Below are 139099 nucleotides of genomic sequence, written 5' to 3'. Positions count from 1 at the left end.
TAAATCAAACCCATGAAATTTCCAAAAAAAAAAACAGAAAACATATAAACCCAGATTTACAGATAATTATACTAATCAGCCAATAACAGTATACTAATAAAAATAACAGTATACTAATAAAAAATAACAGCATAACAATTAACAATAACTGTGTAAAATCAATAATAGTTATGACTGCCAAATAATTTTCGTCGTCGACTTCAACCCCAAACATCCAAAGCTTAGATGAATAATCATCCTACCTGATTTGTATATTATCTACAAAAGCTTGCAAATTCCATGGAAATAGATCAGAGCTTTGCGCTTAATTTCGTTCCACAAGGGAGCTCGACTTTCCCTCGAGATTTTCGATAGCCACCATATTTGGAATCTCTTCCAGATCTCCGGTGAATAGCCACCGGCTATGTTGCCATTTTTGAGAACTCCATCTAATCCTCTAGTGTTTTTTCATGGAGAAATGGTTTATCCAACTATTTACTCCGAATAAGGTGGATTTCCATATTTAGGTGGAAGTTCTAGTCAAATTCCCCTCTCTGATGCAGCTACCTTCAACTACGCCAGCTACACCACCGACATCGATCGACTGTTTTTTCACGGGAAGAGCAGCAACTAAAGGGGGAAAGTAACTTCTATGTCCTCCTTTTTTTTACCCAACCCTTTTTCATTTTATCCCCAATTTTATTTTATCTTCTTTTTTTAATTTGCAAATATTATTTTTTTATTAGGGTATTGGACAGGGGGCCTATACCTGATAAGGGGCAATAGTTTCTCATTCCATAATCCATATTCCATAGGACGATACTCTTAACAATTCTAGAAGGCGTTACCGCATTATTGCCCAAGGTTGTTTGTATTCATCCATCACGTTAATGACAAGACTTTAGAGTCCAAGTCTACGGTGAATATGGTCCATTTGTTCTATTTTTGTTAGATATATTTCATCCCAACTTGTTCTTTTGGGCTGAATTGAATTGAAGATAAGAAGTGTTATATTTTAACACTATGACTAAGAAAGGGTTTGGTATTACGTGTACAAATCTCTCATTGCACATACCTTTTTATTCTTGTAAAAAAATAAGTACCTGCCACAAGAGCAAGTGTGCTGCAAAATGGAGAAAAAGAAAACAGATGAAGTATTACATTTATCTCACTCCTCTTATGGTTCTCAACTAAAATCAGAACTATTTTTTTAGCCTCTCACATCCCCTTTTTATTTTTATTTTTTTTATTTTTATTTTAGTAATTCAACTACCTCACTTACATCATATTACATTTAATTTAATTAAATTACCTCAGAATATTTTTCAATCAAAGTGTAACGTTAAAAAAATTGAGAGAATAAAAGACTAGCTTAGGCTATAGCATTTCTTTTAAGAAATTTAATTTAAATTAACACGGTGCAACCTTATTATCTTGTGTTCCTCCACCCAAAGTATGATAATTAATTAGTATAAATTTTCAGTCCTTCCCACTAGGGTTGTTCATCGGTCCAAGCCCGAACTATATATGATCAAATTAGACCGGATTGCACAAATTCTTAGCTACACATTTATGTAGCTAAACTAGCTGCAACCAGTGGCGACTCCAGGAATTCCGAACTGTGGGTTCGGAATCTTAAAAAACAAACGATGCTCATATATTAATTAAATATTCAATATATAAGTTCAAATTTTTTATTACAAATGAATGGATTAAACAGTTATAAAATAATAAATAAAAAAAAAACCCTAAAAGCATTCTTCGAGTTTTATACTTTGAAAGCGTGCTAAAACATTACTACTTCTATAAATGATAAATCTATAATTATATTGCAAAAAATCAATATTACACAAAAATTCGAAAAACAAAAATCCCAAGCCCCCAACAAACACAAATTTGATAATGAAATTTTTTTCTAATTATCAATTAAAAGACCAAGTAAAAATTTTAAATTCTAAGTTTCTAAATTCAATTTGTACGTCAACAATATATCAAAACTAATTAAACAAATCAATAATTAATCTAATTATCACTAATTTACAAACAAATAATGATTTAAGAATTAAGAGGAGTAGAGGAATAAGAGGACTGTTGAAACTAATACGTACTAAAGGATAAAAACAATAATAATATTAGATAAGTATGAAGCAAGTAAAATAAAGAACTCATAATATTTATTCATGCTTACTTCACCAAATACAAGAGCCATATATGTAGGCTAACAAACAACAAATAATAAGCTAAAAAACTAAAAGTATAATGCCATGTTTAACCCACTAAATAAACTCATTAACTTCTAAATTCATTTAACTCTCTAACTTAATAACAAAATGACCAACATACTACTCCTAAAATTAATGACCCAACTATGGACTAACTCATGAAGAACAACGGAAGAAATCGAAAGAGGGCAAAAAAAAAAAACAAAACAAAACAAAACAAAAAAACAAAAAAATGAGGGTGGTTGGTCTCAAACCCATGATCAAGAGGAGCCTCACTACTCTATTAGTCAATCCCTTACCAATGTGCCAGAGTTACATATTTGTTTATTTACTTCACAAAAATTTGTTTTAACTTTTTTTTTTTTTTTTAAAAAAAAAAAAAAAAAAAAAAAAAAAAAAATCAAAACTTATAATTTTTTTTCAAAAAATCTGGGGGTTCAATGAACCCCCTTGAACCCCCCCTAGATCCGCCCATGGCTGCAACAACCCTATATATGAACATATAATACTTCAAAAACGAACATACGTTTTTTTTCTCCTTTCTTTATATTTGCCTCTCTCTCTTCTTCTTCCTTACCTCCATTAATTTTATCTCTCTGTTTTCTTCTCCCCTCTTTATATTTACCTCTTTCTCTTTCTTCTTCCTTACCTCCATTAATTTTCTCTCTTTGTTTTCTTCTTCATTCTAAATTTTCTCTCTTTTCTTTCTTTTTTCTTTCCTAATAAGTATTTTTTTTTCTTATCTCACTTTCCTTCCGTTTGTAAACTTCTTTATCCTCCTATTTTGAATATTCTCCAATTTCTCACCATTGTAGCATTCTCCATCATCTTCGTCGCGATCGTCACCATTTTCTTTTTCCTCAGTTTTCTACAATATTATGGATTTGGTTGTTAATCAAAAGATATCATCAATGCAGGTTAGTTTTTGTATTATATTGTTGATTTTTAATTAGGTTAGATTTGGGCTAAAATTGTAATTGATTTCGCTAATTTTATAATTAGTGAATTTCACAATTTGATGAATTTTAATTGACTTTATAATGAATCTAGTCCTGAATTTTTGAATATTTTATGAATACTAATTTAATTAATGAGCGTAATCCCCCATATTTTTAAATATATTATAAATGAAATTATATATTATTTATAATATTTATTTGTATTTTTCCGGAATTTAATTTCAAAAGTTTCAATTTTTAATTTGGGTCGAAAATTATTTTGGTACAAATTTTTATACATACCTTCATTCTATAATTCAAGTCCAAATAAACAAAGACAAACTCATCTTACTTACTTAATTGGCCCATTAATTTTATGAGGTTCAATCTTACTATTTACCCTACATCTCTCTCTCCTATAAATACCCCATACATCCCCAAATTTTTCCCCACACAAAAAGGTTAGTAAACTCTCTTCTCTTTATTTTATTTCTCTTATTTTCCCTTTATTTTTATTTTCTTTTATTTTTTTTCCCTTCTTTTTCCTTTTTCTTTTCTTTTCTTTTTTTTTTTCTTCTTTCCCTTTCCTCCTCCTTCACGTGAGGAAACCCTCACTCACACCACCTGCCGCCCAGCCACCTCCGGCGCACCCCCCCTGCCGCCACCTCCGGCGACCCTGTCGGTCCACCAGCCCAGCAGCCCAGCTGTGGCCACTCCCCTTTCCTCCTCCTTTTTTTATTTTTTTTATTTTTTTATTTTTTTATTTAGTTTTGCTTAGAATTGATTTAATTGTTTTGGGTTTTGATTTTGTGGTATAAAGATTATATTTTTAGTATCAAAATCATGTTTTTGATGTTTTAAACTAATAATTTCAGATTTTAATTATGTTATAAAATTTCAGATTTTGTGATTATAAAACCTAGGGTTTTAATTGGTTCAAATTGGGATTTTAGGGTTCTAATGAGCAATTAATTTGGGGCTTTTATTCCTATTGTATTTCTATTGATTAATTAAGCATAAAAACATGTTTTTAATGAAGTTTTAAGGAGTTTTAATCTAAATTATATTGCTGGAAATTTGGTTAAGTATTAATTTATTGTTGTTGCTTGTTTTCTAGGAAGTGATTATTTCTTAGGAGACTTTTAAGTGATTAAAAGTGGCACAAAGGATTGTTTATACGAGGTACGTACATGTCTACTTCGTTGTAAGTAGTATCATGTTTAGGTACCAAAGAAAAGAACTTAGTTTCATGATTAGAGAACACTTGGATGAAAATTGTTTGGTTATACATTTAATTAATTCATGTGCGTATGTTTATGAGACATGTTTTGGTGAATTGATTATGTTTGTATGGAATTATGGATGCAAACATGTTAAATTATATTGGATTAATTGTTTGTATGGAATGTTGATACAAGCATATTTTTATTGGATCGGTTTGTTAACCACATTTGGATTATTAAAGGATTGAAATTGAATGGTTTAAGTGGAATGAATTTATTAATTATTCCACAAGGTTGTTATTTATTTTATTACTCAATCATGAATTGTTAGTATGTTGAGTAAAGGTGGATTAAGCCGAAATGGCTAGGTGAGTTGACTATGTTCAACAATTTGGATAATTTGGAAGTTTAATGAAATTAAAGGTCAATTTGTGATGTGATCACCATTGTGCTAAATAAGATTAAAAGTAAATTGATGTATGATTTTTATGTATGGTTTATTGGATTGAGTCGGCTATTAATTAAAATTGTAATCACGTAAAGTGAAACATGGATGAGCAATAAAACTCTAGAAAGCGTGCACTTCTAGAGTATTGACAATTATGGGTTGGGGTACACGGTGGTAGCCCGTGGCTTTCCGAGGCTTGTTTGATCAGCGTGTCCTCTTTTCTTTTGGTATTTACATTTTATTTTATAATGAAAGTTAGATAGGATCCTAGACTAACTTTGTGAGAATGGAGTCGCTCCCATTCTTGCATCGCGCTAAACTTTTTATTTTAAATGGTCATTTGGGACCTAAATGATTTGATGGATTGGACAACCTCGTCTATTGCTTACTCCAAATTAAATTAATTAAATTAAATATAAGGAGTCAAGTATTTGGAATTGATTAGCAAGTATGTTGAGTCGATTGAATTGTTTAAGTGTGGAGTCTTGATTAATGAATTCAAGTTGTATGTTTATTTACTTTAATTAGATGAGCATGTCAGGCTTTGTGCGTTGTAGCTTGTATGTACTCAGCTTTGCTGATTGCGTGCTTTTGTGTGTTTTCTTTTGGTCATGGCCTTCGCCTTTCAATGACCCTGTGATGATCCAATTATTACACTTGTATTATTTGGGAGCAGTATTGCACAGGTTAGCTTGATGATGTGTAGTTCAGGGATTTGACATACGCGTTGTCAAGGGATTGGTGTGATTGAGAGTATTCGTTCTTTGTGTTGAACTTATTTATGTTTTACTATTTTAATTATGTTTTGGGATTTTGAATATTGGTTTGGTTTTAATAAGGGCCTTTATGGTTCCAATTTGTAAGCTTTGACTTATTGGTTTTCTAAATTATATTATTTTAATATTTAAGTTGGATTTCCGCTGCAATACTTTGATAAAGCCTTAACGTTTTAACACGTGGCGGTAACATGCCAATGGTTCTCCTCTATTTTTATTTAAAGTAAGTGGTTTGGAAAAGGGAGAATTATTAGGGTGTTACAATGAGTTTTTGTGATGAATTATTGAATTGATGCATCTTTAATTTGTTATAATGAATTTTGGTTTTTTGATGAGTTGCTAATATTTGTGCATTATTTTAGGAAGAAAAAAAATGAACACGATGTACTTTTAAAATTGAACACTTAGTACAAAATGAACATTTAGTATATTAAAAATGAACATCTAGTACATAAAAACTGAATATATTTTAATGATACATTTGATCTTTATTTTCTGTTAATAATTATATACAATGAATTTGAAATTATATGAATATAAGAAAAACATGTTCATTTTTGATATACTAAATGTTCATGATTTTTTTCATGTGTTCGGATTTTTAATACTAAATGTTCATTTTTTTTAATATATTCATATATTTTTATGGAATGTTCATTTTATTTGGTGTGGTCTAGCTATTCTATTATTGTATGATAAATGTTCATTTTTAATATGCTAATGTTCATAATTATTTTTGACATGTTCATTTTTTTGTTAACAAATGTTCTTTTTTATTATTAGGGTTTTTCTATACAGTGCCCCTGAGGTATTGACTTTTCCAACCTGTGCCCACCCATTTTCAAAATTCTACATTGTACCCCCAAGATACTTTTAGTATCTACGATGTAACCTTACCCTAATCCTCCGTTAACTTAAGTTAACTTTCCAATAAATAAAAAAAAAAAAAAAAAAAAAACCCAAACACCTCTTACCTCCCTCACAACTACCCACCAGCCACCACTACCCCTCCAGCCGCCACCGCCGCACCCCAAAAGCGTCGATCTATAATCTTGCATTAAGACTTAGAACTGATCCTTTTTTTTTTTTTTTTTTTTTTTTTTTTTTTTTTTTTTATTATTTTTTTTTAACTGTTTACACAAGCTTGAAATAGAGTGAAGGAGGGAGAGAGGGGTCTTAAAGGTACCCCAATTCCTTATTGCTCCGACACATCAAATTGAAGGAATTTGAGGGGTCTTAACGGGGTAGTACACTAGCACAGAGGTGTTGAGAAAGGAGAGCAAAGAAGACAATTTTGTGCTCAAACCCACATTTATATATATATGGTTCAATTGGTCGAATCTGGGCATGAAGAACGATTGGTGGTGCGGTCGCGGCTCAGTTGAGAAAGAAGGAGAGAGGAGGGTGACGCGCGCGGAGAGAAGAGCGCGGCTTGGTGGTGCGGCTGGGGGTGCGGTGGTGGCGCGGTTGGAGGTGTAGTGGTGGCTGGTGGGTAGTTATGAGGGAGGAGAGAGAGGTGTTTGGGGTTTTGTTTTGTTTTTATTTATTTATTTATTTATTCTGAATTTAACGGAATGTTAACTTAAGTTAACGGAAAGATTAAGGTAGGGTTACATTGTAGACACTAAAGATAACTTGGGGGTACAACGTGGAATTTTTAAAATGGGTGGGCACAGCTTAGAAAAGTCAATACCTCAGGGGCACTGTATAGAAAAACCCAAAAAATTATTATTTTTTTTTTACGTGCTCATAATTATTTTTACACTAAATGTTCATTTTTAAGGTAGTGGCCCATCAATTTTATGATTATCATGTTTATTTTTTATATTGAATTATCATTTTTTTTTTTTTAACATGTTCACTTTTTAAATATTGAATATTCAATTTTATTGTGTTCATTTTTTTATTACTGAATGTTCATTTATTTTTACGTGTTCATAATTTTTTTACTACATGTTCATTTTATAGGCAGTGGTTATAGTGCAGCTAAGACTAATTGACCGCATTGAAGACTGAAATTTGCAAATTGTAAATTTGGAGACCGAAAAAGTTTTGCTTAAACCAATATAAAGCCAGTCCAAAACCCGAATCTGATTGGTTGGATCGGTTTTGATTTTTTCTATAGAGTATATTTTTAAAAATGATTATATTATAAAAAAAAAAGTGAAAAAAAAATGAAAATAATTATTTATTGCCTATCTAGAATGTCTAAAATGAAACAGCTATGTGGTTGTTTGGTTGGTGGAAGATATATATTTCCCTTGAAAATGGCAATTCTTAGGCAATAGCTAAAACGTTTGGTTTGAACTCTGTCCATCTAAACGCATACGTAGTATAAGATTTGAACTCCTAACCTAATGGAATGAACCTCACATGTCTTTCCATCTTAATTACCAATAATTTATGCTTTATTTTTCTACACTACGGTGGCCTATGCGTGCGATGCGCGCAAAGGGCTAGATCCAGCAGAGAAATTGTATTGACGTGTATTTACACATTTAGTTTGGGTGGTAGACTAGGTAGTTTTAATATGTACTATTTGATTTATGTGCCTATGTGGTGGCTTTATAGAAGGAGGCAGACCCCATTGATATCAGTTATTAACAATTGATGTTTATAACATGCCACTGTAGAAAAAAGTATTAATAAAATATTGGAGTTGTGATATGGAGTCCGTTTTCCATTATTTTATATTAAATGCTTCAACGGTAGCAAAGTAACTTGAAACTTAACGCCGTCATCCCACTATTGCAAATGAACATCAAAAATCGTAAATCAGGAACTGGATTTTGTCAAACACACTCAAATAATTGTACCTAATCAATTCAATATCAACAACAATTTTAGACCATTTAATAAGTTAATAAAATATAAATTACCTGTGGTGTGGGGGGAATCATGAACCTTTGCTGAGATTCTGGAAAAGGGTGGAGCCAAATATGAAACAAGCACACCAGGGACAAGCCTGATCAAAATAAGAACCGAGCTCGATTCGGGGGCAAGCTACCAGCCGACAACACGCCACGGTCCGACTCTTGTCAATAAATCGAACTGAATTTGGGATTTCCTTTGAAAAATAAGATGGATCTAGTTAATTACGATCAAAATTTGCCAGATTTCTTTTATTCCGATTAGAATCCTCCGACTACGAAGCTACCAACCTGCACTGACTAAGGTTATGGTGGATGGCGAGTGGAAAGGGGGAATCAATTGGGGAAGGAGGAACAAATTGGGTTAACGTGGAGTTAACTTTGTTATCTCCGTCAACTCGCTCCTCAATTCTCCAACGGGGCGTCTTTAACGGGATTTTAATTTTTTAAATTTGCAGGACATTCGTACCCTTCATTTAAGTGTGTAAATGACGGTAATGCCCCTGATATCAACAATCCAAGTTGATATCAGTTATTAACTTGTATTTCCTCTTATAGAAGTATAAGAAATAATTAATGCCACCAAAATCTTTTATAACAATTATTTTTTAAAATCCTCAAAAGTTTAATAGTGTTATTTCAAAATTATTACTAAATAATATTTAATTAATTTGCATCCCTTCATAACTTAAGCGACAATTGTTAATTTAGAACTCTTAATAAATTGGATGTTTCAATAAATCCTAGTATGCTTTTCTTCAAATGAATTGTTTGTGAGCTTTGGTCATACGGAGTAATAATATGTGATTTTTATTTTTTTTTTATTTTTTTTACAACATATGTGAAATGTTGTTGCAGGTAAATACTTAATAATGTAAGTTCTTTAATGTTCAATAACCATCTAATATCTATATCTAATACTAAAGTAATAACCAATTAGTTATATTTTTCCTTTTAAATTCTCCATATAATTAATACATGTTTTTTTTTCTCTATCAACAATTTCCCTTGATTTTAGGATGTTAAAATTCTTTATACATCTTCATAACATCTGCTCAAATATCACTATTTAATATGAATTCCATTAAAATTCCATAATGTTGTTTACGTGCCATCAATCAATGTACATTTAGAAAGCTAATAAACCTTAACAATAGTTGCAATTTAAGGAATGACAAGATTGGAAATAAACAGAGCAACCACGAATAAACAGTTTCTTGGTAATAAACAATCTCTTTGTACATACATTTTTTAAAAATATTAATTATAACATATGAAATATAAAGCATTAGAATTTTTTAATCAAATAATTAAAAAAAAAAAAAAAAGCTTTATAAGTTTTTTGTTAAAAAAAGTTTAAAAAATTGAATTAATTGGAGTGCTTTCCCTTAATATTGTTGGGAAGAATGACAATTCCATATATACTGCTACTTTTTTTTTTAATATTCCCAAATTACTGTCCATGTCAGCAATTTAATAAATTTAATTTTTTTTTTCTATTTTATAGCAAAACCGCTATCTAAGATGGCGGTTTAAGGATGAACACCGCTACATCAATTAGTGGTTCTACTCATTAGTCACTATCAAAATTCCATCCATATCTCCTCTGCTATCTCATTATCAAACTAATCGCTTTTTTTTTCGATAGAAACAAAGTCCCAAATTCTCCATTGTCCATCATCCATTCTACCTCAGTCAAATTCCAGATCTCATCTCTCTATTTCTCTCATTAATTTTTCAAAATTTTCATTCTCAAATTAAATTGGTCAGGGGATATCTCGATTAAGTTTGGGAATTTGATATTTATTTAATTCAATTGGTTCTGGGTAGTTTCATGGAATTATCTTGCAATTCTCTTAATCCTAATCTTTTTTCATCATTATATACGATCTATACGAAGTATAGTGTGGAGTTTGCGCCGCTACCTTTGCCGACTTCACCACCGGAATCACTGCCTTCATCATCACATATAGGTGCAGCAGCCAACAAGGTTCATGAAACTTATCATTTTAATAATTATGTAGTTTAGATCTAACCATGAGATTGTATTAGTTTTCTTCTTTCAATTATGATTATGTATATTATATATATATTCTTCATTGTAATATTTTCCATATTAATGAAACATATGACAATTTCTCTCTCTTATTCTTCCCCTCTCTCTCTCAATTCAGATTACTCTGATTTTTTCCACTAACAAATTAAGATTTGATTTTTTTTTTTTTGAACGGGAGGTGTATAATTAATTTTATGATGAATTCTTGCCTGGATTATTGTAAAATGTTTACAGAGAATTTTTTTTATTTTTTACATAAAATGGAAACCGCCACTTGAATGGGCGGTTTTCCCCATTTGTAAATCGTTAACTCAAGTGACGGTTTTGTGGTATATATTTTAAAAAAAAATTAATTTGTTAAATGATGATGTGGACAGTAGATTGGGAAATTGTAAAAGTTTAGCTATATTTAGGGAATTGGAAGTAATTGGAGCATTATTGAAGGAAAGCACTCAAATTAATTGATGATATGTTTAATGAAAAAACATTAAATATATTAGGAAAAATTGCCCCCATTAATCTCAACTTTGTCTCGTTCGCCAATAATAATCCTTACTCTGGGTTATTCACCATATCTCCCAACTTTAGGGGGTATTACTTTTTATTGCACCCAATCAGTCATCTAACTTGATGTAATAGGTTACCTAGACACATGTCATTGTATGATTGACTTAATTTTTATTTATTTATTTTTTTAAAAAAAAACCCACAAACCCACTGTAACACCCCCAAATCTCCCTCTACGGAAATACCAGTATAATACGTATAATTATACCGTAGAGATAGACTTGGGCGTATTACCGCCGCGTGATTACGCAAGGCTACTCAAAATACTTAACTCAATAACAAAAACTTGCAGCGGAAACTCAACTTTCTTTTATTAATACTTATGAAAATAGTAACATTGTTATGAGTACTCTAAATAAAGACAGGACCAACATTCCTAAACTAGGTGAAGCAATCAAATCCCGGGACTCCCATATGCTCATTCATGACTCCACCTGAAAATAGCCAACACTGCTTACCATTACGGTAAACAGGGCGAACCAAAACAAATAGGAAATACAGATTAACAAAATATCCTAAGTATAGTACGATAAGTGCAAGATAATGTAAACTCAATTAATTTGCAAACATGCTTTTAAAATCGATTCCAATAAATAATCCACTAATCCAAGACTCATGATTCAAAACCAATTCCAATGATTCAACATTCAAAATAATTGATAAACCAATTCCTTTAAAAATCCAATTCCTTTTTGAACCAATTTCTTTAAATCCAATTCCTCACCTAAGTGTGCACACCCCCCAAGCTAGTCTCCTTATATTACAAGGCTATTCTTGAGGAAAGACCCGGTCATACAAAGTCCAAGGCCTTATCAATAAACCAAATCCGCATAGTGGGATTACCAACATGCTTATAAAGCATTAATAATAATAATAATTCAATGGTTCAATAAATCCTTTTAATATCCAATAGTTCCCAATATTATTTAAACACGATAAGTAATCCAAACCATTCAAAACATGATTTAAAAATCAATCATTCAAATACTTTTATTAAGATAAATACCTTCAATTTAATTCAATCACCAATCAAATCATGTAAAACATGTTACTCAAACCAATTACTTTCAAAGGTATCTAGCCACCTAAACGTACCTTGATCCCTGCTTAGCTATACACACCAAAAGAATCTCAAGAATCTTGGTTGAACACACCCTACAAATAAATATAACCTTAATCAATATAAGGTTAACAAATAATTAAATACCCCAACTGATTTGGGTATTTTATACCCGGCCAGGTGGCCCAATCAGAAAGCGCCACGTGTCCTCCATAGAGGTGCCATTTGGACCCATGGAATGATGACACGTGGAGGGCGGACTCTCCTCTGTCCTACGCGGACTGAAGATCCAGCATGGACCATTCAGGTGGCGACACGTGTCACTCAAAAGGTGCCTCAGAAACCTTTTGGGCTCAGTGACACGTGTCACTCAGGCATTGGCCCGGGGATAGAGGCCTTCAAAGGCCCAAATCCCGAGGCGTCGCAAAACGGTGTGACCTAATTCCTAGGTCATCAGATCCTAGGAGGGGCACACTTTTCAAAAGGACCCTATAAATAGGGACATTCTGGCATTTATGACAGAACAGAGAATTTACACGCAATACGAGACAATACGTCACTTATCACACCTTACCTGAGCTTGGAATCCGAGCATATAACTTTATTTCCGCACGCTTTATTACCGAACGCTTACTAACTTAATCTTCGGAGGCGGACCCCCGACCATCCGGAGGTCCGTTTGCTTTGCAGGTACAAGCGTCCTTTGTTGAATCCAGTCTCAGTGTTGTAACTCTCCCAAGGGACAAAAACCCCCGAAACATTTGGCGCCGTCTGTGGGGAGAGTACCTCTGAAATGGCTTCACAAGTACCTGTACCGAACCCAGAGGCCGATCGGCCTCCAGAAGACATATTGGTCCAAACGGATCATGACTGAGGTGACGACGCTGACGTCGAAACCTATGTGGATCCAAATGGATCCCTCATCTCAAAACGCATCCGCAGTAAGGAGAGGCGGGAGCGTCACCATGACCAGGCAGGGCCAAGCAAAACTGCTGGTCAACCAAAGAAGCCCTCGGGGCGGCCGGTTGATCCTTCCCAGGCGGCAGGATCAACTCCCGTCACTCGGGATGAACTAATGACACTCCTGAGCAGCCTCAGGGGTGAAATCAAACAACTCGCCTCAAAAAAGTCGCCTGCCCCTAGAAAGGAGCAGTCGGCCAAGAAGCCAGCCCAAGCTGGCAAGCAAAAGTCGGTCAGGGACCGTCAGCTAACTCCTCATCCTGCCCCTAAGGAGAAGGCCCGGCCCCAATTTGACCTTACTCGGCTCCGTTTCCCAGAAACGAGCACAAGAAAACCCATCCGGCACATACAGCCAGATGGCAGCAAGAAGGCGTTCTCTGACGCTCGACAATATATTGAGGAGAAGAGAACTCAGCTATCAGAGTCGGCTTCAACGTCGACTTATCATGATAGCTTTCGGAATACCTCTGTGAGGTGTTCCCAGTCTGTACATGAGACCCCAGCAAGCAGCCAACGGGTTCAGTCTGGGCCTCATATGATTCAGTCCGCCCAGTACATGGCACAACCATTGTACCAGGCGCCAGTTTTACCTTACATGCAACCTGCCCTCTGTGGAGGACGGGCGGCATACGGCTATCAGCCGATGGACTGGCAGCTTAGGCTGCAACACCTTGGAGATCAACCCTCTGCTTTCTCCAGGGAAATAACTGAAGCCGTACAGCCGGCTAAAGTTAAAAACGTTCTAGTTGGAGCCTATGACGGGACCTCCAACCCAGAAGACCACCTGCTAGCATACACCCACCTCATGTATTTACAGGGGTTGGATGATGCCGCATGGTGTCGTTGCTTTCCAGCCACCCTGAAGGGCATAGCCCAGCAGTGGTTTGGCAATCTGCCGGCTGGCTGCATAAATAGCTTTAAGACGCTTGCGTTCTTGTTTGCTTCAAACTTCTCTATGAACATCCTTGCCAAAAAGACAAGTCTTGACTTGGGCAATGTGCAGCAGGGAGATAGAGAAGGCTTGCGTTCCTACGTCAGGCGGTTCAATCTGGTCCGAATCCAGATTCATGGGCTGTCTGATGAGGTCGCTTTCACAGACTTCTTTAAGGGTCTGAAGGACGGGTCTACTTTTAAGTACGAACTCGTCCGCAAACAAATCTTTACTCTACAAGGAGCCTTGCGAGAGGCGGAAGCCTACATACAGGCGACCGAACTCTGCTCCTCCAATAAGTAGTCGGACCATAAGAAGTCCGACTGGCAGAAAGAGAGTCGGCCTGCTCAGCCGGCTCCTAAGTCAGAAGAGAGCAAAAAGAAAAAGCAAGTCTGGGCCATTGATAACTCTGATCAACCGGCCTAGAAGAAGAAAAAGGAGTGGAAACCGTACGTCCCAAGGTACGAATTCCACAAGGACTGCTGCTCCATCCTCTTGGAAATTAAGGATCGGCTGACTTTTGAAAAGCCGACTCCTATGAAAGGTTCCGCTGAAAATCGGAACAAAAGCAAGCATTGCCATTTCCATGAGGATGTTGGCCATGACATGAACGACTGCTTTAGTCTCAAGCGGGAGCTCGACCGTCTGGCCGACAAAGGACAGCTGAAGTCCTATGTGAAGTCCAAAGTGACTTCAAAAGCAAATCCGGGGCAGTCCAAGAAAAAGACTCCCCGGCCTGCTGTGAGTGCCGAAACTGATGAAGAACCAGTATACACCATAGCAGGCGGATTTGCCGGTGGTGGCCCGACCATTCGGGGTACCAAAGACCATCTGAGAAAGATGGTCAACTATGTTGAGGAGGGGGATGCAGCAAGCGCATCCACCTTCCCTAAAGTTGTCATCACCGAGCAGGATAGAGGCAAAGTCCGTCGGCCGCATGATGACCCTGTTGTCATTGAGTGCAAGGTCGCCAACCAGCTGGTTGGCCGAATTCTGATTGACACAGGAAGCTCCTCTAACCTCATCAACCTCAAATGCTTATCTAATCTCAAGTACAAACCGGATAGCATGATGGAGGTCACCCACACCCTTGTTGGGTTTGGGGGAGGACTTGTGCACCTAGTCGGACGAATTGACCTACCTGTCCGCCTGGGAAGCAGGGGAGATGGTCGGCACATGACCATCCATTTCCTAGTGGTTGAAGAGCTCACGGCTTACAACCTCATCTTTGGCCGTCCCACTCTTAATGAGTGTAAGGCCGTCATCATCCCTGCTCTCATTCTACTCAAGTATGAGAAGGATGATGGAATAGTTGGCTCCCTTAATGGGGACCAAAAGACGGCTCGAGAGTGTTACCTCTCGGACGTCAAGCCCGCGGCCGTAGCCTCTGGTCGGGGCAAGCAAACAATCGACCTCGACGATGTCGAGGAAGAACAGTCGGCCCCACCAGCCGGAAAGAAAAGAAAGACTGATCAGCTGGTGGTGGTAAAAAAAGAAAAACAATAACAATCACTGACCGGGGAACGGTCGGATGATCTTCGTCCCCAGCCTGCTGGTGAACACATTGATATCCCTCTGGACGATAGCCGTCCAGAGCGGACTGTTAAGGTGGGGACGATTGCCTTTGCAAAGCTGGGTGAAAGCCTTCACCAGCTGTTAAGGGAATTCAAAGACATCTTTGCCTTTGAAGTGGAGGAGATGCCAGGCATCAGCCCGGATCTCGATGTCCACAAACTCGCCGTGGATCCTAAAAAGAAGCCCATCCGGCAAAAGAAAAGAAACAACGGCGAAGAAAAGAAGTCAGGCGGCAGCTGCCGAAGTAAAAAAGCTGTTAGATGCCAAGTTCATTCGGCCGTGCAATTTCCCTGAGTGGGTAGCTAACGTTGTGTTAGTAAAAAAAGCCGAATGGAACTTGGCGGATGTGTGTTGACTACACAGACCTCAACAAGGCATGTCCAAAGGATAGCTATCCATTGCCTAAGATCGACAATCTGGTCGACTCAACAGCCGGACATGCCTTGATGAGTTTCATGGACGCCTATTCAGGTTTCCATCAGATCTCCCTGTGGAAAAAAGATCAAGAAAAGACGACATTCGTCACTAATCAGGGGTTGTTCTGTTATACGGTGATGCCGTTTGGTTTGAAGAATGCGCCTGCTACTTTCCAACGAATGATTAATACGGTCTTCATTAATCAAATCGGAAGGAATGTAGAGGCGTACATTGATGACATGATAGTCAAATCCAAACAACAGGCGGATCACCTTGCTGATCTCCGAGAAACATTCGCCACACTCAGGCGGCACAAGGTCATGCTTAACCCAAAAAAGTGTGTCTTTGGTGTTGAGTCTGGGAAGTTTCTCGGATTTTTGATTGACCTAAGGGGAATAGAGGCCAACCCTGAGAAAATACAGGCGGTGATCGACATGCAGTCGCCCCGTACTGTGAAGGAAGTGCAAAAACTAACAGGTTGTCTGGCGGCCCTGGGGAGATTCCTCAGTCGGTCAGGCGACAAGTGCCTCTACTTTTTCCAGGCAATAAAAAAGAAGGCAAACTTTGAATGGGGGGATGATGCAGAGGCGGCCTTTCAAAAGCTGAAAACTCATCTGCACTCTTTGCCAAGGCTTGTCAGCCCTTTGCCCAAAGAGAAGCTCTTCATGTACTTAGCCGTCTCTGATCATGCCCTCAGTGCCGTTCTCTTAGCTGAAAGAGACGACATCCAGCTCCCGGTGTATTTCATTAGCCATGTTCTGAGAAACGCGGAGCTTCGGTACCCCATGGTTGAGAAATTTGGCCTTGCCCTTTACATGGCCATCAAGAAGCTTAAACCCTACTTCTTGGCGCATGCGGTAGAAGTCTATACTGACCAACCGATCAAGCGGCCACTCACAACCTTGGAGTCTTCTGGACGAATGCTCAAATGGGCGATTGAAATGCAAGGGACAAGCATTCGCTGACTTTATTGTCGAAATGACAAGGCCGGTTGTACCGGACAATACAGACCAGGTTTGGAAAGTGTATGTGGATGGGAGCTCCACTGTGAACGGCTGTGGTGCAGGGATTATCTGTCAGTCTCCTGAAGGAGATAAGTACGAATACGCACTACGGTTCAAGTTCCAGGTCTCTAACAATGAGGCCGAGTATGAGGCCCTGCTGGCCGACATTCGGTACTGCAAGGCGGCAGGGGCAAAGAAGATAGCCGCCTGCTCTGATTCTCAACTGGTCGTACTCCAGGTTAATGGAACGTACGAGGCCACTCATCCGACCATGATAAAATATTTGCAGGCGGTCAAGAGTGAAGTTGGGACACTTGAAGAATTTCATCTAACTCAAGTGCCCAGGTCTTCAAACAATCAGGCGGATGCTCTGTCCAAGCTGGCATCATCCGCCTCTTGTGAAACGCCTCGGTCAGTTTTCTAGGAGGTCATGGAAAGAAGAAGTATATCTGAGGAAGACCCCATTGGAATTCTTGACCGAAGCTCAACTTGGATGGACAGCATCCGGGCCTATCTTGCAGACGGCACGCTCCCTGACTCACCACAGGAGGCGGCTGTTCTGAAAAAATGAGCGGCTAACTTCGAGTTGCGACAAGGAGAACTCTTCAGGGCTGGCTTTTTGAAACCCCTGTTGAAGTGTGTTACCCCTGAGAAGGGTAAGGATGTCCTCGAAGAGTTGCATTCGGGATTCTGCGCCTCCCATATAGGCGGCAGATCCCTCGCTGCCAAGGCCAGGCGGCTTTACTTCTGGCCAACTCTGGAGTCGGATGCAATGGAAATGGTAAAAAAATGTGATAAGTGCCAAAAATTTGGCAAGCTCATCCATCGTCCGGCTACAGACCTGACGGCCATCCACAGCCCAATACCTTTTGCCAAATGGGGCATGGACATTTTAGGGCCATATACAACTGCACCAGGCGGAAAGCGCTATATACTGGTAGCTGTGGATTACTTTACCAAGTGGGTAGAGGCGGAGGCAGTCAAAAACATCAAGACTAAAGACATCATTTCCTTCATCTGGAGGAACATAATCACTCGTTTTGGGGTGCCCATGTCTATGGTTTTTGACAATGGTCCTCAATTTGAGACGCCTCAACTCAAGACTTGGCTGGGAGAACAGGGGGTCTCCAGCTTCTTTGCATCAGTAGGCCGACCGCAAGCAAACGGCCAGGTCGAAGCCTTCAACAAGTTAATCTCAGAAGGGATTAAAAAGAAAATTGAGCGGGCTGGTGGTCTCTAGGCGGATGAATTACCACACATCCTCTGGTCCATCAGAACGACCGCTAAAGGGGCAACTGGAGAAACCCCGTTTCTTATGGTGTATGGTGCAGAAGCTGTCCTGCCCATTGAACACTATGAGCCGACTCTTCGAGTCATGTTGTATGACGAGGAAGCTAACTGGGAGGCCATGCGGCTGGCATTGGACTCACTTCCAGAGCGTAGGGGCAATGCTACCTTACGCCATGAGATTTACCGTCTGAGAATGACACGAGCTTACAACAAGAGAGTACACAAGCGTCCTCTCAAAGTAGGGGACTTTGTGTTACGAAAAATGGAGGCAGTCGGTGGGGCGAATGAACAGGGAAAGCTAACCCCAAATTGGGAAGGCCCCTACCGAATCTATGAGGAAGTAAGAGACAACACCTACCGCCTGGAAGACCCAGACGACAGACAGCTGCCTAGAACTTGGAATGTAGATAACTTGAAAAAGTACTACTTCTAAGTACGAATGTAAAGACCTAAATTTTGTTGTCTCAAGTTTTGTTAATGAGAATAGGCCTTTCATTTCCTAACTTGTCTTTTTATTTAAAGTTTCTTAGTGTCGCCTGTATAAAATACAGACGGCCAATGCGTTTGGAGAGCGTCTTTCCCAACAGCAGGCGCCCCAATTCTTCTGAAGGAGCCGATTGCTTTAGAACAATCGTTCCTACGAAATGCACCAAGTTAATATCGACACTTAACAAATATTTACTCAACCATTTAAGAGGCCTAAGGCCAGATAAAATAATGATGAGGCCAATGGCCGGATATTAATAAACAAAAAGAGACCGAATGGTCACAGTCTGCTCCAACATGAGTATGACCGTCTGCTCCAACATGAGTTAGATAACCGACGACGTCCATTCGGGCGAATTTGTTGAGTAGAAGCATCTCCCATTTGGGTGGCACATTGCTCTACGAATATAACAAGCGGCCCTACCGAATGCTAAGGCAGTATTCGCAGTCATTTGTTTTAATCGAAAGTGAAATTTAAAAGGCTTGAATTTTCTAACTATTCTAGCACAGCTCGAAAATGGCCACTGTTTCATAAGTAGAGGCTAATAAGGCATTAAGCCGGATGCGCCTGTTTTTGCCAAGGGGTAGAGCAGGCGGAACATTCTTGTTAATATACGAGTTAAGTTAACTACTTAAGCACCTAATGAGGCTTTTGACTGGATGACGCTTGTTCTTTGCTTTTGGGGCAAGACAGGCGGACAATTCTTTTTAAAGAACACTTGCTAAGTTATAAACTTATCTTATCTAAAAGAGGCCTATGGCCGGATGCGCCTGTTTTTAGCTCATGGGGCAAAACAGGCGGAAGTTTTCCCCTAGCAAAATTTGCTAAGTGGAAGTTGGAGTTTTGTTCGAGCCAATGGCCGAATGAAAACTTTAAGTTGCCTATTTTGGATGGACGTCTGCCGAGTGGTTTGGGGCAATCACCATAGTGATTGATTGACTTAGAAACCATGCATACTCTTCTAAGTATCAATAATTTCTAAGTCAATCAATCCAATAAACCGAAACCACTCGACATCCGTCCAGGGGCAAGAACATTCGCATGGTATACAAGTTATAATACTTAGCCAAAAACATGCAATGAAAAATTCAAAAATGCAAAGGACAACAATATGAATAACTTCAGCCAAATGGCCGAATGATTTAAATTAAAAAGACCAATCGCCATCAGACGATTGGTTAAGATTGTTTTCTGGCAAAGCCAGAGAAATTGTTAAAGTACCCGACCCCTTGGTCGGTAAAGATACATCAGTACTCGGCACGCAGGCCGGAAAAGCAAAGTACATGGCCATTCGACCGCAGAAAACATAAAAAGCTTAAGTGATCAGGGGAGAGCCTCTTCATTGGCAGCCGGCCTGTTGTCCTTCGGCTGCTCTTCATCATTCTTCTCTTGGTCCTCCACCTGATCTTCCTCCTCGCCACCAGAGGACGACTCCCCAGAAGAGTCGGACCCAGAACTTTCCTCGGCCGCAGCATTCTCAGCCTCTTCAATAAAGCGAGCGTCGAATGCTTTGCTGGCTTCATCAAACTTGGATTTCCAAGTCTGATAGTCCGAGTCCGGCTGCATAGCCGCCTAAGTGTCCCGCATGATGGCATCATAGTCGCTCATCATTTGCTTAACAAGAGTCTCTCTCTCTTGTTTAGCCACGGACTCAAACTTGGTCTTCAGCTGATGCTCCTGGTTGCTGAGGCGCTGCTCCAGGCGGCCCACCTTCTGCTTGGCTCTCTCGGCCTCTTCTTTGGCATCCTGAAGAGGCTTGAGCTTCTCCTTAAGATTTGTAATTTCCTTCTTAAGGGAAGTGATGCGCAGGCGGGCCGAGTCCAGGTCCTTCTTCACCTGCATATTGGCTTCCGCCTGCGAATACATCATATCAAGCGTCAGAAACTCATTTTGAGCAATATCAAATTGAGCTCGATCCAAGGCGGACTCGGCCCGGGCTTTAGCGGCTGTTACCTCTTTGGACTTCTCCTTGAGGGGTTGCCTGAGCCCTTGGACGCGCAGCATGGCCTGCAAAAAGAGTCGAATGGTTAAAACCAGGCGGATAAAGACTTCAGCAAAAAAAAAAAAAAAAAAAAGAATTGAATTGCTTAAGTCAAGACTCATACCTCGCAGAGGTTCCCCAAGATGCCATCCAAGTCTAGGGTGCCGACTCCTCTGACAGACGCCTTGTCGTCAGGATCAACCGCCCTCAGCATGGACTTGGCCATCTGGATTACAGTCGGCCTCTGCACAGGAACTGAGAAGGAAAGAGAGTTAGAAAAATAACACAAGTATATGTAAATGGAAGAACAATAAAGACGAATGGTTTTTACCGTCGTCCTTCGGTTCCTCCTCTTTCCCCAGACTCCTCCTCTCTCCTGCTGAGCCGACAGAAGCGGTGGGTTGCTTGAAGCCACCCTTCGATGCCCTCTGGGCATCCGGTTTGCTGATCTCCTTTTCAGCTTCGAGATAAGAGGCGTCTGGGCCCTTCTTGGGCTTGTAAGAAATGTGCTTCCGGCCGCCCTTGCCGGATGCGCTCACATCACCCGCCCTTGTCTTTTGGACCTTAGGGTTGGATGGTTTTGAAGGAGATTTGGTAGGCACACCCTACATTAACACAAGATAAAGAAAGTTAGAAATCATTCAGGCAAATTTAACATTGGTCAGAAATGATAAGTATAACAATATCCTACCTTGGGGGTGCCGCCAGTTTTCTGCTCATCCACTTTGGTGTGGGTGGTTGCCTCTGCCCTGTTTAGGACATTCGACCTGTATCGAGCAGCAGATACATCCGGCTTCCTTGTGGCCGAGAGTTTCTCCATTGCCTTGTCTGCAAAAATGAACAAGTGTTAGCACCGTCAAACAAGTACTGAAAAGAAAAATTAAATTGCATATAAAACAGACGGCCGACTACCTCTCGGCACTTCAGAACTTAGCCCACAGGCGGCTAAGAATGTTCCTTCTTCAAACCATTTGTACAAAGGGAGATAGCCTTGAGGGGTGACCTCCTTGTCCCCCTCATCATTCGTCCACACGGACACGGTAAACAACCCCGTGTCCATGATCTCCTCCTTTGCCCGCCTGGGAATAGGCGGCAATGCACTCCTGCCTGCTAGGAGAGGTGGATTCTTAATCCACCTGTTATACTTTTGGTTCAGGCGGCTGTCGGCAGACTTGAATATGTAAAACTTAGTCCTCCAGTCTTTCCACTTGTTCTCTTTGCCAACAGCCATCATGTACCCCTTGCAAGTGGTCAATGTGTACCAGCCCTCACCGCCCCTAGCAGACGCCCTGCTCAGATAGTGCATGTGGGCGAACGCTTCAAAGCTCGCCTCCACCTGCAGCATCTCACAGGCGGCAACGTACCCCAGAATATTAATCCAGGAGTTGGGTACAAGTTGCCAGATACCCAGTTGGTATCCATCCAAGATCCTCTCCACGGCCGGATGGAGAGGGAAGCGGAGGCCAGCTTGGAAGGCCGCTTCATAGCAGCCGAATGCTTTGTCCTGATAGCTGGCCAGGCTCGGCCAGGTTATGGTGTCGCCCTCGTTAGGGACCGACAAAGTATAGCCATAGCCTAGGACGACCTTGCGCCTAAAATTGGCAAGGCCGGATGCCATGGAGCTCCGCCTACCGGGCGGAACATGATGATAGTAGGGGGCTCTCTCCAAGCGCCTAGAAGCGCTCGGCTCGGCCTAGCTTTCCCCCTTATCCACTGCCAGGGACTCCCTGGCAGAATCTATTTTTGATCTGGCCTCCTCTGAAGTTATGAAGGCGTTCTCTGAAGAAGATGACGAGGCCGACTCGTCATCAAAGCTCTCATCAGAGCTAGGGGACCGCCGAATGGTGCCAGCGGGGTCCTCCCCTAGACTCTCTTCCGGCGCCTGTCTAGAAGGCCCGGGTTGATATTCTTCATCCGCCTCCCCCAGGATTCCATTACTGGGAGTTCCACTAGATGTGGGAGAATGGTAATAGGTGGGGGTTGGAGGAAGATAAGAAGGGCTGTCAGGATGTTCCGACAGCTCACGACAGCTCACTTCGAGGCACCCTTATTGATCCGTCTGAATAAACAGTCGACCCATCCGAATGGTAGAAAATTCCATCGGAGCTACACTGCCTTGCTGTTCTTTTGGTTCTGGCCATAGTGTCCTGCACAGACACGGAAACGGTCGGATTTGGAGAAGTTCGCAAAGCAGGGTCTTTGGCCAAGCATTCGACACTGCTAGTTCTAGATTCAGCCGTCCCCGATGACCGGCTGATCACTATCCTACGCCGTGCCGCATACAATTGGGGAGCCATTTTTTCAAAAACAAAGAAAAAATGAAGAGTAAAAGAAAAAACAGGCGTTACCTTTAGAAGAAGGGTGAGAGACGCTTGGTTGACTAAAGAACGGGCGGACTGTTGGCCGAGTGTCGGATGCTTGAAAAGAAGAACGCTTAGGGAATTTTGAGATTCTTTAAGTCAAAAAGTCCAAGATTCTCCAAAGATTCGCAAAGGTGTGAATCCAAGGGGGGGGGGGGGGGGTCAAACCTCACTATTTATAGGGGGGTAAAACCCTAAAAAATTTTCCCTCCAGTAATTTTTTGAATCTGACCACTCAGATTCTGACACCTGTCACAGGTGTCACGTGCAATGCACGTGACCCCTGTGAGGGGCAAATGATTTGGGTATTTTATACCCGGCCAGGTGGCCCAATCAGAAAGCGCCACGTGTCCTCCATAGAGGTGCCATTTGGACCCATGGAATGATGACACGTGGAGGGCGGACTCTCCTATGTCCTACGCAGACTGAAGATCCAGCATGGACCATTCAGGTGGCGACACGTGTCACTCAAAAGGTGCCTCAGAAACCTTTTGGGCTCAGTGACACGTGTCACTCAGGCATTGGCCCGGGGATGGCGGCCTTCAAAGGCCCAAATCCCGAGGCGCCGCAAAACGGCGTGACCTAATTCCTAGGTCATCAGATCCTAGGAGGGGCACACTTTTCAAAAGGACCCTATAAATAGGGACATTCTGGCATTTATGACAGAACAGAGAATTTACACGCAATATGAGACAATACGTCACTTATCACACCTTACCTGAGCTTGGAATCCGAGCAGATAACTTTATTTCCGCACGCTTTATTACCGAACGCTTACTAACTTAATCTTCGGAGGCGGACCCCCGACCATCCGGAGGTCCGTTTGCTTTGCAGGTACAGGCGTCCTTTGTTGAATCCAGTCTCAGTGTTGTAACTCTCCCAAGAGACAAAAACCCCCGAAACATTAGGGGTTACTTGTTAGTTTAACAAGGTTTACTTGTTAATTTTATAGGGGTTACTTGTTAATTTTTGTTAGGGTTACTTGTTTATTTTAGGGGTTACTTGTTAATTTTTGTTAGGGTTACTTGTTTATTTTAGGGGTTACTTGTTAATTTTTGTTAGGGTTACTTGTTTAAGGGGTTACTTGTTAGTTTAACAGGGGTTACTTGTTAATTTTATAGGGGTTACTTGTTAATTTTTTTTAGGGTTACTTGTTTATTTTAGGGGTTACTTGTTAATTTTTGTTAGAGTTACTTGTTTATTTTAGGGGTTACTTGTTAGTTTAACAGGGGTTACTTGTTTATTTTAGGGGTTACTTGTTAATTTTTGTTATGGTTACTTGTTTACTTTAGGGGTTACTTGTTAGTTTAACAGGGGTTACTTGTTAACTTTTGTTAGGGTTACTTGTTTATTTTAGGGGTTACTTGTTAGTTTAACAAGGGTTACTTGATAATTTTACAGGGGTTAGTTATTAGTTTTACAGGGGTTACATGTTAATTTTACAGGGGTTACTTGTTAATTTCTTCAATTTCATTGTATCTGTTTTCATCTTTCAGATCCAATACCTGATTACTGGTTTGGATTTCAAGATTCATCAAAGAATCTTCAATTTGTTCGATTTCTAATGATTCTTGTGAATCAGGTAATTTTTCGAATTCTTCTGCCATTGTTATTCTTTAATTTCTGGAAGAAAAATTGTTTGAGGTTTCGCTCAATTTTCAATTCGCATTCGTTCCTCGTAAATGAGTTGTTATAGGTTTTAAGGTTTAGAAATTTGCGCGTGTTTTGTAGAGCCATTTTGTTCAGCGCTTGTTTCCTAATCCCGTTATACGCGCGTCGTTCTCCGTTATTTTGCTGACTTGGAAGCAGGCCACACGGTGTGGCCTGCTGCACCAAAAAGGCGCCGTAATTCTGATTTTTGCCAATTTTCTTTAAATAACTGCAAATTTAATCCTTGAATAATCCCAATTTTGGGTGTGTTTTCTTTTATTAGCCCCAATGACTAAACACCTGCTGAAAGATTTTTTTTTTTAAATTTCATCACATGTCCTAAGCCATGAAACCAACTTGGCAACTTCCCCACCGGGCGACCACCCCAAGCCATGAAACCGGCATGTCGCCCCACCCTAACCCTCTGAAGTCGGCTGGCTGCCCCCACCCCAACCCTCGAAACCTCTCATCCCTTCTGCCACACACACACGCGCACAACTCCCCCCCCCCCCCCCCCCCAACCATTCTTGTCGCAAGTTAACTGTAAAGATAATTATTTTGATGTGCATTAGTTAAGTAGACATTGTGACAGGAGGAGAAACACCTTTGCATCCTCGTACACCTTTGCATTCTATGGGAGGAGAGACACCATGGAGAACTCCTTTCCGAAGCCCACACCCATGTATGAATTTAGATGAATTACTTGTAGTATTTTGAACACTGAATTCTTGTACCATTAATCTAATATCATTTCCTTTTGTTTTCTTTTCAGCTACACCTATTCACCATGATCAAATCTACTCACGAAAATTGGAATCCTTTTTCAATGACGAGCCCTTTCAAACTCGGCTCTACACTGGTCCTTAGCTTGTCTTCAAGGCGTAGTGGCATATATATGAGACTATGAGATCGAGTACATACATAAGTTGTCTTATGATTGGAACGAGCTTAACCGTAGTAATTAGAAGTTAGAACTTATTAAATTTTAATATCATCGTACTATAATAATGATTTTGCTATAGCATTGGAGCTTAATTATGCAGATCAACTTAGAAGTTACTCCTTATTGAATTGTCAATTACAATCAAAAGACATTACAATATATTTATGAAACAACAAACTTTGCATAAGTACGTCAGTGTTGAAGCTTTCAAGTTATCATGAAATATCAGCAGCTTTAGAAGGAAAACTCAGACATAAAAGGCTCACAAATGCTCTGAAGTTGTTCCAATTTTTCCTGAAATGCACCAGCCTCACTTACAATGTAATCCCCATCATCAAGCCATTGAACTGTTTGATTAATGGCTTCCTCAACAACCATCTCTGTAGCATTCTTTACGATATGCTTTCCGCCCTTTTTTATCATATCCCACATATTATCAGTATATTTCTGCAGTTCAAGCTTGACCTTTTGAGCTTTTTCGTACTCATCATCCTCGGCCTTGTACTTCTTAGCATCTCTCAGCATTCGATCAATCTCTTCTTTAGATAACCTACTACTGTGATTTGTTATAGTGATTTGCCATTTGTTGTTAGTGCCTATATGCTTCGATGACACGGTTAGGATACCATTATTATCGATTTCAAAGCAGACGTCAAACATGTGTTTACCTCTTAAGGCTGGAGGGATATTGGGCACAGTAAATGTACCTAAGAAGTTGTTGTCTACGGCCAAGGGTCTTTCACCCTCATATACAGGAAACCTAATCGATGTCTGATAATCGACTGCAGTACAAATATAATCCGACTTTTTCACTGGAATGGTAGTATTTCTTGGGATGAAAATGCTCATCTCACCACTATGAAGCTCAACTCCAAGAGACAAAGGAGTGACATCTAATAGAAAGAAGTCTTCATTGTTACGTACACCACTCAAGATCGAAGCTTGAATTGCAGCACCATGTGCAACAGCCTCATCCGGGTTAATGCTTTTGCAGAGCTCTTTCCCATTGAAGAAATCTTTCAGCATTTCTTGAACCTTTGGGATCCTACTTGACCCACCAACAAGGACAACATCATTAATATCTTCACTTCTCATACCAGTTTCACTCAAACATTGCTCAATGGAATCAATACAGCTTGTGAAGAAAGCATTATTCAACCTTTCAAATTTGGAGCGGGAAATGGTTGAGTGAAAATCAATACCGTCGTAGAGAGAATCAATAGAAATAGTTGCCTCAGAAATTGAAGAGAGCATTCGTTTTGCTTTTTCACAAGCATCTCTCAGCTTCCCAAGTGCCTTAGAATTTTCGCTAATGTCTCTTTTGTGTTTCCTCTTAAACTCAGCAACAAAGTGGCTCATCATTTTATTGTTGAAATCACTTCCACCGAGGTGGGTATCCCCAGTTACTCCTTTCACTTCAAATATACCATAACTAATACGAACCAATGATACATCAAAGGTTCCCCCACCAAGATCGAAAACTAGCACATTCTTGGCTGCCTCTTTGCGGTCAGTATTCATTTTATCAAGGCCATAGGCAATGGCGGCAGCTGTTGGCTCATTGATAATGCGCATGACATTGAGGCCAGCAATGGTGCCTGCATCTATGGTTGCTTGACGCTGGGAGTCATTGAAGTGTGCAGGAACAGTGATGACAGCATTTTTAACTTCTGAACCAAGATAAGTTTCTGCAGTCTGTTTCATTTTCAAAAGAACCATTGAAGCTATCTCTTCTGCAGTAAATTGCTTCTGTTGATCCTTGTAAGTGACAACAATCAAAGGTTTATTCTCGTCATTGTTCGAGTCAATAACCTTGAATGGCCAGAGTTTAATGTCACTTTGTACTGATTCATCTGTAAATCTCTTCCCAATAAGCCTCTTTGCATCTGCATCATATACATGTACACAACATGAGTTCTACTCGATATTTGCGCTAGGCATTAATTTTGACCTGTGAAATTATAATGAATACTAAACATCAAAAAATACCAAACAAAAACAATTCAAAGCCCACTGGTAATCCCATGTTTTCTTGTAGTGAATACAAAGCATAAAATGCTAAAATGGAGTTTGTAGCAGAGAGATTACCATAGATTGTATTAGTAGGATTAAGTACTGCCTGGTTCTTAGCAGCCTCGCCAATGAGGCGATGGCTCTCTGTGAAGGCTACACAAGACGGTGTAGTACGGTTGCCCTGGTCATTGACAATGATCTCAACGCGATTATGCTCCCAAACTGCAGCACAAGAATATGTTGTCCCAAGATCGATTCCTATCACTGGCCCTAAATCTTCCCCCTTCTTGCTCATTTTCGTTCTATGCTCTTATTACAGCAGCTATGTTTGACAAAAATATTTCAAAGCTCAGTTTAAAAACACAGTCAAAGGACAAAAATATCAAAGGACCAACTCAACCAATTTGAAGACCATTTAAATCACCAAGAGAGATTAACCAATGTTATTAGTGAGATATATATAATCGATGTAATACTACCAGTTTTAACCACTCTTCTGTCTTAGTCTATAAGTTACAAGGCTTTTATAATCATAGCCATGACTTCCAAATCGGGGAACAAACGGGCATCACATAGTCATCCATCTTTGATTTAGGGATAATTTTTCCTAGATCATGAAGAAGTTCAACATCATACATTAATTATTCACTCTCTACTTACCAACTATTTCCATAGCATCTTCTTGAGTTTAAAAACTAAATGAAAGGGGTCTTTTCCTTGGGATTTCACCCTTTTTTTTTAAAAAAAAAAGGTAAAAAATCAGGTTGTTTTTACATTGGCTTGTATTTGTTTGAATTAGTTGGATAATTTAACATATTCAAATTAAATTGAAAATTATGAATCAATTATTCAATTACCATAACCACATCATACTAATATACAATCTAAATTAAAACAACTCAACAAAACATAAACAATTAAGAGTTAACAACTCTATCAAAATAACAATTTCTTTAATTTCATGATTTTTTAACATAATCACAAGTGAACAAGACAGCTCAATTAGAGTAATAGGCAATTAACCCAATAGATCGATACAAATTAAATATAATCATTCAAACAATCAAATTAAATATTAAAAAAACTGACTTTATTAAGAACTGGAAATTGGGATTAGAACTACTAAGTACTAACCTTGAAATGTAGGGGTAAATGGTCGTCGTTCGCCGGCGTCGAAGCGTATAGTCGATCGGCGGTTGGTGAACCGTGAATCGTGGTTTGAGCTATCTGGCTTTTGTATTACATTTCTGAGTATTTCCATGGTTTTTTTTAGCGCTTTCAAGGATTTTAGTAGCTGATTATTTTTTTTGAATAGTGGGCAAGTGGGGGGGATATGTCGCCATGTTTGAACGTGGCAAATAATAATTTCTCTCTCTTACAACAGACTATTCTTCAGAGATGAAGTTGACTATAGCTACTTCAACCCAAAATTGATCAAAGATATTTTTTAAAAAAAAAAAAAAAACACATACACTGTAACACCATTGGCTATTCTACTCCGACGCATCAAGATATAAACCCTCCTACAAATAGCAAATTTTTTTAATTTTACTTTTAGATAGATTAGGAGTTTAGGACACCAAGTCTTGCGAGAAGACGTTCTTAATCTATTTCATGTATCTTACTTCAAAAAAAAAAAAAAATTCTTCAGTGTATACTATCTTCCTACTAATTTTCTTTATGATAAAATATACTTGTATTTTCTGTCAAAAAAAATATATATATACTTGAATTTTGTCAACAATTATGTAATCATAGTCAAGGTTTCAAGGAATAAGGATGTGTGTATAGGAAATTACTAGATGGCACGATTTAGAGTACAAAAAGTCATTATAATGTATTTTTGGTTTAATTGGTATTTACACAATTAGAGGAATTATTTTCACAACCTTTGAATTTAGATAAACATATGGCAAAGTTGAAAAAAAATGAAGCCATAATCAATTTCAAATTTTTATTTTTTATTTTTTTATTTTAAGAAAATGACATGTAACAAAAAGTAATGTAAGTTATTTTTACTCAACTATAGTTATAGATTGGCATGAATTTGCTACGAGTACTAATGTTACGCGCATGGATATGATGTGAATAATCGATAATTAGTTGTTGTAAATGGACAACGATTAGGGATGTATAAATAGCCACCTACAAATTTTTTTCTCCCTTAAGAGTTTCCCTATTTTCCATAAGGTTCCTTCCTTGGGAATACCTTTAAAGTTTAAACCCATTGCTAGGTTTTTCTGCTTTTTTTTTTTTAAAAAAAAAAAAAAGATTTTCCTTCACTTTTCTTGCTCCTTTTTCTCTCATTCTCTTTCATTTTTTTTCTTTCATGTCTCAATTATTAATCTTTGTAGGAGCTTCCATTGATGTTCAAACTGATAATTATAATTATGATAATGATTGAGAGTGAAATGCCATACTTTGTAATCTTGTACAATCCATGTTTAAAGCAATTTGAATTCAAATATATTTAAGACTTTTTTTTTTTTTTTGAATGTTCAACCAAACTCTTATAAATAGTGTATGAACACATATACAATAGAAATGTATGTTTACTTCTTTATCTTCATTGACTAACTACCTCTTTATTAATTGTCAACAACTAAAATTGTGGTATAAAAAGCAAGCCAAAAAAGCTCTCAGACATTGTTAACTATGACACACGTGTTATAGGTCCAACTTATGTGGTAGTAAAATGTGTTTGGGACTTAACTTGTGGCTTCTTGAGTAAGTTTGTGCTTTTAACCCTTGAGATAATAAAGGTTGTTAGAGGGTGTGAAGGCAAAAGAGGAAACACACGCATAAAAATAGAGAGAAAGAGAGAGGGTTTCAAGAGCTTCCATTTTCGGACTATTCAGCACAACTTTCAAGGGCTTTATTTTGGACTGTTGGATAGTCATTTTGAGATCTGGTTTGGTCGACATTGTCTCTGGACATAATTGTTGTTTTTGAGTGAATTCTACTTTGTTCATTCTCCAATTTGATCTCTTATTGATGGTTGTAGTTGGTGGGTTGTGTATCATTTGTAAACTAATTTGATACTATTTTTTCCTCATTTTATCAATAAGAGAAGTTAAGGTGGACTCTTTAAACGATTCCATGATTTTTATCCTTCACATCAATTAGATTTTCCACGTGTAATTCTTGTATGTTGATGGGTATCTGCATTATTGTGTGATTTAGTTGTGTGAGAATTAGGAAGATTAGATTGAATTGTGGGTTAATTGTCTTGTGTATGACTTCGTGGGTGTCGTCGTGATTATAATTCGAACACTATTAAAATTAATGTCCCGTTACAAGACTATTACTACAAAATTCACTACATATATATGCTAAATTGAATTGTGGGTTGTCTTGTGTATGACTTCGTTGGTGTTGTTGTGATTATTATTCCAACACTATTAAAATTAATGTCCCATTACAAGACTATTACTACAAAATTCACTACAGGCCTGTTCTCTTCAGCTTATTTTCAGTCCAGTTCCAATAAGTTCAGTTCAGTTCTTAATTTTTTTTCTCTCATAAAATATTCAGTTCAGCTCCGCTCCAATAAGCTAAGCTCAGTTTAATCAATCAGAACAGGCCCTACGTATATATGCTAAATTGCTAATATGACCTTCAAATTGGTGTACTATGCAAATTTCATCAGATTTGACCAATTTTGACTGACCATAATGAAAAGAAAATCAAAGGACACAAATTTACCAAGTTCAAAGTACTGACTACTCGGAGCTCGCTCTCATCAATTAATTACCCATTATAAAACGGGAAGAACACATTTTGTAGTCTCTACATTTAGTAACCCAGAAAAATGGAGGGAAAGTGGGAGAATGGCCAGCAATAGGAATCGATCTCGGAACAACATACTCTTGTGTAGGAGTTTGGCAACACGACCGTGTTGAAATCATCACCAACGATCAGGGCAACCGAACGACGCCGTCTTGGGTCGCCTTCACTCCAACTGAGTGCCTTATTGGTGAAGCTGCCAAGAATCAGGCTGCTGCAAATCCTACTAACACCGTTTACGGTTTTTTCTCACTCCCTCTTTCTAATTTTGCCGAATTTATGCTCTGATTTGGACTTATTTTTGGTGCATGCAAGTTTAATTTAGTCTAATTTGGACTCATTTTATACAATTTGATTTATTTTTTCTAATCAATTCGGACTAATTTCGTTGAATTAGGTCAAATTTTGTGCAACATGGTCAAATTGAGTCAATTGTGGTTTACAGTAATTTTAATCTAGTTCTCTTTATATTATGGGGTTAAAGTTTGTATACATTATGTTTTGTTTATAACTTTGCAAAGATTCGATTTTTATGTGATATGGCAGGGTTTAACAAGCATGTTATACTAACGTTTTGTTACTTTTGTATGATTTATGGCCAGTTTTGTTGATCCAATCTATAATAATTATGCGGGTTCTTGTTTAAATTTGTCTGTAATACTTTAATTTTAATTACAAGTACTATATTAATATTATGTCACTAGATATTAACAGTTAAAATTTGTGTAACCATTTTGTGGAATGGAGGAAGTAAGAACATTATGAAGTATAATAAGTTACAATAACTAATGTAGTACGGTAAGCTTTTCCGGTTGTTAAGCTTATACTCAAGTCTACAACCAAAGTGTTTTGAACGTTATGCTTGTACGTTATGGAGTATTCAGTAACATTAAAGCTTCAATTCGGGTCTAGACACCAACACTTGTTAATGGATTGATGCTAATTACGAAGGTATTTGCAATATAATGGAGTACCACTCTATGTCTCTATAGTAGATATATCTGAGTTTGCTAGGGCGTGTTAAATGACCGTATGGAAGAAAATTGGGTGTTAATGCTTTAAACTCTAGTTGTTTGAATGATAGTATACTCTGTATTTCCATTATCAAAAACTCTAGCTGTCTGCTAGACACTTACATTATCAAAAAATCTGGTTTAGTGATTTATTGTTTCCTTAGATATTCTTTGGAATCTGTTATATATTTAGCTAGATTACACTACCCTAATATTATCTACATACATTTGTCAATGTCCTCTTTGATATCAGATATTAAGAGGATGGGAAATCTAGTTTAATGATTTATTGTTTCCTTTAATATTCTTTGGAATCTGGTACATATCTAACTAGATTACACTACCCTAGTATAATCTACATGCATTTATCAAAACCTCCTCGAATTTTATGCTTTCATCTTTGCTCATTGATAACAGATGCTAAGAGGCTGATTGGCAGAAGATTCACTGATGAAACAGTACAAAGTGATATTAAACTCTGGCCCTTCAAGGTTCTTTCCTGGCCTCATAAAGACAGTAAACCTGCAATTGCGGTCACACATAAGGGTGAAGAAAAGCAATTTGCTCCTGAGCAGATATCCTCCATGATCTTGATGAAGATGAAAGAAACTGCAGAGGCATATCTTGGCTCAGATGTTAAGAATGCTGTCGTTACTGTTCCTGCGTATTTCAATGATTCTCAACGACAGGCAACTAAAGATGCTGCTACCCTTGCTGGACTCCAAGTTATGCGTATTATTAATGAACCAACAGCTGCTGCCATTGCCTACGGTCTTGAGAAGAAGGCTGTTCATCAAAAGCATGCTGTAAGGAACGTATTGGTGTTTGATCTTGGTGGCGGGACTTTTGATGTTTCTTTGGTGCTTGTGGGAAAAGGTTTATTTGAAGTTAAAGCTATATGTGGGAACACACACCTTGGTGGTACGGATTTTGACAACAGAATGGTGAGTCACTTTGTGAATGAGTTTAAGAGGAAGTACCATAAGGACATCAGTGGGAACCCTAGAGCTCTTGCGAGGTTGAGGTCTGCATGTGAGAGAGCAAAGAGAACACTCACATCAACCACAGAGACTGCTATTGAAGTAGATTGCCTCTATGAGGGTACTGATTTCTCGTCTATCATTTCCCGAGCTCGATTTGAATTATTGAATATGGATTTGTTTAGGGATTGCATGGACATTGTTGAAAAGTGTTTGAAGGATGGCAAGATGGAAAAGAGTGATATCAATGACATTGTTCTTGTGGGTGGGTCAACTCGCATCCCTAAGGTTCAAAAAATGTTGCAAGATATTTTTAAGGGTAAGGATCTCTGCAAAAGCCTTAACCAAGATGAGGCTGTTGCGTATGGGGCAGCCATTCATGCTGCAATCTTAAGTGGTGTGCGACATAATCAGCAGGTTGTGCTCGTGGATGTTTCTCCCTTATCAATTGGTACTGAACTTGAAACGGGTGAATTGGATGTTGTGATTCCAAGAAATACACCTATTCCAACTAACATGGAGAAGACATATTTAACTTGTTTAGACAACCAGACCTGTATGACTAATTCTGTGTATGAGGGTGAGCGACCAATTGCTCGGGAGAACAACTTTTTGGGTGAGTTTAAGCTCTATGGCATACCTCCAGCACCAAAAGGTGTTTCTAAGGTAATTGATTGCTTCAGCATTGATGCCAATGGCATCTTAACTGTGACATCAACGGACAAAAGCACTGGAAATAATAACCACATCACCATTACCAATCACAGTGGGAGGCTATCAAAGGAGGAAATTGATAGGATGGTGGAGGAGGCTAAGAAGTACTGGGCCGAAGATGCGGAGCACAAGAAATTGGCAAGGGCTAAATCTGAATTAGAGAACTATCTCACCAAGATTTGGGATATAGTGAATGGTAACTCTGGAGGAAAAGTCGTAATACAAGGCAGGACAATGGAAGATATAATTCAACAGACAATTCAATGGTTAGATTGGAATGTCCATCTTACTGAAGCTTCTAAGTTTGAGGAGAAGTTGAAGGAGATCGAAAGCATTTGCAACCCTGTCATCACTGGAATGCAGAAGAATGGTGATGATGTTGGAGTTAAGAGAACCAAAACTGAGCCGGTCTGATTTCTAATTTGAATGTAGTATTTCTAGATAGTCCTATTATGCAATTAACACAATTAAAGATTTGCTGATTGTTCTGAACTGATTCTTCACCACATCCAATTTGCTAGTGCTGATCCACTGCAGTCCTTTAGTAAAAACATTAATTATTTTGCAGGTTTATTAGAACAATGTTTTATGCTTTTCGTGACTGCTGTTTCTGAGACAAGGCAATCTTGCAACAACTCAAATTTTACTGTATGTTTTAGCTTTTAGATTATTCGATGATACCACTATTCCTTTTCTTTTCTTTATAATGCATATCAAAAACAGATTTCTATTTTTTACTCAGGTAAGTTTTAACAGAGTAGCTAAACAGACTAGTAAAGACAAGAAATTGATAATTTGGGATTGTTGGATGGTTTTTTTTTTTTTTTTTTTTTTTTTTTTTTTTTTTTTTTGTCGTCAAAATGATCATCTAGTGGGCGCTTGAATTGGGAGAATTAAATTAAGGGGTAATAAAAGTCAAACCAAGCAAAATTAAAGCAAACATAGGAGAGGGAGAGCTAGTGATGATGTAATTATCAGAAGATTTATGTAATGATGGTGTGGTGATAGGTGAAGAAAGGGAGCTATTACCCTTATTTTGGGGGTAATTGGTTACACTAGGGGAGTAGAGGGAGGGTGGGTAACCTATTACCCTCATTTGGAGAGTAATGATTCCTCCATCCCTCTTTTTCCCTCATGTCACTACAACCTAGTTCATTCATAAACACCTTGTCTCCCTACATTAATACCTCTAATGAACTATAATTTACCTAGTTTGACTTTTATTACAACCTTAATTCATTCGTGTTCTCATGTTCTATGTCAACTAAATTAGATATTTTTGGTATATTCTAGGACACTGCCTTTAAATTAATCAAACATAGAACATTAGAGTTTACTAGATAAGGTACCTAAATAAAGATAATCTTAGGCTTTGTTCTCTTAAGAGTCTTTACCTTAAAAAATAAATTAATAAAGATGATTACAGTTTTAGCAAAAATTACAATCACTAAAAATCAATACTAAGTAACTTTAAAGAGCAAATATAATAGAGATAAAATATTTTTTTATTGAAAAAATTTTATAGCCTTACAGTCTTACACTGCCATATTCCTTTGATAAAAATTTTTTTTATTGAAATTTTTTTATAGCCTTACAGTCTTACACTGCCATATTCCTTTGATAAAATATTTTTTTTATTGAAATTTTTTTTTAGCCTTACAGTCTTACACTGAATTGAAATTATTTATACCTAACATTAATTTATCTATTCTATTTGTTCTTTAAAGTTACCGATTTTTTCAAATATAAAAATTATTTTTACTTATTCCCTATTTATACTTTCTATATTACATCTCTGGCTCCCAATTCCCACTCATTTCCACTACCAACTTTTTAATATCCTCTATTCCTTTTGTTTATCCATTTGCGTGTTGTTTGGTTGATCAAAACTAAATTCTATAGCAAACAATCTCTGACATGACATGAGAACACAACCAAAATCGACATAACATTAACATGAAATTAACACAGCATTAAACCAACCTTAATACGATCTGTTTTGATAAATTAGTCAATTTGTGTAATAATCCTACATTTTACATACTCCATACTGTTTGTTACTTATGTATATTACTACTTCCGTTCTTGAAAGTTCGAATCACTTACATTGCACTATTTACATATCATGTTTGACTTGCTCTTTTTGCTATTTAAAATAAATAAATGTGTATATAAATATATTATAAGATTCATCACAATATCTATTTTCATAATATAATTTTGTTACAGCTTTTATTAATAAACAATTAAAGATATTAATGGTCAAAGTTACGTCTTGACAATTGACAAATATATCGATCAAACTGATACATTTAAAAAAAAATTAAGAGAGGGAGTACTTTTTACATGCTACATAATTTTGTTACATTATTACCTATGTTACATTAGATGAACACAAGACTAAGGCCTTGTTTAGTTCACCTTATTTTTACTTATTTCAGAAAAAATAAGTTCAGATCAAAAAAAATAAGTTCAGATCAGATCATCGTTTTACGTGCAGTTTTTTATCGCTAAATATCTTTAATTTCGTAATTAAAAAATTCTGAAAATCACATATTAATAAAATACACATTATCACGAATCTAACAAGACCCCATTTGATACATTTTTTCCGTATAGATTATCGTATATTTATGGTTAAATTTTGATCAAATCTGACATTCAAATCAGACCAGACCAGATCAGATCAGATCATATAAGTTCAGATGAGCAAATATAAGACGAACTAAACAAGGCCTAAACATCAACACAACATGGGACGACTATTTGCAATTTGAATTTTACATTCAAAATGTGCATATGCATAATTGGGCCCTTTTGAAGTGGGTAATGGGTATATTCAATTTTACATTCAGAAGGAGAGCTGCTAGAAACTTCCTCAAGAAGCAGCATAACTCAGACACAAAATAGAAGGAGAGAAGGCAAGGCAAAGGTGGTGAAATTGAGTTATACTTGAGCAGTTTTAGTCCAGCCATCTAATCGAGACCCGAACAAACCTAATCGGCTCCAAGTTTGGACACACAGCTGCTGTCATCCCAACTATTGAAAGTCGGTATTTTATACTCAGTCTTAATCTCCTTATAAATGAATTTTGCAAGTTATTGTGATGAATTTTATGGAAAATCATTGTTCCAAGATTGTATCTTGATGATTTTATATGCTTCTAGTGTTTTTTAGAGAAGATAAATTGGTATTTGGTATACCCACTTGTTCAGTTGTTCATGTCTTGTATTTTTCTCTCTGTTTGTTGGGGTTTCCACGAATGTCTTTTTAATTTGTTTGCTTGAGATTGGTTGTTTGCCCATTTTATATCTCATTTGGGAAATGAGGTCGTTAAGCTTCTGCTTCTGTTTCTGCTTGTGATTGTGTATTTTGTTTTGTTTTGTGTGTGCATTTTTTCCAACAATATAAAGACAAAAAATTGCCATCAATTTCGTATTAACACTGTACATGTCTGTCTTTAGATTTTGTTAATTAGTTGAGATATGGAGGGGAAAGGAGGAGAATGGCCGGCAATAGGAATCGATCTCGGAACCACCTACTCATGTGTGGGAGTTTGGCAGCATGATCATGTCGAGATTATCACTAACAATCAGGGTAACCGAACCACGCCATCTTGGGTTGCATTCACCCAAAATGAGCGCCTTGTCGGTGAAGCTGCTAAGAATCAGGCTGGTCTTAATCCTACTAATACTATCTACGGTTAACCCTCTCTCTCATATATATGGCATGTAATGTTGCTAATCAAGCCTAGAAAATTTCTTAGAGCTTGAAATTAAATTTGCATACTTTTTTTGACAGGAAATTTGAATACTTTTTTTAACCTTTTTTATTTGATAGGATGCAATATGTTTGTTTTAAACTTGTTTAAATGGTATAAAATAGAGATTTTAATAAAAATGTTTGGTTGAAAGAAGATTTTGCCTGTTGGAGTTTTAAGGAATAGTGGTTTGTATAAATTGTTGTGGAGTTACAACTTTATAGACAACCAACTAACATCTAATTGCAGTAAAAAAAAAAAGGCCCTTGTGTGTGATATCTGTAAGCAAATAATTATTCGTTGTGGCACTGTCCTGTGATAAACTCTAATGTTGTGTTTGGTTGAATTTAATATTTATTCCGTAGTTTTGAACTCTTCTTTCTTTGTTTGATTCGGTGGAAAGTTACAAGAGAGAGAAGTAAGAAAATGGAGTTCACTAAATGCAATGCAATTCAATTTGAAAAAAAAAAAAAAAATTTATTTCTACTAAGACTGGAACAGAAATAAATTTAATAGTGAGGAAAAGGGTGCTAAATGACATCAAGTATCTCTTGAAAGTAGTTTATCAAGATAAATGTGGATACTGATCAGTTCAATCCTCATCTATAACAGATGCAAAGAGGCTAATGGGTCGAAGATTCACTGACGAAACAGTTCAAAGTGACATTAAACTCTGGCCTTTTAAGGTTCTTTCCTGCCCTCATAAGGACAACAAGCCTATGATTGTGGTTAGATTTAAAGGTGAAGAGAGGCATTTTGCTGCTGAAGAGATTTCTTCCATGATCCTCATGAAGTTGAAAGAGACTGCTGAGTCCTTTCTTGGTACAGAAGTAAAGAATGCTGTCATCACAGTCCCTGCCTACTTCAATAATTCACAGAGACAGGCTACAAAAGATGCTGGCACAATAGCCGGGATTAATGTCATGCGGATCATCAATGAGCCAACTGCTGCTGCCATTGCTTATGGACTTGAGAAAAAGGCTATTGACAGTAAAGAATTAGCAAGAAATGTTCTTGTTTTTGATCTCGGTGGTGGGACTTTTGATGTCTCTTTGATAGCTCTTGGGAAAGATTCGTTTGAAGTTAAAGCTATTGGTGGGAACACTCACTTGGGTGGTGGGGACTTTGATAGTAGACTGGTGGACCATTTTGTGGCCGAGTTTAAGAGGAAACATGATATGGTTATAAGTGGCAACCCAAGAGCTCTTGCAAGGTTGCGAGCTGCTAGTGAGAGAGCAAAAAGGGCGCTTTCATCAGTCTTGGAGACGTCCATTCAATTAGATAGCCTTCATGATGGAGTTGATTTCTCTTCATCCATATCTCGTGCTCGATTTGAAAAGTTAAACATGGATTTGTTTAGGGATTGCATAGACCCCGTTGGAATGTGTTTGAGGGATGCAAAAATGGAAAAGTCAGATATTAATGATGTTGTTCTTGTAGGTGGATCAACTAGGATTCCCAAGGTTCAACAACTTTTGCAGGATTTTTTTAATGGAATGGAACTTTGTAAAAGTATTAATCTAGATGAGGCTGTTGCTTATGGAGCTGCCATTCAAGCTGCTATTTTAAGTGGTGTTCAGCATAACCACAGATTTATGCTTGTCGATGTTACTCCCTTATCCATTGGCACTGTAATTGTCACTGGAAAAATGAGAGTTGTGATTCCAAGGAACACACCAATTCCAACTAAGATGGAGCAACAATTTACAACTACTATTGATAACGTGACCAGTGTGTTGGTTCGTGTGTATGAGGGCGAAAGGTCTATTGCCCGGGAGAACAACTTCTTGGGCGAATTTGTCCTATCTGGCATTGCTCCTGAACCAAAAGGTGTTGCTCGCTTGATTTATTGCTTCAGTATAGATGCCAATGGCATCTTGACTGTGACGGCAACAGATAAAGGCACTGGAAACCAGAATCAGATAACCATTACCAATCATAGTGGGAGATTATCTAAAGAAGAGATTGACAGGATGGTTGAGGAAGCCAAGATGTACAGGGTTGAAGATGAGGCGCACAACAAGGCTGTAAAAGCTAAGTTTAACTTAGAAAACTATCTCAATAATATGTGGGATGTTGTGAATGGTCCTTCTGAAGAACTGATTACATGTCGAGGCAAAAAGATTATGGTACAAACTATAAATCAGACAATTGAATGGCTTGATTGGAACTCCCACCTAAATGATTCTTCAAAGTTTGAGCAGAAGTTGAAAGAGCTTGAGAGTATCTGCAACCCTGTCATTGCTGAGATGTCCAAGAATGATGCTCCTGTGAGCCGTAAACTCCCCAAAACAGAGAATATGTAAAAAGAATTGAGGTGAGTGCAGATTAGTAGAGGATAATGAATCTACCTATCATCAACAGACTACAGGGTTCTGATTTTGTTGGTTCAAGGTCTCTAATGGAAATCACGGTTCTGTTTTGCAAATCTTTGCATACTGTTATGTTGCCAGTAAGTTTACTAAGTTGAACAAAGTATTTGGCTAGTTTTGCTATTTTCTCTTTTCCTCTTGTTGATGAATCTGCTGGTTATATGCAGCTTAAGTTACTGTCAGCTTTTTCGCCATGGCTTTAAGGCTTTTTACTTTACTAGTAGTATGTAAATTACATTTTGGAACAATTGTGGATGATGTATTAAATTTAGCAGTTAGTATTAATCAACATGATTATGAGTATTACTGACTCTATGTTCTCAAGTGATTGTATGTAACCGTAACTTGACTATCACTTTGCTTAAGCTTATGTATGCTCCTGAGTTGTACTTCCTCTATTAAGCGTTTTACTGTTAGAAATTTAGGATCAGGATGGTTTCCACCTCAAATTCGTAATCTTATATATCCTATATTAATTAAACTTTGCTTCATACTGACACAGTAAGTAACACATTCATAGTAATATGTAATATTATAGTATTGGCATTGCTTAACATTATATTTTCATGCACTTGCTAAATTATAAATTACTAATCTTGATAACGGGAAATAGAAACTTCATTGTCTGTATCAAGATATTTCATTTCTGATGATGTTATTAGAATCCACCTAATTAGGATGAATTTGTTTTTCCTTGAAAAATACTATATGTAGTACTTATAATTTAATGTAGTCTACTTGTGAAGTATACATGAGTTCTATGGTGCCCATAGTTTTGCTCATTTAAAAATTGAACAAGTGAAAATAAACAATTTTATTCATAGCACTTTTGCTTTTCTACAAATTTTCATAGTTTTTTTTTTTTTTTTATTTAATACAAGTATATATATGCACACTAATCGAATTCCCATACACCATGTTAGTTTGTCTCAAACAACAAAGTTGATTACACACCCAAACTGAATATGTTAGTCTGATAGAAGAGTTCTATTATGTGTTGATGGTGGAATACTTAATTTGCTAAAAAAGAAAAGGTAAAAAAAAAAAAATAGTAAATAGGGTTGTCATTAAGGGTAACTTAAGGGTTAGCATTGACATAGATTTGAGTGATTAAAAAATTTTAAAGAAAAAAATAGGCTTTAAACTCGTCTCTTTTGAATGAGAACTGAAGAGACTTTTTTTTTTTTTTTTTGAAAAGGTGCTTTCCTTGAGACCCTCAAGACTTTTATTTAACCAAGTTTTGACACAAGTTATTAAAAAGAAAACCAAAAGACATAGAAGCAGATAATATAGCCTACAGAGCACACTCACACCAATTTCTCTTTACACTTAAATCACTGAAATCTTCAAAAGCTGGATGATGGAAGGGAAAGGAGGAGAATGGCCGGCAATTGGAATCGATCTTGGAACCACATACTCATGTGTGGGAGTTTGGCAGCATGATCATGTTGAGATTATTACTAACAATCAGGGTAACCGAACTACGCCGTCTTGGGTTGCATTCACCCAAAATGAGCGCCTCATTGGTGAAGCTGCTAAGAATCAGGCTGGTATTAATCCTACTAATACAATTTATGGTATGCCCTCATCCTCTTTCTCTCTTTAAGTCATTAGCCATGTATTATTCATCATAAGTTTAGTGCCTCAGTTGCTTGAAATAATGATATGCACTTACAAAATTATAAACCAGTATTTAAATGGTATTTACATTCTTTATACTTGTATATGAACTTTGATAGGTTGTCAACAAATAATAATGCAAGTCCACGACATTATGACTTTGATATAGTTTTCCATCCTATATAAATTATACACTAGCTGTCCTGAAGATCTCTTATTTAACAATCTTGAGCCGCCGCCTTACAATTTTCAAATACTCTTTTTTTTTTTTTTTTTTTTTTTTTTTTTTGCTTCAAGAATTTTTGGGGACAAAAATTGATGTGTTGTTGACATTTGTTTCATGATCATAAGTATGAGACTTCTTTTATTCCTACAGAACAGTGCTTTTAGCTAGTCTAAGAAAATTAATTTTGCTAACTGTCTTCAAGTCATTTATACTTTGGAATGAGTATTGATGATGAATCAATTTATGTAAGATCAAGTTGAATTGACACTTTTTTTTTTTTTTAAAATCTATGACAGATGCAAAGAGGCTAATTGGTCGGCGATTTACAGAGGAAACAGTTCAGAGTGACATTAAGCTCTGGCCTTTCAAAGTTCTTTCCTTCCCACATAAAGACAATAAGCCTATGATTGTGGTCACATATAAGGGTGAAGAGAAGCATTTTGCTGCTGAAGAGATATCAGCCATGATCCTCATGAAGATGAAAGAAACTGCAGAGGTTTATCTTGGTACAGAAGTAAAGAATGCTGTCATCACTGTACCTGCCTACTTTAATGATCTGCAACGACAGGCGACTAAAGATTCTGGCACTATTGCAGGGATCAATGTCATGCGTATCATCAATGAGCCAACTGCTGCTGCCATTGCTTACGGTCTTGAGAAGAAGGCTGTTGAAATTAAAGAGGCTGCAAGAAATGTTCTTGTTTTTGATCTTGGTGGTGGAACTTTTGATGTGTCTGTGGTACATGTTGCTAAGGATTCTTTCGAGGTTAAAGCAATTAGTGGGAACACACACTTGGGAGGTGGTGATTTTGACAGCAGATTGGTTAGCCAATTTGTGGCAGAGTTCAAGAGGAAGCACAATCAAGATATAAGTGACAATCCTAGAGCTCTTGCAAGGTTGAGAGCTGCCTGTGAAAGGGCGAAGAGGACACTTTCGTCAACTATTGAGACTAGCATTCAATTAGATTGCCTTTACGAGAGTATTGATTTTTCTTCAACCATCTCCCGTGCTCGATTTGAGAAGTTAAACATGGATTTGTTCAGTTATGTTATAGACCCTGTAGAAAAGTGTTTGAATGATGCCAAGATGGAAAAAGAGGATATTCAAGAGGTTGTATGTGTTGGCGGATCTACTAGGATCCCAAAAGTCCAACAGCTCTTGCAGGATTTCTTTGATGGAAAAAAGCTCTGCAATAGCCTTAATTTAGATGAGGCTGTTGCCTGTGGGGCTGCCATTCATGCTGCAATATTGAGTGGTTTTCGGGATAGTGAATGCTTTTTGCTTGTAGATATCACTCCCTTGTCACTTGGAATTAGTACTTATGGTGGTGACATGAGTGTTATCATTCCAAGGAACACCCCAATCCCAACAAAGAAGATGCATAATTACTTGAATGCTGAAGACAATCAGACTACTATCTTAATTTCAGTGTATGAAGGAGAAAGACTTATTGCCAAGGACAACAATCTCTTGGACGAGTTTGATTTATGTGGTATCAAACCAGCCCCTAAAGGTGGTGTTGGATTAATTGTGTACTTTGAAATTGATGAAAATGGTATCTTGATCGTGACAGCAGAAGAAGAAGGCACTGCAAACAAGAATAAAATAACCATCACTAACCACCGCGGGAACTTATCAAGCGAGGAGATTGATATGATGGTGAAAGAGGCCAAGAAGTATAGGGTAGAAGATATGGAAAAAAAGAAGGTGGCCACAGCAAAATTTAACTTAGAGATATATGTCAGCAAAATGTGGGATATCAGGAGTGGTCAATTCTGGAAAAAGATGGTGATGCAGAACAAGAATATGATTGAAGATGCAATTGAGCAAACAATTCAATGGCTGGATTGGAATCATGATGCCACAGATACTTCTAAGTTCGAGGACAAGTTGACTGAGCTCAAGAACATTTGTGACCCTGTCATTGCTAGGATGCACCAGAACTACTCCCATCTGAGTGGTAAGATTCCCAAAATCGACCCAAACTAGGCTTAGCAAAAATAAGTTATAGCTGCTTATAAGTGGTTGCTACTTTTGCTTAATTGGTTCAGCTCTAAGGTTCTTAAATTCTACTTTTGTATCTATGCGCCATTGTATGGAATCATCTACAGCTACAGCTAGCCTTCAAGTACTAGTTTGATGGCTCTAAATTTATTTTTGGCTTACTTGTTGTTTACAATTATACTTCCAAGGGAGTCGCTGAATCAAGTTTTACTAAAGCATCCTTGGTTTATTAATTAAACATGTATTCGGCAATGGCGTATAGATTATGTATTGTCCGTAGATTTGTAAATGAAAGTGTTGTTTGTTTAATCACAATTTGACTATCGTAATTTCAGTGATCTTGATTTTGATCTTTATATTGCTTGGAGGCTCACAAGTTGGTAGGTTTAATTCTGCTATGTATTTATCTAGCATATGAAATATCATATATTGACACTTTTTTCCCCTGCTTTTTGTTTGGCATTGAGTACCATGCCCTCCCAAATTCTGTATGTGAGTGTGACATAAATTTACTTGTATTACTCTTTAGTAATATCTAATTAAGGAAAGATTATACGAAGTAAATTCGAAATTTCTTACTTTCTTTTAACTTTTTCCTTTTTCCTAGTTGTATGCAGCTTTCTTTCCATTATTCAAAATTAACTATTTATAAGATTATTATTGCTCCAACTTAAATACTAAATACGTAGTACTATTGTGGATTTGTGGGAGTATTTAGCCTAATATAAAGAGTCCCCTCAAAATAAAAGAAATTAAAAAAATAAAAAGCCTGATATTAAGAGATTTTAAGATTCAGTAAAGAGAAAACAAATTCTTTCTCCAAATTTTACCTCGTCCTATTCCTACTACTAGAATCCCCGACGTTTTTTTTTTTCAAATTTCCGACGCAAAACTTTGAAGTTTGAACTCGTAAATCAAACACTGAAGATGGGATGCAAAGGCGAAGGCGATGGCGGTTGGCCAGCAATAGGAATCGATCTCGGAACCACTTACTCTTGCGTTGGAGTTTGGCAAAATAATCGTGTTGAAATCATTATCAATGAACAAGGAAACAGAACGACGCCTTCTTGTGTCGCTTTTACTCAAACTCAACGCCTTATTGGCGACGCTTCCGTCAACCAGGCTACCACTAATCCTACCAATACCATCTTTGGTACTTTTTCTCCATCCTCCAAGTTTCTTTCTTTCTTTAATATTTTTTAATTTACTGCTAATTAAGAGTTTAAACTAATCATACTCATTAAATTTGGTTGTATTTGGTTGAGAATTTTTTTCCACAATAATAGAATTTTTGCTAGATTAATTAGTTAATTTTGTGGTGTTGTGAACAAGATAATATACTCTGTAGTTGATTTAATTGAATTTTAATTAATGGAACATAATGTTACTACATTTATTTTAGGGGACATAATGTTACTACATAGGTGGGAAAATCCCTGTTTCTCATGGTGAGAAACGAAATTTGTTTCTCATGAGGGCATTTCCGTTAATAAATCAACAACTTTTTCATTATTGTGGGCTCCACAGTTGAATAAAGTGGAATAAAGTTGTTGATTTATTTACGAAAATGCCATGTGAGAAACCAAATTTGTTTCTCACCATGAGAAACTGGGGCACCCTCTTACATAGGTGTTCTTTTGAGAATAGTTAAATCTAAGATGAAGCTTGTACACTCAAAGTCAATTTTCATTCATGTAATTATTGGTTTTAATCAGTTTTTTGTAATCAAACATTAATCCAAAAAGTATGAAGAATGTTTAAGACTGAAGAATCTATGTCAATTTCTCTTAATGTTTAGTAAGTGCATAATCCTTCTCTGCTTTTAGCTTTATTTAAAATCCGACCGAGGAAGGTGTATGGACAATATTAATGTCTAGGCTTAATAATTTGTAAGTGAACTGTGAAAGTGTCTTGAGGAATTAAGGAAGTTAATTATTTCAGACTTGCATGTTTATCCATCTCCCAATAACCTTTCAAAAGTTCAATATTGGGTGCTAAATTGCTAAGGAGCAGATAATATTTTGAGAAAATTGCATCATGTTGCAACAATGTGCATTAGTTTGTAGCTATTTATTAAGGGCATTTGTTTAAAAAATTGCATGGTCATATACTTCATTTTCTTCTTATATATTTACGTTTTCAATTCACTTTCTAGTTGCATTCTCTAATTATCCTACATATTACAGAAGCAAAGAGGCTTGTTGGAAGAAGATTTACTGATGAAACAGTGCAAAATGACATAAAACTCTGGCCTTTTAAGGTTATTCCCTCTAAAGACAATAAGCCGGTGTTTGTGGTGACCTACAAGGGTGCAGAGAAGCAATTTTCTGCCGAGGAGATATCTTCAATGATCCTTATGAAGATGAAAGAGATTGCAGAGGCCTATCTTGGCATGGAAGTGAAAAATGCCGTTGTCACTGTTCCTGCGTACTTTAATGATTTGCAACGTCAGGCAACTAAAGATGCTGGCACCATTGCTGGACTAAATGTATCGCGTATTATAAATGAGCCTACAGCTGCAGCCATTGCCTATGGCCTTGACAAGATGGTTGCTGACAACAAAGAGATTGCGAAGAATGTGTTGGTTTTTTATCTTGGTGGGGGGACTTTTGATGTATCTTTGGTAAGGATTGAGAATGGTGTATTTGAAGTGAAAGCAATAAGTGGGAACACCCACCTTGGAGGAGGGGATTTCGATAATAAAATGGTTAACCACTTTGTGGCCGAGTTTAAGAGGAAGCATAAAAAGGACATGAGTAACAACCCTAGGGCTCTTGGGAAGTTAAGAGCTGCGTGTGAAAGGGCAAAAAGGATCCTCTCATTATCCTCTGAGGCTACTATTTCAAATCGACCATCTCCCGTGCCAAATTTGAAAAGTTGAACATTGATTTGTTTACAAATTGCATGGATTGTGTAGACAAATGCTTAACGGATGCCAAGATTGAAAAGAGAGACGTTCATGATATTGTCCTTGTTGGTGGATCAACTAGGATTCCGAAGGTACAACAGCTGTTGAAAGATTTCTTCAATGGAAAAGAGTTGTGCAAAAATATTAACCCTGATGAGGCTGTTGCCTATGGTGCAGCCATACAAGCAGCGATCTTGAGTAAAGCACGTATAAATAATGACTGTGTACTGATAGATGTCACCCCCTTATCTCTAGGCATTTAACTTTATGGTGGTGGTCTATGTGTCGTAATACCAAGAAACACAACCATTCCTACAAAAAAGGTACGCCATGGACTTACAACTCCCCGGAACAATATGACTAGATTGGATTTTGATGTGTATGAAGGGGAGAGGCCTGTTGGGAAGGAAAACAACTTCTTAGGCGGGTTTACTCTTTCAGGGCTTCCTCCTGCTCCAAAAGGCGATATAATGGTGACTGCCACCTTTGAAGTTGATGCCAATGGTATTCTGACAGTGTCAGCAACAGAAATAAACTCCGGAAAACAGGACAGAATTACTATTACTAACCATAGTGGGAAGTTGTCAAAGGTGGAGCTGGATAGGATGGCTAAGGATGCTAGGAAATACTTAGCTGATGACATGGAAAACAAGGAGGCGGCCAAAGCAAGATTTGCCTTAGAGAATTATGCTGATAACATATTGGATTTGGTGCAAGATAGTGAGAGTGAAGTTCATGAGCAAGCCAAGAAAAAGATAGAAGATGCTATTGAGAAGACGATGCAATGGCTGGACTGGAATTGCCATCTTGTTGAGGCGTGTATGTTTGAAGAGAAATTGAAAGAGCTTGAAGGCATTTGCAATCCTCTTGTTGCACAAATGCAAATGACTGAACTGGAAGGTCGCGATGACTGCTGGTCCTATGCCATGCATCCTGATATGAATTAATGTACAGGTCATCGAAGTTGGTAAATTAACTACGGCTTTTGCTTATTTTCCTGGCCTCTTCCATGATTTACACGATTTTTGTAGCTTAATGCTTGGCATGATTTACTGGTGTTGCATATGTTGGACTCAGAAAGACACACATTGTTTTTTTTATCTCTGATGTACTAGTACATATCAATTTGAGCAATTTTCTAGCATTATATAACACTAGATGAAGCCCGTGCGATGCACGGTTTGTTAGTATTTTTTTAAAAAAATATTTTTCATATTTATGCGATTAAAATTGTTATTATATTAGTTTTAAAAATATTAGATAAAATTTCTAAAATCTCGGGGAAAAACCCCCCTTTATCCCTTTATATATATATATATTGTAAAAGAAATAAATAATCTCTTATTTAATTGGTTACAACTCAAATTTATAATCTAAGAAAATTAAATCCTACGTGGCTCTCTAAAAACAAATTCAGAGCTTTTTTGGTGCAGCAGGCCACACCGTGTGGCCTGCTGCCAAGTCAGTAAAAATTAACAGATTCTGACGCGCACAAAATGGGGTTACTGTTCACGCGCATAACGGGGTTACTGGTTTTGTCAGGGTTACTTGTATTTTTCAGGAGTTACTTGTATTTTTTTTTTCAAGAGTTACTTGTATTTTTTTTAGGGGTTACTTATATTTTTTTTTCAGGAGTTACTTGTATTTTTTTTTCAGGGCTGGGGTTACTTGTATTTTTTTTAGGGTTACTGGTTTTGTCAGGGTTACTTGTATTTTTCAGGAGTTACTTGTATTTTTTTTTCAAGAGTTACTTGTATTTTTTTTTTAGGGATTACTTGTATTTTTTTTTTTCAGGAGTTACTTGTATTTTTTTTTTCAGGGCCGGGTTACTTGTATTTTTTTAGGGTTAATTGTATGGATTAGTTATTCAAGGGTTACTTGTATTTTTTTTTTTTAGGAGTTACTTATATATTTTTTTTCAAGGGTATTTTTTTTAAAGGGTTACTTGTATGGGTTAATTCAAAGGTTACTTGTATGATTTACTTATTCAAGGGTTACTTATATGATTGACTTCAAAGGTTACTTGTATGAATTACTTATTCAATGGTTACTTGTTACTTATTCAAGGGTTGCTTGTAGGCCCCATACCAAACCAGTAACACCCTACAAGTAACCCCCGACCAAAACGAGTAACACCCTACAAGTAACCCCTGACCAAACCAGTAACACCCTACAAGTAACCCTTGACCAAAACCAGTAACACCCTACAAGTAACCCCTGACCAAACCAGTAACACCCTACAAGTAACCTAACCCCTGACCAAAACCAGTAACGCCCTACAAGTAACCCTTGACCAAAACCAGTAACACCCTACAAGTAACCCCTGACCAAACCAGTAACACCCTACATGTCCCCTAACCAAACCAGTAACGTAACACCCTACAAGTAACCCCTGACCAAACTAGTAACACCCTACAATTTTTGACGTAGAATGTTCGATATGAGATTCCACGAAGAAAAGGAGCTCAAATTTCTTTGGTTCTCATCGATTTCACTACTTCAAATGTTGTTCATGATCTTAAGGATAATTAATCACAATTTTTCACAACAATTTGACACCAAATTTTTACAATTTTGGGTTTTAATTGTAGCAATTTAGCAAAGAGGAGAGAGAAAATGGATAGAGTAAAGATATGGTTGTTGGTGATGTGTGGTTTGGCTTGAAGAAGAAGCTAAGAAAAGAGGAGAGAGAAAATGGGCGGAGTAGAGATATGGTTGTTGGTGATATGTGAGTTGGCTTGGAGAAGAAGCTAAGAAAAAAAGGAGGGAGAAGAGTTGTGTTGTGGTATTAAAAAAAAAAAAAAAACAATTGTGGCTGGCCACACCGTGTGGCCAGCCACATACAAAAATTTGTGAAACAAATTTGGGTCAAGTAATGAGATGAAGCCCGTGCGATGCACGGTTTGTTTGATTTTTTTTTTAAATAATGTTTTTTTTTGTATTTATGAGCCTAAAATTTGTATTATATATAGATAAAATTCGTAATATTAAAAGATAATATATAATATTTAATTAATTTAAACTTAAAAATCTCATTCGCCAATTTTGCTTACATGGCATTTAAATTATTTAATTCTAAAAGAAATTATTAATAATCTCTTATTTAATCGGCTACTACTAAGATTTATAATCCTACGTGGCTAAAAGAAATTATTAATAATCTCTTATTTAATTGGCTACTACTAAGATTTATAATCCTACATGGCGCGCTGAGAAAATTAGATCCTACATGGCTCTCTAAAAACTCGGGAAAAAACTCCCCTTTATATATATACATTAGATTATAATGCTTGTTGCTGCTTTTCTCTGCTTTGTACTACAATGTTTAGGTTCTGCAGATGAGGAATTTATCTTCACCTGATCTAGTTATCAAGTGTGTTGACTGTTGAATGAACATGTGATGAAGTTGTAAATATAAAAGTGGTTCGATGTGATCTTATATATTCAGTATTGACACCGTGTTAACAAATAAAACTGAAGCTTTCTTGTTGCCATGGATGTTACATACAGAGACTCCGAGAGGAACTCAATTGGTTAACAAACAAATCTTGTATGCGTAGAGTTAGAATAATCGCCTTACCACACAAGTCTAGGAGGCTTGTCTATAGAGTAATTAAAGAGTGACATGTTGATAAACAGCTTTCTTACTGCAACTTAGCCTCAGATCATACGTTTATATTCTGTACAATCTTTCACCAGAATATATACTATTGTTGTTTACTCCAATCCATTACTCCAATCCATTAATGTTAGTCCACATTATGTCTCACTGATTTAAACATCCAAGCCTTTCAGAAATAGTACAGAATTTTCTTTAATTAAAAAAAAAAAAGAAAGAAATAGTACAGAATTTGGCTAACAGCAAGATCTAATATATCTCACAAAGAAATTCAGGCTAAAATATTTCCATATCGGCTTTAATTCAAGCTTGATAGTCATATATACGTAGACGTCAAAGGCTAAAATGTCTAGACTACCCTAGTTAAAGTGGAAATAGAAAACAAAAACAAAAAAATTGCCTAAAATGAGTTACTTTTCTTAGCAGATTAGTACTGGTGTAATGATATAAGTACACGCTTAATCATCAATGTCAACAATACAAGTATCAGAATCACTAGGTGCCACTTACCCTAGCACCATCATTCGGTCGCATGCTTGCAACAAGAGGGTCGCATGCTCTGTAGCTCTCTCATCTTTTCTTCAAATGTCCATGTTTCTGTGCGAAGATAATTCCAATCTATCCATAGCATGGTCTTCTCAATAGCTTTACTCATTTTCCGCTTGTCCTTGAGCTTAATTTTCTTACCATGATCTCTGAGCAGGTCAGATATAGTTTTAGTGTACTTCTCCAAATCATTCCTGGCTTTAACCCTTAGACCTTGCCAATCATCCTCGAGCTTGAACTTTGCAGCATCCTGCATCATCTTATCGACTTCTTTCTCTGACAATCGCCCACTACGATTTAAAAATGGAATTCCATTCATACTTCCAGTTTCCAAATCTTGGTTAGAACATTTCAAAATGCCATCAGCGTCGATTTCAAAACAGATGTTTACTTTAGGAACGCCTTTGTGTCCAGGAGCAATATTAGGGAGTTTATAAACACCCAACGAATAATGGTCTTTGACTTTGGATCCCTCACCTTCAAAAACCTTAAATGAAGGTGTGCATTGGCTGTCCTCTGTAGTACAAAGTAGTTTTTGCGTCTTTGTTGGGATTGGAGTGTTTCTCAGGATAACAATACCCTTGTCTTCAGGATCGTAACAATACTCAATACCAAGAGAGTATGGAGTGACATCAACAACCGAAAAACTCATGTGATCTGTACCACTCAGGAGTGCAGCCTGGGCGGCAGCACCATAGGCAACAACCTCTTCAGGATTAATGCTTTTGCAAAGCTCCTTCCCACAGAAAAAACCTTGTAACAACAGATCAACCATCGGAATCCTGCTTGAACCACCAACTAGAAGAATTTCATTAATATCATCTTCACCAAAATTAGCATCCACTAAACATTTACAGCAGAGGCATAAACACTCCTCAAACAGATCCATATTCAGCTTCTGAAAGTGAACACGAGTAATGGTTGAAGAAAAATTAAAGCCTTCGAAAAGGTCATCAATCACAATACTAGTTGATGTTGCTGTAGACAGGATTCTTTTTGCCCTTTCACAAGCAGCTCTTAGCTTCTCAATTGCCCTATAGTTCTCTCTAATGTTCTTTCCATACTTCCTCTGAATCTCAGTCACATAGCGTTCAATTATTCTGTTGTCAAAGTCTCTTCCTCCCAAGTTGGTGTCTCCACTTACTGATTTGACTTCAAATTTTGCATTCTCAATAATGACCAATGAGACGTCAAAAGTACCTCCGCCAAGATCAAATACCAACACATTCTTTCTATCATTTGTCATCCTGTGAAGGCCGTAAGCAATGGCAGCAGCCGTTGGTTCATTGATAATGCGCATCACATTCAGCCCAGCAATTGTTCCAGCATCCTTAGTTGCCTGACGCTGTAGATTATTGAAGTAAGCTGGAACAGTAACAACAACATCCTTCACAGAAGTGCCAAGATAGGCCTCTGCAAATTCTTTCATTCTGCAGAGGATCATAGCAGAAATCTCTTCTGCTACAAATGACTTCTCTTCACCCTTGTATGTCACCACAATCTTGGGTTTTATTTCTTCAGCATTGACTTTAAATGGCCAGCGCTTCATGTCTTTCAGTAGAGCTTCGTCATTCGATTTCCTGCCTATTAGCCTCTTTACATCTGCTATTCAAGAAGACACAGAGGATGATTGCATAACCAAATTAAAGTAATTTATTTCCATCGAGTATGAAGATAATAAAGCCCTGTAACCCATACTACATATAAACTGCTATTCAATGAATACTTATGAACTTACAATTTGATGTAGACATGCAGTAGTTTAACATCAGTGAAATAAACTCTAAATCTCTGATCCAAAATCAGATATATATGAACATCAATGAACTCTGACAGCATACAGCAAATTGAACTATGTAATACAATTTCACATTAAGGGATCTATATGTTCAAAATCTCCAAATCAATCACATAAGAAAATTATTAGATTACTCACAAAATAGTTCATTTTCTTTTCTATTGAATAATAAGTTCAGAAACTGTACGGGATATACCGGTAGTATCATAATATGCCGGTAAAAGAGTGCCGTGCAGCTTAAAGCCCTCGATTACATTGAATAATTCATGTCCTTACCGGCATTAGTCTCTACCACGTGGAGAGCTGCTTCTCGGAACGTGGCGTGTCCCACTGATACGTGGAGAGTTGCTTACTGCCGCGTAGGCACCTGCTATTTACAAGGTCGGTGTGCCACCTATCTGTATAGGTGGCACCTGCTTGGTTGTGTTCCTATAAATACCCAAGCAACTTCTCATTTCAAAGGTAGAATCTCTCTCTCTCTCTAAAACGCTTTCTCTCTCTTCTTTCACTTTCTTCTCACAAAGGTACTGACTTTAGCATCGGAGTGGTTATTCCCGGATAACCCCCCGGGTTAGCTAATCTGTATTGGCTGTGTAGGTGAGCAATTGGACGGTAAACCATTACCAGCCCTCAGACATTAACGGAAGCAGAATCCAGCAGGAACAATTGGCGCTAGAAGGAGGGGGTAGTAATAACTTCTATCGTCCAACAGGACCTCTCACAGTCATGGAAGGAAGTAAGGAAACTTCAGTACCGGTGCCAGAAGTTGATAACCGGCAATACGATAACAATGTCCTTAATGCTAACACGAATAAAACCGTACTACCAGAAATCATGGTCGAAGATGAAACTCATCTCCTTCACGGTAACACAATGAACAAGCCCATAACACCTGACCGTAGCAGAGCAGTGACCCCAGATCCCTTGGAAGGGTTTACCCCGTAGGAGCTGGAGATAACGACCAAGGTCATGCGGGCTATGTCTAAGAAAAGAAAGGAAGCCGGGTTAACGGCAGGGGGAATGCGGGATGAGGTACCAACAAAGCCGCTGATAGTGAACTTGGAAAGTCAGTTCAATCAGGCGGGACAACAACAACCGTCAAGAAGCCGGGGCCGAGAGACCACACCGGCCGAGCGCCAACTCACACAAGGCGCCCAGGTGGGGGATTCAGGTTCTTATCGGCATGAGGTTTCTAGTGGCTTGGAAAGGCGGGCAGTCAGGGCGATCATCATGCCCAGAATATCTCCGTTCACACAAGAGATACTTGACCAACAAATGGAGAAAATAAAGATGTCGTCCTGTACGTATGACGGTAAGGGGGACCCAAAGCGGTATGTGGCTGCGTTTGAGAGTCACATGTTGCTATATACCAACACCGATGCTGTGTGGTGTAAAGTTTTCCCTACGACTCTTACCGGAGCCGCTTCGGATTGGTTCTCCAATATAGAGCCGGGATCAATTGACTGCTTTGAGACCCTGGTGGAGTTGTTCACAGGTCAGTACATAAGTAATAGTGCGAGACAAAGGACATCTGGCGAGCTCATGGCTATTCAGCAACGAAAGGATGAGTCACTCAGAGATTTCGTTAGACGCTTCAACAACGAGGCTAACACTATACCAAAATTGCAGCAAGAAATTGCCGTGATGGCATTGATGAATGGGCTAGGGGATAACGACTTCAAAAAATATATGTCGCGGAAGTCTTTCCCAAACTTAGGGGTAGCATTTGCCAAAGCTCATGAATACATAAAAAATGAGGAGCTGCTGAAAACGAGCCGTCAGATATCGTCGGCAGAGCCCTCTAGAAGGCAAAGTGATAATAGCTCGAATTCCCAGATGGGTGGGGTAAGCAGGGCGCTGCCGCAAGGCCAGCAGAGATCCGGAAGGCCGACAAGGGGATTGGGTCGTTATAGTAGTTATACGCAGTTAAACACCCCGAGAGCGGCAATATATTCAATAAACCAGAATAGAGAAGATTGGAGTCGACCGGCACCGATGATAACGAAGGGCCCGGACGTGAAGAAATATTGCATGTTTCATAGATATGTTGGTCATTACACTGAAGAATGTGTTCAGTTAAAAGAGAACATTGAAGATCTCATAAGGAAGGGGCGATTATCCCAGTATCGTACTCAGGCATGTCCAAGCCGACAGCAAAATTCACAGCCTAGGCAAACCGAGTACCGAAAGCAGGGAGATCCATCAATGCAAGATGATACTTACAAGCAGAATCATGCGGAAACATCCAGACAGGGAGGTAATCCGACAGGGCGCAAAATAACAATCGACGTTATTACGGGAGGGCCAGTATATGGAGGTTCCGTAAGCGGGGCCAAGAAGAGTTTGAGCGTAGAGGAACGACCTCGGCCTTCTTCCATGCTTTCGATATCTTTTTTGGAGGAGGATGCTAAGGGAATAATTTACCCTCATGATGATCCGTTGGTGCTGATATTGACGGTAAACGGAGCAGATATCAAACGGGCACTCGTTCACGGCGAAAGTTCCGCAAATATCCTGTTTGCTAAGGCTTTTGATGCCATGAGGATTGGCCGAAAATACTTGACGCCAGTGTCTTATCCTGTGATAGGTTTCAACGGATCAACGGTGCGACCTGAAGGTAGTATAGTTCTTCAGGTTCGAATGGGAGAGGGTCCGGCAGTAAGAGACGTTATGGCGGAGTTTTTGGTGATTGATGTGCCATCCGCTTACAACGCCATTGTCGGCAGGCCTCTAATTCATGACATGCAAGCTGTGGTCTCAACGTACCACTTGACGATGGTGTATGTATCCAACGCGGGAATGACAGAACGCGTACGGGGTAGTCAAACTATGGCAAGAGAGTGTTATGTATCAGCACTGAAGCAGCCAGGCCGACAGCCAACTTGTGAACAGACACCAGCCAAGCGAGAACGAATTCCCTCTACACATGACTTGGCTATGTAAAATTTTGATACTCGGCCGGTAACTGCGCCACGTCCTTCCCCGGGAGGCGAAACTGTAGAGATCGAATTGCAACCTGGAGTTCCCGGTAGGGTAGTGCGTGTCGGATCCGATATGGATGTCGACACGCGCTGCCATTTGGTAGAATTGTTGCGAGAAAGTGCTGACGTGTTCGCTTTCTCGGCAGACGAGATGCCAGGGATACATCCCGACATCATAGTACATAAGCTAAATGTCGACAGGAGGGCAAGACCTGTTCGACAGAAGAAGAGGAACTTCTCAACAGAGAAAATGGAGGCTATTCGGTCAGAGGTGAATAAGTTGCTAGCGGCAGGGTTTATCGAACCTTGCACATACCCCGAATGGTTAGCAAATGTGGTTATGGTGAGGAAGCCGTCAGGGAAATGGAGAATGTGCGTGGACTTTACGGACTTGAACAGAGCCTGCCCGAAAGATTGCTATCCCTTGTCGAGGATAGATAGATTGGTAGATTCAACTTCCGGTCACGCGCTATTGAGCTTCATGGACGCTTTCTCCGGATATCATCAGGTCAGCTTATATGAGCCGGATCGAACCAAGGCGGCATTCATTACCGACTCCGGAGTTTTCTGCTACAGGGCTATGCCGTTTGGATTGAGAAATGCAGGGGCTACGTACCAGAAGCTGGTCGACAAGGTATTTGCGAACCAGAAAGGAAGAAATGTAGAGGTGTATGTGGATGATTCAATTGTGAAAAGCCGTTTGACCGTTATTTGGTAGTCTCAGTTCGTAACCATCTGGGAGACGGTAGAAGCGTTTTCCATGTTGGCAATAATCTTTTTCGGTGGCTGTCTGCAACCATACCGGATCCACAACTACCTTAGTTATTTCATAGCCGCTGGGAATTTCTTGAGGTTCTAGATACTTCGGATCATCTTGATCTGAGTCGTATTCCTCGTCGAGACGTTCCTCTTCTGCAATCTGAGCAGCAAGGTTGAAATCTGTAGCAATTTCCTCGCCGGTCTCGTCGTTTTCTTCCTCATCACCTTCTCCCTGACCACCCTCTTCTGACCCACCTGCATCGTCTTCGTTACCGATGCTTTCACCCCCGCTTCCTTGCTGTTCTAGGCTATCTTCGACTGACCGGATATCCTCTTCTCGGATATCCGAAGCTTCAAGCCCAGGGTTAACCATTTCTTCATCAACAGAGGGTCTACTTCTTTCACCAACCTCACGTTGGTAACTTGTATGTTTCGTTCTCGGCATCCTGTCAATATTAGTGCCGTATTGATTAAATAAATCCAAATTTGACCTTAAATGATATTGAACGCTAATAGGCTCAACATCGGCAATCTCTATGTCCTCTGAAATATCGGGGTTGGTAGGACGCAAAGCCTTCTCGGCGTCAGCCAGAAACTTATGACGGTAATAAGCTTCTCTTTCTTCTACAGAAGTTAAGGGTGTACAGAGTCCAGCCTCAATGGCTTTACCCGTATTTGCATGCATTCCAGAACCAGACATTCACAAATAATGAAATAAACGCAAAATCTACTTAACCACAAACCAGTGAGAAATCGAAAAGAAAGTTAGGGTTTTTTACCTCTTTTTGAACTCAACTCTTGAAGCGTAACTCGGGAATTAAGTGTCCTCCGTTTACAAACACCGGTCACAACACAACTGAACAAACCCTTGACAAATTGAGCCTTGAATCGCAGAAATATAAGCGCAATACGAGCGAAGTGAAGTAGAAATTTTTCGAAATTTTTTCGCAAAGGAAATGAAGGGTCAAAAGTACGAAACTCGATATTTATACTGTCCAAATGAAGCGGTTGATGTGACATTTACTGCATGCAATCCAACGGCTGTAATAAAACGCCTTTTCAAAACTAACCTACTTCGATGACTGACACGTGCCCCATTACTTTATTACATTTTCCCGCCAAATCCTGGGGGATAAATTTTTAAATGTGTAAAATCGTTTTACCTCCTATTTTCGGTTTCATATTTAATTCACCCAAACCATGTCGGCATTATGCTCGGTTATTGAGCAACTTACTATCGTCAATTTGCTCACTTGGGGGGCAAATCGTAGATTTTTTCATGTGTTTTATTGAGCAAATTACTATCGTCAATTTGCACACTTGGGGGGAAAATCGTAGATTTTTTCATGTGTTTTATTGAGCAAATTACTATCGTCAATTTGCTCACTTGGGGGGCAAATCGTAGATTTTTTCATGTGTTTTATTGAGCAAATTACTATCGTCAATTTGCTCACTTGGGGGGCAAATCGTAGATTTTTTCATGTGCTTTATTGAGCAAATTACTATCGTCAATTTGCTCACTTGGGGGGCAAATCGTAGATTTTCTTTTCGTTTTCTAAGCATTCTTGTATGATGTATTGTACATACCACCACCGTGTTCCATTACAAGTGAGCACGTCAGTTTTACTGACGCCCTCACTTGGGGGGCTAGTTGTACGGGATATACCGGTAGTATCATAATATGCCGGTAAAAGAGTGTCGTGCAGCTTAAAGCCCTCGTTAATCATTGAATAATTCATGTCCTTACCGGCATTAGTCTCTACCACGTGGAGAGCTGCTTCTCGGAACGTGGCGTGTCCCACTGATACGTGGAGAGTTGCTTACTGCCGCGTAGGCACCTGCTATTTACAAGGTCGGTGTGCCACCTATCTGTATAGGTGGCACCTGCTTGGTTGTGTTCCTATAAATACCCAAGCAACTTCTCATTTCAAAGGTAGAATCTCTCTCTCTAAAACGCTTTCTCTCTCTTCTTTCACTTTCTTCACTTTCTTCTCACAAAGGTACTGACTTTAGCATCGGAGTGGTTATTCCCGGATAACCCCCCGGGCTAGCTAATCTGTATTTGCTGTGTAGGTGAGAAATTGGACGGTAAACCATTACCAGCCCTCAGACATTAACGGAAGCAGAATCCAGCAGGAACAGAAACATTATTGTTCAAATGGAGTCATCATATCCTTTACAATAGCTAGTCCAAACGGCCATACAATTTGCAACAACAGAAGAGCATATAGCCAAACTAATTCAGTGAATGAATACTAGCTAGTACGACATAATTCGATTGTTAGAACATCAAGATCAACATCATGAGTCATGACACCCAAAAAAACTTGCCTCACTAGAAATATTTTTCGAAGTCTACCAAAAATTTAATACATGAATTATTTGCTTCTCATAGTTGTGTAATTTATATCCATTTATGTTAATTTCTGTAATTTGCACACACATTTTATCCAGTGATTTCATATATTCTTTACAAATTATATAATGCACTTCCACCTAAATTGACAATCGTTACTTCCCTCTATCAAGAAAATTGCTTCTTCCATTTTTTCAGTAAGGACAATTAAATTTTTCATAATCTTCCAAAAAAGAATATTTCAATTAAATTCTTCATTTTACTTTGATTTTTTCTTACAAGTTTGATGTCTAGTATCCTAAATAATCAAACCAAATATTTTAGCTCTCTAAGAATTAATTATCAAGAAATCCCATAATTTGGTAAATTAAAAAAAAAAAATCAAACCCAGAACTCGACAAAATTATCAAAAACTGTTATTCAATAATCAAGATAGAAGATTAAATAATTAAAGTAATAAACCCAAAACTCAACAACATCAAAAACACCTATTTATAAACAATGTTACTCAATATTCAAGATAACAATTGAAAACAATTAATAGCAAAATCTACTGAATATGATGTTTAAATAAAAGAGCAATAAAGTTACCAAAAATAGTATTGGAAGGATTAATATGAGCTTGATACTTGGCAGCTTCTCCAATAAGGCGTCCAGTCGGTGTAAAGGCAACACAAGACGGCGTTGTTCTATTACCATGATCGTTGGGAATTATTTCGACCCTTCCATTTTGACAAACTGCAACTCATGAATAAGTCGTCCCGAGATCGATTCCTATCGCCGGCGACGGAGTTTTAGCTGTAGCTTCCATTTTTGGTAAATTAGAACTACCAAAAAAAGTTTGATGATATTGTTATCATTAAGGCTGTACACAGTTTGGTCTGAACCGTAACCAAACCAGACCAAACCGCATTTTTGCGGTTTGGTTTGGTTTGCGGTTTGGAAAAATACGGCTTGGTTTCGATTTTTTTGGGAAATACGGTTTGCGGTTTGGTTTGGTTTTTCAAAAATTATAAACCAAACCAAACCGTAAACCAGTAAACCGCATTTTAATATTTAAATAATTTTTAAATAAATTTAAATAGTTATTATATATTATAAAAAAATAAAATAAAAAATAAAAAAAACATGAAAAATCATTAGAAGACTATACGGTCAGTATACTACTATACTCTATACTCAATCTCAAATATCAATACTTAAAATTTAATAGGTCATATAACTATAATATAGTATGAATTATTTTTTTGGACAAATGTATTATGTTTTTTTCCACTGTTAATTTGTTATGTATTATTTTTATTATGTGTTATTGTGTTAGCACTTAGCACTTGATTAGTTGGTTGTTATTTTTATTAAAAATTTGTAGTAGAATTTAATCCCTTTGGCGAATTATTTGAACTTTATTATAAATTTATTAATATTTGACAATTTTTAGGAAAAAATGCCATCTCATCATAAACCGCAAACCAAACCGCACCAAACCGCATTATTACGGTTTGGTTTGGTTTGGTTTGAAAAATTGACCAAACCGTATTTTACGGTTTGGTTTGGTTTAGACTCAAACCACACCAAACCAGACCATGTTCACCCCTGGTTATCATTTTAATATTTGTAGAAGAGAGAGAAAATTGAGCTGCAGTTTATAAAGGATGGTCTCCCCTCTTTCTCTAATCTCTATTCTCCTCTTACATTTCTTTCTTTTTTTTTTATTAAAAAAAAAATTAATTTTTTGAAAGAACTCTATTCTCCTCTTTCCTATCTTTTTCTTTTTTTTCTTTTTCCTTTATTTTTTCCGGTTATTTTGGTAGACTTTGGGGTAAGTTAGGGCCTGTTCATATTTACTGAACTGAGCTGAACTGAACTGAACTGAATTGATTGGAGCTGAACTGAACTGAATTGAACTGAACTGAACTGATTGGAGCTGAACTGAACTGAACTAAGCTGAAATTAATATTTCATGAGAGAAGGAAATTAAGAGCTGAACTGAACTAAACTGAACTGATTTGAGCTGAACTGAACTAAACTGAACTGATTGGAGCTGAACTGAACTGAACTGAATTGAAAATAAGTAAATATGAACAGGCCCTTAGTAAAGACAGTAGTTTACTCGATTAGGGTAGTAACTCTTTCGAGTTACTTGGTTAGAGGTTTATTGAGGGGTTCGTTCAGAGATTATTTGAGGATTACTTAGTCAAGGCCTCATGGGTTTGCTTGAGGGGTTACTCGGTCAGGGGTTACTTGAGGCTCATTCGAGTAACCTCTAACCGAGATGCCGGGCACATAGTGCAGCCATGAAAAATACCCTTTTAGATAAAATAACTTAAAATTTTCATTATTCCTACTTATATACTTTGCATTTTCTATGTTTTATTATTTTACTAGTATAGTTATTTGATCCTCGATGATAAATTTTTTTAGAAAACAACAATTTACAATATAATTTCTACAACTCTGCTTAATGGAAATTATTATGCATTGAAATTGTAAATAAAAAAGTAGAAAAATTTGTGAGAAAAGTCCTTTTATGTAGACCTTTTTTACTTGAAATGTCATTTTATTTTTAAAAAAAAGGTTGGGTTATGAGTCTTATGACTAATTGACTAGAGTCCTTTTACCATTTTGTTTGTTGATTTTATTTTCGCCTAAAAAAGTCACATGACCAAGTTTTTTTTTCTTTTTTTTTCCCCTGTTTTCCCACTTTTATTTTCCCCTTCCCCCCTTTTAAATCTTAACTTCTCAGTACTTTTCTCACTTATTAAACCCTAATTGAAGTATTGGGGTTAATTGTATTGAGAAATTATTTTTTGATAAAGAACTTTGCTATATTACAAAGCTTTTTGTTTGGAAAATGGCAAAATGGCCGGTGATAGGCATTGATTTAGGGACAACATACTCATGTGTAGGAGTGTGGCAGGCACAACAAAACCGTGTAGAGATCATTACTAATGACTTGGGAAGCCGTACGACACCGTCTTGGGTGGCCTTCACCCCTAACAATCGCCTTGTCGGCGAGGCGGCAAGGAACCAAGCGGGAAAGAACCCTTCAAACACTATTTATGGTTTGTTATTAACTTTTTTTTCTTTTTTTTGGTTGATGATTTGCTTCCTATTCTAAGCATGTGATTAAATAGTTGCTTGAAAAGTTGAAAATTAATGTTGTAGTATTTGTTCTGTGTTAAGATTTCAATTGAATTTCACCGTTGACCAAAGAACTACAGTTTTTATGTTCATGATTTGGTTTGTTAATTTAGATTTTCTGTATAAATGTTCGTAAGACTATTAATGAATTTGATTTGATGATTAATTAGATTCCACAAAATGTGAAATACATCTTGAACCTATATATATAGATAAGGGTTTTGACTTTGAATTATAGTGGTGATCTCAAAATATGTTTAACATTAAGCCTAAACTATACAATATGTAGTTACATTAAATTAAATTTATGAGATGAACATGTTATTATAAGCACTAATAATGCACTAAGTTATTAGGTGCAAATAACTTGTTTTCCTAGTGGGCAAATGAATTGATGTATGTCTCTCTTAAATCTTAACTTGAGGTTGAAAATGACTGATTTTGTACGACTACAGTGTCAATGTGTCATAGGTTTCTAACTTCTTGTTAATGAGTATGAACAGACGCCAAAAGGCTCATAGGTAGAAGATTCAACGACGACAAGCTTCAAAAGGACATGAAGCTCTGGCCTTTTAAAGTAGTTGCTTGTCCTGATGGTAACGATGGAAAGAAGCCCATGATCATGGTCACCCACAAGGGTGAAGAGAAGAAACTTGCTCCTGAAGAGATATCCTCAATGGTGCTCGCGAAGATGAAAGAAACTGCAGAGGCCTATCTTGACTCAGAAGTAAAAAATGCTGTTGTTACTGTTCCGGCCTATTTCAGTGATGCTCAACGTCAGGCAACTAAAGATGCAGGACTCATTGCTGGACTGAATATCATACGAATAATTAATGAGCCAACAGCAGCCGCGATTGCCTATAATTTTGACAAGTTTAAGAGCAACGAAGTCACCCCTAAGAATGTGTTGGTGTTTGATCTTGGAGGAGGGACTTTCGACGTTTCTTTTGTCACTATTAAAAGAAACGTTGTGGAAGTGAATGCTGTAGGTGGTAACACCCACCTTGGTGGAGTTGATTTTGACAGTAGAATGGTGAGTCATTTTGTTGCGGAATTTAAAAGAGAGCACAATAAAGACATTAGTGCCAATCCTAGAGCTCTTGGGAGGTTGAGAGCTGCTTGTGAAAAGGCTAAGAGACAACTTTCGTGGACTACTGAGACTAATATCGAGATTGATTGTCTGTTTGATGGAATAGATTTTTCATTTACCATTAGTCGTGCTCGATTTGAGAAGATGAATATGGATTTGTTCAGGGATTGTATGGATGTTGTTGAGAAGTGTTTGAAGGATGCCAAAATGGGAAAGAGTGATGTTGATGATGTTGTTTTTGTGGGTGGTTCGACAAGGATCCCGAAAATTCAGCAAATGTTGCAGGACTATTTTAATGGAAAGGAGATATCCAAAAGCCTGAACCCGGATGAGGCTGTTGCTTATGGAGCAGCCATTTATGCTGCAATCTTGAGTGATGTACGACAAGATGAGCAATTTTCGCTTGTTGATGTCACTCCTTTATCTCTCGGTGTTGGGCTAAGTAGTGGCGCTTTCAGAGTTGTGATTCCAAGGAACACACCGATCCCTACCAAGGTAAAGAAGAACTCGGTCACTGTCTCTAACCACCAAACTAGGATGAGGACTAGTGTGTATGAAGGCGAGAGTCCTATTGCTGAGCAGAACAACTTCTTAGGTGACTTTCTTCTTACTGGCATTCCTCCGGCACCAAAAGGAAAAATCAGGGTAATTGATTGTTTCAGCATTGATGCCAATGGTATCTTGACTGTGACATCATCAGAAGAAAAGTCTGGTAAGAAGAACCAAATTACTATAACAAATCACAAAGGGAGGTTATCAAAGGTGGAAATTGATAGGATGTCGAATGAGGCCAAGACGTACATTGCTAAGGATAAGGAGCAAAAGAAGGCCGCGAATGCCAAGAACACTTTGGAGAATTATATACATGAGATGGAGGATGCCTTAAGAGGTAGTGGAGAGAAGATCGGTGCAAAAGACAAGAGGAAGCTTGGGGATGCCATTGATCAGACTGCACAATGGATAAAATGGAATACCATACATGCCGAAGCTTCTATGTTTGAGGAAAAAATTAAAGAACTTGAGGGCAGTTGTGCTCATATCATTGCAAAGCTGCGTCAACAGCTGAAAGATGTTAGTGAAGCTAGCTATTCTCGAACCAAGATTGAAGTTGTGGAGCTCGATTGACAGAGCTTTGGTGTGAGTTGTGAATATACTATCTTTGGTCTAAAATTAGTTTGTGGTGTTAATAGACAAATAGTTTGAATTACTTTGTCAATAGTCTATGTTGATGCTTTATTTGTAAGGGGTTTTGATAATGGGAACCTGACTACTTTTTAATCCTTCTGATTTTAGTACTGTTATAAGCCTCTTTTAGATCCTTTTATCTAGAAATCCGACTCCATTTAGCAAGCTTTGTTGAACTATGCTACTTGTATTTTGGACCTTGACAGTGAAAAGGCGGAGAAACAAATTTGCAAAGAGACATCAGAAGCTCATATAGGAGGAAGCTATTTTACTTGATACTTTCAATTATAATGAGGCTGATAAATACAAAGATTGTTAAGATTGTTGTCTTCCATGTATTCTAAAGTTATCTGCTTTGGATATCTAGGGAGAACTATGCTGATAACTTAATAAATAATGCTAGATATTTACTCACTTGCTATAATTACACAAATTAAGAAATTTTTTTTTTATGATGTGAGTGGGTGTAAAATTTAGTAAGCGAGAGTATAAAAAGGTGGGTTTGTGTCAGAAATGGTGAAAAAAGTAAAAGAGAGAGCATGAAAATGTGTAATTATGGGGTTGAATTGAAAGAGTAAAGCCCTGTTCTTTTCACCTTTAAAAAAATAATATTAAGTAAAAATAATTTCAGTTCAGTAAAATTAATTTCAGTTCAGTAAAAATAAGTTCAGTTCAGTAAAATTCAGTTTTCTTAAAGAAGAATTATAAAAGAAAATCAATAAAAATAATTTAAGTTCAGTAATAATAATTTAAGTTCAGTAAAAGTAATTTCAGTTCAGTAAAATTAAGTTCAGTTCAGTAAAAATAAGTTCATTTCAGTAAAAATAATTTCATTTTTTTTTTTGACGGGGATTATGTATGCAATTAAAAAATAAAGCAAAGTGAGTTAAACAATAAACAAAGTGAGTTGAAAATTAAAAAAAAAAAAAAAAAAAAAAAAAAAAAAAAAAAAAAAAAAAAAAAAAAAACCTACCTAAAATGAAAAGTGAGTAGAAAATACAATTGAAAGAATACATTGTTATAAGTCTTATTACTACCATAACATTGGTCAATTGTATGTTGTTATCAAACTAAAATTTAGGGTTCGTTGCTGAAGATTAAAAATTTATGGTTTCATAATCTTTGGAAGTATTTAGAAGATCATATGAGTATATTCACTCATATAACCAATTTAATAGTACTAACTCACATATTGTATTGCTTCGGATGGAATATTTTATTAAGGCGATAGATCATAGATGTCTGCAATGTAACTAAATCTAATGAATTATTTGTAAGTGTCGTTTAGTTATCTTTTGTAAATGCAATTTTTTTTATCCTTATAAATCTAATATATATATATATATATATAAATAAAGTAGGCATTTTCGGAGAGCATTGAGAGCGCCACATAAGAAAAGGTATATTTTCGACCAATTAAAAATTAGATTTCTATATTATTTTAGAATTAAAAAAAATCACTCGCCACCTAAACAAAAGTGACGAATGAAATTTTAAATTTTTGCCACATAGGTAAAAACGACGAATAGTAATTTATTAAGATTTTAATTATTTAAGAACACTAAATTTTATCATTTTTATTTGTTACAAAACTAAAAATTATCTTTAGATATTAGAATTTATATTATTTAAAAAACTAAAAATTTTTTTTTTTTTGAAACAACTAAACATTATAATTTGATATTTAAAAAATATAAATTATCATTTGATGTTAATGATTTTAGGTAAATATCTGATGATATGATACTTTCATACAAAATTATATTTATATATTAATTTAGAATTTTAATTTTCAGTTGTCATTTAAGAAAAAATTAACAAATGAAATTTGAGAATTGAAAACAAAAAATAGTAATTTAAGATTTAAATTATTAAAAAAAATAAAAATTATCTTTTATATTATCTTTTACATTAGGATTTATATTATTTTAACAAATAATTAGAAATTAAAAAATATATTTTGATTTAATGATTTTATCTAACTATCCGATGAATGAGATAATATTTATTTCAATTTATAAATTCAATTTCTATATAAGTTAAATTTGAATAAGAATAATTTAAAACTTAACAAAATATTTTACCTTAAATTAATGTTAAAATAATAGAATAGAAAATAAAAACAGAAAAATATTAAGAAATTACAAAAAAATATACAAAATGAAATATTTAAAAATCGTGCATCGCACGGGCTTACCTCTTATAAAAACTCGAGTTCAAATGAATGATCAAGTTTTAACCTTTCAGCTTCAAATGCAAATTCATTTTCATAAACAACTTCTCTAATATCCAATCATATCATCCAAATAAAAATTCTAATTCCATCAATATATAAACAACAATTACCAAATTCATCCAATTTCAAAATTAAACAAAAATAAATAAGCAAAGTATAGATAGAAAAAGTGACGAATAAGATTTAAGAATTTTGCTAGGTAAAAATAACGAATAATGAACAATTAAAATTTAAATTGTTTAAAAAATTAATAATTATCTTTTTTACATATATGGATGTAAATCGTTGATCATAAATATCTTTAATCTCTCCTTATCAAATATTATAAAAACTAGGTTAGGTCCCGTGTCATGCACGGTAATTTTCAATAACTATTTTTAAAATTAACACTGTATTATATTTTTTAACTTCCATATGTTATATTCATATCAATTGAATATTGAAAATCTACCAAAAAAAAAAAAAAAAAAAAGACAGGAAAGATTACACTAAGAATAATCAATATGTGTTGTTCTTGGCATGTATTATTGAAGTATCTATACAATACTAATAGATTAAATTCTAATCATAAATCATTCAAGGAAATAAAAATAAATAAATAAATAAAGCATCATTTGATGATTTGATATTCGCATTTCGTTATTTCAGCTTGTAACTTCGTTCTATTACATAATTTAAAACAAAATCAACAAAATATATAATCTTGTTCTAATTAACGTACAAAGTACCTAATATGTCTTTCCTACCAAAAATAGTCCATAACAAAGTATGTTAAGACTTAAGAATTTATACTTAATTTTTTTTTTGTTTAAGTTTATGATTCTCAATCTGTTTTATTTTGGAAAGATTCATCAAAATCTTTTCTTACACTTTGTAGAAAATTAATATAATACTTTATATATTTAAAAAGATTTTTTTCTTAAATAGTTTTTTTTTTTTTTTTAAATAATAAAAAAAATCTAAGGATACACCAGGAGATGACAAGTGTCATTGCTGGTGTGTCTTTTAGTATATAGTTATTGATTTTTTTTTGTTTAAGTTTATGATTCTCAATCTGTTTTATTTTGGAAAGATTCATCAAAATCTTTTCTTACACTTTGTAGAAAATTAATATAATACTTTATATATTTAAAAAGATTTTTTTCTTAAATAGTTTTTTTTTTTTTTTTAAATAATAAAAAAAAATCTAAGGATACACCAGGAGATGACAAGTGTCATTGCTGGTGTGTCTTTTAGTATATAGTTATTGATTGATTGATTGATGATTAGATATTAATAATGTACTCATCGAAACGAATAAAACTAAATCTCATATCACTATGTTTTTCCTTATATATAGAGAGAAATTTAATTAGAAGATTTCCCTAATTTTTTTAATAGTTAAAATATTCTAGATGAGAAAACATTTTGAAAGAGAACGATTATATAAAAAAAGGCATTTGCAAAGGAGTTATTTTAACGAATAAATAAAATGATTTGTCATTTATTTTTTATTAAAAATTAAATTGTCACCTAAGCAAAATTAAAGAATAAGGTTTGGAATTTTAAATTCAAGCGCCACGTAAAATTATTTTATGATATTAGGAATTTTATCCAAATATCTAATGAATGATGTTCATATAAAAAAAATCTTAAATTAATAAAAATATTTACTAGAACCGTGCATCGCACGGGCTTATATCTAGTTTATCCTATACTAAAACTTATAAATAACTTTTTTATCCTTATAAAATCCTTGTTTAAAAAAAAAGTATAAAAAAAAATCCTATCTTCTTTAATTGGATGGTTAATATGACTATAAATTGTTTTCATTGCAACTATTGACGAATTTGACGATTAATTGGTTACTTGCAATCAAAGACTTTAGTCAACACTCTTAGAATACATGGCCTTGACAAACTTACCACAAATAAGAAAGAGGTGGGTAAGAATGTGTTAGTATTTGATCTTGGCGGTGGAACATTTGATGTATTTTTGGTTAGAATTGGTAAACAGACTTATGAAGTGAAAGCAGTTAGTGGAGACACCCATTTAGGTGGTGGGGATTTTGACAGTAGAATGGTTGATTACTTTGTGGCTGAATTTAAGAGAAAACATAACAAGGACATCAGTGAAAGTCGCAAGGCTATTGGGAGGTTAAGATCCGCTTGTGAGAGGGCGAAAAGGATGCTCTCATCAGCTACCGAGACTAGTATTGATGTAGACTGTCTCTATGAGGGTATTGATTTCAATTCAACTATCTCCCGTGCCAAGTTCGAAAAGTTGAACATGGATTTGTTTACAAATTGTATGGTTCCTGTTGAGAAATGTTTGGAAGATGCCAAGATGAAAAAAGATGATGTTGATGTTGTTGTTCTTGTTGGTGGGTCAACTAGGATTCCAAAGGTACAACAACTGTTACGTTGAAAAAATTCTTTAATGGGAAGGAGCTCTGCCAAAGCATTAACCCAGATGAGGCTGTTGCATATGGTGCTGCAATTCAAGCTGCAATCTTGAGCGGTGTACACAACAATAAAGACTTTACACTAGTAGATGTCACTCCTTTGTCCCTTGGAGTTAAGCTTCATAGTGGTGAGATGAAATTTTTTGTCCCAAGAAATACTACCATCCCAGTGAAAAAGTCGGGTAATGCCTACACTGTATTTGATAATCAGACAAGCGCTGAATTTCGTGTATATGAGGGTGAAAGACCCATTGCCGTAGACAACAACTTCTTAGGTAGATTTACTCTGCACAATATCCCTCCAGCACTGAAAGGCCATGAAAAATTTGATGTCTGCTTTGAAATCGATAATGATGGCATCTTAACGGTGTCATCGCAGCATATAGGGACTGGCAACAAGAAGCAAATCACTATTACAAATCACAGTGGTAGGTTATCCAAAGAGGAGATTGATCGAATGGTAGAGGAGGCTAAGAAGTACAAGGCAGAGGATGAGGAGTACAAAAAAGCTATAAAAGCCAAGCTTGCATTGCAGAACTATGCTGAAAGTATGTGGGACATGGTAGGAGTTTGCTGGAAGAAGTTTCGGGAGGAGGAGGCTAACAAGATGAATGATGCAATTGAAAAGACTACTCAGTGGCTCGATTGGAATTTCAATCTCACTCAAGTTTCTGAGTATGAGGAAAAGTTAAACGAGTTGAAGAGTATTCTTGACCCTATCATTGCAGAAATGCCTTGACGAAGGTCTGCTACCAGAGATACTGTCGTCGACCCCCAATAATCTGTACGACATGGCTACAGAAGGATGTTAGTTAGTTTTATTGTGCTTGAATTCTGAAGGATGCTTTGGGGTTTTGAATTTATTTTAGTCAGGAATTGGGTTTTGATGGTATGGTGAGAAAGGATATTGATCATTTGATCTGTTTTGTTTATACTACAGAACTTAATTTAATTTGCTATACTTGTGAATAGCTTCCGTATTTTACATGTTACTTGTTCGTCTAATCGTCTTCTTGGCCAATTAGAGCCTTGTTATAGTTCTCAGACAAATCGATATGGTTTACAATACCAGTTTTAAGACTTGTATTGTTGTAGGCCTTGTAGCCTAGTACTACCTCCCTTTCCTAACATTTTTTATATTTCGTCTTAGATAGGTTTTGAAAGTTATTAACACTTTGCTTTACTCAATTTTTGACAAAAATGTTTCCACTAACTGGCGCATACTTTTTGTGCTTCTACAGTGTTTTGTGCTATATTGATGCATTAATGTATCCCTATCCCTACCTTAAGTACAAAATTACTCTTATAAATAGTGTTATGCCAATTATATCCTTCAAAATATGTATTTACATATATACCCTCATTAACAATTAATATGTATTATTCACATATATACCCTCAGTAATAATTAATATGTATAAGTTTTTGTAATGAATAGTGTTTGGACAATTATACCATCTAAACTATTTATTCACTGTCATTAATAATGATTACTTGTTAAAAAAAAAAAATATTAAGAATAATGCATGGAATTTATACCCCCTAATATATATTTTTATGTATTTTTCTCATTAAAAAGTTGTCAAGAACTAAATTTGTAATGTAAGGTTAAATCGAAAGAGATTTTGGATATGGCTAGCTATTATGCGCGCGTTAGCTGCCCTAGTATAAGATTAAAAGACTTGTAACAATGATAAAAAGTTAAATTTAGTGTGTCAATTTTGCTTGGATCAACCATCTTACTTTTTCTACAATTTTTATTTCGAGTGTGTTTAGTATTTGAAAGTTGATCTTAAATTGTGACTCGAAATCTAGTAGGGCTGAATTTAAATGCAGATATCTCTCAAACTACAAGTGATTTTGAGGTGATAGCTTGGTTCGAGTGAGCTATAGCTCGACCCTATGAGGATTGAGGACTTGCGGCAGGCATGAGCTAGCTGTCGAGCTATAGCTCAATAGTTCGGTTTTTCTAGGATAATTTATGGAATATTTCCTAAAATTATATCTTTTCTATGACGGCTATTTGAGTATATTTGGGCAACAATTTAGGGTTTTTATTAGGTTTCCTTGTGTTCTAAAAGGACTCTTTAGTTAATCAATTAGATCATACCTTTTGAGCCATTAGATTTAGGACTCCTTTTATTATTCTCTCGTTCTTTCTCCATTATAGTGAAGAAGCTCTCGAATCACCCACCCGTGGATGTAGGTCTAATTTGACTGAACCACGTAAATTCTTGTGTTCTTTGTTTATCTTCTTTATTGCTTTTCTCGTTTTTATTTTTCATTGATTTGTTCCGCACTTCCGCATTAATCAAACACAGTTACATCCTTATTTCCTAACAGTTGAAAAACAGGGTAAGAAAGTCATTAAGCACCCATGAGGCCATGATACTAGTTGTCAAATACGCAATTGATCATTTCAGCACAAGGTTATAAGCAATTAAGCAGTATGCTTACTTATCAAGTTAAACCCACTTTTAACGCGAAATTAATGAGTAATTCATATATTGCAATTCAATATGGAAATTCATACATTGCAAGATGAAAATTCATTTTATTTTAAGTTTTGGATGAGATTTCTTCTCTAATTTATTGTACAACGAAATAGGTTCTCTTTTAAAAAATAAAAATAAAAAAAAAAACTTTATGACTAAAAAAAACAAAGTATGACTTTTATAGTTTTACTTCCTATACTCATATAAAGTTAAAATATACATGTGGTGTTATAACTCTCATGTTATTGTACGCGTATTTATATTTTCAATTATAGGTTTTTTTTTCATGTATACTCATGTGAGTCATGGGTCATACCTCCATGGGTTGACCCAAGGGGCACGATTGGGCCTTGGCCCACCCCATGCCTAGAATTTACTTTAAATTTAAATTTTTATGTTAGGTAAATGCACATTGTGGCCTTGTGGATAGTTGACAAAGTTATTCACCCATTGTGGTAAGGTTTTTTCTTTTTTATTATTTCTTCTATTTCTTTATATTATTTACGTGTTGATTTGTAAATTTACCAATATACTTGTTTGACCAATAATATATTTCTGTAGAAAATCATAGAAATTATGAACTGATGAATTTTAGAGAGAGAAAGAAGAAGAGAATAGAGAGAAATTGGGAGGATTTTATTTTTGTAAGAATTGAATTAGAGAATTACAAAGAAGCTTCTAACATATTTATATGAAAGCAGAATTAAGGTATAACAAACTTTCTAATAGAAAAGCCAGTTGTAATAATGCTGTAACAAACTCATAACTAATTTTGTTATGCTGAGCATCAGCTTGCCCTGAGCTAGATACCCCAATAATTTCATTGCATACATATAAAAATTATAAAGATTGAATAATTAAAAAACTTGTTGAGGTGAATCAAACAATATTCCACGTGACTATATTCAATCAATCAAAGTCTTGATTCCATAAGTGGGGTCAACTAACTTCATTAATTAAAAGTAATTATTCCATATAATCATCCATAAAAATCTTCTTCGTCATTCCCTTACGATCAAATACTTCATTCTCATTCAAATTCATATGCTTCGTATCCTTCTTCACTCCTTCCAATCAAATCACTTTCGGTCTCCTTCTACCTCGTTTAATCTCCCCATGATCCCTCTCTTTCACTCTCAGTACTAGTCCCTTTAGGGTCTCCATCTTGACGATTTTCCTTTAGTTTGTCTATAATGCCCTATGACACCTACACACTTTCTTGCAACAAACTGTATTTCATTTTAGGGAAACCAAAATTACTTGTCTGTTTCTATTTAAATAATGTACTTTTTGACAATATTCCTTCATTTTGATGAATTGTCATCATATTTCTTTATTTATTTATTTTTTGTACTTTGGACATCATTTTTCAACACTTTCTCCATCTCTTTAATAATTACCAACTACCTTTTCTTTCTGTCTATCTCTCTCTAACCCCACATGCATACTTATACTTTCCAATCATGGATTTTACAGGAATCTCTAAATTCCCGTGAAAATGGGAAATAGGCTTGTAGACAAGGGATAGAGGGAGTATTGTTGATTCCATCTCTTAAAGGGTTCTTGCACATCCATCTTAACATGCACATTTCAGTGACATTGACTTCCATCTTTTTAATTTACTTCTTCTTAGAAGCACAAAATTCTATACCATAGAGTAATTACCCTGGTCTTATGGAAGTCCTATAGAATTTCCCCTTCAATTAATACCGTGAAGGAATGTTTCGGTCACATAAAACTCTCATAGCCACTCTCCATTAAAGCCACTCTACTTAATCTTGTGGGCACGTCTTCATTAAGGTCACCATTCTTCTGGATGATCTACCCAAATTATATAAAACACTCACTCATGGTCATATCCTTTCTGTCCAAACTCATTATATTATCATCACTTGTCCCCTATGTGTACCAAAGTGGCATACCAAATATTCAATATTACTCCGACTTAGCTTTAACCCTCTAGATTATACCAACCTTTGCCTCTATTATATTGTTCAAATTTGACATTAACCCCATATTTAGTTGTATCCACCAAAACGATATCATTTGCAAACAATATACACCATGGGACCTCATCTTGAATTGGTCTGGTTACTTCATCTGGAACCATTACAAAAAGAAAAAGTCTTAAAGAAAACCCTTGATGCAATCCAATTGTAATCGAAAAATATTTTGTCGACCCTCCACGTATCCTCACATTTGTAAACACATCCCAATATATATCCTTAATTAGGTCCATGCACCTTTGTAGAATACCTTTATTCAACATTGTCCACCAAGGTACCTCTCTTGGCACCTTGTCATATACTTTCTATAAATCAATAGAAACCATATGGAGATCTTTCTTCTTACCCTATAAGACTCCATCATTTGTCTTATCAAATGGATTGCTTCCATAACTCTTTAGACGGGCATAAATCAAATTAGTTATTTGAAATGATTGTGCATACCCTTAACCTATGTTCAATCACTCTTTCCCATATAACTTCATAGTGTGTCTCTTAAGCTTGATTCCTCGATATTTAGAACAATCTTGCTCTTCCTCCAATCTTGCTCGATCCTTATATCCCTCCATATCTTATTAAAGAGGTTTGTTAACCAATCAATACCAAATTTTCCCAAACACCTCCACACATCTACTGATTTACCATCATGGCCAACTTCTTTCTTAAATTTCATCTTCCTCAGTCTCCACCTTCCTTTAATTTCATAATCCTCAGCACGTAGTCCACATTTAAATTCTCCATCACACACGTAGGTATTTCATGTCACATCTACCTGGAAAACGAGTAAACTACACAACTACTCCCTAAACTTTGCACAAAGTTGCAGATCACTCACTTAACTTTCAAAAGTTGCAAATCACTCACTCACTTGAGTTTTGACCTTCAATAACAGGTAAAATGCAAGAACTCCCTAAACTTTCTGACAACTCCCTAAACTTCCTCACATGATTTTTAATTAGCTAGTCATTACAAAAACAATAATAATAGTAATAATAATAATAATAATAATAATAATAATAATAATAATAATAATAATAATAATAATAATAATAATAATAATAATTATTATTATTATTATTATTATTATTATTATTATTATTATTATTATTATTATTATTATTATTATTATTAAAAAACGATTGTTATGTAATAAAATTCTAACAACAGCTATATATAGTCTCCAACAACTATAGTTCAATATTTTTGGTTTTTTTTATATATATATTTTTGGTTTTTTAATTATTTTTTTTTTTGTTGTTTTAGTTAGAATATTTTATAGCCACGTACTAATATAAGTAAACAACCGCGCGCTATTAAGCAATCTTAATTTCAACATCACAAAAAAATTCTAAACTTTTTTTTCTAGATCATGTTCGTTTCAAAAAATTTGGAACTTTAAGTATTTTTTTTTTAATAAACGCACGCAACTGCAAATTCATACGACAATGAGAGTTTTTTTTTTATAAGGAGACGATAAGGGATTTTTAGTACTAGGTCTCTACTAGAGTCTGCTAATTATAAATTTTGTTGAGTTTAATGTGTATAATAAATCAAACATTCAAACAAATTTTTTTTTTGAAGAAAAAACAACCAAACTAATTAATATGTGATATATAATGGCACACAATGAATATGCTTATCTTGTTCGAAGAACAATGATTCCTAATTGTTTGATTTGGTAAATCATTCTTTCTACTCTGATGTTAATTGGATCATTTAATATATATTTTTTTTTAAAAAAAAAAACGAAAAAAAGAACCAAACTAGTGCAAAGGAAAAAATGAAAAAATAATTACAATGGTCCCTTTTATTTGGACTACTACTATACTTAATTATCATTGGATGATTTTTTTTTAAAGCTTGGTCAAACCTTAATTTTAGTATTTTTCCTTTTTTAATTCTTTTTTATATTTTCCAAAATTTAATTATTGTATTTCCAAAAAATATTTTATAATTTTCAAAATTTATTTATTATAATCAGCTTTTAATTAAATCAAAAAATAAGATTAAATTAAAAAAACAAAATCAAAAAAATTTTCATAAACGTTCTTCGAAGTTCATCATTGTTCATCGACAATCTTCAACGTCCTTCAAATTTGTTCAACAATCGATGAATTTCTCTATAAATTAAGATCTACAGTCGTGCATTGATGAAGAAACCGATAGGGAAGATCTATATTCGTGCGTGGATGGAGAAAACGAAATAAGATCTACAATTCATATCGGCGTTAATTGTAGAAAATTATATTTCACTTGTATAGTATCAATCAGCGAATGCAAAAACATCGAATTTATGTACCCAATCACATAAAAAAAATTTGATTTATTTCGGTGATCTAGGTTATTCAAGAAAACTAGTTAAGAAACCATATCGTTTTTCTTTGAAACGTTGTTTGATCCAAAAAATTTGGAGACCGAATTAAAAATCGTGTTTATGAGTAAGGAATTTACCTACTTACGTATAAGACATTACCTATTATATAGGGCTTAAATATTAAACGGTTATCCCCCAACGTAATGCTGGACATTACTAATTAATTAAAATTAATGTGCAACCAATACAAAATAATTTTAGTTAAACATGTACAAAAATTAAATTCAATCTAATTTAATTATTAAGTATAAAAAAAATGGAATCAATATCTTTTAAGATATCTTTTAACATTAGATTTGATAAGAAATTGTGTCATTGTTTCTTTAAAACCTTGTTTGACCCAAAAGAATAGAAATCTGAATACAGATCTTGTTTGTGTTTAAGGAATTTACCAAAATACGGATAAGACATTACCTATTGGAAACATCTTAATTATTAAATGCTTATGAACATACGTTATGTTGAACATTTACTTTAATGCATTGTACAACCATTGCAAAATATTTTATGCTAAATATGTACAAAGATATAAATGAATCTAATACATACATATATAAATATATATATATATATATATATATATATATATATATATATATATATATATATATATATATATATATATATATATATATATATATATATATATATATATATATATATATATATATATATATATATATATATATATATATATATATATATATATATATATATATATATATATATATATATATATATATATATAATAATCAATATCTTTTAGGATATCTTTTAACTTTAGAAATTAAATATTATTTAAGAAACATTTTAAATCACCAATTATAATAAGGATAGTTTCCTAATTTCTTATCTTATTATTATTGTATAAAAGATTTTTAAATCAGTATATTTTTAAATTTGAAAAGATTATATTCAAATGTTAAAAAAAATTTATGCGTGCACATCTTCGTCTTTGTATTGCTTTGATTTGATATGAATACACTTAATGTTAGAATATGTTATATTTTGCCTTAAATAATATATTTTGAATATATATTCTATTTTATATTGTATCTTTGTATTTATAGCTAGTATATATTTAGGCTCCTTTTTGTAAGCTTTAAGTTTCAATATTTGTGTAACTGATCTACTAATTCCTAGCATTCAGTTGTTACACTCATGTATGATTAGCAAAATCTTTGGTTGACTAATAGCTTGTATTTTGTTATGATAATAGACAGCAGCAAAGTTCCGTGAAAAGACTCGAAAAGTAAATTCTTTCACTTTTACTCATATGTTATGATCATAAGATTATTGATTAGAATATATTTTGAATATATATTTTATTAGAGTGTATATATCATATTTGTTAAGCTATAAATATATATACCAAATAATACACGAGTATAATAAGATAATAGCTTAAGGCTCGTGCCATGCACGGTAAGTTAAATAAGGTTTAAATTTCAATCTACATTTTTTGGGATCAAACAAGGGAGTACAATAAAAAAAAATAAAATAAAAAATTGTTAGTTAGTCTCTCTAAAAGTATTTCACTACAAAAAAAAATCAATCTAGCATCAACTAAAATTTGTTGCTATTCACCAAAAATCCGGAAACAAAAATTTGTTGTTGCTAAAAGGCTTGTTGCCATGGGATTTTGGAAACCAGTTGCAAAGCAATTTTGTTGCAATATTGCATCAATTTAAATATAGTTTCCATGATTGTTGCTGTTTTTGGTGCATTCGTTGCCAACTTTGGCAACAGATTACCATTGGTTGTTGCTAAAATTAGCAACGAATTATTAATGTCAGTTCCTAAAATAGCAACAAATTATTAATGTTGGTTCCTAAAAATAGCAACAAATTATTAAAGTTGGTTCATAAAAATAGCTACAAATCATTAATATTGGTTGCTATCACTACGTACGAGACAAAAACTCAATCCCTATTAGCAATTCGGTTCAACCCGATCTCGGCCCTTACCAATCTGAAATCTCACTCAGGTTAGGTCAACTCGGCTCGACTTTGCATGTAAGACTCTTTGGATCCTCAGTCTCAAGAATCGCATTTGGTAGGAGTCGAACTTGTGACCTCAAAGTCAGATGGTGAATCTCTTACCAACTATACCAAGTACTATTTGTTTACTTTTATGCATATAATTTATAATAAGTGAACAAAATATTAGAGACGAAATTGAAAATTTTGTCTCCAAATTTGGGACAAAATCAAAAATCCGTCTCTAAATTAGAGACGAAATTGAAATCCGTCTCTATTTGATGTCATTTTAGCAACAAATAATTTTAAACATTACAGCAAAAAGTGGCTTACATATAAATTAACAAGAATATGTAACACAACTCGTTTCCAATGGCAACAAACAAAATAATGCGTTATCAATTAGCAACAATAATTTAGAACAATTCAAAAATTCATTGTATTTGTTTGTTTCTAAATCAATACAAATAAAATATTTGTAGTCATAGTTTGTTACTATTTGGCAACAAGAGAAAAATATGATGCCGTCTAGTAACAACTAGTAAGACAATTTGTTTTAAAAAGCAACAAATCAAAAATATGTAGCCATTGTTTATTAAAAACTAAAGCATAAAATGTCGCTTTTAAATAGGCAATGAAAAAATTTAGATTCGTTGTTATTTAGCAACATTTTAAAAATCTGTTGCCAAACTTAGTTGCTAAAAAGCTTTTATTTTTGTAGTGTTTAATCTAATATTGAAGTATATGCATACATAAAGTAAACTACAAGCTTCTCAAAAAAAAAAAAAAAAAAAAAAGTAAACTACAATAGTAAATATATATTAATTATCATTTATACCAAACCTGGTTAACATGATATCGTGGTTGTCCAGTGAAGACCACATTCATATTTACTACTCCGTACCAATAAAGAACATAACAAAATGTTAGTGAATTATAAATCAGTAATTGGTAATGTCCAAAACAACCTAATGTCATATGTTGTTAATAATTACAATTTTAAAAACATGTAATGTCCTATCCTTTTTTGGGTTAAACATTTACACAAACAAGATTTTAAATTCGTTTTCCGCGTTTTTTTTGGATCAAACAAGGTTTCGACCAAAGAATGATGCGGTTTTTTTTTTCAGATAATCATGATAAACCCCGATTACCGTAAAACTTAAAAATTATGATTTCGATTACATAAAGTCATCGTTTTGGCAAACTTTGACTGATATTGTACAATCCAAACCTATTATTTAGGGATTTCAATCGCTGCCCAAAATCGCAACGATCCCAATTTTTTTGTAAATTAAAATTTCGGATTTTCTTTTTAGATCGAGCCATATTGTAAATCGCTTTCGATGCGCGAGTGAATGATAATGGACATAGATCATGTGTTCATGTTTAATCTCTCCATGGATGAAAAAAGTTGAAGAACATTGATGAACTATGAAGAACATGATGAAATTTTTTGATTTTGAATTTTTTTTAATTTAATCATTTTTTTTATTTGATCTTATTTTTTTATTTAATTAAAATCTGATTTTAATAAATAAATTTCGAAAATATAATAAAATGATTTTTCTAAATTTTGTAAAATATTTTGTAAAATAAAAAATGAATTAAAAAAGGAAAATACCAAATTTAAGGTTTGACCAAGGTAAAAAAATAAATAAAAAATCAACCAATGATAATTAAGAATAGTGGTGATCCAAATAAAAGGGACCATAGTAGAATTTTCGTTTTTTCCAAGTCAAAAATTTAGTTAGTTCCCATTAGCTTACAAATGTATGATTAGATTGTTAAATTAAAAAAATATTTTTAAAAAATATCAAAGTTTAGGGAGTTTACCTATTAGTATAGTAGTTTAGGCAAAGTTTAGGGAGTTAACCTGCTATATCAGGTTACTACCTGAAAAATGACCTCTAGCCACCTGAGTAATGAGTAAATTGCAACTTTTAAGAGTTTAGTGAGTAAAGTGCAACATTTGGCTAAGTTTAGGGAGTAGTTGAATGCTTTACTCCCTGGAAAACGAGTCTTTTGGGTCGGGTTTGGGTCAGCAAATATTCGGGTCGGGTCTGGGTCGGGTCGGGTCCATTTAGGTTTCGGGTCATCATTTCGGGTTAAGTTTAGGTCGGGTCAGTTCAATTTGAGTCAATTCAGGTCAAATCAATTTTTAAGACTAATTTTCCAGTCACTTTCGAGGCAGATCAATTTCGGGTCGAGTCAATTTGGGTCGGGTAAATTCAGGTTGGGTTTGTTCGGGTCAGGTCAAGTTTAGGTCGGGTCACCCAAAAAAATTCACTTTAAAAAATAGTTGAAAAAATAAAGTAAATTCGTTAAGAAAATGAAACGGTCATGACTACCTAATACCTATTACTTAGGAAAGAAAGAAAGCCGAAAATAAGTAATTCAGTATTTAACCCTATTCACTTTAAAATTTGGGTCACTTTGAGTCGGGTAATTTCAGGTCAGGTCGATTCGGGTTTCAATCGGCTCGGGTTAGTTAGGATTTCGGGTCACTTATGGTCGGGCCAAGTTCAGATCTCAAGTCAATTTTGGGTTGGGTCATTTCGGGCATCGGGTCAACTCCATTTCGAATTGGGTTGGCTCGAATTCGAGTCATTTCCGGGTCAATGGTTTCAGGTCAACTTTCAAGTCACGGATCTGGTCAGGATTTTCAGGTCTAATGTCACATAAAACTCCTTGACTTCCTTTAAAAAATTCATCAAAGTACGCCTTTCATCAGTCCTTGATGCCGTCATCTTGTACCAAAACAATTTGGTTCTTATCTTTGACACAATTGAACGTGCCAAACTGCCAATATCCTTTCTCGCCTTGTCTTCTTTTTGCCATCTTATAAGTTATCTTTTCTCTGCCCTTAGAGTTAAGCTTTTCATGATAAACCTCTTTATAAAATTATAAGTCTTTTCTTTCCCTTGACGAACAACTTTCTTGCCTTACTCTTATCCTCCTTATACACTACAAAGGTTTTGTTGTTCCTAGATTTTCCAAAGCTTGATAGCATTCCCTTTTTGCTTATTTACTACTTATCGCCTCTTCATTATTCCACCACAAAGATTATTATGACATATATTAGAAATAAATCAAAGTTCTTAAAAAAAAAAGGAATAATTCTAGAGGTAATTCTCTTATCATTTGATAAATAATATCAAAAATCAAAATAAAAATAAGTAGTTGAATTATTATTTCATTTTCGTAACTATTTGAAAGGCTTTATAATTACGACCTTGGAATCTTTGTCTATATTCTTTGATCAGGTTAATCAAACAACTCTTCAAGAGAGTGAGGGTTAGTTCAAGTGGTTAGAGCTTCCCTTCCGGTTACAAAAGATCTTGGGATCGATTCTCACCCCGCTCTCGTGGCTCTCTAAAAAAATAAAAAAATAAAAAAAACTCTTCAAACTTCTATTTGTTTATTTGTTATAATTCTCATTTTTTTTTTATGACAATCCAACCAAACAATCCAAAAATAATGAAATGATTCTAAATAAAAATCTCATCCCCACCCCACGGCCCCACCTCCCACTATATTTTTGTTCCAGATAGGCTGAAAATGAAACTTATCTTGGAACTAGTAGATCATGCAATAATACACTACAAATCCATCTAAAATCTAGTGTATATTAACTAACAATAAAAAAAAAGTGTTGATTTAAAAATTTTAACAACAGCTTTAATTGATTTTTATATACTATGTATATCATTGAAGCTACTACTCCTTAGTATATGTCATGGCTATAGTCCTATATATTTACTTAATTTTAAAGGGCAAAAGCTAATGAGCGCCTCCGGGCGTTAGATAAGAAAATTAAAAGTGGAAATTTTAGAGTAAAATTAACATTAATTACACCGAACGATGCGTGATTTTGTCATACATTCCTAATTTAAGTATTTAATTTACTCTAGAATATTGTTAAAAATTTAGAAATTCATGACAAAAACACACTAATTACACCGATTTGCGCGTGTTTTTGTCATGAATTCCTAACTTTATACATTTTCAAGAGTAAATTTAATGCTTAACTATAGCCCTAAGGGCTATGTATAGCATTACCCTTATCTTAATTAGATGCTCCCATGATTCTAATTACGTAGTAAGTAGAATTTGTTATTATTATCTACTTTTTAATAAACAGACCTGAGTCGCACTCATCATAAGTGTCTACTTTTCTACCTACTTTGCATGTATTTGATTGTTTCTTATCTGTCAATAACATATAATAACAGTGTGAGCCAACAACTGCATTTTACTCCGTACTAGTGTACTACATACTTTAGTCTTATGAGGTCTTCGTTTACTTTTATGGTCGTTGTTTTAAAGTTAATGACTTTTTTCGGATGAAGTTACGTTAATGGGACCATAGTATAGAGTGCTGGTAAAAGAACTGGCTAAGCATTGTTTTTAGGAAAATTTGTCAATTACTACCGCGTAATATATTTATGTCATTTTGAAAATTATTACCACCAATTAAAAAACTTCTGAATTATTACCGTAAAAATTTTAAAAATTTTGATTTTACTACAAGCTAGCACTTTAAACCATTTATGGCATCATATTTAACCTTTAACCCTTGATTAACCATTTACAAGACCTTAAAAAAAAAAAATAAATAAATAAATTACCCCTAACCCATGGTTACCCCAACTTAACTCAACCCAAATTTCTCTCCTACTTCATAAATTTGACCCTTTGACCTTGAAACTCCATTAAAAAACAACCTACAAAAATGATTGACCTTGTGCTCTAATATGCAACGAATCTTTGACAAAGCTAAATTGACCAGGTTTTTGAGCAATGAAGGAAACAAGATGGACCATTGATTAAAAATACCAAATCAAATCACATATTATGCTAATTAGGGGGCGTTTGGTTCACATAATTAAGGTATAAGGTATGGGTTTAGAATGGTTTAAACTCATACCTTATGTTTGTTTTATGATTTTAAGAGTTTCAAACCCATACCTCAAACCCTCAAGGTATGGGGTTTAGAAACCTTTGGTGGGGGGGGGGGGGGAGGTAGGTTTGGCTCATTCCCATACTTTTAGGTATCAAATTAAATAAGAGAAAAAAATTGCATTAAGCATACCAAACATATGGTATTAAGAATCAAATTCCAAACCCATACCACTATGGTTTCATTCCTGATTCCAACCCCATACCAGTTTGCGAACTAAACGCCCCCTTAGAGGTATTGTCATAATGTAACATTTAATTAAAATTATCAAACAAAATCACAAATTATGCTTAATTGATAGCTCAATTTAAAGAAAAATACAAAAGCCCTATGTTAATCAACCAAAATCGTAATCCATCCATAAACCCTTAATGAAAAATCCCTAATATTTGAAAACCCTAGAATTTGAAAACATTAAAAAAAAAATTACTTTAAGAGAATCAAACTAATTATATGTTTATTTGGAGCAATTGGAGGGGACATGAAGAATTAGTGTGGATTCGGAGTAAGAAGCTTGGAGGGTTTTTAGCAATGGTGAAGGAGGAAGATCGATAAGAGAGAAAGAAAGAAAATGGGAGTTTGGTTAAGTTAATTAGATAAGGTAACCATGGATTAGGGGTGATTTTTATTTTTTTTTGTTTGTTTAAATGGTGAACAAAGGGTTAAACGTGGATTAAGGGGAAAATGACGTCATAAATGGTTTAAAGTGGAGTCTGGTAGTAATAAAATCAAATTTTCTAAATTTTTTACGATAGTAATTCACAAGTTTTTTTACTTTGTTGTAATAATTTTCAAAATGACATTAATACGCGGTAGTAATTTTCAAGAAGTTGTTCATATGATCATATCCATGTGCTGCATATATCTTTATAAATGTAGACTGGACTCAAGTGCATATTGCATAGACCCTACTCCTTCTATTTTTATATACTTGCTCCATTTCTCCTTGTACAGAGTTTTAGGAGAAATTGGAAAAAGTAATAAAATATAGAGATAGTGGGGTTGGAGAAGAATAAAAAATTGTGTAAAACAAAAGTTGTTGAGAGAATTGAAGGAGAGAGAATATGAAATTAATAAAATATGATTTATGTTGGGTCCACTAGGTGAGAGAAATGAATTAAATATTATAAGAGTTTTCTAAATAAGGAAATGAAACAAGTATTTAAAAACGGTCGAAAAAGAGAAGTGAAATTGATCAAGTATTTAAAAACGAAGAGAGTATTTGTTTTCAAAACAAATACGAGGGCAGTAGGCTAATTTTACGTCAATAAAGGTAATTAGAACTATAATATTATTTTTTGCGTACCATGCATGTAGTTGTTATACTTCCTCTGTTCTTTTTTACTTGACTTGTTTCTTTTATCATGTTTGTCGATGCACAAGTTTAACCATCAATAACTTTAATACTCTATAAGTAAAAAAATATAAAATTTATATATTGTGATAGTACTTATTTAAACGATTCTAACAAGATCCTACATGAATATGTTTTTCTTTACCTATAATTCACAAAAGACGATCAAAGGTGGGTTGGTGAATAGTGTAAAAGTCAAAGCGGGTCAAGTAAAAAAAAACGGAGGAAGTAACTTATAAGGTTATACACTTATACCACTTAAGTATATAAATCATGGGGAATAGATGTATTGAAAACCAAACGTGAAGTGAAGACTTGAATAATCAAACAAAAAACCGACATAAAAGCCTCGCAGCTAGAAATTTGACTGGAATCAAGGTAATCAAATAATCAATGGTTTAAGGGCCTACAAAGTGAAAATAGTATAGTGCACCCGGGTGTATTATGTGTATGTCCGGAAAAAATATTAGGCATATTTTAAAGAATATAGGTGAAAATAAAAACATACTAGTGTTTGAAAAAGAATATATTTGTATTTGATAAAAGAACATGTTTGTGTTTGACAAAGAACATGACAAAACAAAGAATATAAAGTCTTTACAAAAAGGACATATTTTTTTTCATGGTTACTCTATGTTTGACAAAAGAACATGTTTATAATTGATAAAGAACATGACGTTATAAAAAAACATAAAGCCTCATATGTGATCATTGGGCGGGCCGAGCCGAGTTCGAGTCGGGTTGAGATAAAAAAAATTAGCCCATTTTTTAGGCCATGCCAAGACTCGAGCCAGAATTTTGTGCCCAAACTCACCCAATATGGCCAGGTCGTGCAAGCTTTATGGGCCATTTTCGAGCCGAGTCAAAAAATTCGACTAAAAAGGCATAAAAACACATTCCCAAACCTGTCCAAAAAAAAAAAATTGGGCCAAAAAAATCTGCCCAAAATCGGGTCGAGACAGGTCTACGAGCCGGGCTAAGCATGATCGGGTCTATAAAGTCTTTACAAAAGAATATGATAATACATTAAAGAACATGTTCTTTTTCACGGTTACACAAATGGTTGAATTTAACATTTTTTTTTATATACATATATTAAAGAACATATTTTATAATGTAAAGAACATATATTTCAAACTCAAAAAATAATAATCAAACTCAAAAAAAATATTATTTTCGCGTTCTTCATAAATGTGTATAATTTTTTTTCTCACCCATGTTCTTTTAAATATACCTAATGTTCTTTCCGGGTACACCATGCACATGGTGCACCATACGCATTAGCTCATAAGTATTCTCTATGGTCAAGGGTTCAATTTCTTTGTCCAACATTTTCTTCTTGTTTCTTTAATTCACAAATTCAATTAGAAGTAATACGTTCTAAATTACCTTAGTAATTTACATAATTTTTTTGATAATTGCATAAATTACAATCCCAAATTATTTGTTGTAGTAGGGATTTCGGCAAAGGTATTTGATTTTATTATATATCTTAATATATATTAAATTATCCCGAGTTTGAAACTTTGAACCTATAAGATAAAATTCTTAGATCTGCCATTGTCCAAATTGGAATGAGAAATAGTTTATATATTAGGATTATGAGGAAGAACATCAATAGGTTCTTCTTTAGGCAGATTCTCATAGCAAAAGAGGGATGAGTTGTCTGACTTAGAGGAACTCATTTTGGTGATGAATTTAGCGAAGATTTGGAAATTTCGAAAACGAAAAGAGAAGTAGAATGGGAGGGTATGAGAAATGAGCGAACTGAAGAAGAATTAGGGTTCCAAATGAGGGACAAAGGTGGAGATTCAATTTTAAAGGAAGATGAGATAGAGGAGTAGCCATGGATGTAATGTAGGTAGGTGGAGAGATGACAATGAATGCAGTAGTTGAGAAGATGACAATGTGATGAATAAATAAATACAGAGGGGAAAGTTAGGGTTTGATGATTTTTTACGAGAAGGATTAATCGTTGATGCAAAATTAGTAGAGTAGTTAATTTTAGGTTTGAGTAAATCTACCCTTTAATAAAAAAAAAAAAAAAAAAGAGGGCAAAATGACAATTTTGCCTTAAAAAACTTATTAAAAAAAGAAAATAAAAAACTTGTTGCAAGAAATGTGAACTACCCCAAAATAACAAATATTGCAAGAAATAAGAAACGGAAGGAGTATTTTATTTAATTTTTTTTTTCGAAAGTTATTTACAAATTTGTTTTAATTCTACGAGTATTTTTGAAAACACGTATTCACTGACTCTCTCTTTCATACTTTTTGTACTTTGACAATGTTCTGGCTATGTTCATGCTAATAATTATATAGTTCTTATTTGTATTTTTTTTACGGCAGTTAAGAAAGTTGATGAACTACATTAATAAAAGTGAAAAGTACAATATAAACAAAAGTTAGAGAGAGAAAGTGGAAAAAGGCACAAAACATGTGCAAGATTCAAGGGTAAATTAAGAAATATAATGAATAAAGTTAAAAAGATGAGGGTATAATAGACTTGATATATTATCCAAAAATAAAAACAGAAATAGAAATAACATTTTGAATTTCTAAATTACGAAAACATACGAAAAACAATGATAAAATTAACGCGGATATGGAAGTAAAGGCTACACATACAATCGTTGTATATAGTCCCTACATACAACCTTAATTTGTCATGTTTTTATTGGCTAGAATTATGGGTCCAAATTCCATTTGAATTCAATTTATATTTGACTTCTAGTTTTCTTCCTTTTTTTGGTGATGTGTCAAATTTCTAATGGTGTTGTATGTAGGGAATACATACAATAATCGTACGTGTATGGATATGGATTTGCTTCAATTTAAAAGGTCAATTAAGGTGTCTGTCGAGTTGTCGACTTCTATCTTAATAGACAAACCGGCTTTTTTTTCTAATTAGATTCTCCCATGTTCCTATAATCCTATTGGCGTTGTTATCCACTTTCTGCCTATTATTTTCTTACTGTTTCTTATCTGTCAACAACATTTAATAACAAAGTGAGCCAACGACTGTATTTTACTCCGTACTACTTTAATTAGTCTTATGGGGTCGTCATGGTCGTCTTCGTTTCATGGTCGTCTTCTTTAATTAAATTAAAATAAGGAGTTTTATTTTTTTTTATTTTTTTTTATGCATTATGGAGTTGTATAACTCCTTTCGTTTTTAAATACTTGTTCCACTTTTTATTTTCGATTATTTTTAAATATTTGTTCCATTTCCTAATTTTGGAACATTTTTATAATATTTAACTCATTTCTCTCAACAATTCATTTCCTTCAACTAATGGAACCAACATAAATCATATTTTATTAATTTTATATTCTTTCTCCTTACATTCTCTCAACTACTTTTATTCTTTTACCTATCCCACTACCTTCGTATTTTATTAGTTTTTTCAATTTTTTCTAAAATTTCGTTCATGAAAAAATGGAGTAAGTATTTAAAAACAGAGGAAGAATACCACTAAAGTATACAAGTATAAACCAAGGGGAATATTTTCATTGAATACCAAATGAGGATATAAGCCTTTGAATAGTCAACATAACCTTTATAAAGCCATCTCTAATGGTGAGAGTGAGACTCAAGTAAGTATTTTTAAGAGAGAGAAAGAATATTTTTTACAATGTATACCAATAAGTTGGTATCAAACTTAGCAACTCTAAAAGAAAGTTGCTAAGTTTAGATACTCAACTTTGAGTCTCATTTGACAAAAAATGTGGGCCCTTGTCAATATTCTAATATATTTAGTAATTTATTTAAGCTTTACCGTTTACCTTTTTATTTTTGTTTTTTAATCTTACAATATTTGATATTAAAAAATAAATGGATTTGGTGGAGCATAAATTGAAAGTGACATTTGTATACCTTAGAGAGTCTCACCGTTAAGAAATTAGATCTCACAAGAGTTGCTAAATTGAGAAATGGATATGGTATCACCATTGGAGGTTAAAAAAACTCATTTTGTATTTCAATACTCAAACTAAAGTCTCACCATTGGAGATGGTCTAAGAGCCTTATAGCCGAAAACTTGACCGGAATCAAGGTAAGATCGATATGGTGAAATTTGTTTTTATATTCCCTCTGTCCCTTCAGTTTGTCACTTTTAAAGAAAAATTATGGGAATTAAGGTGAGAATGTGAAGTAATGAAATTACATGAGAAAGTAAAATTTCCAATAAAAAAGATAATTAAAGTACATGGGAAAGATAAGTCGATAGATTCAAGAGTATAAAACATTAAATTAGTCAAAAGTTGACACAATTTTTATGGCAAATGTTAGGGTAAAACAGAGAGAGGACTTAATAAGAACAAAAAAAATGAGAATATAAGGGTCTTCTTATGTATCTTAATAATTATGAAAATGTGAAATATGACAAACATTTAGGGGCACCCAAATGGCAAAAGTGACAATACGATGGGGGTGAAGGGAATATTTTTTCATAGTTATTTTGCTTCTTCTGAGTTTCTTGTGGTCCTGCTATGTTAGTCGGTCGTCAGTGGCGGATGTATGTACAAGCAAGTGGGGTCAGGTGACCTACTTGAACAACAAAAAAAAAAAAATTATTTTCCTATAAAATAAATTATTTTTGTTATAAAATTGAGTTTTTACCCATAGAATTACCAACTTGACCCATTAAAATTTATGAAATGTATTTTAACCTTGTTAAATAATTTTATTAGATCCGCAGTTGTCGGATGTCAGAGTTATATTATACGAAGTACTCCATATTACTATAGGCTTAAGCAATATAAATAGCATTTTCCAATACAAAACTTTTTCAACTTGTATCTCTTTAATTAGCTATTTGTATTTCACTTGCATTTGTTATTGCTTGTAATAATCAAGAGCTTAAGACCAATAAAAAAAAAAAAAAAAAAAAAAAAAAGGTGATCTGAAATAAGAAAATGGAGGGGAAAGGAAAAGAAAAATGTCCGGCAATAGGAATCGATCTCGGAACTACATACTCTTGTGTGGGAATATGGAAGCATGGTCGTGTTGAGATCATAACTAATGATCAGGGGAATAGAACGACACCGTCTTGTGTTGCCTTCACTAAAAACCAAGTCCTTGTTGGGGAGGCTGCTGCTAACCAGGCTATACAAGATCCTACCAACACCATTTTTGGTAAGCACTTTCTTAGTCTAATCTATAAGTTTCTTTCTAGTTAATTATTATTATTATTATTATTATTATTATTATTATTATTATTATTATTATTATTATTATTATTATAAAAAAACAAAACGTACAGAGTCAAACAATTTACAAGAAATTGGTAGGGAGCCGAGATACAATCTGGGCCCCCACCCCTCTAGCTATAGCGAACCCGATCCTGCTGAAGATGTGAGCAGCTGCACGAGCACCAATATCCTGAGTCTTAGCGAACGCCTGAACCCGCTTCAGCAACGCAATAGCATCCTTCTCTAATTCCCCCAACGAAGAAAAGGAGAAAGGAAGAAAACCATAGCCAATAGCCCTGCAACGCGCCCCATACTTGTCCCGCTATAAGTTTAAGCACTTTCTTAGTCTAATCTATAAGTTTCTTTCTAGTTAATTATTATTATTATTATTATTATTATTATTATTATTATTATTATTATTATTATTATTATTATTATTATTATCATCTCAAAAACAAAAGTCATACAACCTACAATTATTATTATTGTAATACGTACTAGGTTAATAATTTTGCAATACAAGATTAAGAATTTAAACAAAAATCAAAATAATTACTTGTATATACTAAATGATTTTGTAATGGGTATTACAAAACCCGCCCCAATTTGGGGGTTGGGGGGAAGGGTTTCATGGTTGGGGTTTTAAAAATTTCAAGGGAGGATAGGAGGTGGATGGGCCAGTGAAGGGTGGGAAGTTAAGGTGGCCGATTCACGATCGTGACGGGGGAGTAGGTGGCCGATTTCAAGGAGGGGAGTTATGAAAGTGGTTGGAATCATTTAGTGTTAGAGGACCAGCTCAACAGGAATATGCTTTATACTTTATCATTTAGAAATGATTAAAAATTGGGATTATTTAAAGAAAATCGATTAAAATTGATTAAAAGGTTAGAAATGATTAAAGGAAAATGTTATACATAGCTCTTAGGGCTACATATAAGCATTAAATTTACACTTGAAAATCATAAAAAGTTAAGAAATCATCGAAATATAAACACTAATAGAACTGATTTACGCGTGTTTTTGTCATGAATTTCTATTTATACAATTTCCAAGAGTATATTTAATGCTTATATATAGCTTTTAGGGCTACATATAATATTACCCATGATTAAAAGAAGTAAGTTATGAAAGTGGTTGGGATTATTTAAAAATGATTAAAAGTTAGAATTATTAAAAAAAAAAAAAAATTAAAATTGATCGAAAGTTTACAAATAATTAAAAGGAAGTTATGAAAGTGGTTGGGATTATTTAGTTTTAAATAAAAGTTGGGATTAAAAAAAAAAAAAAACCGATCAAAATTGATTAAAAGTTTAGAAATAATTAAATGAAGGAAATTACGAAAGTGGTTGGGATTATTTAAAAATGATCAAAATGATTAAAAGTTGGGATTATTAAAACCAAAATTTTCTTTTAAATATGCAAAACCAAATGAAAGTGTTTGTATAAGTGTTGCAATAAACATGCATGGAAACTGAAAAGTGTAAAATTTAGAGGTAATAAAAATCGGGCCGGACTGGGGCCTTAACACAATTTCTCGTGCTCAAACCCGTAAAAAGTACCGGGCTTGTCGGGCTAAAACGGGCTTTTTCAGGCCGGGTTCGAGCTTTTTAACTAAAAATGCGTTTTTATGCTTGCCCAAACCCGCCCTATTTTCAAGCCGGATCGGGCCGGGCTAGCAGACCGGGCCAATGTTGATCACCTCTAGTAAAATTATAAGTATATTTAGAAAGAATCATATAGAGTAGTATAAACTAGGGGTGAGCAAAAATTCAGGGTACCCTGATATGGAACCGGAACTTGTTCGGAACCGCATGTCCCAAACCTGTTGATCAGGTTCCGGTTCCGGGTAATAAAATTAGGAACCTGTTGCAACAGGTTCCGGTTCCGGGTAATAAAATTTTGGATCTAGAACCTGTAGGGTACCTTGTTAGTACAGGTTCCCTATAGGGTACATGAAACCGGAACCTATATGGTATTAAAAATTCTAGACAATTAGTGTTGGTTTGTTATATTTGAAGTACTATACTAAAGTTGTAAGCTTTTATTGTGATCATCTATTTAAAAAAAAATAAATTTGTCACAATTTATCAAGTAACTATTAAACTTACTTTGACAGACAGGGTACCCTGTTTAGGAACCGGAACCTGCAGGTTCTGGTTCCGGTTCTCAATTCTTAGGAACCTGTTGCAACAGGTTCAGGTTCAGGTTCCGGTTCCGGTTCCTATTTTTAGGAACCTGTTGCAACAGGTTCCGGTTCCGGATTCTAATATTTTTACAGGGTACCCTGCTACGCTCACCCCTAGTATAAACTCATGTAAAAGGGAGGAGAAGATTGAGATTGAGATTCTATGGAAAATGTATTCTAATTATTAATGATCATGTGAGGTTTTGCGGCTATTTTCGTCTAGATCTTTAGATGGCTATGATGGTATCATAGAGATTACGGGTTCGAATATCATCCACCCCTCCTTTAAAGTGGAATTAATTTGCGCTAGGTATGGGTGAGGACTGTATTGCATCCACATTTCAAGTCCAAATGACCTTTCATGTGAGGGGGAGTGTTAGAGTATAAAACATATTCCTTGATCGTTGAGGCCCATGAATATGTTTTGTAATCTATTAGTGAGAATTGAAAAAGGTAAAAAGAAACGAGATGTAAAGGTAAGAGAGTGTGTATGAAATAAAAATATAAATAAACACGACATTTTTAAGGGAAAAAAAATACCTGTACATGTTACTCCTTCCGTTTTTAAATACTTGGTCTACTTTATTTTTTCGGCCATTTTTAAACATTTACTCAATTCCTTATTTGGAAAACTTTTATAATATTTAATTCAAGTCTCTTACCCAGTGAACCCAACATAGATCATATTTTATAATTTCATATCCTCTCTCCTCCAATTCTCTCAACTCCTTTTGTTTTTAATGATTTTTTATTCTTCCACCAATCCCACTACCTCCATATTTTATTATTTTCTCCAATTTCTCCTAAAACTCCGCCCTTGGAGTAATGAAATACTTCCTCCGTTCTTTTATTATTACACCATAAGGGTTTGACACAAATTTTTTGGTGTGGAAAAAAGGATGAGAGAAAAAGGTAGAAATACCAAGTTGCCCATGTGATTGTATGCACAAAATAAAAGTAAGGGTTGAAAAGCAAGGGTGTATTAGGTATTTATAGTGTGAACACATAAATTTCCTTTCCTAAAATGGATATGGTACAATAAATGTGAAACTTTCTTAAAAGGAAAGTGGTGCAATATTAAAAAAACGGAAGAAGTATTAAAAAATGAAAAGAGTAAAAAGGGAATACTACGAATATATACTAAGTAGAGTACCAGTATTAAATAAGAAAAACAAATGAATAGTTGGAAGATAAATGGATTTCTATTTATTTGATGTCATGATGTGTTATTATGGTCATACAAGTTTATACTCCTATAATAATGTGAAATGCTTATATATTATTATTATTCCTTTGATCATTATTTACCACCTTCTTTTGATTTCTTATTTAATTATCTACTTGTATTGTCCGGCTATTCATGTTAAATGATCACAGATGCAAAGAGGTTAATTGGGAGGAGATTTGATGACAAATCCATAGAAAGTGACAAAAATTTCTGGCCATTTAAGGTTATTGAATCTCCCGTACACAACAACAAACCTATGATCGCGGTCACTTACAGGAATCAACAGAAGCAATTCTCCGCGGAACAGATATCCTCAATGATCCTCTCTAAGATGAAAGAAACTGCAGAAGCCTACCTTGGCTCAGAAGTGAAAAAAGCTGTTGTCACAGTCCCTGCCTACTTCAATGATTCCCAACGTCAGGCAACTAAAGATGCTGGCACCATTGCAGGGCTTGATGTCATTCGCATTATCAATGAACCAACAGCTGCAGCAATTGCCTATGGTCTTGACAATCAGATGGTCACAGGTACAAATAAGGTTGCGAAGAATGTATTGGTTTTTGATCTTGGTGGAGGTACTTGTGATGTATCTTTGGTTAAAATTGGCAAACGCTCATTTGAAGTGAAAGCAGTAAGTGGTGACCCCCACCTCGGTGGTGAGGATTTTAACAATCGGATGGTTCAGTATTTTGTGGCCGAAATTAAGGTGAAGAACAACAAGGACATAAGTAATACCCCTAGAGCTGTTAAGAGGTTGAGAAATGCTTGTGAGGTAGCAAAAAGGACTCTCTCAGCAGCAATTGAGACTGATATTTATTTAGAATGTCTTTTTGACCGTATTGATTTCTCTGAAAAAATCACTCGTGCCAGATTCGAATATTTAAACCAGGATTTGTTTAAGAAATGTATCGATCTTGTTAACGAGTGTTTAAAGGATGCCAACATGAAAAAGGATGATGTTGATGACGTAGTCCTTGTTGGCGGATCATCTAGAATCGTCAAGATTCAAGAATTGTTAAAAGACTTCTTTAATGGGAAAGATCTTTGCAAAAGTATCAACCCAGATGAAGCAATTGCATATGGTGCTGCAATTCAAGCCGCAAAGTTGAGTGATACAGGTAACATTAAGGATTTCGCGCTTGTAGATGTTATTCCTTTGTCGCTTGGAATCCAGCTTTATACTGAGGAAATGAGGGTTGTTATCCCAAAAAATACTACCATCCCTGTGAAGAAGTTTAATGATAAACTCGTAACAGCTGAAGACAACCAAGAATCTGTGACATTTTCAATATACGAAGGTGAGAAAGAAATTGCTAAGGAAAACAATTTCTTAGGCAAATTTGAACTGTGTGGGATTCCTCCAGCGCCTAAAGGTGAACATAAGCTCAAAGTTAGTTTTGAAATCGATAGTAACGGGATTTTGACAGTGACAGCGTATCATGAAGCCAGTGACAAAAAAAACCAAATCATCATCACGGATGTAAGGAGTAGGCTATCAAGTGCTGAGATTGAGCAAATGATCAAGGAAGCTGAGAAGTGCAAGGCAGAGGATATGGAGTACAAAAAAGCTATGAAATCCAAGCTTGCATTGCAAGAATATGCTGAGCAAAACCAAGAAACTCTTAGAAAATTCAACAAGAACAAAAAGAAGTTGGTGAAAGCTAAAACTGCCATTGACAACACCATACAATGGCTAGACAGCCTAGATCTGAATTCAACTCTCTGTAATGCTCGCGAATTTGAGGTCAGGCTGAAAGTGTTGAAGCACACTGTGGATCCTTTTACTGCTATGCTGTAATGAAGTCTTGATGGAGTATTGATGCCAAGGATGTTTAAGATATTAGATCGTTGTACCACCAAATTAAATAAGCCAGTGTACCTTAAATTTCAATCTGTTTTTTTTTTTTTTTTAGTTTCAGATGTGTGTGTTTTATTTCTTGATTGATTAGCTGTATGTTTCATGATGCACTAGTTCAATTTGCGTGTATTTTATATCTTTTGTTTAGCGTTTCACAAATTCTTCAATAATCAGTTACTCCCTCCGTCCCCAATTGTTTGCCCCAAACCATAAATCCACTTTATTAAGGCTTTGTGCAAAAAATAGTGCGCATGGGTTGACACAAATATCAACGAGGAGAGAGATAGAGAGAGTGCAAGTAGGAAAACATGCCAAAAATGGTATGGGGCAATTTTTTGGGGACACCCTAAAAAGGAAAGTGGAGCAAACAATTAGGGACAGAGGGAGTAACATATAAGACAAGTAGACAACTACTAATTAAGTAATGAGGTTGTCATATAGATTATCAAGTGGTGTTACCTAATAATCATTTTTTTTTAAAAAGGTAAGAATAAAGGTGGTAAGCCAATAAAGAGAAAGACCCTACTAAACCAGAACATCTCACACGTCAACCCAACTCGAATTAGCAGACTAGCCAATTTAGGAGGGGGAGGGGGGGGGGGGTAATCCTCACACCAAATTGCCTTTAGTGGAGCTTGATCCCACAACATATTGATTTTGAGGTGACAAACCTTACTACTAGGCCAATTCCAGCTTTACTTGGTCGTATAATAATCATCATATATTCATATTGGTTTGAGAACTTTACATGTATTTTTATACTATTCCAATTGGATTTCATAAGACAAAAATCAAAGTGGGAATAGGAAAAATGATTGAATAGGGGTTCGTTTGGCATTGTTGTGGTTTTCTGTTTTTTGGTTTTTTCTTGTATAAAAATATATGATATATGTCACATAATGAATAAAAAATTATTTAAAATTATTAAAATTTAAAATCATAATAATTTTGAAAACTGACAACAAAAAAGGGGAAACACCTTTTTCTTGTTTCCTGTTTTTAGTTTTTAGTTTTAAAAAAAACAGGAAACTAAAAACCAAAAATTATACCAAACAAGCCCTAGAGTATCAAATTTTGCATTATGAACTATAACAAATTTAATTAGGTGACAAATATAACAAAAACTTTTTGCGTACACCGTTTTATAAGTATATTGTTATACATCGAACTATATTAAGGTAATTTTACTTCATTTGAGGTAACAATAAACTATTTTTGGGTAATTTTAATCGAATATAATTTTAATATATATTGATAGTGGAATAAGCTTTATGAAACTAATAAAATTACTTTTAGTTGTTGAATTTAGAGATAATTTTTATTTAATTTAGGGGTAAATTTGGTTCAGACAACTTAATAGTGGTTAAATACAGATGTTGAAAAGTGTTAGCACGGCCGATAGTTTGGAGAATTTTTTGCACCCGGGATACAAAGGCTTTTTGGAAGCCTTCGATAATAACTCAAACACTCCACCTTCAACACCATGCAACATCTCATTCACTTGTTCATCCTCGATCTCATCCGCCTGATCATCATCGGCTCCATCCTCACCATTATCAACAATATAGTCATCATTTTCGTATTCCTCGTCCACATGAATCTCATTGCTTCTAACACGCACATCATTCCGATCAAGATCCCCACTGTACTCTCCACTTTCTCCGTGCCAAATCCACACATGGTATAAATGCCTAAACCCACGACATAATACATGATCTCTAATGATTTCAACACTATAGACCACATTCACATTATTACAATCAACACAAGGACAATAAAGGCCTTTGCCACCCAGTTTGCGTTGATAAGCTAAAGCCCTCTCGCAAAACTCTTGAACCCCATTCCAAAATTCCAATGTATCGCGTTTACCATACATCCAACCACGATCCTTCTCCATTTAGTAAATTGTCTCTAAACATATATAGCAACATATAATGAATAATGTGTAATTGCTACATATTTTATGTAAATCAAATTCAAGTACAAAACGTGAATATACCATTCATATAGTGAAAAAATGCATGTTTCCAAAGGGTCCTTATCACTCCAACCTAACCCATCCTTGAATGTCTACTCTCACTAGTGAATGTATGTCAACTTTCCAATTTTAAGGAAAATCCGGGAGCATTTCCCCCTAGTTCTCCAAGTACACGATGTAGATAATTAATTACCCACATATATACCCAGATAACATAGTGAGGAAATGATAAGCCAAGATGTTCCTTAAAATCGAAAAGAAAACATACATTCACCACCTAAGTGAGAGTATACATTCAAGAACAGTCCAAACCGGGGACTATTCAAGACTTTCTCCTAATGAGAAAGCCTTGAACAGGTATCTAGGCATATGATGATGCAAGTATTCTATATATTGTTGTATTTATTTGCAATTAAACAATACACAATTTGCAATTTCATGATCGAATAAACTTTTATTAAATGGATAAATAGAAAGAAATATAGCTAAGTAAAGTTTAAAAGTCATACCAATATAGCAAGTACCCACTTGAGCTCAATATGTAGTCCTCAAGCTAAACTCGTGCTTCAATTCACAAATCTATTAAAAAAAAAAAAAACAATAAACAAAAATTAGGTTAAATATAAGGTATGTACTATTTCTTTCTCATAACATGTCAATTCACTAATTTATTTATAAGCTAAAACACATCATTCATCGAACTAACAATTGCTAAACAATGTATTCACTACTTTAATTCATCTAATTTATTCAAAATTGCTAAACTAACAAGGTTACTAATCTCTAATTTTTTTCAAAATTACTCATCAAAACAACTTAAAAGTAACCATTCACCCATTCCAAAATTCATCTACTTTAGTAACAAGCAAGGTTACTAATCTCAAATTTATTCAAATATACCCATCAAAACAACTTAATATTAACCATTTAAACATTCCAAAATTCAACTAATTTAATAACAAAGTTCACTAATCTCTAACTTATTCAAAATAATCCATCAAAACAACTTCAAATTAACCAAGTAACATACCAAATTTCACCTATTTAAGTACCAAGGTTAATATATATTCTATAATTATTTCAAAATTATCCACCAAAACACATTAAATTAACCATTAAAACATAATAAAATCCAACTAATTGAGAAAAATCACTAATATTTTCATTAATTCCCAATAAAACAACCTAAAATTGAGAAAAATTAGAGTATAATTATATTCAAACCTAAATTTTAATTTGCAAACAATGGTTCAGCATGCAAAACACAATAATATAAGTACATAATTAGAAAATAATTGTAAAATTAAAAAAAAAAAAGGAAAAACCTTGAAATAGTGAGGAAATTAACTCGGTGGTGGAGGAGGGCAGAAGCAGGTGGTGGAGGAGGGCACGGTGCGGCGACCACAGGGCAGCAGAAGCACTGCGGTGCGGCGAGCAGGTGGTGGCGCGGCTTAGCTTCTACACCTTCACAACCCTCTTGAAATTAAACACAGAAAGAGAAGGAACATGGGGGAAAACCCGGTTAGGGGAGAAAGAGAAGGGTGGGGCTGGTGGCTGGCGACGGTGGCAGCGATAATGGTGGTGGGAAAATGGAGAACGAGAGTGCAATAAGCTAAGGGAATAGGGCTCGAATGAATGAAACAATGAATGAAAGAGAGAAGGAAGAAGAAAGAAAGTATAGGGCGCGTTTTTTTTTTTTTTTTTTTTTTTTTTTTTTTTTTTTTTTTAAATATGGCACCGGTTCAATTGGCATTGATTCAAACCGGTGCCCTTTTTATTTTTGGCACCGGTTTGGGCTGAACCGGTGCCTTTTCTATTTGTATAAAATTGCGCCCAATTTTAGGCCAGTTTATGACACCGATTTGGCCTGAACCGGTGCCTTTATGGGGATGCCTTTTTGTATTTTTCTACTAGTGTATTGATCTAATTTTGGATAAACGAACTTTTGGTCCGTTAATATAAATAATAATCTGTAACTTATAAGGGCATAATTCCTTTTCCTTCTTTATATTTTAAATCTACTAGGATATTATTAATTTATATATCGAATGATATATATATTTTTTTTTTTGGTGAAGATATCGAATGATATATAAAATGTACTTTGTATTTTAGAAACATAAGTTTATGATATGATGATGTTTGTTGTTTCTACATTTTGACAATTAATCATGTGTATAAGGGTTACCCAAAAACAAAGTACTATATCATTTTATAATAAAATTTAGATAAATTCAAATAAGTGAAATTTAAGGAAACATAACACATTTTAATCTTGAATAAATGATACGGAGTAGTACACACTAATTTTTATACTTTATTCTATTCGTTTGATTGAACTATGAATCATCATTTTTTAATCAAGTAAAATTATATATTTTTAAAATGAATTTATCCTTTAGAACAAATTTATACTCCGTAGTATATATATTGCGTTATACTTCCTCAAAAATTTAAAAGTAACATTTCCATTTTGGTATGCTCTCATTTTAAGAAGGTAAATAGGTATTTAGGTCAATGAACTTTTAGAGTATAATATGGGAAAATTTGCAAATTGCAGCCATTTAAAGTTCGTATTTTGCAAATTGCAGTCATTTAAAAATAAAATTGCAAATTGCGGCCCTAAAGTTCATATAAATTGTAAATTACAGCCTGATTCAACTTTTTCATAGGTTTACAAGTTGAAAATCTTCGAATAAGGTTTTAGGGGCCATTTTAACCCTTAGGGATCCAAATTGAGCTCGGAATTAGCAAAAAAATAACGCAAGTATCTCGTTTTGCGTAACAAAAATGTATCGATTTGTGGGAAACTGTAAATATGAGACACTTACGTTATTTTTTTTGCTAATTTCGAGCTCAATACGGGCCCCTGAGGGCTAAAATGACCCCTAAAACCTTAATCGAAGATTTTTCAACATGTAAACCGATGATAAAATTGAATCGGGTTGCAATTTACAATTTATACGAACTTTTGGGCTGCAATTTGCAAAAAAAAAAATTAAATGGCTGCAATTTGCAAAATACAAACTTTAAATGGCTGCAATTTGCAAATTTTCCTATAATATGACAAAAATATACATTCTAATGTTATTATTATCTCTCCTCTCATTGTCCCACTCATGCCTTTTTTTTTTTTTTTTTTTTTTTTTTTTTTTTTTTATCTTATTTCTCCTACAACATGCTTACTCCACAATATAAACCATTTATCCCTTTATTTTACCTTATGATTAAGTAATTAACTAGGTTAGTAATGTGCGTTACAAGTTACATGATTATTTTATAGATAAATTAAGGATGCCCATATAATGAATCATTAAAAATATTTGTTGTACACTCGATTTATTTAAAAATATGGGTAAACATTAAGGGCTTGTTCTCATTGACTGAACTCAGCTGAATTGAACTGAGCTGAACTGAAGTGAAATGAATATTTTATAAGAGAAGGAAATTAGGAGCTGAACTGAGCTGAACTAAACTGAACTGAGCTGAGCTGAACTGAACTGAACTTAATTTCAACGTAAGAGAACAGACCCTAAGCCTTTGGTTAGTTTGTTCGCCTTATTTCCACTTGTTTGATGAAAAATAAATTTGAATAAATTACACATGCACAAATTACCAATTTCCTAAAAAAAAAAAAAAAAAAAAAAAAAAAAAAAAAAAAAAAAAAAACTAGGTTAAGTTACGTGTTGTTTCGGGTATTTTTTGGATTTCCTGGGATACTGGTCACGCTCTGCTGGTAATGAGTCGGTCCTACCTGCAAAACAACGAATATTCCGATCAACGGAATATTCGCCTCCGACGATCAAGTCAGTGATCAGAACGGAAAAAGGGCTAGAGAGAGAAAGTAGAGAGAAGTTGGAGCTATTTAATGCTCTGTGTTTTCAATTGTCTAAATTCCCCTCTCATCATAAATGATTGGGGTATTTATAGGGGTGGGATTCGTGCCCCTCTCTAGGGTGATTTGCGTGACGTGATTGGCTGCGCAATCAGCGATCGCCACGTGCCCTTCTGGGGGCGCCGTTTTGCGGCTTTCAGTGTCATCTCTCGGGATTTGGGCCCTGACGTTGTTAGGGCTTTTTGGCGTGCTGATTTTTAGAAGAATCTTCCCGTGGTGACACGTGTCACCCTATGGTTGGGCCACGTGTCACCATGGGATTGGCCTGAGACCTTAAGAACTCTGGATTGCGTGGCATCTTCCCGTGGTGACACGTGTCACCCCATAATTGGGCCACGTGTCACTGTGGGATTGGTCCACGTATACGTGGTATATTTACCCTCAACATTTGCCCCTCAGAGGGGATGGCTCGTACGCTTATAAGCCGACTCCTCTGACCTTTAATAGCCTTGGCGCGTACAGATGTTTTAGAGTTTTGTCAACTTTCTGTCCGCCTGACATTTTTAAGGCGAACGCCTGTCTATTCAAGCGGCGCGGACGAAGCTGGGCTGTCGATTTTTGCGGTCGTCTTGCCATTTCGGAAAGAGCCTTAGTTCTGCCAGCTTTCCCTTGGACGAGCCGTTTATTAGGTCGTCCCTTCCGTCTATTTTGACGGAATTACTCCTTGTCCTTCCAAATTCTAGGTCACTTTTTTCAAATTGTAACCGTTTAGCTAAGTTGGGCGGGAAAGTTGAATTTACTATCTTACCCCCATAGATTTTTCCTATATATACAAGGGGTTTGACTTCATTTTGGCACTTTGGAACTTTACATTTTCTAGAGAGAAGTCAGAGCTTCTAGAGAGAGAAAGTGTTTTTCCTTTGAATCTTCAAGAGCTCCACCGCGCATTTGAGTTTTCCGGTGACATTGGTTGAGTTTTCCGATCAATCTTCAAGTTTCTCCAAGTTTTCAACACGTACAGAGGTAGGCCGCCTGTTTTTCCTTTCCTTGTCTTTTTATTTCTTTGTTTATTTAAAAGCTGGCTCAACACTCGGCTTCGTCCGTTTCTCCTCATGAGGCCGGCCGTTCGCCTGGGACTGAGGAGTCTAGAGTGGACGGAGATGAGTTGTCTCCTTCATGGAGTGGGTCCATTTCTAGTGTGTACCAACTCACATCCACCCATTCTTCTCTGTCCCTGCAGTCGAACATGGCACGGACGATGCAAACGCACGACCGTCACGCGGCCAGAAATCCAGACGGAAGTCTGGTAAACCCTCGGCCGCCTTATGACCCAAACAGGGTTAATGCTGAGACCCCTTCTACCACTCCTACGACCGCTTCCACGGGCACTCACTGCTCGGCCGTGGAGGTGACTTCCTCATTTGAGGAGCGTTAGAGAACTCAGGGCGCTCTTATAATGGGGGGAACGTCCGGGCAAACTCCGGGGTTGAGGTTCCCCCAATATGCTAGCTCGGTCATGGATGGGGCCGAGTTGCTACTCTGTGAGGGGCCTCTCTCCTCTTCTCGAGCGGACGCTGATGCGTCCGCCCCCACTCCTTCTGAACTCTTTCTCCGATATGGCGGGTCGGACAGACCAAGAACGGGGATCTCTCTCAACGAACCGTCCGACCTGCCCCCTCGCAGAGCCCCTCCTACCGGGAGTCAGGCGGCCGGTGCCAAAGATAAGGGCAAGCGGCCTCTTGAAGACGCAATCTCCCCCCGGGGCGGCCATAGTTCTAGGAGCCGCAGCTCGGCGGAGGCAGCTCACCTTGATAGAGTGCTGTCCTCCGAGTTTGGGAGCGCTCCTCGACAAGAGGAGGGCGAAGCTGAAAATGCGGCCGAGGGTGGAGCGGCGGCCGCAGAGGGTGAAGAGGCGGACGAGGAGGATGTTGCCAATGTTGACAACTTCAAGGATCCGTACGCCTGCACGGTGGGTAGCACAACCTTGGGCTACCTGAACTACAAATTTGAGGATTACAAGGCATTCCTTCACCTCGGGGAAGGATTCGAGATCCAGCCCCCAAGAAAGTCCCGCGCCTTGGCCGCCTGGGAAGAAGAGAGGCCGCGCCAAAGATCCTTCAGCGTCTACAGGGCGGCCTTAGACGTTGGACTACGCTTCCCCCTCCATCCTTTCGTCCGCACAATCTTGGACGAGTATGATATTGCTCTCTTCCAGCTGATGCCAAACAGCTGGTTGAACATCTTTGGGTACTTAGTGACGTGCATCTGCAAGGGCTTTGAGCCAGACTTTGCAGTTTTCTGCGAGATGCACTCACTGACTAGGCTGGACGCGGACACGGACGGCTGGCTCATCTTAAGCACCACTAGAGATTACATGGTGGTGATGGACCGCGTCTCCAAGTGGCGTGACTGGAAGCACTGATTCTACCGCGTCAAAACTAAGGACGTCGAATTTAACTTGCGAATGAATCGGTTCAATGCTGAGCCAATTCAACTTGGACGCGGGGATCTCAAGCCCAATAAGCCACCCGTCCACCCCAGCCAGGAGCACCAGCTTGAATATTTCAAAGTCAAGCGGGTGAAAAGGAACGACAAGACTGAGCGCGTTCCAAGTAACTGGGTCCCTTTATCCAGCTGCTGCGGGATCCCACCTTCATGTCCGCCTATGGCCTATACAGGAACCTGCCCCAAGGTGGACGCACGGACACATATTCTTACACTTACACATATTATTTGAACTTGAAAAACTTTCTAACTCTTTTTCTTCCTCTTTCAGCTGAGGCGTACAAGATGCTGGACAAGGAGCAAAAAGGGGAGGTCAACATGTCCGAGATTGACTTGGCTCGGTACAAGGCTCGCCAGAGGCTGTACGAGCAATCAAAAGGAGTAAGTAAAACAAACTAGCTCTCTTTCTTATGTCCGTGTATGCATTTCGGAAGAGATCTTCTTCCTAACTAGGCTCGACCTATTATATCATCTTGTTTTCTTCTTCTAACTTTTGTCTCTACAGCTGGCCACTCCAACCCCCAGATCCAAACGGAAGCAGCCGTCTCCTGCGTCAAAGACGGATCAGGACGGCAAGTCGTCCAAGCAACGGAAGACGGTTGCATCCAAGACCACTTCCACTTCTGCGGCCAAGACGACGTCGCGGACTGTATCAAAACAATCCAAAGGAGAACAACCCCGGCTGAGCGATAGCGGGGCCTCCAAGTCCATAGATTCGGCCGCCATGCCGGGTCATGTTAGGTCCAAGAAATCGGACGATAGGGGTAAGTCGACCCAGGCAAAACCGACCGGGCCAGAAGTGATTCCGCCCGTCCAAAGAGTCAATGAATCTGATTGGCTTGATGCCAATCAGTCGGCTGGCGATCAGCCTGGCCGGACGGGGGAAGAGAATAATGAGCCTGTGCCGCCCCCGTCATTCACTTTCAACCTCCCAACTCCTCCAAGCTTCTCTGATGGTCAGTTCCAATGACTTTGAATCTCTCTTTTTTTTTTTATTTTTTTTTTAATTTTTTACTTACATTTAACTCTTTGCGTCCGCCTACAGACATTGCAGAGGAGCTACAAATGAAGCTGCCCGGCCAGTCCCTTACTGCCCGGCCAGTCCCTTGCTGTAGACAGGATTCTTTTTGCCCTTTCACAAGCAGCTCTTAGCTTCTCAATTGCCCTATAGTTCTCTCTAATGTTCTTTCCATACTTCCTCTGAATCTCAGTCACATAGCGTTCAATTATTCTGTTGTCAAAGTCTCTTCCTCCCAAGTTGGTGTCTCCACTTACTGATTTGACTTCAAATTTTGCATTCTCAATAATGACCAATGAGACGTCAAAAGTACCTCCGCCAAGATCAAATACCAACACATTCTTTCTATCATTTGTCATCCTGTGAAGGCCGTAAGCAATGGCAGCAGCCGTTGGTTCATTGATAATGCGCATCACATTCAGCCCAGCAATTGTTCCAGCATCCTTAGTTGCCTGACGCTGTAGATTATTGAAGTAAGCTGGAACAGTAACAACAACATCCTTCACAGAAGTGCCAAGATAGGCCTCTGCAAATTCTTTCATTCTGCAGAGGATCATAGCAGAAATCTCTTCTGCTACAAATGACTTCTCTTCACCCTTGTATGTCACCACAATCTTGGGTTTTATTTCTTCAGCATTGACTTTAAATGGCCAGCGCTTCATGTCTTTCAGTAGAGCTTCGTCATTCGATTTCCTGCCTGTTAGCCTCTTTACATCTGCTATTCAAGAAGACACAGAGGATGATTGCATAACCAAATTAAAGTAATTTATTTCTATCGAGTATGAAGATAATAAAGCCCTGTAACCCATACTACATATAAACTGCTATTCAATGAATACTTATGAACTTACAATTTGATGTAGACATGCAGTAGTTTAACATCAGTGAAATAAACTCTAAATCTCTGATCCAAAATCAGATATATATGAACATCAATGAACTCTGACAGCATACAGCAAATTGAACTATGTAATACAATGTCACATTAAGGGATCTATATGTTCAAAATCTCCAAATCAATCACATAAGAAAATTATTAGATTACTCACAAAATAGTTCATTTTCTTTTCTATTGAATAATAAGTTCAGAAACTGTACGGGATATACCGGTAGTATCATAATATGCCGGTAAAAGAGTGTCGTGCAACTTAAAGCCCTCGTTAATCATTGAATAATTCATGTCCTTACCGGCATTAGTCTCTACCACGTGGAGAGCTGCTTCTCGGAACGTGGCGTGTCCCACTGATACGTGGAGAGTTGCTTACTGCCGCGTAGGCACCTGCTATTTACAAGGTCGGTGTGCCACCTATCTGTATAGGTGGCACCTGCTTGGTTGTGTTCCTATAAATACCCAAGCAACTTCTCATTTCAAAGGTAGAATCTCTCTCTCTCTCTCTAAAACGCTTTCTCTCTCTTCTTTCACTTTCTTCTCACAAAGGTACTGACTTTAGCATCGGAGTGGTTATTCCCGGATAACCCCCGGGTTAGCTAATCTGTATTGGCTGTGTAGGTGAGCAATTGGACGGTAAACCATTACCAGCCCTCAGACATTAACGGAAGCAGAATCCAGCAGGAACAATTGGCGCTAGAAGGAGGGGGTAGTAATAACTTCTATCGTCCAACAGGACCTCTCACAGTCATGGAAGGAAGTAAGGAAACTTCAGTACCGGTGCCAGAAGTTGATAACCGACAATACGATAACAATGTCCTTAATGCTAACACGAATAAAACCGTACTACCAGAAATCATGGTCGAAGATGAAACTCATCTCCTTCACGGTAACACAATGAACAGGCCCATAACACCTGACCGTAGCAGAGCAGTGACCCCAGATCCCTTGGAAGGGTTTACCCCGGAGGAGCTGGAGATAACGGCCAAGGTCATGCGGGCTATGTCTAAGAAAAGAAAGGAGGCCGAGTTAACGGCAGGGGGAATGCGGGATGAGGTACCAACAAAGCCGCTGATAGTGAACTTGGAAAGTCAGTTCAATCAGGCGGGACAGCAACAACCGTCAAGAAGCCGGGGCCAAGAGACCACACCGGCTGAGCGCCAACTCACACAAGGCGCCCAGGTGGGGGATTCAGGTTCTTATCGGCATGAGGTTTCTAGTGGCTTGGAAAGGCGGGTAGTCAGGGCGATCATCAGGCCCAGAATATCTCCGTTCACACAAGAGATACTTGACCAACAAATGGAGAAAATAAAGATGTCGTCCTGTACGTATGACGGTAAGGGGGACCCAAAGCGGTATGTGGCTGCGTTTGAGAGTCACATGTTGCTATATACCGACACCGATGCTGTGTGGTGTAAAGTTTTCCCTACGACTCTTACCGGCGCCGCTTCGGATTGGTTCTCCAATATAGAGCCGGGATCAATTGACTGCTTTGAGACCCTGGTGGAGTTGTTCACAGGTCAGTACATAAGTAATAGTGCGAGACAAAGGACATCTGGCGAGCTCATGGCTATTCAGCAACGAAAGGATGAGTCACTCAGAGACTTCGTTAGACGCTTCAACAACGAGGCTAACACTATACCAAAATTGCAGCAAGAAATTGCCGTGATGGCATTGATGAATGGGCTAGGGGATAACGACTTCAAAAAATATATGTCGCGGAAGTCTTTCCCAAACTTAGGGGTAGCATTTGCCAAAGCTCATGAATACATAAAAAATGAGGAGCTGCTGAAAACGAGTCGTCAGATATCGTCGGCAGAGCCCTCCAGAAGGCAAAGTGATAATAGCTCGAATTCCCAGATGGGTGGGGTAAGCAGGGCGCTGCCGCAAGGCCAGCAGAGATCCGGAAGGCCGACAAGGGGATTGGGTCGTTATAGTAGTTATACGCAGTTAAACACCCCGAGAGCGGCAATATATTCAATAAACCAGAATAGAGAAGATTGGAGTCGACCGGCACCGATGATAACGAAGGGCCCGGACGTGAAGAAATATTGCATGTTTCATAGAGATGTTGGTCATTACACTGAAGAATGTGTTCAGTTAAAAGAGAACATTGAAGATCTCATAAGGAAGGGGCGATTATCCCAGTATCGTACTCAGGCATGTCCCAGCCGACAGCAAAATTCACAGCCTAGGCAAACCGAGTACCGAAAGCAGGGAGATCCATCAATGCAAGATGATACTTACAAGCAGAATCATGCGGAAACATCCAGACAGGGAGGTAATCCGACAGGGCGCAAAATAACAATCGACGTTATTACGGGAGGGCCAGTATATGGAGGTTCTGTAAGCGGGGCCAAGAAGAGTTTGAGCGTAGAGGAACGACCTCGGCCTTCTTCCATGCTTTCGATATCTTTTTCGGAGGAGGATGCTAAGGGAATAATTTACCCTCATGATGATCCGTTGGTGCTGATATTGACGGTAAACGGAGCAGATATCAAACGGGCACTCATTCACGGCGGAAGTTCCGCAAATATCCTGTTTGCTAAGGCTTTTGATGCCATGAGGATTGGCTGAAAATACTTGACGCCAATGTCTTATCCTGTGATAGGTTTCAACGGATCAACGGTGCGACCTGAAGGTAGTATAGTTCGAATGGGAGAGGGTTCGGCAGTAAGAGACGTTATGGCGGAGTTTTTGGTGATTGATGTGCCATCCGCTTACAACGCCATTGTCGGCAGGCCTCTAATTCATGACATGCAAGCTGTGGTCTCAACGTACCACTTGACGATGGTGTTTGTATCCAACGCGGGAATGACAGAACGCGTACGGGGTAGTCAAACTATGGCAAAAGAGTGTTATGTATCAGCACTGAAGCAGCCAGGCCGACAGCCAACTTGTGAACAGACACCAGCCAAGCGAGAACGAATTCCCTCTACACATGACTTGGCTATGTAAAATTTTGATACTCGGCCGGTAACTGCGCCACGTCCTTCCCCAGGAGGCGAAACTGTAGAGATCGAATTGCAGCCTAGAGTTCCCGGTAGGGTAGTGCGTGTCGGATCCGATATGGATGTCGACACGCGCTGCCATTTGGTAGAATTGTTGCGAGAAAGTGCTGACGTGTTCGCTTTCTCGGCAGACGAGATGCCAGGGATACATCCCGACGTCATAGTACATAAGCTAAATGTCGACAGGAGGGCAAGACCTGTTCGACAGAAGAAGAGGAACTTCTCAACAGAGAAAATGGAGGCTATTCGGTCAGAGGTGAATAAGTTGCTAGCGGCAGGGTTTATCGAACCTTGCACATACCCCGAATGGTTAGCAAATGTGGTTATGGTGAGGAAGCCGTCAGGGAAATGGAGAATGTGCGTGGACTTTACGGACTTGAACAGAGCCTGCCCGAAAGATTGCTATCCCTTGTCGAGGATAGATAGATTGGTAGATTCAACTTCCGGTCACGCGCTATTGAGCTTCATGGACGCTTTCTCCGGATATCATCAGGTCAGCTTATATGAGCCGGATCGAACCAAGGCGGCATTCATTACCGACTGCGGAGTTTTCTGCTACAGGGCTATGCCGTTTGGATTGAGAAATGCAGGGGCTACGTACCAGAAGCTGGTCGACAAGGTATTTGCGAACCAGAAAGGAAGAAATGTAGAGGTGTATGTGGATGATTCAATTGTGAAAAGCCGTTTGACCGTTATTTGGTAGTCTTAGTTCGTAACCATCTGGGAAACGGTAGAAGCGTTTGCCATGTTGGCAATAATCTTTTTCGGTGGCTGTCTGCAACCATACCGGATCCACAACTACCTCAGTTATTTCATAGCCGCTGGGAATTTCTTGAGGTTCTAGATACTTCGGATCATCTTGATCTGAGTCGTATTCCTCGTCGAGACGTTCCTCTTCTGCAATCTGAGCAGCAAGGTTGAAATCTGTAGCAATTTCCTCGCCGGTCTCGTCGTTTTCTTCCTCATCACCTTCTCCCTGACCACCCTCTTCTGACCCACCTGCATCGTCTTCGTTACCGATGCTTTCACCCCCGCTTCCTTGCTGTTCTAGGCTATCTTCGACTGACCGGATATCCTCTTCTCGGATATCCGAAGCTTCAAGCCCAGGGTTAACCATTTCTTCATCAACAGAGGGTCTACTTCTTTCACCAACCTCACGTTGGTAACTTGTATGTTTCGTTCTCGGCATCCTGTCAATATTAGTGCCGTATTGATTAAATAAATCCAAATTTGACCTTAAATGATATTGAACGCTAATAGGCTCAACATCGGCAATCTCTATGTCCTCTGAAATATCGGGGTTGGTAGGACGCAAAGCCTTCTCGGCGTCAGCCAGAAACTTATGACGGTAATAAGCTTCTCTTTCTTCTACAGAAGTTAAGGGTGTACAGAGTCCAGCCTCAATGGCTTTACCCGTATTTGCATGCATTCCAGAACCAGACATTCACAAATAATGAAATAAACGCAAAATCTACTTAACCACAAACCAGTGAGAAATCGAAAAGAAAGTTAGGGTTTTTTACCTCTTTTTGAACTCAACTCTTGAAGCGTAACTCGGGAATTAAGTGTCCTCCGTTTACAAACACCGGTCACAACACAACTGAACAAACCCTTGACAAATTGAGCCTTGAATCGCAGAAATATAAGCGCAATACGAGCGAAGTGAAGTAGAAATTTTTCGAAATTTTTTCGCAAAGGAAATGAAGGGTCAAAAGTACGAAACTCGATATTTATACTGTCCAAATGAAGCGGTTGATGTGACATTTACTGCATGCAATCCAACGGCTGTAATAAAACGCCTTTTCAAAACTAACCTACTTCGATGACTGACACGTGCCCCATTACTTTATTACATTTTCCCGCCAAATCCTGGGGGATAAATTTTTAAATGTGTAAAATCGTTTTACCTCCTATTTTCGGTTTCATATTTAATTCACCCAAACCATGTCGGCATTATGCTCGGTTATTGAGCAACTTACTATCGTCAATTTGCTCACTTGGGGGGCAAATCGTAGATTTTTTCATGTGTTTTATTGAGCAAATTACTATCGTCAATTTGCACACTTGGGGGGAAAATCGTAGATTTTTTCATGTGTTTTATTGAGCAAATTACTATCGTCAATTTGCTCACTTGGGGGGCAAATCGTAGATTTTTTCATGTGTTTTATTGAGCAAATTACTATCGTCAATTTGCTCACTTGGGGGGCAAATCGTAGATTTTTTCATGTGCTTTATTGAGCAAATTACTATCGTCAATTTGCTCACTTGGGGGGCAAATCGTAGATTTTCTTTTCGTTTTCTAAGCATTCTTGTATGATGTATTGTACATACCACCACCGTGTTCCATTACAAGTGAGCACGTCAGTTTTACTGACGCCCTCACTTGGGGGGCTAGTTGTACGGGATATACCGGTAGTATCATAATATGCCGGTAAAAGAGTGTCGTGCAGCTTAAAGCCCTCGTTAATCATTGAATAATTCATGTCCTTACCGGCATTAGTCTCTACCACGTGGAGAGCTGCTTCTCGGAACGTGGCGTGTCCCACTGATACGTGGAGAGTTGCTTACTGCCGCGTAGGCACCTGCTATTTACAAGGTCGGTGTGCCACCTATCTGTATAGGTGGCACCTGCTTGGTTGTGTTCCTATAAATACCCAAGCAACTTCTCATTTCAAAGGTAGAATCTCTCTCTCTCTAAAACGCTTTCTCTCTCTTCTTTCACTTTCTTCACTTTCTTCTCACAAAGGTACTGACTTTAGCATCGGAGTGGTTATTCCCGGATAACCCCCCGGGCTAGCTAATCTGTATTTGCTGTGTAGGTGAGAAATTGGACGGTAAACCATTACCAGCCCTCAGACATTAACGGAAGCAGAATCCAGCAGGAACAGAAACATTATTGTTCAAATGGAGTCATCATATCCTTTACAATAGCTAGTCCAAACGGCCATACAATTTGCAACAATAGAAGAGCATATAGCCAAACTAATTCAGTGAATGAATACTAGCTAGTACGACATAATTCGATTGTTAGAACATCAAGATCAACATCATGAGTCATGACACCCAAAAAAACTTGCCTCACTAGAAATATTTTTCGAAGTCTACCAAAAATTTAATACATGAATTATTTGCTTCTCATAGTTGTGTAATTTATATCCATTTATGTTAATTTCTGTAATTTGCACACACATTTTATCCAGTGATTTCATATATTCTTTACAAATTATATAATGCACTTCCACCTAAATTGACAATCGTTACTTCCCTCTATCAAGAAAATTGCTTCTTCCATTTTTTCAGTAAGGACAATTAAATTTTTCATAATCTTCCAAAAAAGAATATTTCAATTAAATTCTTCATTTTACTTTGATTTTTTCTTACAAGTTTGATGTCTAGTATCCTAAATAATCAAACCAAATATTTTAGCTCTCTAAGAATTAATTATCAAGAAATCCCATAATTTGGTAAATTAAAAAAAAAAAATCAAACCCAGAACTCGACAAAATTATCAAAAACTGTTATTCAATAATCAAGATAGAAGATTAAATAATTAAAGTAATAAACCCAAAACTCAACAACATCAAAAACACCTATTTATAAACAATGTTACTCAATATTCAAGATAACAATTGAAAACAATTAATAGCAAAATCTACTGAATATGATGTTTAAATAAAAGAGCAATAAAGTTACCAAAAATAGTATTGGAAGGATTAATATGAGCTTGATACTTGGCAGCTTCTCCAATCAGTGGCGGATCTAGCGGGGGTTCAGTTGAACCCCGTTAGATCCGGAAAAAAAATTAAAAGTTATTAAAAAAAAAAAACAGAAAACCTATAAATAAAATATCTTAAACAAATGTTTACTATGTTAGGCGCTAGCTCAGTTGGTTTAGTGACTCTCAATTGTACCACAGGTTGCGGGTTCGAAACCCAGGACGCGCAACTTTATTTATTTTTTTTTCTTTTTTCTTTTCTCCTTTTTTTTCCCTGTAACTTTCGTTCTTTACTTCTTTGTTCTATTCACTGCTGCTTGCTAAACCCTAACTTTCTTCTCCATTTTTTCTCACTTCTCAAATCTCAAGAGTCAAGCCGCCGCACAGTCGCACAGAGCCACTCAGCCACCGAGGCACGTCACGCGACCAGCCGACCACGCCTATCGCCACTGCTCACCGACGAGGCCACGAGGGTCGAGGGCGACGCCGACGATCAACTCGAGGTAACATTCTCTCACTTACTCCCTGTTTTTTCTTTTCAATTTCTGTTTTTTCTTTTCAATTTCTGTTTTTGAGTTTTCAATTTCACCTTTATATCTCAGCCGACAACACCACCACCATTGCGGCATTGCGTAGTTCATGCCTACTATCATAAATTTTGCATGTGTAACTATTCACTAACTCTTTCAATGCAGTAGATGTACTGATGTAGATTTATTTTGAGTTTCATGCCTACTATGCGCCATTGATACTTTTTATTTTGAGTTTTGAGTTTCTTAATTGTTAATATCATAATATGTTGATTAATTTGCAGTAGATGTACTGATGTAGTACTAATTAATTTGCAGTAGATGTAGTACTAATTAATTTGCAGTAGATGTAGTGCTTTTGTAATTTGCATTTTTTTTTTATTTAGGTATTTTGACATTTAATTGATGTTATGTATTGTTGTATCGGATCATTTTATTTTGCAATTTTATTGAAATTTGGACTAATTTTGTTGTTTACTTGTGTATTGATATTTATTTGAATATTCTATTTTATACTTGTACACCCGATTTATATCCGTGCATTTGGATATCGGGTGTTTGATAAAGTTCGAACCCCCTAGGTCCAATTCCTGGATCCGCCACTGTCTCCAATAAGGCGTCCAGTCGGTGTAAAGGCAACACAAGACGGCGTTGTTCTATTACCATGATCGTTGGGAATTATTTCGACCCTTCCATTTTGACAAACTGCAACTCATGAATAAGTCGTCCCGAGATCGATTCCTATCGCCGGCGACGGAGTTTTAGCTGTAGCTTCCATTTTTGGTAAATTAGAACTACCAAAAAAAGTTTGATGATATTGTTATCATTAAGGCTGTACACAGTTTGGTCTGAACCGTAACCAAACCAGACCAAACCGCATTTTTGCGGTTTGGTTTGGTTTGCGGTTTGGAAAAATACGGCTTGGTTTCGATTTTTTTGGGAAATACGGTTTGCGGTTTGGTTTGGTTTTTCAAAAATTATAAACCAAACCAAACCGTAAACCAGTAAACCGCATTTTAATATTTAAATAATTTTTAAATAAATTTAAATAGTTATTATATATTATAAAAAAATAAAATAAAAAATAAAAAAAACATGAAAAATCATTAGAAGACTATACGGTCAGTATACTACTATACTCTATACTCAATCTCAAATATCAATACTTAAAATTTAATAGGTCATATAACTATAATATAGTATGAATTATTTTTTTGGACAAATGTATTATGTTTTTTTCCACTGTTAATTTGTTATGTATTATTTTTATTATGTGTTATTGTGTTAGCACTTAGCACTTGATTAGTTGGTTGTTATTTTTATTAAAAATTTGTAGTAGAATTTAATCCCTTTGGCGAATTATTTGAACTTTATTATAAATTTATTAATATTTGACAATTTTTAGGAAAAAATGCCATCTCATCATAAACCGCAAACCAAACCGCACCAAACCGCATTATTACGGTTTGGTTTGGTTTGGTTTGAAAAATTGACCAAACCGTATTTTACGGTTTGGTTTGGTTTAGACTCAAACCACACCAAACCAGACCATGTTCACCCCTGGTTATCATTTTAATATTTGTAGAAGAGAGAGAAAATTGAGCTGCAGTTTATAAAGGATGGTCTCCCCTCTTTCTCTAATCTCTATTCTCCTCTTACATTTCTTTCTTTTTTTTTATTAAAAAAAAAATTAATTTTTTGAAAGAACTCTATTCTCCTCTTTCCTATCTTTTTCTTTTTTTTCTTTTTCCTTTATTTTTTCCGGTTATTTTGGTAGACTTTGGGGTAAGTTAGGGCCTGTTCATATTTACTGAACTGAGCTGAACTGAACTGAACTGAATTGATTGGAGCTGAACTGAACTGAATTGAACTGAACTGAACTGATTGGAGCTGAACTGAACTGAACTAAGCTGAAATTAATATTTCATGAGAGAAGGAAATTAAGAGCTGAACTGAACTAAACTGAACTGATTTGAGCTGAACTGAACTAAACTGAACTGATTGGAGCTGAACTGAACTGAAAATAAGTAAATATGAACAGGCCCTTAGTAAAGACAGTAGTTTACTCGATTAGGGTAGTAACTCTTTCGAGTTACTTGGTTAGAGGTTTATTGAGGGGTTCGTTCAGAGATTATTTGAGGATTACTTAGTCAAGGCCTCATGGGTTTGCTTGAGGGGTTACTCGGTCAGGGGTTACTTGAGGCTCATTCGAGTAACCTCTAACCGAGATGCCGGGCACATAGTGCAGCCATGAAAAATACCCTTTTAGATAAAATAACTTAAAATTTTCATTATTCCTACTTATATACTTTGCATTTTCTATGTTTTATTATTTTACTAGTATAGTTATTTGATCCTCGATGATAAATTTTTTTAGAAAACAACAATTTACAATATAATTTCTACAACTCTGCTTAATGGAAATTATTATGCATTGAAATTGTAAATAAAAAAGTAGAAAAATTTGTGAGAAAAGTCCTTTTATGTAGACCTTTTTTACTTGAAATGTCATTTTATTTTTAAAAAAAAGGTTGGGTTATGAGTCTTATGACTAATTGACTAGAGTCCTTTTACCATTTTGTTTGTTGATTTTATTTTCGCCTAAAAAAGTCACATGACCAAGTTTTTTTTTCTTTTTTTTTCCCCTGTTTTCCCACTTTTATTTTCCCCTTCCCCCCTTTTAAATCTTAACTTCTCAGTACTTTTCTCACTTATTAAACCCTAATTGAAGTATTGGGGTTAATTGTATTGAGAAATTATTTTTTGATAAAGAACTTTGCTATATTACAAAGCTTTTTGTTTGGAAAATGGCAAGATGGCCGGTGATAGGCATTGATTTAGGGACAACATACTCATGTGTAGGAGTGTGGCAGGCACAACAAAACCGTGTAGAGATCATTACTAATGACTTGGGAAGCCGTACGACACCGTCTTGGGTGGCCTTCACCCCTAACAATCGCCTTGTCGGCGAGGCGGCAAGGAACCAAGCGGGAAAGAACCCTTCAAACACTATTTATGGTTTGTTATTAACTTTTTTTTCTTTTTTTTGGTTGATGATTTGCTTCCTATTCTAAGCATGTGATTAAATAGTTGCTTGAAAAGTTGAAAATTAATGTTGTAGTATTTGTTCTGTGTTAAGATTTCAATTGAATTTCACCGTTGACCAAAGAACTACAGTTTTTATGTTCATGATTTGGTTTGTTAATTTAGATTTTCTGTATAAATGTTCGTAAGACTATTAATGAATTTGATTTGATGATTAATTAGATTCCACAAAATGTGAAATACATCTTGAACCTATATATATAGATAAGGGTTTTGACTTTGAATTATAGTGGTGATCTCAAAATATGTTTAACATTAAGCCTAAACTATACAATATGTAGTTACATTAAATTAAATTTATGAGATGAACATGTTATTATAAGCACTAATAATGCACTAAGTTATTAGGTGCAAATAACTTGTTTTCCTAGTGGGCAAATGAATTGATGTATGTCTCTCTTAAATCTTAACTTGAGGTTGAAAATGACTGATTTTGTACGACTACAGTGTCAATGTGTCATAGGTTTCTAACTTCTTGTTAATGAGTATGAACAGACGCCAAAAGGCTCATAGGTAGAAGATTCAACGACGACAAGCTTCAAAAGGACATGAAGCTCTGGCCTTTTAAAGTAGTTGCTTGTCCTGATGGTAACGATGGAAAGAAGCCCATGATCATGGTCACCCACAAGGGTGAAGAGAAGAAACTTGCTCCTGAAGAGATATCCTCAATGGTGCTCGCGAAGATGAAAGAAACTGCAGAGGCCTATCTTGACTCAGAAGTAAAAAATGCTGTTGTTACTGTTCCGGCCTATTTCAGTGATGCTCAACGTCAGGCAACTAAAGATGCAGGACTCATTGCTGGACTGAATATCATACGAATAATTAATGAGCCAACAGCAGCCGCGATTGCCTATAATTTTGACAAGTTTAAGAGCAACGAAGTCACCCCTAAGAATGTGTTGGTGTTTGATCTTGGAGGAGGGACTTTCGACGTTTCTTTTGTCACTATTAAAAGAAACGTTGTGGAAGTGAATGCTGTAGGTGGTAACACCCACCTTGGTGGAGTTGATTTTGACAGTAGAATGGTGAGTCATTTTGTTGCGGAATTTAAAAGAGAGCACAATAAAGACATTAGTGCCAATCCTAGAGCTCTTGGGAGGTTGAGAGCTGCTTGTGAAAAGGCTAAGAGACAACTTTCGTGGACTACTGAGACTAATATCGAGATTGATTGTCTGTTTGATGGAATAGATTTTTCATTTACCATTAGTCGTGCTCGATTTGAGAAGATGAATATGGATTTGTTCAGGGATTGTATGGATGTTGTTGAGAAGTGTTTGAAGGATGCCAAAATGGGAAAGAGTGATGTTGATGATGTTGTTTTTGTGGGTGGTTCGACAAGGATCCCGAAAATTCAGCAAATGTTGCAGGACTATTTTAATGGAAAGGAGATATCCAAAAGCCTGAACCCGGATGAGGCTGTTGCTTATGGAGCAGCCATTTATGCTGCAATCTTGAGTGATGTACGACAAGATGAGCAATTTTCGCTTGTTGATGTCACTCCTTTATCTCTCGGTGTTGGGCTAAGTAGTGGCGCTTTCAGAGTTGTGATTCCAAGGAACACACCGATCCCTACCAAGGTAAAGAAGAACTCGGTCACTGTCTCTAACCACCAAACTAGGATGAGGACTAGTGTGTATGAAGGCGAGAGTCCTATTGCTGAGCAGAACAACTTCTTAGGTGACTTTCTTCTTACTGGCATTCCTCCGGCACCAAAAGGAAAAATCAGGGTAATTGATTGTTTCAGCATTGATGCCAATGGTATCTTGACTGTGACATCATCAGAAGAAAAGTCTGGTAAGAAGAACCAAATTACTATAACAAATCACAAAGGGAGGTTATCAAAGGTGGAAATTGATAGGATGTCGAATGAGGCCAAGACGTACATTGCTAAGGATAAGGAGCAAAAGAAGGCCGCGAATGCCAAGAACACTTTGGAGAATTATATACATGAGATGGAGGATGCCTTAAGAGGTAGTGGAGAGAAGATCGGTGCAAAAGACAAGAGGAAGCTTGGGGATGCCATTGATCAGACTGCACAATGGATAAAATGGAATACCATACATGCCGAAGCTTCTATGTTTGAGGAAAAAATTAAAGAACTTGAGGGCAGTTGTGCTCATATCATTGCAAAGCTGCGTCAACAGCTGAAAGATGTTAGTGAAGCTAGCTATTCTCGAACCAAGATTGAAGTTGTGGAGCTCGATTGACAGAGCTTTGGTGTGAGTTGTGAATATACTATCTTTGGTCTAAAATTAGTTTGTGGTGTTAATAGACAAATAGTTTGAATTACTTTGTCAATAGTCTATGTTGATGCTTTATTTGTAAGGGGTTTTGATAATGGGAACCTGACTACTTTTTAATCCTTCTGATTTTAGTACTGTTATAAGCCTCTTTTAGATCCTTTTATCTAGAAATCCGACTCCATTTAGCAAGCTTTGTTGAACTATGCTACTTGTATTTTGGACCTTGACAGTGAAAAGGCGGAGAAACAAATTTGCAAAGAGACATCAGAAGCTCATATAGGAGGAAGCTATTTTACTTGATACTTTCAATTATAATGAGGCTGATAAATACAAAGATTGTTAAGATTGTTGTCTTCCATGTATTCTAAAGTTATCTGCTTTGGATATCTAGGGAGAACTATGCTGATAACTTAATAAATAATGCTAGATATTTACTCACTTGCTATAATTACACAAATTAAGAAATTTTTTTTTTATGATGTGAGTGGGTGTAAAATTTAGTAAGCGAGAGTATAAAAAGGTGGGTTTGTGTCAGAAATGGTGAAAAAAGTAAAAGAGAGAGCATGAAAATGTGTAATTATGGGGTTGAATTGAAAGAGTAAAGCCCTGTTCTTTTCACCTTTAAAAAAATAATATTAAGTAAAAATAATTTCAGTTCAGTAAAATTAATTTCAGTTCAGTAAAAATAAGTTCAGTTCAGTAAAATTCAGTTTTCTTAAAGAAGAATTATAAAAGAAAATCAATAAAAATAATTTAAGTTCAGTAATAATAATTTAAGTTCAGTAAAAGTAATTTCAGTTCAGTAAAATTAAGTTCAGTTCAGTAAAAATAAGTTCATTTCAGTAAAAATAATTTCATTTTTTTTTGACGGGGATTATGTATGCAATTAAAAAATAAAGCAAAGTGAGTTAAACAATAAACAAAGTGAGTTGAAAATTAAAAAAAAAAAAAAAAAAAAAAAAAAAAAAACCTACCTAAAATGAAAAGTGAGTAGAAAATACAATTGAAAGAATACATTGTTATAAGTCTTATTACTACCATAACATTGGTCAATTGTATGTTGTTATCAAACTAAAATTTAGGGTTCGTTGCTGAAGATTAAAAATTTATGGTTTCATAATCTTTGGAAGTATTTAGAAGATCATATGAGTATATTCACTCATATAACCAATTTAATAGTACTAACTCACATATTGTATTGCTTCGGATGGAATATTTTATTAAGGCGATAGATCATAGATGTCTGCAATGTAACTAAATCTAATGAATTATTTGTAAGTGTCGTTTAGTTATCTTTTGTAAATGCAATTTTTTTTATCCTTATAAATCTAATATATATATATATATATATATATATAAATAAAGTAGGCATTTTCGGAGAGCATTGAGAGCGCCACATAAGAAAAGGTATATTTTCGACCAATTAAAAATTAGATTTCTATATTATTTTAGAATTAAAAAAAATCACTCGCCACCTAAACAAAAGTGACGAATGAAATTTTAAATTTTTGCCACGTAGGTAAAAACGACGAATAGTAATTTATTAAGATTTTAATTATTTAAGAACACTAAATTTTATCATTTTTATTTGTTACAAAACTAAAAATTATCTTTAGATATTAGGATTTATATTATTTAAAAAACTAAATTTTTTTTTTTTTTTTGAAACAACTAAACATTATAATTTGATATTTAAAAAATATAAATTATCATTTGATGTTAATGATTTTAGGTAAATATCTGATGATATGATACTTTCATACAAAATTATATTTATATATTAATTTAGAATTTTAATTTTCAGTTGTCATTTAAGAAAAAATTAACAAATGAAATTTGAGAATTGAAAACAAAAAATAGTAATTTAAGATTTAAATTATTAAAAAAAATAAAAATTATCTTTTATATTATCTTTTACATTAGGATTTATATTATTTTAACAAATAATTAGAAATTAAAAAATATATTTTGATTTAATGATTTTATCTAACTATCCGATGAATGAGATAATATTTATTTCAATTTATAAATTCAATTTCTATATAAGTTAAATTTGAATAAGAATAATTTAAAACTTAACAAAATATTTTACCTTAAATTAATGTTAAAATAATAGAATAGAAAATAAAAACAGAAAAATATTAAGAAATTACAAAAAAATATACAAAATAAAATATTTAAAAATCGTGCATCGCACGGGCTTACCTCTTATAAAAACTCGAGTTCAAATGAATGATCAAGTTTTAACCTTTCAGCTTCAAATGCAAATTCATCTTCATAAACAACTTCTCTAATATCCAATCATATCATCCAAATAAAAATTCTAATTCCATCAATATATAAACAACAATTACCAAATTCATCCAATTTCAAAATTAAACAAAAATAAATAAGCAAAGTATAGATAGAAAAAGTGACGAATAAGATTTAAGAATTTTGCTAGGTAAAAATAACGAATAATGAACAATTAAAATTTAAATTGTTTAAAAAATTAATAATTATCTTTTTTACATATATGGATGTAAATCGTTGATCATAAATATCTTTAATCTCTCCTTATCAAATATTATAAAAACTAGGTTAGGTCCCGTGTCATGCACGGTAATTTTCAATAACTATTTTTAAAATTAACACTGTATTATATTTTTTAACTTCCATATGTTATATTCATATCAATTGAATATTGAAAATCTACCAAAAAAAAAAAAAAAAAAAAGACAGGAAAGATTACACTAAGAATAATCAATATGTGTTGTTCTTGGCATGTATTATTGAAGTATCTATACAGTACTAATAGATTAAATTCTAATCATAAATCATGCAAGGAAATAAAAATAAATAAATAAATAAAGCATCATTTGATGATTTGATATTCGCATTTCGTTATTTCAGCTTGTAACTTCGTTCTATTACATAATTTAAAACAAAATCAACAAAATATATAATCTTGTTCTAATTAACGTACAAAGTACCTAATATGTCTTTCCTACCAAAAATAGTCCATAACAAAGTATGTTAAGACTTAAGAATTTATACTTAATTTTTTTTTTGTTTAAGTTTATGATTCTCAATCTGTTTTATTTTGGAAAGATTCATCAAAATCTTTTCTTACACTTTGTAGAAAATTAATATAATACTTTATATATTTAAAAAGATTTTTTTCTTAAATAGTTTTTTTTTTTTTTTTTAAATAATAAAAAAAATCTAAGGATACACCAGGAGATGACAAGTGTCATTGCTGGTGTGTCTTTTAGTATATAGTTATTGATTTTTTTTTGTTTAAGTTTATGATTCTCAATCTGTTTTATTTTGGAAAGATTCATCAAAATCTTTTCTTACACTTTGTAGAAAATTAATATAATACTTTATATATTTAAAAAGATTTTTTTCTTAAATAGTTTTTTTTTTTTTTTAAATAATAAAAAAAAATCTAAGGATACACCAGGAGATGACAAGTGTCATTGCTGGTGTGTCTTTTAGTATATAGTTATTGATTGATTGATTGATGATTAGATATTAATAATGTACTCATCGAAACGAATAAAACTAAATCTCATATCACTATGTTTTTCCTTATATATAGAGAGAAATTTAATTAGAAGATTTCCCTAATTTTTTTAATAGTTAAAATATTCTAGATGAGAAAACATTTTGAAAGAGAACGATTATATAAAAAAAGGCATTTGCAAAGGAGTTATTTTAACGAATAAATAAAATGATTTGTCATTTATTTTTTATTAAAAATTAAATTGTCACCTAAGCAAAATTAAAGAATAAGGTTTGGAATTTTAAATTCAAGCGCCACGTAAAATTATTTTATGATATTAGGAATTTTATCCAAATATCTAATGAATGATGTTCATATAAAAAAAATCTTAAATTAATAAAAATATTTACTAGAACCGTGCATCGCACGGGCTTATATCTAGTTTATCCTATACTAAAACTTATAAATAACTTTTTTATCCTTATAAAATCCTTGTTTAAAAAAAAAGTATAAAAAAAAATCCTATCTTCTTTAATTGGATGGTTAATATGACTATAAATTGTTTTCATTGCAACTATTGACGAATTTGACGATTAATTGGTTACTTGCAATCAAAGACTTTAGTCAACACTCTTAGAATACATGGCCTTGACAAACTTACCACAAATAAGAAAGAGGTGGGTAAGAATGTGTTAGTATTTGATCTTGGCGGTGGAACATTTGATGTATTTTTGGTTAGAATTGGTAAACAGACTTATGAAGTGAAAGCAGTTAGTGGAGACACCCATTTAGGTGGTGGGGATTTTGACAGTAGAATGGTTGATTACTTTGTGGCTGAATTTAAGAGAAAACATAACAAGGACATCAGTGAAAGTCGCAAGGCTATTGGGAGGTTAAGATCCGCTTGTGAGAGGGCGAAAAGGATGCTCTCATCAGCTACCGAGACTAGTATTGATGTAGACTGTCTCTATGAGGGTATTGATTTCAATTCAACTATCTCCCGTGCCAAGTTCGAAAAGTTGAACATGGATTTGTTTACAAATTGTATGGTTCCTGTTGAGAAATGTTTGGAAGATGCCAAGATGAAAAAAGATGATGTTGATGTTGTTGTTCTTGTTGGTGGGTCAACTAGGATTCCAAAGGTACAACAACTGTTACGTTGAAAAAATTCTTTAATGGGAAGGAGCTCTGCCAAAGCATTAACCCAGATGAGGCTGTTGCATATGGTGCTGCAATTCAAGCTGCAATCTTGAGCGGTGTACACAACAATAAAGACTTTACACTAGTAGATGTCACTCCTTTGTCCCTTGGAGTTAAGCTTCATAGTGGTGAGATGAAATTTTTTGTCCCAAGAAATACTACCATCCCAGTGAAAAAGTCGGGTAATGCCTACACTGTATTTGATAATCAGACAAGCGCTGAATTTCGTGTATATGAGGGTGAAAGACCCATTGCCGTAGACAACAACTTCTTAGGTAGATTTACTCTGCACAATATCCCTCCAGCACTGAAAGGCCATGAAAAATTTGATGTCTGCTTTGAAATCGATAATGATGGCATCTTAACGGTGTCATCGCAGCATATAGGGACTGGCAACAAGAAGCAAATCACTATTACAAATCACAGTGGTAGGTTATCCAAAGAGGAGATTGATCGAATGGTAGAGGAGGCTAAGAAGTACAAGGCAGAGGATGAGGAGTACAAAAAAGCTATAAAAGCCAAGCTTGCATTGCAGAACTATGCTGAAAGTATGTGGGACATGGTAGGAGTTTGCTGGAAGAAGTTTCGGGAGGAGGAGGCTAACAAGATGAATGATGCAATTGAAAAGACTACTCAGTGGCTCGATTGGAATTTCAATCTCACTCAAGTTTCTGAGTATGAGGAAAAGTTAAACGAGTTGAAGAGTATTCTTGACCCTATCATTGCAGAAATGCCTTGACGAAGGTCTGCTACCAGAGATACTGTCGTCGACCCCCAATAATCTGTACGACATGGCTACAGAAGGATGTTAGTTAGTTTTATTGTGCTTGAATTCTGAAGGATGCTTTGGGGTTTTGAATTTATTTTAGTCAGGAATTGGGTTTTGATGGTATGGTGAGAAAGGATATTGATCATTTGATCTGTTTTGTTTATACTACAGAACTTAATTTAATTTGCTATACTTGTGAATAGCTTCCGTATTTTACATGTTACTTGTTCGTCTAATCGTCTTCTTGGCCAATTAGAGCCTTGTTATAGTTCTCAGACAAATCGATATGGTTTACAATACCAGTTTTAAGACTTGTATTGTTGTAGGCCTTGTAGCCTAGTACTACCTCCCTTTCCTAACATTTTTTATATTTCGTCTTAGATAGGTTTTGAAAGTTATTAACACTTTGCTTTACTCAATTTTTGACAAAAATGTTTCCACTAACTGGCGCATACTTTTTGTGCTTCTACAGTGTTTTGTGCTATATTGATGCATTAATGTATCCCTATCCCTACCTTAAGTACAAAATTACTCTTATAAATAGTGTTATGCCAATTATATCCTTCAAAATATGTATTTACATATATACCCTCATTAACAATTAATATGTATTATTCACATATATACCCTCAGTAATAATTAATATGTACAAGTTTTTGTAATGAATAGTGTTTGGACAATTATACCATCTAAACTATTTATTCACTGTCATTAATAATGATTACTTGTTAAAAAAAAAAAATATTAAGAATAATGCATGGAATTTATACCCCCTAATATATATTTTTATGTATTTTTCTCATTAAAAAGTTGTCAAGAACTAAATTTGTAATGTAAGGTTAAATCGAAAGAGATTTTGGATATGGCTAGCTATTATGCGCGCGTTAGCTGCCCTAGTATAAGATTAAAAGACTTGTAACAATGATAAAAAGTTAAATTTAGTGTGTCAATTTTGCTTGGATCAACCATCTTACTTTTTCTACAATTTTTATTTCGAGTGTGTTTAGTATTTGAAAGTTGATCTTAAATTGTGACTCGAAATCTAGTAGGGCTGAATTTAAATGCAGATATCTCTCAAACTACAAGTGATTTTGAGGTGATAGCTTGGTTCGAGTGAGCTATAGCTCGACCCTATGAGGATTGAGGACTTGCGGCAGGCATGAGCTAGCTGTCGAGCTATAGCTCAATAGTTCGGTTTTTCTAGGATAATTTATGGAATATTTCCTAAAATTATATCTTTTCTATGACGGCTATTTGAGTATATTTGGGCAACAATTTAGGGTTTTTATTAGGTTTCCTTGTGTTCTAAAAGGACTCTTTAGTTAATCAATTAGATCATACCTTTTGAGCCATTAGATTTAGGACTCCTTTTATTATTCTCTCGTTCTTTCTCCATTATAGTGAAGAAGCTCTCGAATCACCCACCCGTGGATGTAGGTCTAATTTGACTGAACCACGTAAATTCTTGTGTTCTTTGTTTATCTTCTTTATTGCTTTTCTCGTTTTTATTTTTCATTGATTTGTTCCGCACTTCCGCATTAATCAAACACAGTTACATCCTTATTTCCTAACAGTTGAAAAACAGGGTAAGAAAGTCATTAAGCACCCATGAGGCCATGATACTAGTTGTCAAATACGCAATTGATCATTTCAGCACAAGGTTATAAGCAATTAAGCAGTATGCTTACTTATCAAGTTAAACCCACTTTTAACGCGAAATTAATGAGTAATTCATATATTGCAATTCAATATGGAAATTCATACATTGCAAGATGAAAATTCATTTTATTTTAAGTTTTGGATGAGATTTCTTCTCTAATTTATTGTACAACGAAATAGGTTCTCTTTTAAAAAATAAAAATAAAAAAAAAAACTTTATGACTAAAAAAAACAAAGTATGACTTTTATAGTTTTACTTCCTATACTCATATAAAGTTAAAATATACATGTGGTGTTATAACTCTCATGTTATTGTACGCGTATTTATATTTTCAATTATAGGTTTTTTTTTCATGTATACTCATGTGAGTCATGGGTCATACCTCCATGGGTTGACCCAAGGGGCACGATTGGGCCTTGGCCCACCCCATGCCTAGAATTTACTTTAAATTTAAATTTTTATGTTAGGTAAATGCACATTGTGGCCTTGTGGATAGTTGACAAAGTTATTCACCCATTGTGGTAAGGTTTTTTCTTTTTTATTATTTCTTCTATTTCTTTATATTATTTACGTGTTGATTTGTAAATTTACCAATATACTTGTTTGACCAATAATATATTTCTGTAGAAAATCATAGAAATTATGAACTGATGAATTTTAGAGAGAGAAAGAAGAAGAGAATAGAGAGAAATTGGGAGGATTTTATTTTTGTAAGAATTGAATTAGAGAATTACAAAGAAGCTTCTAACATATTTATATGAAAGCAGAATTAAGGTATAACAAACTTTCTAATAGAAAAGCCAGTTGTAATAATGCTGTAACAAACTCATAACTAATTTTGTTATGCTGAGCATCAGCTTGCCCTGAGCTAGATACCCCAATAATTTCATTGCATACATATAAAAATTATAAAGATTGAATAATTAAAAAACTTGTTGAGGTGAATCAAACAATATTCCACGTGACTATATTCAATCAATCAAAGTCTTGATTCCATAAGTGGGGTCAACTAACTTCATTAATTAAAAGTAATTATTCCATATAATCATCCATAAAAATCTTCTTCGTCATTCCCTTACGATCAAATACTTCATTCTCATTCAAATTCATATGCTTCGTATCCTTCTTCACTCCTTCCAATCAAATCACTTTCGGTCTCCTTCTACCTCGTTTAATCTCCCCATGATCCCTCTCTTTCACTCTCAGTACTAGTCCCTTTAGGGTCTCCATCTTGACGATTTTCCTTTAGTTTGTCTATAATGCCCTATGACACCTACACACTTTCTTGCAACAAACTGTATTTCATTTTAGGGAAACCAAAATTACTTGTCTGTTTCTATTTAAATAATGTACTTTTTGACAATATTCCTTCATTTTGATGAATTGTCATCATATTTCTTTATTTATTTATTTTTTGTACTTTGGACATCATTTTTCAACACTTTCTCCATCTCTTTAATAATTACCAACTACCTTTTCTTTCTGTCTATCTCTCTCTAACCCCACATGCATACTTATACTTTCCAATCATGGATTTTACAGGAATCTCTAAATTCCCGTGAAAATGGGAAATAGGCTTGTAGACAAGGGATAGAGGGAGTATTGTTGATTCCATCTCTTAAAGGGTTCTTGCACATCCATCTTAACATGCACATTTCAGTGACATTGACTTCCATCTTTTTAATTTACTTCTTCTTAGAAGCACAAAATTCTATACCATAGAGTAATTACCCTGGTCTTATGGAAGTCCTATAGAATTTCCCCTTCAATTAATACCGTGAAGGAATGTTTCGGTCACATAAAACTCTCATAGCCACTCTCCATTAAAGCCACTCTACTTAATCTTGTGGGCACGTCTTCATTAAGGTCACCATTCTTCTGGATGATCTACCCAAATTATATAAAACACTCACTCATGGTCATATCCTTTCTGTCCAAACTCATTATATTATCATCACTTGTCCCCTATGTGTACCAAAGTGGCATACCAAATATTCAATATTACTCCGACTTAGCTTTAACCCTCTAGATTATACCAACCTTTGCCTCTATTATATTGTTCAAATTTGACATTAACCCCATATTTAGTTGTATCCACCAAAACGATATCATTTGCAAACAATATACACCATGGGACCTCATCTTGAATTGGTCTGGTTACTTCATCTGGAACCATTACAAAAAGAAAAAGTCTTAAAGAAAACCCTTGATGCAATCCAATTGTAATCGAAAAATATTTTGTCGACCCTCCACGTATCCTCACATTTGTAAACACATCCCAATATATATCCTTAATTAGGTCCATGCACCTTTGTAGAATACCTTTATTCAACATTGTCCACCAAGGTACCTCTCTTGGCACCTTGTCATATACTTTCTATAAATCAATAGAAACCATATGGAGATCTTTCTTCTTACCCTATAAGACTCCATCATTTGTCTTATCAAATGGATTGCTTCCATAACTCTTTAGACGGGCATAAATCAAATTAGTTATTTGAAATGATTGTGCATACCCTTAACCTATGTTCAATCACTCTTTCCCATATAACTTCATAGTGTGTCTCTTAAGCTTGATTCCTCGATATTTAGAACAATCTTGCTCTTCCTCCAATCTTGCTCGATCCTTATATCCCTCCATATCTTATTAAAGAGGTTTGTTAACCAATCAATACCAAATTTTCCCAAACACCTCCACACATCTACTGATTTACCATCATGGCCAACTTCTTTCTTAAATTTCATCTTCCTCAGTCTCCACCTTCCTTTAATTTCATAATCCTCAGCACGTAGTCCACATTTAAATTCTCCATCACACACGTAGGTATTTCATGTCACATCTACCTGGAAAACGAGTAAACTACACAACTACTCCCTAAACTTTGCACAAAGTTGCAGATCACTCACTTAACTTTCAAAAGTTGCAAATCACTCACTCACTTGAGTTTTGACCTTCAATAACAGGTAAAATGCAAGAACTCCCTAAACTTTCTGACAACTCCCTAAACTTCCTCACATGATTTTTAATTAGCTAGTCATTACAAAAACAATAATAATAGTAATAATAATAATAATAATAATAATAATAATAATAATAATAATAATAATAATAATAATAATAATAATAATTATTATTATTATTATTATTATTATTATTATTATTATTATTATTATTATTATTATTATTATTATTATTAAAAAACGATTGTTATGTAATAAGATTCTAACAACAGCTATATATAGTCTCCAACAACTATAGTTCAATATTTTTGGTTTTTTTTATATATATATTTTTGGTTTTTTAATTATTTTTTTTTTTTGTTGTTTTAGTTAGAATATTTTATAGCCACGTACTAATATAAGTAAACAACCGCGCGCTATTAAGCAATCTTAATTTCAACATCACAAAAAAATTCTAAACTTTTTTTTCTAGATCATGTTCGTTTCAAAAAATTTGGAACTTTAAGTATTTTTTTTTTAATAAACGCACGCAACTGCAAATTCATACGACAATGAGAGTTTTTTTTTATAAGGAGACGATAAGGGATTTTTAGTACTAGGTCTCTACTAGAGTCTGCTAATTATAAATTTTGTTGAGTTTAATGTGTATAATAAATCAAACATTCAAACAAATTTTTTTTTTGAAGAAAAAACAACCAAACTAATTAATATGTGATATATAATGGCACACAATGAATATGCTTATCTTGTTCGAAGAACAATGATTCCTAATTGTTTGATTTGGTAAATCATTCTTTCTACTCTGATGTTAATTGGATCATTTAATATATATTTTTTTTAAAAAAAAAAAACGAAAAAAAGAACCAAACTAGTGCAAAGGAAAAAATGAAAAAATAATTACAATGGTCCCTTTTATTTGGACTACTACTATACTTAATTATCATTGGATGATTTTTTTTTAAAACTTGGTCAAACCTTAATTTTAGTATTTTTCCTTTTTTAATTCTTTTTTATATTTTCCAAAATTTAATTATTGTATTTCCAAAAAATATTTTATAATTTTCAAAATTTATTTATTATAATCAGCTTTTAATTAAATCAAAAAATAAGATTAAATTAAAAAAACAAAATCAAAAAAATTTTCATAAACGTTCTTCGAAGTTCATCATTGTTCATCGACAATCTTCAACGTCCTTCAAATTTGTTCAACAATCGATGAATTTCTCTATAAATTAAGATCTACAGTCGTGCATTGATGAAGAAACCGATAGGGAAGATCTATATTCGTGCGTGGATGGAGAAAACGAAATAAGATCTACAATTCATATCGGCGTTAATTGTAGAAAATTATATTTCACTTGTATAGTATCAATCAGCGAATGCAAAAACATCGAATTTATGTACCCAATCACATAAAAAAATTTGATTTATTTCGGTGATCTAGGTTATTCAAGAAAACTAGTTAAGAAACCATATCGTTTTTCTTTGAAACGTTGTTTGATCCAAAAAATTTGGAGACCGAATTAAAAATCGTGTTTATGAGTAAGGAATTTACCTACTTACGTATAAGACATTACCTATTATATAGGGCTTAAATATTAAACGGTTATCCCCCAACGTAATGCTGGACATTACTAATTAATTAAAATTAATGTGCAACCAATACAAAATAATTTTAGTTAAACATGTACAAAAATTAAATTCAATCTAATTTAATTATTAAGTATAAAAAAAATGGAATCAATATCTTTTAAGATATCTTTTAACATTAGATTTGATAAGAAATTGTGTCATTGTTTCTTTAAAACCTTGTTTGACCCAAAAGAATAGAAATCTGAATACAGATCTTGTTTGTGTTTAAGGAATTTACCAAAATACGGATAAGACATTACCTATTGGAAACATCTTAATTATTAAATGCTTATGAACATACGTTATGTTGAACATTTACTTTAATGCATTGTACAACCATTGCAAAATATTTTATGCTAAATATGTACAAAGATATAAATGAATCTAATACATACATATATAAATATATATATATATATATATATATATATATATATATATATATATATATATATATATATATATATATATATATATATATATATATATATATATATATATATATATATATATATATATATATATATATATATATATATATATATATATATATATATATATATATATATATATATATATAATAATCAATATCTTTTAGGATATCTTTTAACTTTAGAAATTAAATATTATTTAAGAAACATTTTAAATCACCAATTATAATAAGGATAGTTTCCTAATTTCTTATCTTATTATTATTGTATAAAAGATTTTTAAATCAGTATATTTTTAAATTTGAAAAGATTATATTCAAATGTTAAAAAAAATTTATGCGTGCACATCTTCGTCTTTGTATTGCTTTGATTTGATATGAATACACTTAATGTTAGAATATGTTATATTTTGCCTTAAATAATATATTTTGAATATATATTCTATTTTATATTGTATCTTTGTATTTATAGCTAGTATATATTTAGGCTCCTTTTTGTAAGCTTTAAGTTTCAATATTTGTGTAACTGATCTACTAATTCCTAGCATTCAGTTGTTACACTCATGTATGATTAGCAAAATCTTTGGTTGACTAATAGCTTGTATTTTGTTATGATAATAGACAGCAGCAAAGTTCCGTGAAAAGACTCGAAAAGTAAATTCTTTCACTTTTACTCATATGTTATGATCATAAGATTATTGATTAGAATATATTTTGAATATATATTTTATTAGAGTGTATATATCATATTTGTTAAGCTATAAATATATATACCAAATAATACACGAGTATAATAAGATAATAGCTTAAGGCTCGTGCCATGCACGGTAAGTTAAATAAGGTTTAAATTTCAATCTACATTTTTTGGGATCAAACAAGGGAGTACAATAAAAAAAAATAAAATAAAAAATTGTTAGTTAGTCTCTCTAAAAGTATTTCACTACAAAAAAAAATCAATCTAGCATCAACTAAAATTTGTTGCTATTCACCAAAAATCCGGAAACAAAAATTTGTTGTTGCTAAAAGGCTTGTTGCCATGGGATTTTGGAAACCAGTTGCAAAGCAATTTTGTTGCAATATTGCATCAATTTAAATATAGTTTCCATGATTGTTGCTGTTTTTGGTGCATTCGTTGCCAACTTTGGCAACAGATTACCATTGGTTGTTGCTAAAATTAGCAACGAATTATTAATGTCAGTTCCTAAAATAGCAACAAATTATTAATGTTGGTTCCTAAAAATAGCAACAAATTATTAAAGTTGGTTCATAAAAATAGCTACAAATCATTAATATTGGTTGCTATCACTACGTACGAGACAAAAACTCAATCCCTATTAGCAATTCGGTTCAACCCGATCTCGGCCCTTACCAATCTGAAATCTCACTCAGGTTAGGTCAACTCGGCTCGACTTTGCATGTAAGACTCTTTGGATCCTCAGTCTCAAGAATCGCATTTGGTAGGAGTCGAACTTGTGACCTCAAAGTCAGATGGTGAATCTCTTACCAACTATACCAAGTACTATTTGTTTACTTTTATGCATATAATTTATAATAAGTGAACAAAATATTAGAGACGAAATTGAAAATTTTGTCTCCAAATTTGGGACAAAATCAAAAATCCGTCTCTAAATTAGAGACGAAATTGAAATCCGTCTCTATTTGATGTCATTTTAGCAACAAATAATTTTAAACATTACAGCAAAAAGTGGCTTACATATAAATTAACAAGAATATGTAACACAACTCGTTTCCAATGGCAACAAACAAAATAATGCGTTATCAATTAGCAACAATAATTTAGAACAATTCAAAAATTCATTGTATTTGTTTGTTTCTAAATCAATACAAATAAAATATTTGTAGTCATAGTTTGTTACTATTTGGCAACAAGAGAAAAATATGATGCCGTCTAGTAACAACTAGTAAGACAATTTGTTTTAAAAAGCAACAAATCAAAAATATGTAGCCATTGTTTATTAAAAACTAAAGCATAAAATGTCGCTTTTAAATAGGCAATGAAAAAATTTAGATTCGTTGTTATTTAGCAACATTTTAAAAATCTGTTGCCAAACTTAGTTGCTAAAAAGCTTTTATTTTTGTAGTGTTTAATCTAATATTGAAGTATATGCATACATAAAGTAAACTACAAGCTTCTCAAAAAAAAAAAAAAAAAAAAAAGTAAACTACAATAGTAAATATATATTAATTATCATTTATACCAAACCTGGTTAACATGATATCGTGGTTGTCCAGTGAAGACCACATTCATATTTACTACTCCGTACCAATAAAGAACATAACAAAATGTTAGTGAATTATAAATCAGTAATTGGTAATGTCCAAAACAACCTAATGTCATATGTTGTTAATAATTACAATTTTAAAAACATGTAATGTCCTATCCTTTTTTGGGTTAAACATTTACACAAACAAGATTTTAAATTCGTTTTCCGCGTTTTTTTTGGATCAAACAAGGTTTCGACCAAAGAATGATGCGGTTTTTTTTTTCAGATAATCATGATAAACCCCGATTACCGTAAAACTTAAAAATTATGATTTCGATTACATAAAGTCATCGTTTTGGCAAACTTTGACTGATATTGTACAATCCAAACCTATTATTTAGGGATTTCAATCGCTGCCCAAAATCGCAACGATCCCAATTTTTTTGTAAATTAAAATTTCGGATTTTCTTTTTAGATCGAGCCATATTGTAAATCGCTTTCGATGCGCGAGTGAATGATAATGGACATAGATCATGTGTTCATGTTTAATCTCTCCATGGATGAAAAAAGTTGAAGAACATTGATGAACTATGAAGAACATGATGAAATTTTTTGATTTTGAATTTTTTTTAATTTAATCATTTTTTTTATTTGATCTTATTTTTTTATTTAATTAAAATCTGATTTTAATAAATAAATTTCGAAAATATAATAAAATGATTTTTCTAAATTTTGTAAAATATTTTGTAAAATAAAAAATGAATTAAAAAAGGAAAATACCAAATTTAAGGTTTGACCAAGGTAAAAAAATAAATAAAAAATCAACCAATGATAATTAAGAATAGTGGTGATCCAAATAAAAGGGACCATAGTAGAATTTTCGTTTTTTCCAAGTCAAAAATTTAGTTAGTTCCCATTAGCTTACAAATGTATGATTAGATTGTTAAATTAAAAAAATATTTTTAAAAAATATCAAAGTTTAGGGAGTTTACCTATTAGTATAGTAGTTTAGGCAAAGTTTAGGGAGTTAACCTGCTATATCAGGTTACTACCTGAAAAATGACCTCTAGCCACCTGAGTAATGAGTAAATTGCAACTTTTAAGAGTTTAGTGAGTAAAGTGCAACATTTGGCTAAGTTTAGGGAGTAGTTGAATGCTTTACTCCCTGGAAAACGAGTCTTTTGGGTCGGGTTTGGGTCAGCAAATATTCGGGTCGGGTCTGGGTCGGGTCGGGTCCATTTAGGTTTCGGGTCATCATTTCGGGTTAAGTTTAGGTCGGGTCAGTTCAATTTGAGTCAATTCAGGTCAAATCAATTTTTAAGACTAATTTTCCAGTCACTTTCGAGGCAGATCAATTTCGGGTCGAGTCAATTTGGGTCGGGTAAATTCAGGTTGGGTTTGTTCGGGTCAGGTCAAGTTTAGGTCGGGTCACCCAAAAAAATTCACTTTAAAAAATAGTTGAAAAAATAAAGTAAATTCGTTAAGAAAATGAAACGGTCATGACTACCTAATACCTATTACTTAGGAAAGAAAGAAAGCCGAAAATAAGTAATTCAGTATTTAACCCTATTCACTTTAAAATTTGGGTCACTTTGAGTCGGGTAATTTCAGGTCAGGTCGATTCGGGTTTCAATCGGCTCGGGTTAGTTAGGATTTCGGGTCACTTATGGTCGGGCCAAGTTCAGATCTCAAGTCAATTTTGGGTTGGGTCATTTCGGGCATCGGGTCAACTCCATTTCGAATTGGGTTGGCTCGAATTCGAGTCATTTCCGGGTCAATGGTTTCAGGTCAACTTTCAAGTCACGGATCTGGTCAGGATTTTCAGGTCTAATGTCACATAAAACTCCTTGACTTCCTTTAAAAAATTCATCAAAGTACGCCTTTCATCAGTCCTTGATGCCGTCATCTTGTACCAAAACAATTTGGTTCTTATCTTTGACACAATTGAACGTGCCAAACTGCCAATATCCTTTCTCGCCTTGTCTTCTTTTTGCCATCTTATAAGTTATCTTTTCTCTGCCCTTAGAGTTAAGCTTTTCATGATAAACCTCTTTATAAAATTATAAGTCTTTTCTTTCCCTTGACGAACAACTTTCTTGCCTTACTCTTATCCTCCTTATACACTACAAAGGTTTTGTTGTTCCTAGATTTTCCAAAGCTTGATAGCATTCCCTTTTTGCTTATTTACTACTTATCGCCTCTTCATTATTCCACCACAAAGATTATTATGACATATATTAGAAATAAATCAAAGTTCTTAAAAAAAAAAGGAATAATTCTAGAGGTAATTCTCTTATCATTTGATAAATAATATCAAAAATCAAAATAAAAATAAGTAGTTGAATTATTATTTCATTTTCGTAACTATTTGAAAGGCTTTATAATTACGACCTTGGAATCTTTGTCTATATTCTTTGATCAGGTTAATCAAACAACTCTTCAAGAGAGTGAGGGTTAGTTCAAGTGGTTAGAGCTTCCCTTCCGGTTACAAAAGATCTTGGGATCGATTCTCACCCCGCTCTCGTGGCTCTCTAAAAAAATAAAAAAATAAAAAAAACTCTTCAAACTTCTATTTGTTTATTTGTTATAATTCTCATTTTTTTTTTATGACAATCCAACCAAACAATCCAAAAATAATGAAATGATTCTAAATAAAAATCTCATCCCCACCCCACGGCCCCACCTCCCACTATATTTTTGTTCCAGATAGGCTGAAAATGAAACTTATCTTGGAACTAGTAGATCATGCAATAATACACTACAAATCCATCTAAAATCTAGTGTATATTAACTAACAATAAAAAAAAAGTGTTGATTTAAAAATTTTAACAACAGCTTTAATTGATTTTTATATACTATGTATATCATTGAAGCTACTACTCCTTAGTATATGTCATGGCTATAGTCCTATATATTTACTTAATTTTAAAGGGCAAAAGCTAATGAGCGCCTCCGGGCGTTAGATAAGAAAATTAAAAGTGGAAATTTTAGAGTAAAATTAACATTAATTACACCGAACGATGCGTGATTTTGTCATACATTCCTAATTTAAGTATTTAATTTACTCTAGAATATTGTTAAAAATTTAGAAATTCATGACAAAAACACACTAATTACACCGATTTGCGCGTGTTTTTGTCATGAATTCCTAACTTTATACATTTTCAAGAGTAAATTTAATGCTTAACTATAGCCCTAAGGGCTATGTATAGCATTACCCTTATCTTAATTAGATGCTCCCATGATTCTAATTACGTAGTAAGTAGAATTTGTTATTATTATCTACTTTTTAATAAACAGACCTGAGTCGCACTCATCATAAGTGTCTACTTTTCTACCTACTTTGCATGTATTTGATTGTTTCTTATCTGTCAATAACATATAATAACAGTGTGAGCCAACAACTGCATTTTACTCCGTACTAGTGTACTACATACTTTAGTCTTATGAGGTCTTCGTTTACTTTTATGGTCGTTGTTTTAAAGTTAAGGACTTTTTTCGGATGAAGTTACGTTAATGGGACCATAGTATAGAGTGCTGGTAAAAGAACTGGCTAAGCATTGTTTTTAGGAAAATTTGTCAATTACTACCGCGTAATATATTTATGTCATTTTGAAAATTATTACCACCAATTAAAAAACTTCTGAATTATTACCGTAAAAATTTTAAAAATTTTGATTTTACTACAAGCTAGCACTTTAAACCATTTATGGCATCATATTTAACCTTTAACCCTTGATTAACCATTTACAAGACCTTAAAAAAAAAAAATAAATAAATAAATTACCCCTAACCCATGGTTACCCCAACTTAACTCAACCCAAATTTCTCTCCTACTTCATAAATTTGACCCTTTGACCTTGAAACTCCATTAAAAAACAACCTACAAAAATGATTGACCTTGTGCTCTAATATGCAACGAATCTTTGACAAAGCTAAATTGACCAGGTTTTTGAGCAATGAAGGAAACAAGATGGACCATTGATTAAAAATACCAAATCAAATCACATATTATGCTAATTAGGGGGCGTTTGGTTCACATAATTAAGGTATAAGGTATGGGTTTAGAATGGTTTAAACTCATACCTTATGTTTGTTTTATGATTTTAAGAGTTTCAAACCCATACCTCAAACCCTCAAGGTATGGGGTTTAGAAACCTTTGGTGGGGGGGGGGGGGGGGAGGTAGGTTTGGCTCATTCCCATACTTTTAGGTATCAAATTAAATAAGAGAAAAAAATTGCATTAAGCATACCAAACATATGGTATTAAGAATCAAATTCCAAACCCATACCACTATGGTTTCATTCCTGATTCCAACCCCATACCAGTTTGCGAACTAAACGCCCCCTTAGAGGTATTGTCATAATGTAACATTTAATTAAAATTATCAAACAAAATCACAAATTATGCTTAATTGATAGCTCAATTTAAAGAAAAATACAAAAGCCCTATGTTAATCAACCAAAATCGTAATCCATCCATAAACCCTTAATGAAAAATCCCTAATATTTGAAAACCCTAGAATTTGAAAACATTAAAAAAAAAATTACTTTAAGAGAATCAAACTAATTATATGTTTATTTGGAGCAATTGGAGGGGACATGAAGAATTAGTGTGGATTCGGAGTAAGAAGCTTGGAGGGTTTTTAGCAATGGTGAAGGAGGAAGATCGATAAGAGAGAAAGAAAGAAAATGGGAGTTTGGTTAAGTTAATTAGATAAGGTAACCATGGATTAGGGGTGATTTTTATTTTTTTTTGTTTGTTTAAATGGTGAACAAAGGGTTAAACGTGGATTAAGGGGAAAATGACGTCATAAATGGTTTAAAGTGGAGTCTGGTAGTAATAAAATCAAATTTTCTAAATTTTTTACGATAGTAATTCACAAGTTTTTTTACTTTGTTGTAATAATTTTCAAAATGACATTAATACGCGGTAGTAATTTTCAAGAAGTTGTTCATATGATCATATCCATGTGCTGCATATATCTTTATAAATGTAGACTGGACTCAAGTGCATATTGCATAGACCCTACTCCTTCTATTTTTATATACTTGCTCCATTTCTCCTTGTACAGAGTTTTAGGAGAAATTGGAAAAAGTAATAAAATATAGAGATAGTGGGGTTGGAGAAGAATAAAAAATTGTGTAAAACAAAAGTTGTTGAGAGAATTGAAGGAGAGAGAATATGAAATTAATAAAATATGATTTATGTTGGGTCCACTAGGTGAGAGAAATGAATTAAATATTATAAGAGTTTTCTAAATAAGGAAATGAAACAAGTATTTAAAAACGGTCGAAAAAGAGAAGTGAAATTGATCAAGTATTTAAAAACGAAGAGAGTATTTGTTTTCAAAACAAATACGAGGGCAGTAGGCTAATTTTACGTCAATAAAGGTAATTAGAACTATAATATTATTTTTTGCGTACCATGCATGTAGTTGTTATACTTCCTCTGTTCTTTTTTACTTGACTTGTTTCTTTTATCATGTTTGTCGATGCACAAGTTTAACCATCAATAACTTTAATACTCTATAAGTAAAAAAATATAAAATTTATATATTGTGATAGTACTTATTTAAACGATTCTAACAAGATCCTACATGAATATGTTTTTCTTTACCTATAATTCACAAAAGACGGTCAAAGGTGGGTTGGTGAATAGTGTAAAAGTCAAAGCGGGTCAAGTAAAAAAAAACGGAGGAAGTAACTTATAAGGTTATACACTTATACCACTTAAGTATATAAATCATGGGGAATAGATGTATTGAAAACCAAACGTGAAGTGAAGACTTGAATAATCAAACAAAAAACCGACATAAAAGCCTCGCAGCTAGAAATTTGACTGGAATCAAGGTAATCAAATAATCAATGGTTTAAGGGCCTACAAAGTGAAAATAGTATAGTGCACCCGGGTGTATTATGTGTATGTCCGGAAAAAATATTAGGCATATTTTAAAGAATATAGGTGAAAATAAAAACATACTAGTGTTTGAAAAAGAATATATTTGTATTTGATAAAAGAACATGTTTGTGTTTGACAAAGAACATGACAAAACAAAGAATATAAAGTCTTTACAAAAAGGACATATTTTTTTTCATGGTTACTCTATGTTTGACAAAAGAACATGTTTATAATTGATAAAGAACATGACGTTATAAAAAAACATAAAGCCTCATATGTGATCATTGGGCGGGCCGAGCCGAGTTCGAGTCGGGTTGAGATAAAAAAAATTAGCCCATTTTTTAGGCCATGCCAAGACTCGAGCCAGAATTTTGTGCCCAAACTCACCCAATATGGCCAGGTCGTGCAAGCTTTATGGGCCATTTTCGAGCCGAGTCAAAAAATTCGACTAAAAAGGCATAAAAACACATTCCCAAACCTGTCCAAAAAAAAAAAATTGGGCCAAAAAAATCTGCCCAAAATCGGGTCGAGACAGGTCTACGAGCCGGGCTAAGCATGATCGGGTCTATAAAGTCTTTACAAAAGAATATGATAATACATTAAAGAACATGTTCTTTTTCACGGTTACACAAATGGTTGAATTTAACATTTTTTTTTATATACATATATTAAAGAACATATTTTATAATGTAAAGAACATATATTTCAAACTCAAAAAATAATAATCAAACTCAAAAAAAATATTATTTTCGCGTTCTTCATAAATGTGTATAATTTTTTTTCTCACCCATGTTCTTTTAAATATACCTAATGTTCTTTCCGGGTACACCATGCACATGGTGCACCATACGCATTAGCTCATAAGTATTCTCTATGGTCAAGGGTTCAATTTCTTTGTCCAACATTTTCTTCTTGTTTCTTTAATTCACAAATTCAATTAGAAGTAATACGTTCTAAATTACCTTAGTAATTTACATAATTTTTTTGATAATTGCATAAATTACAATCCCAAATTATTTGTTGTAGTAGGGATTTCGGCAAAGGTATTTGATTTTATTATATATCTTAATATATATTAAAT

At 35.2% G+C, this 139099-nt stretch overlaps 6 protein-coding genes and 4 pseudogenes across 7 annotated transcripts; 7 read left to right on the top strand and 3 right to left on the bottom strand.

Annotated features, from left to right (window-relative positions):
• Positions 1-25818: 25818 nt before the first annotated feature.
• On the bottom strand, positions 25819-27763 carry LOC145640544 (heat shock cognate 70 kDa protein-like). Its single transcript, XM_081691797.1, has 2 exons — positions 27727-27763; positions 25819-27623 (listed from the first exon to the last, which is right to left on the bottom strand). Exons 1-2 carry the CDS (start codon positions 27761-27763, stop codon positions 25972-25974), a joined length of 1689 nt encoding a protein of 562 aa, XP_081547923.1. The 3' UTR covers positions 25819-25971.
• A 2383-nt stretch (positions 27764-30146) lies between these two features.
• LOC145640543 (heat shock 70 kDa protein 18 pseudogene) lies at positions 30147-34736 on the top strand (annotated as a pseudogene). The gene is made up of 3 exons (XR_014114957.1): positions 30147-30173; positions 31537-31777; positions 32967-34736. The product of XR_014114957.1 is annotated as a heat shock 70 kDa protein 18 pseudogene (transcript).
• Positions 34737-37728: 2992 nt separating this feature from the next.
• On the top strand, positions 37729-44211 carry LOC145640542 (heat shock 70 kDa protein 4-like). Its single transcript, XM_081691796.1, has 4 exons — positions 37729-37945; positions 38616-40305; positions 41729-41952; positions 42518-44211. The coding sequence occupies exons 1-4, from the start codon at positions 37729-37731 to the stop codon at positions 44209-44211; spliced, it is 3825 nt and encodes a 1274-aa protein (XP_081547922.1).
• A 942-nt stretch (positions 44212-45153) lies between these two features.
• LOC145640541 (heat shock cognate 70 kDa protein-like) lies at positions 45154-48081 on the top strand (annotated as a pseudogene).
• Positions 48082-51273: 3192 nt separating this feature from the next.
• Positions 51274-52848, bottom strand: LOC145640540 (heat shock cognate 70 kDa protein-like). The gene has a single exon (XM_081691795.1). It carries the CDS (start codon positions 52846-52848, stop codon positions 51274-51276), a length of 1575 nt encoding a protein of 524 aa, XP_081547921.1.
• A 1218-nt stretch (positions 52849-54066) lies between these two features.
• Positions 54067-56040, top strand: LOC145640539 (uncharacterized). The gene has a single exon (XM_081691794.1). The coding sequence runs from the start codon at positions 54067-54069 to the stop codon at positions 56038-56040; it is 1974 nt and encodes a 657-aa protein (XP_081547920.1).
• Positions 56041-61687: 5647 nt separating this feature from the next.
• LOC145639225 (heat shock 70 kDa protein 18-like) lies at positions 61688-95029 on the top strand. The gene is made up of 5 exons (XM_081690401.1): positions 61688-62255; positions 62838-63797; positions 69163-69203; positions 89383-89596; positions 93215-95029. The coding sequence occupies exons 1-5, from the start codon at positions 62045-62047 to the stop codon at positions 94861-94863; spliced, it is 3075 nt and encodes a 1024-aa protein (XP_081546527.1). The 5' UTR covers positions 61688-62044; the 3' UTR covers positions 94864-95029.
• Positions 95030-104300: 9271 nt separating this feature from the next.
• Positions 104301-113182, bottom strand: LOC145640538 (uncharacterized; annotated as a pseudogene).
• A 2029-nt stretch (positions 113183-115211) lies between these two features.
• Positions 115212-117716, top strand: LOC145640537 (heat shock 70 kDa protein 18-like). The gene is made up of 2 exons (XM_081691792.1): positions 115212-115422; positions 116005-117716. The coding sequence occupies exons 1-2, from the start codon at positions 115212-115214 to the stop codon at positions 117714-117716; spliced, it is 1923 nt and encodes a 640-aa protein (XP_081547918.1).
• A 4119-nt stretch (positions 117717-121835) lies between these two features.
• On the top strand, positions 121836-123178 carry LOC145640536 (heat shock cognate 70 kDa protein 2-like; annotated as a pseudogene).
• Positions 123179-139099: the final 15921 nt, after the last annotated feature.

This window comes from Chenopodium album, chromosome 7, assembly GCF_948465745.1.
Source record: "Chenopodium album chromosome 7, dcCheAlbu1.1, whole genome shotgun sequence".
NCBI classification, from domain to species: Eukaryota; Viridiplantae; Streptophyta; class Magnoliopsida; order Caryophyllales; family Amaranthaceae; genus Chenopodium; species Chenopodium album.
Note: the sequence above shows the minus strand (reverse complement) of the source record. Positions and strands in the feature narration are given on the sequence as shown.

Excerpts from the sequence above, each read along its gene's own strand:
- LOC145640544 (XM_081691797.1), bottom strand. The coding sequence starts at position 27,763 with ATGGGATTACCAGTGGGCTTTGAATTGTTTTTGTTTG. Across the intron at positions 27,624-27,726 it reads CTTTGAATTGTTTTTGTTTG|ATGCAAAGAGGCTTATTGGG; the intron begins GTATTTTTTGAT and ends TATATGATGCAG.
- LOC145640542 (XM_081691796.1), top strand. The coding sequence starts at position 37,729 with ATGGAGGGGAAAGGAGGAGAATGGCCGGCAATAGGAATCGATCTCGGA. Across the intron at positions 40,306-41,728 it reads CTCCCCAAAACAGAGAATAT|CTGGATGATGGAAGGGAAAG; the intron begins GTAAAAAGAATT and ends AATCTTCAAAAG. Across the intron at positions 41,953-42,517 it reads TCCTACTAATACAATTTATG|ATGCAAAGAGGCTAATTGGT; the intron begins GTATGCCCTCAT and ends AATCTATGACAG.
- LOC145640540 (XM_081691795.1), bottom strand. The coding sequence starts at position 52,848 with ATGAAGCGCTGGCCATTTAAAGTCAATGCTGAAGAAATAAAACCCAAG.
- LOC145640539 (XM_081691794.1), top strand. The coding sequence starts at position 54,067 with ATGCGGGCTATGTCTAAGAAAAGAAAGGAAGCCGGGTTAACGGCAGGG.
- LOC145639225 (XM_081690401.1), top strand. The coding sequence starts at position 62,045 with ATGGCAAAATGGCCGGTGATAGGCATTGATTTAGGGACAACATACTCA. Across the intron at positions 69,204-89,382 it reads ATGTTGATGTTGTTGTTCTT|GGGAAAGGAAAAGAAAAATG; the intron begins GTTGGTGGGTCA and ends AAGAAAATGGAG. Across the intron at positions 89,597-93,214 it reads TCCTACCAACACCATTTTTG|ATGCAAAGAGGTTAATTGGG; the intron begins GTAAGCACTTTC and ends AAATGATCACAG.
- LOC145640537 (XM_081691792.1), top strand. The coding sequence starts at position 115,212 with ATGGCAAGATGGCCGGTGATAGGCATTGATTTAGGGACAACATACTCA. Across the intron at positions 115,423-116,004 it reads CCCTTCAAACACTATTTATG|ACGCCAAAAGGCTCATAGGT; the intron begins GTTTGTTATTAA and ends GAGTATGAACAG.